Consider the following 144,179-nt stretch of genomic DNA (forward strand, 5'->3'; position numbering starts at 1 on the left):
TTCGTTCGTCATCATCTAATACAACTTGGTTAAATTGTATTAATTCTGGCAATCTTAATTTGTACCATTATTCAATTACATCTAATTATCACATTTCTTTATAAAAGTAAAACCTTTTAATAGATAATTAGATAAACTTTACTGATTGAAATCATGAGTCAATTGAAGCTAGACTACCATGGAAAACCTGCAAGCACTGGACGGCCGTTTCGTCTTAGTATGGAACTCCTAAGCAGAGCGCATTCACGATCCCGCACCCCGCTATATCCGAGCCCACGACCTATGAGTCTCTCGTCAGGCGCTTAACCAACTAGACCACTGAGCCGCCACCCAGCGATTTTAATGTCTAACTTCAACCAATCACGAAGTTACGCCACCGTACACCATTGTCTTCAGTGAGTCCTGAGTTAGAATTCTGCGGGGTGCCGGATTGTGGATGCGCACTGCTGAGGGGTGACATACTAGGACGAAATGGCCGTTCTGTGTTTCCAGGTACCTCATTATAATCTAGATTCAATTGACTCATGATTTCAATCAGTTTAATTTCTAATATCTTCACAAAACCCTTTTGACAATTAGATAAACTATTCAACTTTATATTTCATATGAAAATAGATGTGATAACATTCAGTATAGAATAGTTTTATTCACAGATATCTTCACATTTATTCATTGAAATGATCATATTTACACAGTCTATTCATTCTATCTAATAGATAGTATTGGCATTCATTTTTGTTAATACTATTATTATTATCATGATAATAAGAAATAGTTTCATTTAATTCAGGCACTAAAACTGAATTGTCACATTTCAATATACAATGAATACAATTCTCTTGTTGTTGTTGTTGTTGTTTATTAAATAGATGAATATTTTCATTGATTCTATTAGAGTATAACATACAATTATGAGGGAATGTATCATATGATCTTTGGATTGGATAAGATTTTGCATGATATTTGAAATACGATGAATATGGATTATTGATCATTGAATTTGACATTAATTCATTTAAACAAATCTCACTTGTATAAATTGGATTCAATAAAGGAGTTTGATTTGAATTGAATGATTTCTCATCACGATTATTATGATTATCATTTTGAAGAATAGATTCATCATTAAACTTATTATAAAGACATTTTATTGTACAATTAGGATTATTACTATCATATATTGAATTGGTGATAGATTGAGAAGGATATTGTTTTAATTCATAACAATCATATACATAACTATCATGATCATTGTTGGTTTGATTAGGTAGAATTAAAAGTTTTCTATTTGAACATGTAGAACAATTTGATTCAGATTGAATATTGAAATTGTTGTTTAGCTGATGTTGACAAGTATTATCTAAGTTACATAACAAAACACAAACACACACACCACGTAATTGTACATCATAAACTGACTTTATTCGAAAAACCTATCAAAAACTAGAATTGTTTCATCAAGGTTTATATTCAGTTGTTGATAAAGAATGAGACATTCTGGCGAGACTATAATTTTTGAACGAACCAATCAGGTATATGATAACAGGTCTCGGATTTCGCCGCGAAATTCACCTCATTCATTTGACCAAATAGTGTCTTCGCATTATAGCTGATGTCAATTCGTGATGAAAACACTAAATGTAATTCCTGACCTTGACCGTTAATTGTAAATCATAATTCGAATTCTTCATATAGCTTTGTAACCTCCATTTGGTCTTAGTTATTAGGTGGACACTCTCAAAGTCACTTTAGTATTTGCTCAACGGTCGTCCATAAATTATAATCTCAGTAAAGTATAACATCACGAAGTTTGGTGGTTTATGTCAAAAGCTAATAATAGTCAGATAACTGCTTGAATCAAGAAGTTTTAGATGCCGGTTTTGTCGTGATATGGAATTCCTCAACAACACATATCCTTGAAACCATCACAGATCGAACTTGGAACTTCTGGGTCACGCATAGAAGGATAACCTTTTATACCCTTAGGTCCGAATCCAAAGTTATATGTATCTCAACCCGATAAATTGGCTTCATTGCACAACTATTGTGCAATAGTCTTATGGAGAAACTGTCACACAGTGAACATAGGGAGACTCTTTTGATCCAATAATCCATAGTGAACAATGGTACTTTTCATCTTATACATAAGTCAATACTTATTTTCACTGAAAAATACAATACACCATTTCATCAAAATCACCAATCATTAGAATATAGTCATGTGGTAATTATTCAGTGGTCACTTACTTTTATATTCACAACAAAATGTCTCATGTAAACTTGATTGTTGCCCATGTAAAATGCGATTACTTGTTACGTAATCATCAAGTAGATTTATAGGAACTACGCGATCATTCTAAATACCGTTAAAAAAAATAGAAAACAGATTGTCAACTATTTATTGTTCACATTTACCTGAAGCTGAATATATTTCAACCACTTAATTATTAAGATGAATAGACTATCTCTTATTCACGTCATATTTAACATGATTAATTGTTATCTCACTTCACAATTCTTCATGTTTAGTATACCAATTAAATACTTCAGTATTACAACTAAGGCTTGATTTGTGGTGTGTGCTACTGGTGTCGACAAATATAAGTATCATGAATCAAAAGTGAAATGTCTGACGACAGAAGGTTATGCAGATTGAAGAGAAGAGAACGAGGACAGAGAATAATTAGTGTGGAAAGAAAAAGGAAAAATCAAGTCTGAAACAATTGATTGACATTTTGAAAATCAGGGATTTACAGTGTGGTTCTCAGACTTTATTAAAAGATTCTGTAATGTTTTATTCATAGCCATTTGATTATTCTCACCTATGTTCCCGTTCATTGGAGATGGATAGTTCAAGAATCTTGTATTAAATGTCCACAGAACGATCTATTCCATTGGTGATGAATTTAAATCTTACAGTTAGTTCCTGATATATGTGTAAAATGTTTACCTTAATTGGTTTGATTTATCAATCGAAAATGTGAGATTCTTAATCAATCATTTTACTTCGAATCCAGTTTATTCTATACAATACCATTAGTTTTATTGTTAATTTTATAACTACTTAAATAATATAAGTAGATCAAAATATTTCTTTAAAATACCTACCAAATTAGGCTGATTGAGTGATTGATTCATTTCTTTATTATTAATTACATTGAAATGATCATCATCAATAAGTGAATTTTGTATAACTTCTGACAAATCCACTGCTGCAAAGTATCCAACTGTCTTATGATTGTATCTATTAAAAAGAAAAACAACGAAATGATATACATGACATTCTTTTTCTAACGTACACTTTATAGATTGATCTTTCTCAGGCAAGTACTACAGATTAAGTTGTACTGAACAGTTGTTTTATATTAGTACAAAATTTCACAGTGAAGAGTATTTACCATCTAACATTTAGCAATTAAATCACGTATCTTTTGAGGAGTGATTAACATTAGACAACTTAGTAAAATTTAAGACTTCTGTCTCGTCCAGTTTAGGATTCGCTAGCTGAATCAACTCGCATCCTAGTGCAGTTATTGACATCTGAACTTGAACCAATTCCCTTTTTCTCTAAACACTAATGCTTTATTTATAGAATGTCTGAGTTTAGATTGTCACTGAATTATTGATTGAGAACACTCGCTCTGTAATACATGTACATACAACTGACGACTTCTGAAATAGTACTCCTAGACTCCACAACTATTTGTAATTAGCTTCTCGAAATAATTTTTTGCAATGACATTATCAAAACAATCCCTAAAGGATTAACATATATCAACAAAGATTGATTAAAATTCAGTCTTAAATATCAACAAAAGTGTGATTAAAATCTTCGCAAATAGTAGTATTACACTCTTTGGTTGATGATATAAACTTCAGTCGATTTTCGACATAGCGCGACGTGATTTCATCACCATTGGTGACGTTTCTCCAATGATCTGCATATTTGAACTTTATAGTTTACTAATTCTTGTTTGGCTTTCAGAAATACTTCTATATTCCAGTCCCTTTTGAAAAAGGTATTATTTTTAGAATAAATAGTGTTCAATTATAAAAACAAAAAAAGTCGCACTATGATTTTGTAAGCAAAGACGGTTAATAGCTAGCAGTGGAACACAGGATGCGTATTTCGTCCTATATGAGATTCGTCAGCTAAATGTGCCTGCATCTCAGAGTTGATGTTCACTCCGGGACACGAACCCAGTGCCGTTCACTTGAAACTCCATCGCGTTGTAAAAGTCAGGTACTGAATCCTGAAAGCTGCCTGCTTGTGCAATAGAATGGAGTTTAAAACCGCTTGATATCCATTGTTGCTCATAAATCTTGTGGCTGAAGACAATATCGAGACAGTCCGCACAGGATACATACATGTCAACAGAAGACTGATCAGTTGTAATCCTAAACAATAATGAGACTATTCAAACAAACAATACCAAATGAATTCACACTATAGTTGTTTAGTCAAAAGCCAGTTCATGATATAAACTACAAATTGTGAACATTCACTGTAATCGTTGTCCACTTAGCTACTGAATCCTGATTGTCGCCCGCTTGTGCAATAGAATGAAGTTCAAAATCACATGATATTCATCTTTGCTTATAAAGCTAGTGATTTTAGACAATGTTGAGACAATCCTCACAGGATGCACATATATCAACAAGAGACTGATCAACTATAGTCCTAAACAACAATAGGAAAATACAAGTAAAATATATGAAGAGTATTCACACTGTGAACATTCACTGTAATCCCATAACCCCACGCTCAAAAGAATAAAGTTTATTCTCATTACCTTCTTTCATTTTTATTGTAGGTTGTTCTATTCAATGTAAATTTACATTTTATACATAAATAATGATGATTAAACCACTCAATGTATTTACATTTTCTTTGAATATATAATAAACCAATAATGAATGTAAGAATAGTCAGTAATGAAATTACACAACTGACAATCATAATGATAAATTCATTTCTGGTCAATCTATCTAAAAAAATTAAAACATAATGATAGAAATGAATATGAAAAGTATAAAACTTTTTTCATCTTAGTTAATAACGAGTTAATTTGTAACTGGACTTTCATGGGAAACCAGAAAGCCCTGGACGGCCATTTCATCTTAGAGATGTAGTGGTTAAACTCTCGTGCATGAGACTGGTAGATCCTTGGTTCGAATCTCACGAGTCCGGTTCGTTGATGCACACTACTGAGGAGTCAATATATTGGAACGAAATGGTCGTCTAGTGATTCAAGATTTTCTATAGTGGTCTAGCTTCAATTAACTCATGAATTCAATAACTGTTAGATTTATAAGTTAAATTTTCTTGTTTATATCATCATAGTGGTTAGACATTCGTTTAAGATCAGGAAACAATGAATAGCGATCTCATTTTTAAATGTAACACCTCAATAATGATCTCATCAAGGATCAAATCTAGGACCTTGAGCCTTTATCAAATAATTACATATCTAAATGTTATCATTTCATAATATAGAGTAATTATTTTCAGAGCTTACTATTAAGTAGCTGAGTCACATCAATGAATCGAAAGTGATTGAGGAGTTTAACAACAGAATTCATCTTTTACTGCAGATGTGATGGAATTTATCTCAGATATATGAATGTTTTAGTCAATCTAAGAGATCAGTCCACGGTGTTTCTGACTGTCGGTCTGTGGGTTATTCATAGATAAAAAGTTTTGTAGTTTGATTCCATGTAATTAACGTGAACAATAGTCGGGGAAATTCGGTGAAACGGCTCATACTCAGATTACAATAGTTCACAGTCGTTTACCGATTGTCTCCTGCTGGATCATATGTTTTAAGATTATCATTCTTTTTTCTCGATGACTTTCGTCAATGAATAAACTTTATTCACTACAACTCATAGTACTTTAAATATTTCAGTATCCATCGTCATAATTTCATCCATCTGTACTGATGAGCTGGTTTAACATGGATAGATGTACTTGTGTACTACATCCTACATTACTGATGGCTGACTAACTAGAACCTAATAAATAACAAGGCAAAATGTCCGATTGCTATGACATCACCAGGATTTACGTCTGTTAGATCGGTACACAAGTGAAGTGCTGACATTTTCAATTGAAATATGGTGCAACTTAAAAAATAGATGATTTTCTCACTGAAAGAATTAAGTATTTTAACAGGATTACTTAAACAAATTTGAAATTTTTCCGACTGGTTCATTGAAACATAGTTCACAAAGTCTATGAAACGTTTCTGAAAGCGGTAAAAGTCACCGGATTATATGATTTATGTATATATATTTGAAGAAGACTCGAGTTATATCACGTAGCATATATTTCTTTCTAGATTTCAGAATGTATTCTACACTGTAAATTTCGTAAAACAAGATGAACTACTTTAATAATCCAAAGTAGTTAAATGTTGTTAACAAAACAAATGAATGACTTACAGTTTAAATATAAATTTATCTCATAAGAACTTGATCCCATTAAATTTGAAAATGTACACTGATAAACGCCTTCATCATTTAGATCTAAATTATTGATCTGCAAAGTAATAATCCATCCGACTGAATATTTTCTGTGAATGATTTTATATTTAGATATAAAATTCTGAGTAAGAATAATTGGGAATTGGGAATTTTCAATTGTTGAGTTCATTGTCATTATATCATTATTACTACTATATGAATCTTCTATTGTAATATATTCACCATTATGTAACCATACTGGATAGGTGAAATTAAGTTCCGGAAAACTGATAACATTGCAGATAAGATTAACTGATTTGCCTAGAATTCCATATACATGTGAATTACTATGTACAAATGGTTTTTCTGTAGATAAGAAGGGATAATTTTACACACACAAAATATGAAAAAAGTGTTTAATCATTGAAAAAAGTGTTTTAACCCAGTAAATTATATTGAAAAGTTTCATACTTTTCATAAATAAACAAAGAAATTTTCAATTCCTTGTTGGACATTCGTTTCGTCCTAGTATGGGACTTCTCATCAGTGTGCATCCATGATCCCGCCTCGAAAGAATTTGAACCGGTGAACTTCTGTCACGCGTGCGAACATTTAACCTGTAGAACACTTGGCCAGCCGGTATCTAACGGTTTTAATGTCATAATTTCTACCAGTCTACGAAATTGTGCGACCATCTTCCATTGTTTGAGGTAGAAACCTATCTATACCTGACACGAATTAGATCTACCGGTCACAGCTTCTCTTTAGAACTTCGAGAATTTCTTCACAAAGCTAGTCACTAGTGAGCACATGAGTAAATGTTTGATGCAATTAACATATCTATATGTCTGAACAGGGAAAGATCTACAGTAATGATAACATAAAATGTAATTACAACATACAATGGCGTAAATGACAGCTAGTAGCTATGACTAGTGTTAACAACAGTTTATCAACAACTAAAATGAGAACAAAGAGTACATAGATATAAAAACTGTTGTGTTTAGACGAAAATTTAAGAAATGCACAAAAGTAGATAACGCATTAGCAATGATTGAGAATAACTCATTATAACAATAAATATTATAAACACCACTATTCCTCTCGGAAAAAATGTTTCAGGAAATGTGAATACAGTCCATTAACCACTCCATTTGATACCAGAAAAGTTCGACTTCAAACATTGAAACCAAGGTTCTGAGTTCTCAAATATCTGAAACATGTCTAGAGAATTATTTCTGTTTACTGAATAAAATCTATAGATTCTAACACAATGACACCGAGAAGTAAATATGTGGATTTCATATCTCTGACTACTGATTAACTAGCAGACAAAGAAGAAAACACTGTTTAATACAAACTGATTTTTGATACTTTCCACAATTATTTCACTGACTGGTGATGATGATGTGTAGATGTGAAGTGAAATCCATCAACTTCTGAAGAGATGTAATATTAGCGTGATTTCTAGCTCATCAATCTAAATGTGTGTGCTCATGTATCCTTATGAAAAGAGCAATTAGTAAACCACCAACATTTGAAATTATAGAATGATGTACATGACAAACGTTTTGTTGGTTATTTACTGTAATTGATAATTAAGTTATGGAGTTCTAGTGAGAAGTAGTGGCCAGTGGATTTCAACCAGGTCTGTTGTGAGATAGTAACTCAATGAAGACAATAGTGAATGTGTCAATCAATTTCGTGGATTAGTTGAAGTTAGACATTAACACCGTTAAATGTTAGCTCAGGGGTGTAATCGTTAAGTGCTTGGGGCGCGAGACTGATAGGTCCTTGGTTCGAATCCCATAAGGCGGGTTGTAGATGTACACTGCTGAGGAGTCACACAGTGGGAATAAACGGTTGTCCAGTGCTTCCAGGTTTTGCATGGTGATCTAGCTTCAGTTCACTTATGATATCAACCATGAGAAATTACCGTTATATCCACAAAACCCCTTCTGAAATCATGTTATTCTCATGAGTATAAACATCATTTACTTATCTAAATGGGTCAAACAGAATTAGTTAGTCAGTTAGTCAATAGATATTATGTATTATTCAACTAACCTGTACAAATAAACAAATGCTTGTTATTTTCAATTCGATGTTTGAATTAATGCAAAGCTGTTCAGTCTATTGGTTTACACTCACTCACACACATCCTCTCTCATACAAGTCCACCCTAACTTGCCTACTACAATACACATAGACAATATGGTGAGATAAGGTCAACCTAGTTCAAATCTATTAGATAATATTATTATCTCACCTCTCAAATATCATGATATATTAGTTTGCCTTGAGGAATGAAATGTGTTAAATTTTATTAGATAATTAATTCATCAGAAGACCACCATCCAGCCACACTAAACATCATGAACCCTATCAACTGATATATAACGAGTTTTCTGCATGGACAAAGGATGGAGTATGGAGATTCCCTGAAGATACATTAATTCAGCAATTATTAACAACGTCTATCGCATCAATAGGACTGAAGTCCTCATATCATTAAGTTAGTGTATTGCTGACTTTATTGTTCCTGAGAACCACTGAATAATTCGTCACCGAGTCAGTTAGTTACTGCTAAACAAAATCCTACCTGAATGATTGGTACTCTATAGACTGTTATCTAAAAATCCGGATTGAATCCTTCAGGGAGCATCAGGTTCTTCAAGATTACAGGTAAACCTTGCTGACGAATGCCAAGTAGCATGAAACTTTGCTCCAGGGTTTCCGTTTGACTACCTTCAACCACCATTTTATCTCAACATAGTGCACGTAATATCGAGTCACATAGACTAGTGCTTATATTGCAACTTGGTCGATAGAATTCGATCTGCATTAAAAAAGACCTGATCTACACCCAGTGATCAGTCAAATGTAGAAATAACCTCATCCAATTTATTTGACTTTAAACTTATAAGTTTGTCAAAAATACACTTGAAACTGAATTTTCTATGAATCAGTTTTGAATAAATATACCTAAGAGAAACACTACACAAAAGACCTAATTATGCTTTATAAACTATTAAGGTAAATTCTAATTTTCAATTCATATGTATTATCAGAAGGGATCATAGATGCCCACTGCTGAAGAGTCCCATACTAGGACGAAATGACTGTTCAGTGCTTTCAGGTTTTCCATGGTGGTCTAGCTTCAATTGACCCATGATTTCAACCACTGAAATTTCATACGTATTCGTTGTTTGAACCTTCCCATCAATGTTTAGGACTATGATTGATCAATTCCTGACGACATATGTGCATCCTGTCCAAATTGCCAATATCCAGGCACAAACTAGTGGCTATCTGAATTCAGTGCCTGAGTGGTTAGATAATACGATGGTATTTGAAGCGAACGAAACGAAACATGAACCCTGGAGTGAATATCAATTTCTGAAATATGGCAGGTACATTCAGCTAACGAGTCACAAATACGAATAAACGTGCGTCCTGAATTGTACTACTTTACTTATAATACTTGTGACTGAAGGCAATATCGAAACAGTCCATACAAGATGCACATATACCAATATGAGATTGATCAATTACAGTTCTATACAACAGTGAAAAGATACAAATAAACATATTCATACCTGCTTGAATAATAAATCTATTTGCTGACTGACTATCAAATCCCACTGAACTAGCTATACATGTGAATTTCCATAAATGTAAATGAAAATTAACATTTTTCAATTTCATGAAATCATCTATATCAAGATGATTTTCATGATCTTTAAAATATTGTTTATCAATAATCCATAAATTCTTTGAATTCACTGTAATCATTTCTAATGAAGATTGTAGTTGATTCAAGTTAAGTTGTAAATTAGAACCATTTGATAAATAAACTTGTGTATCATTTGATTTCCATGTAAACCATTCAATTTGACCAGATGGATTAAAATCTGTTTGACACTAATAATAAAATGAAAAAAGAAATGAATTTGTAGGTTAGAAAAGGTCAACCGTAAAAATGCACATCCTGACTTATCTGTCTCCGACGGTAAGATTCCAATAAGTACGGATATAACATGAAAATTAATCATAAAAAGGTTGTGTATAACCAATCTCAATCAGTTGTCCCTTGAGTATTGCAGTCATGCTTTCAGGTCACTAAGACCACCCCTAACCCAATTTTCTATTTAGGTACCTTCAGAAGAACTCTTCCACGGTATGGGCGACCGGGAAGTGATAACTACAGCACTCAAAATCGCGGGGGAGGACGGACGCAGAAAATTTTAAAACGCAGATATGAACTCCGCATCTTTTGAAAAAGGGGAGGTGTTGGGATAGTCGGAAAAAGAGACCAATAATTACCATGTTAAGTTCAATGGTGTCCTTGAACCTTAAATGTACATTTCTTATTGGTCGATGTTTATTTCACTTGTTAAATATTGTACAAATGTTGTTTCCTATTTTATGGTACGATGTGGGTTGTTTGCTTGGTATATAAATAGAGTATGTTTGAAATACAATGATTCATAACTCCGAGGCTGTGACTTGTGTTCTTCACTCAACTGGGCTAGGACGGACAGCGAAGCAGGGCCAATCAGGGCACTAGGTCGTCCGTACGTGTTTTCCGTGTCACTGTCACAGATCGCGATCGATAAATACGCTGCGTATCTAAAACCTGCAGTCACACCCGTTACAACAGCATCATTATCATGATTTGACTTGATAATTTCAAATAAATTAAGCACTGAATAGATTATAATATTCTTGTTTTGCTCCTTTGTACTATTTAAACTTGAATTAACTTTGGTTTGATTATTTATTCTCTGAAGAAGCGACTTACACTGAGTGACGAAACCTTGGAATGTCTAATTTTTCTACTCATATTATTTTTATTTGAAAACAGAATTGTTTAAATGAGTACACAATTGAAAAATGAATCATTTTCTTATGTATTGACTAGTATTCCCCTTTAAGATATTTACTTCAGATGTTAAGCTTGTTCATGGAACTTTTGAGTTATATCAAATAAAATGTATATCATGAATACATATACAAGATCCTGATGTAACCTATTCTAACAGATAGCATAATGGAAACCTCATGAATTAATGATGTATTTGGTTAATGATGGCTAAGTATATAGAAAAAAACACTTTGAAATATGGCAGTAATCCAAATGAATCTTCTGTAATTCAACTGAATTATGAGGATTGATGAAATGGTTCAGATATAAGAAATTCATCAATATTTGAAAGTATCATCTATAAATACCTAAACGGAACATCACGGGTGTTTACATCTGGAAAGCATATTGGACAACCAATTGAATATCTAGTCAAGGTAACAGAAAAATTGTATCTTGTCACTATTCTCCCTAACTTAGCTTATATTCTTTTATACAATGAGCAATTATGAGTGATTATAATCTCATGTATTTCATAAAATGTTTAAATTAGCAGTCCATTTTAACTGGATTAAGCGTTTCACTATGGAATTGGAAGAAGAGTAGGACGATTGATGGCGAGGACGACTATCATCTTCGTGTTGATGAAAATATTTTTTATCCATATTTAGTTGAGTTCTACAGTAGGCAAATTATTATCTAGATGATAAATGAGGCTTTTAAGCTTGATAAACTATTTGTACTAATTATTCTAAAAACTTTTGTAGAAATGATGAAACGGTGGGTGGTTGAGTTTTGACAAATTTCATCAGTATTTGGAACAATGGGAATTCACATGATGAGGCCTATATTTTTGCAAATCAACGTTATGTTGAATGAGATAAGGTTGATTCAACCTGAGGTTTGTAAGATGAATTATTTTAAACCTTAATTTGTTTAATTATTGAGCAGAATTCCAAAACAATCATTCTATCTCTAAACTATTCATAGAATCTCGATATCGTGACTCAAAATTACTGTGATGGCCTAGATGATTTGTAGCTCAGGTGAATGATTTTGATGGAGTTTTGTTCTCTGAGCTGGATAGTTTGCATCTAGAGCTTAGATTTTTGATATATCGCGTACAACCTGAGCACTTAAACGTTCGAAACCTCCAAGTCACAAATCAGAAGACAGAAGACGAATGAGTAGGAATGCTATCCCAAACAGTGTTGAATATGATTTTAAAAAACTCTCAGGTATTTATAATAATTAGTAAAAGCGAAATCATCATTTTAGTCATTCAATTCGCATCCAGTGGTTTTAGACTTGTGTTCAATAAGAGAGCCATATATCGAGATTCTGGAGTGTTCTCCCAAAAGATGACTGTGTGTTATGTCTTCGACTCTTTCTGAGCTACTTTGAGCTTCCTCTAGTTCACCCATGGACCATCCCCACAGTCACCTTTCAAATTCAAATAATTCAAAAAAGCATTGAAACTCAATTAAAAAAGCTTCAGAGACAATAGTTTTGAAGTTTCGTTCTCTCAGCTGGATAGTTTGGTCGTGGAGCTTCCATCGTCATTTGGAAAGAATCGATCCAATTTATCAACAAATCAGGAAAAATATGCACATACATAGGAACAAAAATCAAACCAATGGGACACACAACCAAAACAAAGAAGTAAAGAATAACAAATTTAAGGTCAATAAGAACCAATCAACATCGAGGTGTACAGGAAAAGCTGTGGAATGCATATGGAGAAATTCGAATACTTCACTTCTATCTGAAGTTTGTGATGATGATTTTGTTTAAAAGAACAATGAAAGCTCCACGAGCAAACCATTCAGCTCAGAGAACAAAACTCCATCAAAATCATCTACCTGAGCTACAAATCAAACCATTTCAACTAATATTTTCTTTAATGCCTAGTATAAGCATTTTAGAAATTGATATTGCATTATAGTTGAGCTGTTGATTGAACTTGGAATTTTACCACTAAACACCGAACCAGTAATTATAGTGATTAAGAGCTCGTTACATAAACTGATGGTTCAGGGTTCTATCCCTGGTGTGTCCATAGGTGTTCATTCATAAAGAGTTATGTACTATAAAGAAACGACCTTTCAACGTTACTTCATCCGAGATTAATCCTTGGCAATACAACTCATAGATAGAATTAATCAACTCAAAATCATTTCAACTAAGCTTATATTAACAAGAAACCTTTAATTTTCTACATTTCACTTACCCTTAATGTTATCTCTTGTGTTATATACAGATTATTTGTAGATTTTGTCCAACAGAGCATTTTCAATGTCTTTCCAAATATTGAACAAGGGTACAGTATATAAAACTCATCGTCTCGATTATCTATATTTGGTCCATCTATAACAAAAGATTAGAATTTATACAATTTAAACAATAGTTGCTGAGTTCGAATCTCACAAGGCAGAATTGTGGATGAGCACCGCTGTAGAGTCCCACATTAAGATGAAATGACTGTCCGATGCTTCCAAGGTTTACAATGGTCAAAAACTTAATAATCTTCACAATCCTATACTGATCATGTCGAATAGTTTACCCTTCGGCTTGTTTAACTGGTTTATTTTAAGTACATGTATGAATTATACACGAAATACGTAATCATAGGTTAACTGATATGTACTTTAACGGAAAGTTAAAACAGTATTATTTCAATTGCAATGAAAATATTACATATGCTTTACACAAGATATGACAGTCTAGGGTTTAAACTGTTACGAGTTCATGGATATAAACTACTGATGAATCCTAGAACAGGACGAAGAAGCTGTATAGCAACTATTAATATTCAAAGGTTATCTAGCTGACAACAATTCATGATGCACATCTTTTATTCTGAGTAAATCTAATCTTGAGAAACCTCCAAATTTAGCATCATATATAGAAAATATGGAATGCTGCTAATAGTGGAATCAAGAACACACGTTTCACTCGAACTAAGATTCAACAACTGAAAGCAGATTCATGACTAATTTGATGTTTACATATATCAATCAAAGCTGATAAAATTTCAGTCAAAAGGATCAACAACAGGACAGTTCGAACCATTCTAAAGTAAATCAAGCATCCTATATATACATATATATACTTAATTTGCTTTTTGACTTACAATGAATATTTAAATCAATATGACCCATTGAAGAAATCATTACTGGATCATCTACAGAATCATCTTCTATATCATTATGAACATCATAAATTTGCTTTCTCCAACTTCTCAATGATGTCACAGATGATGCCTCAGTTATCATGGAATCAATTTTATTGATTGTATCATTTTTCATTCTAATCAATATTTGACAATAGATTCTTCCTTTATGAAATTTTCGATGTGGTACAAATTCTATAATATGATATTTCAATTGATGATGTAATATCATTAATTTTGAAGGGATTTCAGATGATAAAACAGTATTATGAGAATGAGTATTCAATTGTTGAATAGTTGATAATGAACTTATATTGAATAATGTATCATTAGGATTAGTATTATTTGACATTTGAATAAAAAATCTGTAATTACAAAATAACCGGTGAAAAAGACATACAAAATATTGAAGGATTTCAAGTTTTTGAGATAGTAACTCACTGACAGTGGAGCAACTTCATGAATTGGTTGAAGTTAGATATTAACATTGTTGGATGCCACACAGTTTAGTGTTCTTGAGGTTAAGCACTGGCACACGAGGGTGATAGGTCTTGGGTTTATATCTCATGTAGCGGAATCGTAGATGCTCACTGCTGAGGAGCTACACAATAGGATGAAACGGCTGTTCAGTGCTTTCAGGTTTTTCATAGTGGTCTAGGTTTAATTGACTCATGATCTCAACTATTAAAATTACTATAATATTCACAAAACTCCTTTCTGATATTAATCAACATATGCTCACTAGTGACTGGCTTTAGGAGGTATTCCTTGGAGTTGTAGTGGAAAGCAGTGTGATCAGTGGAGTGCAAACGGTAATGTTGTGAGATAGTCACTCACTGAAGACTTAGTAAAATAGAAAGACCATAGTGTAATACTTCATTTGTAAAATGTTCATTAATTGTCTCAGGATTCGTTGTTCCTGCACTTTAATACCAATTACTTTCTATTCTCATTCTTCCCTTCTTGATCTTTTCAATCTTCTGCTGTCAGACATTATATTTCTGATTCGCGTTATATACTTCTTATGTCAATATAAGTACCATACGCCATTGAAGTACTATGTAATAAGCTTCATTCTATGGAATTCCATTGAGATATCATGAATGAGATGTTTCTTCAAAAGTTTAACAACATAAACTAATTGAATTCACAGTGGATGGATAAAGTGATATCCATGTTGGTCATTGATAATTATCTCTTACATTCCTGTTACTTTTAAAGCTATAGTCATAATCAATAATATTAACTTCTGTAGTTGAAATCATGAGTCAATTAAAGCTAGACCACCATGGAAAACCATTGTGGGGCTCCTCAGCAGTGAGTAACCAAGGTCACGAGATTCGGATCCGGGACCTATCACTCTCACTCACGAGCGCCTAAACTCAAGGCCATTAATTTGGCCAGCATCCAATGCTCTTAATATCTAACTTCAACCAATCCACGAAGTTGCGCCACCGTACACCATTGTATTCAACGAGTTGACATCTCGCAACAGGCCTGGTTGAACTCCACTGGTAACGGCTTCTCACTAGAACTCCAGAAAATGCCTCTTGAAGTCAGTCACTAGAGAGCAGAGCCAGCTCAGTGGTCTTATCGTGACCGATAGGTCCTGGGTTCGAGTCTCGCGGGGGCGGGATCGTGGGTGTGCACTGCTAAGAAGTCTTATACTAGGACGAAATGGTCGTTCAGTGCTCCCATATTTTGCATGTTGGTCTAGCTTCAATTGATTCATGATTTCAACTATTGAAATATCTAAAAATCTCCACAAAATCTCTTCTGATAATAATAACTTCTATGGTTAAGATCATGAGTCAGTTGAAGCTAGACCACCATGGAAAACCTGGAAGCACTGGACGGCCGTTTCGTCCTATTGTGGGACTCCTCAGCAGTGCGCATCCACGATCCCGCACCCCTGCGAGATTCGAACCCAGGACCTCAATTTCGGGGATTAGTTGAAGTTAGACATTAACACCGTTGGATGCCGGCTCAGTGGTTCAGTGGTTAAGTGCTCGGGCGCGAGACCAGTAGGTCCTGGGTTCGGATCTCGCAGGGGGCGAAGTCGTGGATGCGCACTGCTAAGGAGTCCCACAATAGGACGAAACGGCGGTCCAGTGCTTCCAGGTTTTCCATGGTGGTCTAGCTTCAACTGACTCATGATTTTAACCATTGAAATTACTACAATCTCCACAAAAACCCATCTGATAATAATAACTTCTGTCAATATTTAACTACTTATATTATCTTCATCAGTAGTAATGATATTGACAAGAAACAATAGTAGATAATCTATAACTCACGTGTATTCATAATTTACATGAATAGGTACATTAATCTTTTCACAAAAACATCCAAGTTGAATTGGACGATTCTCTATGAATATCATTGAATGTTCAATAGATGAAGTAAACATTGTTTTTAGATTTGAATAGATTTCTATATACACTTTATCAATATCTGAAATAAAAAATGAATTCCAACATGAACAGAATTAGAAAAATTAATAGTTTTCTTTAACATTACTATTAATAAACAAACTGCCGGTCCCAAGCCCGGATAACGGGAAAGGGTTGAGCATGGGATTAGCAACCCCATCCCGTAGAAAACTAACACGTTACAAAAAAGCTAACCAGAAAAAATAATTCAAACCACTTAAACTCTGCCCTGGGAGTCAGAAGGTCTTCACTTAGAAGAGTTATGACGCTTCATGGTGAAAGCCGAGTTCCTTCGGAAACCACGAGGCTGATACTCGAGAATTTCATCATAATATTATTTAATCTATTCTGAGAATTCTTAACTGTCATCAAGTAAATGATATTGAAGCTAATTAGTGTCATTATTATCATGATTACTACTAAAATGAGTAATCCATCTAGAAATTTGTTTAAAAGGTATCAAAGATTTCGGTAAATGGATTTGATAATTAAGGAGAATGCATGAAGTTTTATAAAAAGTACACTATTGTAAAGTAGTTGTCTTTGTATAATGCAGAGACTAATTTTGTTTGATAATTAATCATGCCATTGTCAAATATGACTCTGTTAGAACTTGTGGCCTGTATGCCCTGGTAATGAATAATGTGATGATACTACCAATTAGAGAGAAGTGAATTATCGATCCGACCAATGACGCATAAAACACGTACGAGCAATCTAGAGTACTTATCGGTCCTGCTTCCTGCCTAGCCCAGCTAGTTAAGTCCAGAACACCAAACTTAGCCTCTGCGATATCAATCCCTTATTTCAAACATACTGGATTGATATACCAACCAGCTAGATCACACCGCACCATAAAATAGGAAACAACACATATGGCGGTTTGAAGTCTATTGATCAGTTTACAATGTGGCCACTAGTCTAAGAGATTAAATATACCATTTTTCATTTTGAGATGTAAGGTGATGGTTAAAGGTAGTCGATAGGAAATTCTGGACAACTGTTTCGTTCTATTTGGCACTCGTCCATAAGGTGTATCAATAATCTTGAGAAAACTGATGCTCCCTGACGAATTTGATCCGTATCATCCAGTTTTGCATTTAGAGACGTTAGCTCTGAGCTACCAGGGCTGCGACCAACCTCCCGTAAATATTTAGTGATGTGATCTCTTCGAATTGATCGTATGATTTATGTTTATCGATTGAGTAAGCTGCATTGAGTTTTCTCGTGGAACGTATGAAATGCGCAAGGTTCTTCATCGACTTAGTTTGAATCGTTAGGTTCGTCTTCGGGAATGTCACTTTTGTGTGGTCCTTTATATTGACACTAATTAGATTGCACGATGATGTTTTCGACAGGCTCACCACTTTTAGTGACCCGATACCTTACTTTAATCGGATCGTACGTTTATTGTTGTTGAAATATACATCCGGACTACCCTCGTAGATAAATATAGATTTAAAACGCGTTAGTGAATGACGGGATTAAATAAGTAAAATATGAGAACAAATTTCGAATACGTATATTTTGTACAAACGATGTTCTGGAAAGACAGCCAGGGAAACGAAGCAAAGAGAAAAGGGTGAAGCGAAATGGAGTGACGCGCAATGGAGAAGGCAAGTGAGCTAACTAGATTTAAATAAGCATGACTCGATATTTACGGCCAAAAAAATAACATACGGACACATGATGAACAGGGTAAGTAAATAACATACATATGATCATGTAGAAAAACAATCAGGTCTATTAAGAAAATAAGTGACAGGGTTGAAATACGTCTTGTGAAGAATGAACAAAGTGGTAAGTCCAGAGGCTAGAATGACCTGTGTGGGATTGACATAGTACTAGCCCCTTCAAATATATATCAGTCCTACAGGAGGTCAGTTACGGCCTTTGTAGCTCAGTGATAACGCCCCTAAATGAGAAGCTGGATGATACGGATCGAATCTGTCAAGGAGCATCAGTTCCCTCAAGATTACTGATACACCTTATGAACGAGTGCCAAATAGAACAAAACAATTGTCCAGGATTTCCTATCTACTATCTCTAACCACCACCTTAAAACTTTGTTAACTAAATATGCTGGTTGTGGCATTTGACTAGCATGATACCTATAAAACATGTTCAAATGGGAAGTTATTCAATGAACGATGGACAGTGTTGGTCAGTTAAAGTTATTTGAATCAAACCATTGATTAATGTTAACAATCTCTACAGAAATATGTGCACTGGAAGGTCGTTTTTAACTTATTTGTACATAAATTTATATTTACATCATCACATCTTTCCCTCTTAGATCAATCCACACAATTCTATGAGCATTTGAACAGTGTTGAACAATCGTGTCTCAACCAGAAACTACGTCGCACATACAATTATAATGAAGTATCAATAACGATGAACAATGAAGTAGTCTTTCGGCTTTATCGTTTATCGACAGTTAAATCTTTTTACTTTGCTGTAATAACCAGTTATATGGATAAGATTTATGAATCATTCATCAACATTCGAAGTTAATGCCTGATAATTAAGTTCATTTTTCACCTATCATATCAGTAAGAAATCAAGTTTTCATGACTAAGCTATTTTTGAACTACTGAAATTAAAATAAGTAGCTCAACGTCAGTTGATTGAAATCTTTAGTTTAATGTTGGTGAAACTGCTAAGAATTCAATGAATATTCATTGTGTTTCTGGTTTATATTAGTTTATCAAATGACGTTGATTACTTAAAAAAACAACTGCGGACTGGCCATTCCTATGAAATCAATAATGATTAGAAAAACTTGAGGATTAAGTGCTTGTAATTTGAAATTTATCCACAATTGAATAGAAAACGTTTACTGAAACTGAAAGATATTCATGCCATTAAAATTTACTTTATCCGATGTCAGTAACCTTAACTTGATGGATTTTACTTGAACATTACTAAACATACGTTTACAACATTATTACTATTCTCTGGATGTTTTGAATAATCCGATGATATAATCATATTGTCTATACTGTACTTGTACTACAACTGAATACAGTATCGTTTGAAGGAGTTTTCAAACAGACTGGTCTTCGAAATATTCCACTATATCTCTTTTGATGTTCAAATAAATTAGGATCTGGTTTGTATCTTGGTTGAACAGGACTTCTTTGTACATGAGTATGATGTTTCAGTAAGAGATTCTTTGAATGATGAATAAATATCAGTCCATAAGTAATGAAAACAAATTAAATATCTTGTTATGTCAAGTATTGACTCAACTACTCTAATGTAAGTTTTTCAACATCCATTGGGAATTAACCCTACTTATTGCTTAAGTATTACATATACCTCTGAGATATCTATAGTGGTATTATGGTAAATGAATCGTTTATTACTAACTAATGACAACAATGCAATACCACAATTATCCCCGATATTAAGGATGAATATTGAATCTTGAGTCTGGTTCTATTTGTTCATGATTATTGGAAACTAGATCTTTCAGTTATGGTTAATGACTCATTTAATAATGATCTATACTTGGACGCAAAATGAATATAACATTGTAACAAAATTATAACTATTTAACGAACTTTCTACTTGACCACTCGTTATATCTACTATATATACGAACTAATCAAAATCCGAACCTAACTAAACAATAAGAGTCATTGCCAGTGTTTAAAACTTTGTTTAACTATTCAAGACTTGTAAACCTATAAGAAGCCTATTTCTATTTCCTATTATCTATGTAAATTTAGCTAGTGACTGATTACATTGAACCCATCTTTACACAGAAGAAAATGGACACATTTGTATATCTACAGCAATATTTTTAATATTCAATAAGTGCGCTGTGTCCAACATCAATCGTTTTACAAGCTTCAATAGATCTTTATACTTTAGCTTTTCATCCTTAATGTTACAATGCTTTATTTATTGTAGACAGTCGTGGATAAATTTCGACATTCGAAGTGCGATTTCCAACAAAGTGTCTACTTCAATATTTGACATTCACCCACTAAATCAATGAGATAATGGTGATAAGTGTTGAATTCAGAATACTTGTAGCGGTAAATAAATCCACAAAATCAATAGCTTTCTAAGTCTTAGACATTTAATGATGACCACAATGATTTTAATGGATTCACCTAGATGAAGGCGCTTGGTCACGCATCCGAACCAGATCACAAGTAAGAACGAGGTGCTCAACTTATCCTACAACCTCTAGCTAGTTTAGATCAGTCACTTCGTGATATATTGATAACTTACCAGTTATATCTTTGAACCTTCTCACTTTTGACTTTTGATTACACTAAATGGGTATGATTCATAATAGGTGTTACTGGTTGAACCGTTGTCAAACTCCAAATACCTATGGCATTTTCATACTCAATGAAACATTAAATATGTTACCAAAAGTAAACTTACATAAAAGATGAACAGTGATTATGTTAGATCTAAGTGATGTATTTCCAAAATTAGAAGTTTTGTTAGATTGAATAATATTTGCATTATCATTATTATCATTATTATTGTTATTGCCTAGTATGTAATCATGTTGGTTTTCTAATGAACACATAATTGGAATTTGATTCATTTGTATTCCATGAAACGTAAGACTTAAAATAGACCAAGTTTTAAATCTAAAAGAAAAAAATTGAAAAATTATAAAATATAAAAGTTAATTATGATAATATTAAGGTAAGTAATAGTTTGATACACATCTATAGAACTAAAGGATAGGTTTAGTGCTCAGCCGTTTGTTCCGTTCTACTTTATGGCAATGAAACATGGCCGGTAACAGTAGAGGATATTCGTAGGTTACTAGTATTTGATCATAGGTGTCTTCGAAACATTGCTTGTATATCCTGGGAACACCGAGTAAGTAATGCAGTTGTTAGGAAACGTGTACTAGATAAAGATGGCAAATCGATTGATTAAGTAATGAAACTTCATCAGTTGAGATGGATGGATTACATGTTAATTATGCCCAACCACCAACTGCTCAGTCGTGCGATGTTTTATGTTGTAGGAGTAGGTTGGAAGAAAGATGGGGGCGGCCAGATCAAAACATAGCACAAATCCATGAAGTCACTGACAGGTGGACTGAGCCATGTTGGTAGGTGTAGACTACCTGGTTGGGATCCGCGAGACGATAGCAACCGATGGTTAGAGACCCTGAATGACATGGTTCAAAATCGTTTGCGATGGCGGAGATGCATCCATTCTTTGTGTTCTACCAAATTCTAGTCTTCTGAATTCTTCATGACTCTTGTTTTTCTCTTTCCAAATTTATTTCGCTAGAATATACCCATTAAATAACATCTTCAAACCCTAATCTTTACGATTACTGCTCATACTCTTACTACCTCTACCATTACGGGATTTGAATCGACAGCTGCATCTCTGTGCTAATATGGTATGTCAAATCGAACTGATTTACGTACGTACGAAGTTCTACGTTGTTACTGACTGACCGACTGACTGATAAGAAAACAATAGATGATTGATTCATCTATTGTGATGTAAAAGTTCTCATCATTATGAACTCATGTAAACAGGACTGAGAATATTGATTCATCCATGTGAACATAATATCTACTCCCAAGTAGGAAGTCAAAAGTTCACTTGTTGTAATTCTTTCTTAATACAACCTAGCTGTTCTTACTGCTTAGTATTCTTGGACACTAATTCACTTGACAAGTCTCCAAATCAGAACACAGTTGAACAGGAAAGAGATTATATTCCAAATAACAAGGTTAGATGGAAGTAAGAAGCACAATAAGAAAAACCTTAGTATATTTATAGTTTTTACATGAGAAGATTCTAGAGTGTTCTCCAAGTATCGACTAGCTCTGATTGGATAATGATCATCCAATCAGCGTGCATGGAGGATGCTTTAATCTAATCTATGTCCCGCTAACATCACTAGATTCGATTAATGTAATATTTACAAAAAAATTACTACACCCGCTCCAACTTGAAGTATGTGTTCATGATAGTGCCGAAAAGAGACACTGAAAGCTGCATAATTAGGACATTTTACCTAAGAGAATATAACAATACTAAAATGTTCATATATGCAAGTTCAGCTGGTTAGCGGTCCAACTCGACAATAAACCTGTGTCATCAATAATACCTATCATAAATCCAGATTTGAGAATACAGTTCGATGATGTAGTTGTATCATGTGTTCTTCAAACCCTTGGATTTAGTGGTTCGTTCAGTATTGGATCAAAGTTGTTTATTACTCAGCAGTCGCAAACAAAGAAGACATATCTGTTTATTGTCTCCTTAAGTTCAGAATTTATACAACTAATATCAGCTAGCAATGAAAATAACAATTCGTCTTTAGAATAAGAATGGTATTAGAAATTAAATTATGTACTTTATTGTATTTGGTGTTTATCAGTCAAAGTGCAGCCTTTCAACCTCGAATAAACCACTTGAAATATCTGATAACTTTAATGAATATTCATCGGGTAAATCTTATTCTCAGTATAGGGTTGTGCAGATTGTTAAGTTTAGATTGGTATCATAAATGGATCAATGTCAGACCACCATTGGAAATTCGGAAGCGAAACCGAAGGTCCTGGGTTCGAGCCTCCAGCGCTAGATCGTGCATGAACACTGCTGGTGAGCCCCGTACTAGGATGAAACGACCGTCCCGTTATAGATCTTCAAGTCTTATAGTGATAATAAATACTCTGACTGGTTGACCATATAGTTGTTTGTAAATGTCGGATATTTGGAGATAGCCAATAAGAAACCCTGGGTCTGGATCTCTTTCTAGTTAACATTCATTAGCAAGCCATACTAGCAATCTTAAAAGAATTGGGTTTTTTTTAAAGAATTCAAACGCGCGTAATCTACGTTTATAGTTTGAGAGGTTAGTGTTGAACTTTTCAGTCTTTGCTGACAAGTGCAAAATAGCGAATAACACGTGAAGTGGGATTTCCTGAGGACTACCTCCCAGTATTTAACACTGAAATATAGTATGGCCGATGTCAAGTCAGTCAGACCAGTGTCCTGTTTATAATTTATTTGAAACAATTAGACGCGTATAGAAGACTGATCAAGAACGACGTTGGTCATCAGTGACCCGTCAATGCGGGACTATCACCAATAATGATTCGAAACTGGGTGACATAACTCAGAATCGCTCACAATAGCGTAAATGTGTACACGCTCTGTCTTCTCTTAAACTATGAAATTAAAATGAATTCACATCTTTCTTTCTACGAACTAATTCTTTCTCCCTGTATCATATCATAATACGTAATATTACTACTACTACTTCTATGAATTTAATGATCATCTTGTTGTGCTAATGAGGTGCAGCAACTTGGACCGATACATATATGTCCCTGGTCCTACATTGTAGCTGACTGACTAACGGACTGTCCCATCAATTCATGTGTTTAATAAAAGTATACAACTTCTGAAATGAAAGCTTCACAAATTCTTTCAGATCACTTTTGTTTTCCTGCCTCCTCTAAAAAATTACACTTTGAATATGTCCAAGTAATTATAAGACATTCGAGGATAATGATTATCACTTTTGAACAAACAGCATGTGTATTCCCTGTTTCATGATTTACTGATGCCATTCTTAACTCTCACAACTACCTTACTGTGTATGTGAGTATGGGAAAACTTTAGATGATTTCTTTCCAAATTTATTGATGAAGACAACTTCATGAAAATAGCTCATCTATATAATTTTCTAATCAATGAATCAATGAAATTTTAAACTGTTGAGTCGGCTTTCCGAGAACTGCAACGGAGCCTCCAGAGGCCCCAAAGGAGCCGAAGAGTCCTAGTCAATCAGAGCATGATGGAGTTTTCTAGAATGTCAGCGTGGCGTGCTACTATTGGTCAGTAGTATATTATTTCTTTTAGCGAATTGATCAAAATATGATGTTGATTTAACAAATGTTAACATTTATAAATGCTCATGTTTATAAAAATGAACCTTTGGAGTAAAGTGCTTTTCGCTTATTTTACGCCTTTTCTCTCGAGTTCAGGTCGCTGTATAGTTCTATTATTATTATTATTATTAGCTTTATTCAATATTATAATTTTGGTACAATATAGAATTCTCAGCGCAAAGTATTTCAACAAGTTTCCGTTTCTTTCTTCTTGGTCGGTCCTGGCGATAAATATTGAGGAATCGCCAGTTAGATGTTAGCACTTCAGTGAATGAACAACTGAATAATGTACATTCTTTTCGTTGTACATTGCCAGCAACCATATTGTCTCTTATTGAGTTTTCTGTAACTTTGACAACGAAAGGTTGTACACTTTTCAGAAACGCAGCAGAATAGGTTATGCGATTAATAAACATAATGATATATTAAAACAAACAACAATGGATAACTTGTTGAAATATCTAGATGGCAGGAACAGGTAGCCCAGATGCTCAAGCAGGCCGCTTGTGGGTTACCAAAATCGCTTAGAAATTGAATAAAGCAGTCAAATTAACAAGATTTATCACAAACACTTCTCACATCTAATAACAAAATCACATCATTATCATCATTGTTGTGTCCCGATAAGAATAATGAATGGTAATTTTTGGGATCCATTTATGGACCAATATCATAAGTATATTTTTATCGTATAATTGTCATGCAACTAAACTGTTCATATTCATATCCCTCTTATTATGAGCTTTATTTTAACCTATGAACTATTATTATACGATTTACCATTGTTGAATTATGCCCTGTCTATTAATTACTATCTCCCTCATTCACAGCCACTTCTGGCTAATTATTATACAAATGTTATTTTCTATTTTATTGGTACGTTGTGGTCGGGTTGATTGGTATATAAACAGAGTATGCTTGAAATACAATGATTCATATTTCAAAGTCTGAGACTTGTGTTCTGGACTCAACTGGCTGGGCTAGACAGGGAAACAGGGTCAGTCAGAACTCTAGGTCGTTTTTACGTGTTATACGCATCTTTGGTCCGATCGATAATACACTGCTCTCTAATCTTTCAGTCAAGGACACAACAATTGGCGCGGGGTAAAAATCGATCCAAGTTCAACTCACAACAATCATCATCATCATCATCATTAAAACTTCAATTCTCATGTGTGTGTGTGTGCTCTAAAATCAGTAAATCAATAAAAGTAATCAAAGGCAAATCACTTACAATTGAATACCTGAAGGCATATCATTAATTTGAATAAATTCAATTAATTGTGCTGTATATGAGAAATGATCAAGTATCATTGAATTATGTGTTTTATTTATAATATGACATCCATATTGTAAATTACAAAATTCCATATTTAACCAAGTGAATAATTCTTTTCTCTTTTGAAAACAATCATTTATATGTTGACATGATGATGATGATGATGACGACGACGATGATGATGATGATGATGTTGACGATGTCGATGTCGACGATGATGATGATGAATTTGTTACATCATAATTTGTTATCTTTTCATTTTTAACCTGATATAGTACTTTATCATTTATGTACCATAATAATTGTCCTAATGGTTTACTCCATGATGATGTACTACATATAAATTGAATGGTTTGATTTAAATGAATCCATATTGATCGATTATTATTTAATTGATCATTTTGTACAGGATCATTTAATTGATTATTATGATTGTAGAAAAATCGATATTTGGCATTTTCATATAATAAAATATTTAAATGAATTGATTTTGGAGGAACTACAGAAGAAAAAAACATTGGAAGAATAGTCAATGTGGAATTGATGAATGTTCGATCACTGTTGAACACATGGAAGTATTAGATGATTGTTTAGTTTTAGTATAAGACTCATCAGTAGTGCACATTCACGATCCTGCACTGATGAAATTTGAACTCAGAACCTTCGGTCTTACATGCGAACAGTTAACTTGTAGATCATCGAGCCGACCAGTATTCAAAGGTGTTAATGTCTGATTTTAATCAATCCATGAAATTGCGCGACCATCTTCCATTTTCTATGGTAGATACCTGTCTTTATTTGACACAGATTAGCACAACTAGTCACAGCTTCTCACTAGAACTTCGAGAATTCCCTCATGAAGCTAATCACTAGTGAGAACATAGTAATTATCAGTCTGAGGGTATGTAGGTTATTAAGTTTTTGATTGAATTCACTAATGGATCAATGTTAGACCATCAATGAAAACTTAGAGATTAAATGTTCACACGCGATATCGAAGGTCCTAGGTTCGAATCCTGAGTGCAGGATTGTGGCTGAGCACTTTCAAGGAGTTTGAAGGTTATTGAATTCAACTTTCAATTAGAATTTCATATAGTTTTTTAAAGGTATTGTGTTTTAATTTAAAAGACAGAACATGCTTACTAATTGTCACACAGCATGTGTTACTTTAAAAGGAGCAAGTAGATTTACACCTGATAAATAAGTTACATATTAACAATAATATTTACCACTATAGTGGACAGTTCCATAAAGAATGGATATTAGTTAGAAGACTATTGCAAATCAAGTACTCTGTTCTTATCTTTGAAATAACTGACAACTTTTTTATATTTAATGATAACTTGTCACTGTGTTTCCAGTATTTAGAGTACACGGAACGATTGATCACTGAGTAGTAGTATCAGTGTCATATAGTTGTATTCATAAATTCTGATCGGGTTCTATAAATTACATCTTCATTGTCACCATTTTACTGAGTGGCCTAATTTGGTAGTGTAATTTGTCATATGACAAAGTGCTTAAGGGATAATCAGTAGGAAAACAAAGACCGATGTTTTCAATTGGTTATCACTTGTGAGTTAATTATACTAGCAATCTGCATAGTATTAGTAATTAATGTAGTATTTTTATTAGCGGTAACTTAATAAGCGTGTAATTATACATCCGAATTAGTGGACTATATCATCATTCAGCATGATCGGAATACTAAATTATCTTGTAAGTGTGTATATCTTGTCATCGATGCTAACGAATGCTAAGCATATCTTTTTAATATTGTGAATATCTGGTAATATCAAGACGCTCGGGATGCACATATACCCAAAGTGATTGATCAATTGTTTTCATTATTGTGAATGTAAAGATACAAACATCTATAAATAAAATTTACCCCAAGAAATAGATTGCGGTAAGTAGTGAAATCTAGGATGAGCGTTTCGTCCTATTTGGGACACGTCAGCTGGTTGTACTTGCATCTCAGACTTAATGTTTACTCCGTAACTCTAACCTAGTACCGTTCCCTTCAAACGCTATAGCACTATCCACTTTGCTATTAAGTCTTTACAGCCACTAGTTTGTATAATGGAATGAAGTCTTAATTCACAGATTCATTTCTACTCATCATGTTTATGATTTGTTAATTTAAAGATCTATAATGTCATCAATAAAACAGGTTACCTAATTCTGAAATTGACTAAATTAAAATCATTTCTGATATGTCTTTAGGATAATTCTACTCTCCATTATATCTTCATGAGGTAAAATCATAATAAACACATATGTCAGTTAATGGAGTTCATGACATTCCGTGGAATATAATGGACATTGAATATCTATTATATTGAATTCAATGTAAGTTAATACATTAAATTCCTTCAGGCAAACAAATATAACTTGATATTATTTATATTTGAGAGGTGAGATAATAATATTATCTAATAGACTTGAATTAGGTTGACCTAATCTCACCATATTATCCATATGTATTGTAGTATTCAAGTTAGGGTGGTCTTGTGTGAGAGAGGATGTGAGTGAGTGAGTGAGTGAGTGAGTGAGTGAGTGAGTGAGTGAGTGAGTGAGTGAGTGAGTGAGTGAGTGAGTGAGTGAGTGAGTGAGTGAGTGAGTGAGTGAGTGAGTGAGTGAGTGAGTGAGTGAGTGAGTGAGTGAGTGAGTGAGTGAGTGAGTGAGTGAGTGAGTGAAGACCCATCACTGAGATACATAATTTCACACTAATCTAGATTAGTTGAATAATACACAAGATCTATAGACTAAATGACTAACTAATTCTGTTTGACCCATTTAGACAAGTAAATGATGTTTATACTCATGAGAATAACATAATTATCAGTTACAATAATAGAGAATATTTTTATGTTCTGTAAATAATCAGTCATCTATTTCTTATGCATTGTCGTCAATTTATGTTGTGGTCGTTATGGGATTGATTGAATGTAAAATGGTGAATAACGCCTTTGTATCGCTACCCGTATTTAGAATGATGGTAACAAAAGTTACTTAATTATTATAAAATGTAACGTTACTTTTGTGGAGGCCCATTATTTAATCTTCACTTAGATCAAACGACGTTGTCGAAAGGGTTCTCCACTTTAGTGGCCCGAAATCTGACTCCAAGGAGATCGTAATGATGATTGTTGTTGAAATATATATGTCGCCTATCCTCGTATATAATCATCGACTTTATTCGCTTCAGTCAATAACGGAATTAAATAAGTCGAATAACGAGAATGGACTTTTGAATACACATATTTTGTATATGAAGCGAATGGAATAGAGAGAAGAGAAACGACGCGGAGTGGAGATAGCTGGTAAGCCAACTCCCATTTAACTAAGCTTTAATCAATATTTATACTTGCACAAAAGTAAGTTACAGATATGTGATGAGTAATAGGATAAGAAATGTACACACATCTATGCGCTCATATAAAAACAGTCAAGATTGATAAGCGAATAAATAACAAGATCAGAATGTGACCCAAGTAGAATGAATAGAATGGGTTGTCCGAAAGCGAGAAAAAGGTATCTAGGCTTAACAGAATAACCGACACTACATTACTTCGATAGGAGTTAAATAGTTACATGAATCTTCTTAAATAGATGCTGTCAGTGAAGTCAATCAATTTGAAAAGAGTTTCATTTACAGCTGATATAAAAAAAAAATCTGAAGATCACTGAACAGAAACTTCATTCTATTTTATGATGAAATCCGTTCTGTTCAAGCGTATTAATCTTCAACAGTGTTCACCCGTACAATTATTCAACATCGCACCTCAATATTTGTTACAATGTGACTTATAAGCCAACACAGTTCAAAGGAGACTTGACATCATGTTTGATTTTTCAGTTAGTCCCTAGTCTGTCTGACTCCATTGTATTAGTACATCCTAAATTGATGTTAAGTTATTGTCGAGTTTCTTCGTTTTAACTAATATGATTAAATAACATTTGATTATTAAGCTCGATATTCTATTCACATATGAAGAGATAAATCTGCCATCTAAAACTTAACTACTTTTACAGTCTGATTATCGACTGGATCATCAAGACATCAACATCTATGGTAAAGCATGGGATACAATGGACATTTAGTATGCAGCTGGACGATCTAGACTTCGCAGATGATCTAGCTCTTCTATCATATACGAGACAACATATGCAGGAGAAGACAACCGATGTAGGAGCAGTCTCAGCAGCATCAGGTCTCAACATGCACAAAAGGGAAGAGCAAGATTCTTCGATACAACACAGAATGCACCAATCCAATCACAATTGACGGAGAAGCTTTGGAAGATGTAAAGATCTTTACATATTTGGGCAGCATCATTGGTGAACACGGTTGATCTGATGCAGATGTGAAAGCGCGGATCGGTAAAACAAAAACGACATACTTACAACTGAAGATAATCTGGAAATCAAAACAATTGTCAACCAACACCAAGATCAGGATTTTCATTACAAATATCAAAACAATTCCACTGTATAAAGTGGAAACTTCGAGAACTAAGAAAGCCATCATCCACAAGATACAAGTGTTTATTAACAGTTGTCTATGCAAAATACTTTGCACCCGTTGACCAGACACTATCAGCAACAACCTACTTTGGGAGAGAACAAACCAGATCCCAGTGGAGGAAGAAATCAGGAAGAAGCGTTGGAAGTGGATAGAACACACATTGAAGAAATCACCCATCTACGTCACAAGGCAAGCCCTCAAATGGAATCCTCAAGGCTAAAGGAGGAGGAGTGGAAGACCAAAGAACACATTACACTGAGAAGTGGAGATAGACATGAGAACAATGAACAAGAATTGGATGGAACTAGAAAAGAAGGCCCAGGACAGAATGTGTTGGAGAATGGTGGTCAGCGGCCTATGCTCCATTGGGATTAACAGGCTTAAGTAAGTAAGTACAGTCTGATTTTCCATTTAATTATCTTGTATAAACCTTCACAAACTGATGAATGAATAGATTTAAGACAACAATTCAGAAATAACTAACCATTATTATAATATAGTCGATACATTATTTCATTGTTAACTTACCAATAACATTTAAGTATGCGGTATTACTTTTAATTAAACTCATTGGTAAATTAAATAAATCATGTATTGATGAATCAAAGTGATTGGTCATATTCGATTTTATTGATTTTCGATAAAATTTTGATTGATTAACAAATTGATATAAATAATATGGTTTATGTTGAGAATTTGCCTTTTTTACCAATCTAGCTTGACAAGCATATTCACCTTCATCTTCAAAACGAATATTTTTAATCATTAAATCATATACATCTATAATAGAATGAATAAGAATTATGTAAGATACTCTTGAAAAACAAAATTCAAATTGTTTATTACCTGTTTATATTCATTGAATGTTACTGAATACAAATGAAATAATCCTTGCAAACCTTATGACTGAAATGCCCCCAAATGCACTGGTATGGCTGGGAGTGGAATGGGCACGCCCTCCCTCTCGAAGAACTCTCACACGGCCACGTGTATACAACCTCTGCCAAAAAAGTCCCACTCACTGCTTTCTCGTGGCCGGGGTGTTGTTTACGGAAATGAGAGGACGAAAAGCGAATGTCAGGCGCTGTACCCGAATCCCAAACCAATGGTGCACATGGGCTCCAGTATTTTGTGGGAACAAATGGCGTATGAACCAATCGTTGGTCATCGGCTACCATGGGACTGCATCTACCTACGATGCTCCACTGCCTTGTGGATCAGACATTTTGGTCAAAGGCTCGGGGTGCGGCCCCCTAAGGAAACCATCTGCTTCGGTCTGGGCACCCGGGCAGTATCACAGCCCTCACACATATCGAATGAGATTTTTGTGGCGCATATGTATCTTGTGCCCCCTTGTACCAACATTTGTGTTCAAATAAATGATAAATAAATATGACTGAAATGTGGTTAGTCCATTTAATTTCCATCATTCTAATGAAAGTAAGAAAGAAGCTTCAATATTGAAACCTCTCATTATGAAACTTGATGAATACATGGATTATCAGTATAGCGTTGTGTAGATTATTAAGTTATTTATTGGAATCTTGAACAGACTGATGTTAGACCACCACTGAAAACCTGAATGCATTGGATGGCCGTTTCGTCCTATTATTGTGGGACTCCTCAGCAGTGTGCATATGCGATCCCGCTCGCGGGATTCAAACCCAGAGCTCAAGCTCTCAATCGATAACTTAATAATCTTCACAACCCTATACTGATAATTATCATGTACTCATTAGTGACTAACTTCGCTAGGGAATTCTTGGAGTTCTATTGAGGAGTCGTGGCCAGTGGAACTAATCCGTGTCGGGTAGAAACAGGTATCTACCTCAGTACAATGGAAGACGGTCGTGCAATTTCGTAGATTGGTTGAGGTTAGACATCAACACCGTTAGATCCCGGCTCAGCGGTCAAGTAGGTTAGGCGTTCGCGCGCGAGACTGAAGATCATGGGTCCGAATCCCGCCGGCGGGATCGTGGATACACATTGTTGAGGAATCCCACTATAGGACGAATACATGAATAACATAAGATTACCGATCAAAACAGATACACTTTGGATAAGGAGGTAATACAACTAGAACAAAACATTCTTACTGTTTATCAAAAAAGAAGGAATCCACTGGTAAATATGTAGAGCATTATAAATTATTCAATTATTACAGGAAGAAAAATTAGATATTATCATCCATGAAAAAAAGTCTATGTACTGAACAGTAACTGGAGATACAAAAAGTGGGCAAACTACAAATAAAACTTATATGTATAAGAAAATGGTTACATAGTTCATTAGTTGATAGTCAAGTAAATTCAAGCTGAACCAAAGTCAAACTCAATTACTTTGGAATGTAACTAGCACTGGAATATTTAAGACTTGTCAGCTCGATGTACATGATCCCAGAATTGATATTCAGTTCTAGTATCGTTTGGCATATTAAGTAACTATCTGAACTTAGTAGCTATAAAGATAAAGTGATGTCGTTTGAGGTGAACGGTACTGAGTTCAAGTTCCGAACTTGATATTAACTCTAGAATGTAGAAATGTCCAGCTGACAAGTTCATAACAGGACAAAACTCTGATCCTGAGTTCTACCGCTAGCCACATCTCATCTATTTTATACTTAACTTTTGTCATAATGGTTTTATTGAAGCATTTCATACAGGATTCACATATGCCAACCAGGACTGATCAAGTTTCAAACAAAATATTAACAATAAAAATAGTTCAAACCATTACAAATTAAATGATTCACACAGATTGGTAATAAAGTTATGATCTGATTGATCATTACAGATCATTTACGAGCATAACTTATCGTTGATATAAATTTGATTGTTATCCTCAAAATATTCCACATTATCATTATCATACCATTTCGGTATTTCACCAACACTAACATTAACAAGAGCACATCAGACGCTATCCTAACATTATGTTCGCCCATTTAATCCTTCCCTTCATTATTTCCATCATTAATATCATGATCATGAAAATATCCAACGAAAACTTATATCTTAATTATTGGTGAAAGAGAAAACACATTATACATGTATATAACTGTTTTTCTTGTCTCTTTTCAACATTCTCTTGGCAAAAGATTTTAATAAATTTGGATAATGGCTGATAATAGTATCCAGAATGTCTATTGCATCCTATTTGAATCTCATTAAGTCAGTTGTTCTGTATTTCACATTGAGATGAAAACTAAATATCGTTCATTTCAAACCTCAACGCAATATCCACTAAGCTACTAGGTTCAGATAGTCATTGGTTAATGTATAGTTTACCTCTGACTTACTGGTAATATTAAGATAATCTTCTTGGAATGATTATCATCATCATCATCAATATTATTCAATACACTGTATTCATAACGATACACATATTCATTCCGTGTAATGATTCTAATCATATGTCAATATTTTAATTTCAGTTATTTACCAGGGTTCGAATCCCACGAGCAGGATCGTGGATGCACACCGCTGAGGAGTCCCACAATAGGACGAAACGGCCATCCAGTGCTTCCAGGTTTTCAATGGTGGTCTAACATCAGTCGATTCATGATCTCAATCAAGAAGTTATTCACCTATTTTTTCTTGTTTATTCATCTAGTCCCAACACATTCATTCTCACTCACACACACACATACATTGACATATTTGCCTATAATTAGTAAACACTAACAATCTTTAAAATTTGGTAAAATGTAAATAAGCAGATATATATGTTGATGCTATTATTATCACCATCATCGTTATTATTGGCACCATTGTTGTTTTATTCTATTCCCCCACCCACCCTTTTTTTCTTCTTATATTTTGTCTACTCACTGTTTTCCCCACCGAACGAAATTTTTATGTTGTTTATTTGAAATCACAAATAAGTAGTATTGTTTGTTCCGGTTAAAGTTAGTGTTTTTTTTTACTCTTTCAGTAATTATTTATTTACACGTTTTCATTTGATAAATTGTTATCTTCTCAAATTTCAAATGAAGATTTGATATCCAGTTGTTAACCACAGTAAATATAGAGGCTGAATATACTTCTTCTGGATACTTAAGTTCGATTTTCTAGTGTTGATTTAGATGGCTTCAGCTATGTAGAGTAACTGTAATTTAGCTTCTTTAGTTGGATTATTTGGATGTTGTTACAAAACGGATAAAGCTTGATCGATTTTAATATAATGTTCACTATCGACCAAATAAAAAAGAATGAGGCTATTAACTAATCTAGTGACTCTTTTTCTGAATCATACTAGTACATGTTCACCAGTACACAAGGATAAAGCGTTCTGAGTATGACCTATTTAACTAAGTCCATAGGAGCATACATGAAGGAGCCCATCATCGGTAACCTATCATTGATTTGTTGTGTAAGTACTGGTTTGGCTGAGACTATATGTAACTTGGAGGAAGGGAATGTCCTTTCAGCAGACTTTTTGAGTCAACTTGTTAAAATGTCACCTAGTATATCCCCGTTGAAATCGAGTTTTTGATAGAGTTTCTTTACTGACCGTATCAAATGTGGTTTTTCTCAAAATGACTAAAATTTACTTCATTAAATTGAAAGAGAGAGATGATTTGAGTCGAGAGAATATAAAGGTTTTATTTGTAGTATTTATCAATCAGAAATATTCAGGGAGTTTCTTTAATGTGATCTAAACCAATAAACAAGAAGCTTTAGCTTACTTAAACTTAGAAGGTACACACAGTGATGCTCCATATGAGATTCCAAACTTGATCATCCAGTTTCATAGTCAAGGGAATTACTACCGAGTTCATCAGGCACTGTGTGAGTGAGACGTTTACACCAGTGTTACGTTTGTTTATTTATTAGAATTCAGACAATTTTTAACATACCTAGTAATCTAGTTCCTAATGGAAAGTAACACACATTCTAATCTCACAACCACCGTTAGTTCCCTCAAGATTAAAAATGATCGTCAACTAATACGAAGCATGCGATTATACGTTCCTCTCGATTGCTTTCAACCACTAAACATTAAACCTTATAGTATAGAACAACAAGGCTCGTGGCGACACTATAATATAAGCATTAAACAAACATGATCCAGGTACAATTAAATAATGGATGATGATGTATGGTGATTGCGGTGGAGTTGAATCGTCTAAGATCCAATTAAGAAGTTAAGCACTCGACACAGAGAACATAGAAGAGACTATTTTTATGGAGAAACATATCAGTAAATCAGCTCAGAGCATATAATGTCATCTACATCAACCTATTTGAGCAACAGATCTTCTTTCTACAATCTAAATATTTGAGCACAGTTTACAATGTTGAATATCATCTAATCAAGTGGATTGCAATATGATCGTTACAAATCAAATAACTGGAAGGATAGCCTTATGATAATCAAAATAATGAATGTTACATATAAATTTCAACTCAATATTCACCACTTGTTTAGATACATTTCATTTTGGGTTCGGCTTAGAATTTGTCCCTTACTTCAATTACATCGCCAAACAGTATGTCCTCATATTGAAAACTGTATTCAAAGGCAACTCGAAATCATTATCAAACCGACTAAATAAATAATGAAAGTGAGTAAAACAAATATTTAAACAAACCAATCCACAAATTAAGCCCGTATTGTGTTGAGAGAAAGTAAAGTCGTGTGTAATGACTAACCTTTTTCCTCAGATTCAACCAATGTATACCTTCCATTAAATGTTTGTCTCAATGTATCTTGATCATAACCAAATCCATCTTTCATCCATTGAACAATGATTTTCAACTTATCTGACAATAAATATGGATTGATAACTTGCCAAACTGCTCCCGGTACGGCAGATGATGATGAAGAAACATCTGAAAAGTATCCCTCATTATTCAATTTACTATTCTGAAATATTTTGTAGTGATTTTCTTTAAGATCATTTTGAATCTGAAGTTGAACACGACATCTCAATAGTACAGTTGAGTTAATCTGAACATTCGTATGCATTGGACCGTGTATTAAAAGATAGTGTTTTGATTCACTGTTTGATGCTACTGATATTTGTATAAGTAGTAAAGAAATGAGTAATGACAATAAAAACGTCAATTTAGACCCTAAAAATAAATTAAAAAGTTAAGATTATATCAACAGATATTTATAATTACTTAGTTAACTATTATTACAGAGAATACAAGTCGATCAACATGAATTTGCTCATCATTTAGGTACATATCGGTGCCAGTCTTGAAAGAGGTTAGTCGTGGATTTTATAGCTAAATTACAACGTTTTTTAACCATGACACTAGGGGACATTTGTTCGAGTAATATATGAATAATCTGTACTTTCTATACTACATATAATTCAGTTTGGCGGGTGTTAGCTGGGGAAAAATTTCTGTTTCAAACTATATACCAATTCTCTTCAACAGTCTTACATTTTAGTCATTCGTAACATAGCAAACAGATGATTGATTATTGTACATGTCTATCAGAAGTGACTGAGGCTAGACGTTAAGTTTATCTTCACTTGACAGTAAAATATTTGTTATTTTATGGTAGGTCAAATCACCGTTTTTGAAAACACCCTTATCATATATGCCGCTATAAACCTTCTAAGAAGATAACCATGTGTAATAGACAATCAAAGAGATTGATAATATGAAGACACGAATTATTAAATTGTGATTCATTGGTTTATTTTCATAGTTTACATCTAAAGACCTAAAGACTATGTGTTCAATATCATTTGAAGAAAAGCTTTTAATGAGTTCCAAGTTAGAGCGATATATCTATTGTTCCATAGTTACCATAATTTCTCTAGCTAGCATAGATCAGTAATCAGAAAAACAAAGAATAATGGACGGAGAAGTATTCAGTTGTTGTGTATGCTATTCTTGTTTGTTGACATAAGTAGTATGTGACATCGATAGGAAGTAGAAAACCTGGCAGAAAAACACTGAGGAGATCAAGTTTAGAAGAACAGAATGGAAAATAGAAAGGGTTTATGAACTGTAAAAATGTAATGTAGAAATGATAGAAATTTGCAAATGAAGTATTCAATGTACAGTTCTTATATCGTATCAAGATTTTGATGAGTGATGAGTGATAATTTCATGTATTTCATCAGTTTTTCAAGGCTTATGATTAATTCTCCTATTCGTACACAGTAGAAATATCACATAACCTCATTAGTCTGCATACAAAACTATTCATTTAAAAAGTCAGTTCCTGACTACGTCTTATAGTTAGGCATAGCTTTCTTGACAATTCATCGTCACTAACACAATAATCATCATTATATTCATTGAAGAGCAAACGACTTAGAATGATAAGACAAAATGATGAAGGAAAATCATATATGGAAATAGTTATCTGTTTTAGCACTCCGATGGTGGTACTGTCTCAATGATTATTCATTGAACTGTAGATGAAGAGGCTTTTTTGGAGTGAATTGTCATGATAACTGTTTTGGATGCGGAGGAATAGACCAATAATTATCATGTTAAGTCCAATGGTGTCCTTGGACGTTAAATGGACATTTCCTATTGGTCGATATCTGTTCACTTGTTGAATATTGTACAAAATGTTGTTTTCTATTTTATGGTACGATGTGGTATGCTTGGTTAGTATATAAATAGAGTATATTTGAAATATAATGATTCGTATCTCCGAGGCTGTGACTTGTGTTCTGGACTCAACTGACTGGGCTAGACAGGGAAGCGAGACCAATCGAGACTCTAGGCCGTCCGTTCGTGTTTACTAGTCACTGTAGTCGATCGATAAGTACGCTGCTCTCTAATTTTCCAGTCAAGGACACAACAATTAGCACAGGGTAAAAATCCACCCAACTTAAAGCCATAACAATAACTCCACAATTCCCCCGTTACATCAAATCTACACAGTTGAAAGAAAGTATTCGATAACATCATCACTGACTTTTTCACTGTATGATGAGAAAAAGAATTTCTTTTACCATTTTCAAATGTATCGAGTTTTACACAAAGGTAGCTGTACTTAGTTTTTCATGTAACTTAAGACTAAAGTCGTTCAGTTTTGAATGTTGTATAAAACTCAAATGTAGTTTGCTTGATGTTGACTAGTTCATCTCCATAATATGGTTTAACCAAAATAACTGTTTAACTTCAGACTCCGCCTGGAGTCCCTCCGGAGGCTATCGCTGGTCCCAAGCCTGGATAAAGGAGAAGGGTTGGGCATAGGGTTAACCACCCCATCCCGTAGAAAACTAACTCGCGAAAAAAATGCTAACGTTTACAGTTGACCTATGTATAATTCTATTTGTGAACGGTAGCGCATTTCTTTAATACGACCATCCATCATACAATAACCTATCAACATTAATGATTCACATAATTAATTTTGAAGAAAGAACTTTGAAGATAACTTTACATTCCATACAGAAGTAAAAACAAAAACTAAGAAAAAGGAATCATTCTGTCTCTATAGTAACGTGCGGTTATTTCGACAACTATTAACAAAGTTAACAAATCAGAAGCGATGATAAACAATCCAGGTAACAATAAATGTTATTACTAAAATACAAATTAGGGAAATTTCACCGAGGTTATCCACCAAGAAAAAGAACATAGAATTAACATTTCAGCATAAATACAAATAAGACAGTTTGATTTCTCCTAAAAAGAATGATACAATAACTTACTGTTATGTCCCGACTAGAATAATGAATGGTAACTTTTGGGATCTATTGATGGACCAATACTAAACGTATATTTCTATTGTGTAATTATTCAGTAACTAAACTATGCATATTCATATTCCTCTTATTGTAAGCTTTATTTTTGACCCATAAACTATTATTATACGATTTACCATTCTTGAATTATATCCTGTCTGTTAATCACTACCTCCCTCATTCACAGCCACATCTGGCTAATTCTTGTACAAATGTTATGTCATATTTTATTGGTACATTGTGGTCCGTTTGACTGGCATATAAACTCAGTATGTTTGAAATATAATGATTCATATTATAGAGGCTCAGATTGGTGTTCTGGATATAACTGGATGGGCTAAACAGGAAGCAAGAACAATCAGGACTCTAGGCTGCTCATACGGGCTTACACGTCATTGGTCTGATCGATAAGTCACTGCTCCCTAATTGGCGGTCGCAAGATATAACACTTACATTGTATTTTCAGTTAGTTTTATCCAAACATAAGGTATCTGTAGCAACTTTAATTAATCGAAAAATCATTTTCTAAATTATTTCTCAATAATTCTTGCTTATTAATTTGGGAATTTGTGGAGATTGTAGTATTTCAACAATTGAATTCATGAGTCAATCAGTGTTAGACCACTATTGACAACCTGAAAGCACTGAACGACCGTCCCATCCTAGTATCGGACTATTCAAAAGTGCAAATCTGTGTCGGCTGTGAGACGGCTATCCACCTCGGACAATGAATGAAGGGATGAGGATGATTATAGATCGATCGAAGTTAGACATTAACAGCGCTGAATACTGGCTCAGTCGTTAAGAGACTAGTCATTCGTAAGTGGGAATGAAGGTTAGAATCCCGGGTGTGTGATCGTGATTTCGCACTGCTAAGGGGTCTCGGACAAGGACGAGACAACCGTCCAGTGCTACCAGGTTTCCAATGATGGTCTAGCTTAAATCGCCTCCGGAGTTCAACTATCAAAATTCTAATTTATTCCATATAACTTATCCCATTTAAAAACTGGAATAAGCAAAGAAAAATATCGTAGGAGAATAATATTAATTCATTTATTTCATGGATTCTCCTTAGTTGCCTACAAAGATAAACAGTAGTTTCATCTGATCATCCGCTGACCTATTGATTTGATAGTTTGAGTAAATTTCTAGAATATTAATGTACGCTCTTGATCGTTTAGCATATACAATAATCAATGCTGACAGACATATTGTTAGCAAAGATGAATGATAGCTAGTAGTGGAATCCAGGATGCAAGTTCCATCCTACATGGCTATCAGGACTAAGTGGATAACACGATGGTGTTTGAAGTGAACGTTACTGCGTTCGAGTCCTGGTATGAACATCAACTCTGAGATGCAGCTATATCCAGATGATGAGTTCTACATAGGACGAAAAGCGAACACTGAATTCCACTGCTACCCACAATCCACCTTTGTTTATAATGCTTGTGACTTGAAGCATTATTGAAGCAATCCTCATAGTATGTACATATACCAACAAGAGACTGATCAATTACAGTCTCAAACATCAAATCAGAAGATTCAAACAAACAAACAATACAAAATGAATTTAAGACGTAATGTTACCATGGTATAAGAAAAATCATGATATAAAATTGAGAGAAACACGGTTGTATGTATAAATTTCACCATGCCAACATGTGATAGTTTTAACGAGGTTAGAATGAAATAGAACTGAAGAATTTCTTCTAAAAGTTAACAATCAACTCTTTTTATTTTGATATTCTAAACATTTAAAATTATGTGGTTAATCATCTGTGAAGAAGTTCTCTCATTTCTTCATTAGTGTATGCTTCAATAATTCAAACTATACAATCTGTAAATCTGTATTGAAATGTTTTATAAATAAGAAAAACAGAATCATAAAGTGAAGCAACGCCTCATGAAATAAAGTTTCACAGAGTTATGTTATTATGATTAATGACTTCAAAATAAGTAACTAAATTGACATTAGTGTCGTTGACTAACTTAAATTCTTTGGAAAGTTTATGTTTTATTTAGTCAAAGTGACCTGATGAATAAGAGAAAGTAAATTGATTGATTCATAATTGAAATGAATCAAAGTAACAGTTCATACCTGAAATATTTAAGAATCAGATACGTGATGGAAAAGATAATCTAGAGTTTCTTCAAACTAATTGCTGATCTCAGAAATCTCAACACTTGGCTTTTAAGGATATCTGAAAATATATCCATTTTGAATTGAATCTTCATGAATAAATTCTTCTCTAGAACCTCGAAGGTACTTTTCAAATAAGCCAAGATTGTAATTGACTTGGAACTATTCAGCTTATCTTTCCAACATCTGATGAGTTTCATATATAAAAACCGGATATAAATGTCATATCTCTTTTAAACCCATTTATATGATGGGATTATGAGTTCTATCTTTCGACGTTTAATCAACTCTAATTACTTCACAAATTCACATGTTGATTTTAAGGCTGTTTATGGAACTTGTTCAGATCTATGAAGATTTCTTCGTATTTACGTTTTATTTTCTACTATTTATAAACTAGAGTGTATCTTATCTTTATCTTACCATGGCGTTAGCCTATTGTTATTATTTGTAAAATCTATCCAAATTTTCCTTCCTACTCGTAGTTGGGGCCGAGATTTCCAAGGAAGCTATTTGAAAGAATACAACTAATCAAGCTAAAGTTTATGGAAATCCTGAACTCAGAATTTATTTTTATTAATGTTTTATTGAAACTAAAACCACACAGCTTGTCATCAAGATACATTAAGAGAATAGTAACATGAAACGATGGTTTTAGCAACTTTCACAGCTGGGAATAAAACTAAAATAGGCTAAGGCTATGGTAAGATAAAGATAAGATACACTCCAGTTTATAAATAGTAGAAAGCAAAAACGTAAATACAAAGAAATCTTGATAGATCTGAACAAGTTCCATAAACAGCCTTAAAATCAAAAGGAGGATTTATGAAGTAATTAGAGTTGACTAAACGTCGAAAGATAGAACTCATAATCCCATCATATAAATGGGTTTAAAAGAGATATGACATTTATATCCGGTTTTTATGTATATGAAACTCATCAGATGTTGGAAAGGTAAGCATAATAGTTCCAAGTCAATTACAATCTTGGCTAATTTGAAAAGTAGATAATGGAATATTAAGATCGTGATTTTCTAATGAGAAAATATTCTTTTTTATAACGTCTCATAGAATACAATTTATTCTTTATTCAATAATAAAACTTTAGTTCATGAAGTTAGAGATGACTATTCACTTCGTAGTTTGTATCATAAGCTATCTTCAGTTGGAACAGCCAATGAAAACTTAGAATCCATGGGCTGTTATTTCATCCAAGTATGCAACTAATCATCAGTGCACAATCCTGATCCCGTCAATGATCACTTGGGGTTATGAACGACAGCTGCGTAATAATGCACATTGATTGAATTTAAGAACATAAACAATTAGATGCCTGTAGTGTCGGTTATTCTGTTAAGCCTAGATACCTTATTCTCGCTTTCGGACAACCCATTCTATTCACTCTACTTGAGTCACATTCTGATCTTGTTATTTATTCGCTTATCAATCTTGACTGCTTTTATATGAGCGTGTAGGTGTATGTACATTTCTTATCCTATTACTCAACACATGTCTGTAACTTACTTTTATGTGACTATAAATATTGATTAAAGCTTAGTTAAATGGGAGTTGTCTTACCAGCTATCTCCACTCCGCGTCGTTTCTCTTCTCGCTATCCCATTCGCTTCATATACAAAATATGTGTATTCAAAAGTCCATTCTCGTTATTCGACTTATTTAATTCCGTCATTGACTGAAGCGAATAAAGTCGATGATTACATACAAGGATAGGTGATAACAAACATTCATACGATCTAATTGGAGTCAGATTTTGGGCCACCAAAGTGGAAAGCCCTTTCGACAACATCGTTCGATCTGAATGACGACAAAATAAAGGGCCCCACTAAATGTCAAACTGCCGGTGGTAAGATCGACTACTGTTGAAGTCTTAGATGTTACACTCGCTAAGAGTTCCACATCACTACGAAACATCTTTCCAATACTTAATATTTTTCAATGTTTATTTGGCTTAACTATTTTATTTTATTTGAACACAAATACTTGTACAAAAGGGCACCAGATACATATGCGTCACACAAATCCAATTTGATATGTGTGAGGGCTGTGATACTGACCGAGTGCCCAAACCAAAACAGGTGGTTTTCCAAGGGAGCCACTACTCCACGAACCTTTGACCTAAAGGTCTAATTCACAAGACAGTGGAGCATCTTTAGCAGATGCAGTCCCATGGTAGCCGGTGACCGACGATTGATTCACACACCATTTCTTCCTTCAGGATACTGGTCAAATCAAAACGTGACATCAGTGCTTGAAGTCACTAACTTCTAGTCTGAGTCATGCTGGTAGATGCAGACTACTTGGTTGGGGTCCGCGTGATTATCGTAACCAATGGTTGGAGACTCTTGGTGACATGGCTGAGAATCGATCACAATGGCGTCGGTGTATACACTCCCTGTCTTCCCTTAAACTAAGAGATTAAAATCGCTTCATATCTTTCTTTCTACGAACCAATTCTTTCTTCTTGTACTATATCTCTATATGCAATCTTTCTCTTACATATTACTACTTTTGACCTAACCACTGCTATGAATCTGGTGTTCATCTTGTTGTGCTGATGCGGTATGGCAACCTGGACCGATGCACATATGTGCCTGGTCCTACGTTGTAGCTGACTGACTCAGGATACTGGAGCCCATGTGCACTATTGGTTTAAAACCAGGGTTTTCCAACTCCCCCTAGGTGGACTCTCCCTGTCCACTAACCCGAATAAAGCACCGGAAATTCGCTTTTCGTCCTCTCCGTTTTGTAGACAAAAGCCCCGGCCAGTGAGTAGAATTTCCCTTGCAAAGGCTATATACGTTAAAAATAAACTTCATTTATTCCGCCTTTGAAAAATTCTCATCTCTAATTAGTATCCATTTAGAAACCTAATTCTAATTACTAAACCGTATAAACATTCACAATTGTTTATAAAGACCGCATAAACTGTTTTATTCATAAATGTATTTCAGAAATAACTAACCGTATGTAACAATTTTAACTGTATAATGACATTTACTGCAATTATCTCATTATCAAACATTGAAACTATTTCTTCTTTACTTCTTTAAAGTGAAATAATGATATGCTCAATCAAATATTTACTTCATAGTAAGGAATACATCCAACTAATTGTCTGATTATATAATAATAATTATTATTATTATTACTCATTTTGTACTGTTCGTTTGAATCTTTCCATTGATGTTTAGAACTGTAATTGATCAGTCTCGTTTTGGGAGATTAAAATATCAGAACTCAATAGCTGAATGGATAATATGATGGCGATTGAAGATGAACGGTATTGGGTTCGAGTCCCAGAGTGAGCATCAACTCTAGTATGCAGGTACATTCAGATCATGAGTTCCACATAGGAAGTAGCGCGCATCCTGGATTCCACTTCTAGTCATCATCCATATTTGCTTGTAATTATTATTATCATTATTATTTTAAATACAAAGGGTGATTAAAATTGTTGACTTTTAAAGTTTACGTTACTGACTGGCCTTAGGTGTACAAACATTGAGATTTAGATTACAGTAGATAGTTGTCTCGTTCTCGCGCGGAACTCTTCAACAATTCACAACTTCAACAGCATCGAAAATCGATCGTAAAACTTTCGGATCTTGCAGTGAGCGGCTAACCTTCCGACTACTAGGTTACAATCTCCTATCTTACGTTTATAACTTCAGTTAGTTAGCAATACTGTGTAAATATGATATTCCTTACTGTCGGTGATCTTTAATGTAATCATAGATTAGAAGTGCTGATGAGACTCATATTCAATATTGTAATTTTGAATTATATTTCTTTATCGATTGCTTACTATGAAGTAATTGTGAGTAATATACAACTCCTTCCATAAACCGAACTAGTTTATTATTCAAAATATCTTACTTTATAAATACAAAATGGTGATTTTTTATATTCTCGAAAAATAAGAGAATAGTCACACGTATACTACTGTAATAAATAACTCCTAAACAGTTCACACTTCCAACATCTAAACGCATGCCACTTGGTATTGTTTGGCTTGTAACTTTCCATTGAGGTTTAAGACTGCAATTGATCGGTCTGTTATTGGCATATGTAGATACTGTGTGTATGCCTCAATATTGCCTCAATTCACGAGCATTTTGTAAGCAATGATGGATGGTGGCCAGCAGTGGAATCCAGGATGTGCGTTTCGTCCTATTTGGGACTCTTCAGCTGGATGTACCTGCATCTCAGAGTTGTTGTTCACTCTGGGACTCTAAACACATGATTTAATTTAGTAAAGAATATAGATTATTTAAACACATATCATTGATCTTGCACAGTTAGCCAGTTATTTAAAGATCCCAAAATCATTTTAGAGTAGATTTGTAAGTCTACAGTACTGATAGGTTTCGAAGCGAGAATTATCCATCCCTCTTCCTATATGTATACTTCAACAGCTCAATAAAACAACAATCACATTTAAATAGACCTAGCTTCTTTACAAAAACTATGTAAAAATCAAGAAGTTATCATAGTAAATAATAAGTGATCATTCGTTTGTTTTTTATACTATCTTATGCATTACTTTAAAGAAAAAAAAATAATTATAAGCTAAGATGGATTGTAGCTAGCAGTAGAAATCAGCATATGCCTTTCATTCTATTTGAGACTTGTCATCTGGATTTACCTGCATCTAAGAGTTGATTCTCACTTCGGAACTCAAACTCATCTAGCTGATGAGTCTCAATTCAGATGAAACACGCATTGTGGATTCCGCTGTCAACCAGAATTTATCTTCGTCTATAATCCATGTGAATGAAGACAATATTTAAGCAAACCGTACAGGATACACATCTACCAATAACAGAGACTGATCAATTGCAATTCTCAACATCAATAGAAAGATTCAAACAAACAAGTAACAAATGAATTCATTGATGAATCCCGAATAGGACGAAACGCTCATCCTGGATTCCTTTACTAACCACAATCCATCTTTGCTTAGAATACCAAATAAATTTTTCTGAAACAATAATCTACGCTTCTCTTTCGACATCAATAAATTTCTAGTGAATAATTAGGATTATTCAATTAAATAATCAGTGATTGACCAAAAGTGTTTTATTTCTCTATTTTTTCTTGGTCGTTAATTTAATTTCTACTTTCTATAAACGTTATCCTAATCACTATCTAGATCAAATATCAATTATTTTAATCAATATTTTATTTTTTAACAGTTGAGATCATCAGTCATTTGAAGCTAGACAATCGTGAAAAACCTGGAAGCACTGAACGGGCTGTTTCATCCCACTGTGGGACTCCTCAGATGTGTGCATCCACAATCCCACCTCATAAGGTTTAAACCCAGAACCTATCAGTCTTGCACGCCAGCGTTTAATCATTCAACCGCCAAAAAATCACTACAATGTCCACAAAACTCCTTCTGTTACAATATTTTATTGATAATTAAAAGAACAAGAAAAACAAACAGTAATGATGCTTTAAAGAAAAGACTTTGTTGTATTACGGAGAGTGCTCAAGGCAGTTAGTAAGATGTATGGTGAATTTTTCTAGGTCATTATTAATATGGTTGTGGATAGACATCTAAAGTCTTGGAAAATCTCGGCAAGTGTTATCTTATCAGATACTAACCATCCCTTTCATTCATATCTTTCTCCTTGTATATCTTCTGGTAGAACGAGATGTAAATACATCAGAATTCATACACGGAAGCATAGGTATAAAAGTTTTATAATACCTTACCTAGCAAATATACTCTGTGACAAACAGGTTGTTAGCGTTAAGGTTAAGCGTTTGTGTGCGAGACTGATAGATCCTGTGTTTGGATCTCGTGAAGAGTCCTGTAGTAGGACGAAAAGACCGTCCAGTACTTCCAGATGTTTTATGATGGTCTAGCTTCAATTGACTCATGATACAGTTATTAAAAACCTTATCATACTAAATTATATAAAATTATTTGGGTTTTTTTAGTTGTATTTATATAATAAAAGATTATGCTGTATGATTAGTGTTTTGAAGGGAACTGAATTACACCTAGATACTTTCAACAGTAAATAACATTAACAAAAATGCCATGGAATACTATAACACTATCTAGTAAAGTGATATTGAAATAGAGGTTTTGTAGTTCATAAATCAACGTAAGCTATATCAATTCATTGAACTAAGAACCAATATATACGCTTCGAAATAGTGATCTTGTTCTTATGTGCAGCATTAACAGTTAATAATAATAATAAGACTTTCTCTACAACTATTGTCTTTTCATTAAAATAGTCAATTTTTTTGGGGGGGGATGGGGTGGAATAGCACATAGAACTTTGTGTATCAGTATCAGATTTCGGATACCATCAATTGTAACATAACACAAACACAATGAACGACAAAGTCTTTAACGTAGTCAATATAAACGTTGAATAAGTTACATATCATTTCTGGAAATTAAGCTAAGTTAAAGCTAATGTACTGGTATTTAAACAAACTATCTATTACAATGAAATTATGTATAGCAGATGTTTTACTAACTTTAAAGTTAATTATTCAAGCCCAGACTTACATTCAGTACCCAATGCTTCAAACACTGAAATGTTATCTATTAAGGTTATCAAGATAAAATAGCCATCAGTTTGTTCATTTTGTTTAATATTGATCATTAGCTGTATAGAATAGTATTTCCCTTTGAGACTTACTGGTAACAGTTTTATAAAGATCCGATTTATAATAAAACAACGTTTTTCTTTGATCAAAATTAAGGTTTTTTTTAAGTAAATCAAAAATAATGATATATGCACATTAAATAGTTTAACAGGCATTATAGAACAGTATTTTTAAGGATAGTTAAGTACATACTGCAGCCGATAGTAATGCTGGAACTAATTGCTAACTGTCACTCTTCAACATTTAATGACAAGACAAATATGGCACTGGTTTCTATTCTGTGAGTAATCAATAGGAAATATCTCAGTCTTAGGTGAAGTCAGTCAAGCTGTAGGGGCTGGTACTATGTCAAACTCACATTGATTATTCTAGCCTACGGAAAGGCCAATTTATTCATTTTTTCTCAAGCAACATTTTCACCTTGTCACCTATTCGCTTATCAACCTTAACTGTTTTTATATGAACCTATGCGTGTGCATTTCTTATCTTACTCATCACATATTCATCACATAACTTATTTTTGTTCGACTATAAATATCGATTCATACTTGGTTAAATCGAGTTGGTTCAGTCGCCTTCTCCATTGCTCATCATTTCGTTTTGCTTCGCTTTCCGATCATACATGTATTCGAAATCCATTCTTCTATTTGACTTATTTGATTTCATTAAGCACTAACGCGATTTAAGTCGATAACTGTATACGTGGATAGTCAGGATGTATATTTCGACAGTAATCATTCGTTCAATCTACCTGGATTCAGATATAGGGCCACAAAACACTAACTACAAATGGCTTAAAATTTAGATTACTATATAACTCACTTCCAACCAATTACATAATAATAATCATGAATATTTTTTCAAAGAATAATTAACACTCATTGAATTGTAATTCATTATCTGGAACTCAAAACAATTGTCAACCAACACTAAGGTCAGAATTTTCAATACAAGTATCAAGACAGTTCTACTGTATGTGGCGGAAACTTAGAGAATTACAAAAGCCATCATACAGAAGATACAAGTGTTTATTAACAACTGTCTAAGCAAAATACTTCGGATCCGTCGACCAGACACTATCAGCAACAACCTACTTTGGGAGAGAACAAACCAGATCCCATTGGAGGAAGAAATCAGGAAGAAGAGCTGGAAGTGAATAAGACACACATTGAAGACAACATGCAACTGCATCACAAGGCAAGCTCTTACTTGGAATCCTCAAGATGAAAGAGCACATTACGCCGAGAAATGGAGATAAACATGAGAAGAATGAACAACAAATGCATAGAAATAGAAAGGAAGGCCGAGGACAAAGTGGGTTGGAGAATGTTGATAGGCAGTCTATGTTCTACTGGGAGTAAAAGGTGAAGGGATTAAATGAATTATAATTCATAGTCTTTATTTCTGTTAGAAAATTAGTGGACCAATGACTACAAATTATAGTTTGAAATAAAAATTTCACGTTCTAGTCTTCTAATTGTTTGAACCTTTAGAGATCTCCATTGCACAGAAATATACTCTGTATTGTATATTTTCTTAGACCTACTTATTATATTTCCTCCTATATCTATAAGGTTGTTTGTATTTTAATGATGACTACATATTGAATTGAGTCAATTGATGTATGTCGCGTTCGTATCTCCCGAGTTCGATGAGACTATAATTTATGGACGACCTTTGAGTGACATCAGAGTGACCTTGAGAGTGTCCACCTAATATCTAGGACCGAATGACGGTTGATGATTAAGGTTAAGAATTAGATTTACGGTTTCCATCACGAACTAATATCAGCTATATAATGCCAGAACTCCATTTAGCCAAATGAATGGGGTGAATTTTGCGCCAAAATCCTAGACCTGTTATCTTGTACCTGATTGGTTCGTGCATAAATTATAGTCTTACCCCAAAGTTTAAACAGATAGATGAGATATGATCATTGAAATAAGTTGTTTAATAAAATCAATTGTGATTTTAGGTTATACATCTTTGTTTGGTTTGGAAGGATAAATTTAAAAATACCAATGACTTTTGATTAACCAGATTTACAAAATGTACCTTTCTCTTCAGATCAGCTTTCTCAATTGAATTATGGGTTTGGAATACTATCAAGAAGTTTATATGGTAATTAAAGCTTATGGTTTTCTACTCAAGAAATTAAAATGTATTTAAATCAAAATTGTAACATCAATATAAGGTTGTGGAGACTGATAAGTTTTTTGGTTGAGATCATTCTTCCACAGTTTCAATGGTGGTCTAACATTGATTGATTCATGATCTCAATCAAAAACTTAACAAGCTCCACAACCCCACACTGATAATTAGCATATGCTCACTAGTGATTAGCTCCATAAGGGAATTTTCGAAGTTGTAGTGAGAATTTAATCTGTGTTACGTGGAGATATGTATCTACCTCAGATAATCGAAGATAGTCACGTAATTTCATGGACTGGTTAAAGTTAGACATTAACACCATTGGATGCCGGCTGACTCAATAATCTACAGGTTAAGTGTTTGCGCGTGGAACCGAAGATCACGAGATCAAATTCCTTTGATGCGGAATTGTGGATCCATGCTATTGAGGAGTTGCACACTGGGACGAAACGGCCTTCAAATGCTTCTAGATTTTCCCTAGTATTGTAACATTGACCGATTTCTGATCTCAATCAAGAATTGTAATAGTTTGCCAAGTTACAACACAAGGTAGATATGATTCTTTTTATTAGATCAAATACAAATAAACAAATAAGAGTTAAGATATCGGATCCATTGAAAAATGAATGAATACATTTTATCATCTACCAGTATATATAAATCATTTAACTTGTAATGATATAGTCACTTAATTCTCAGATTACAACTTGACTTAACATTGAGGTACTAAATTTAAGGGAATGAAAAGAAGAACGAATAATAACTTTAAGGAAATGCAATCCAACGGTGGCCGGTGACAAACAATTGGTTCATACGCCAATTGTTCAGCTCATGATCCTGGAGCCCATGTGAACCATTGGTTTGAAATCAGGGTTTCCCAACTCTCTAGGTGTTAAAGCTCCGAACGTTCGCTTTTCGTCCTCCTGATTTTGTAAACAACACAGGGGCCACGAGAATGAAGTGAGTAGAACTTTCCTGAGAGTGGTTGTATGCACCTGGCCATGTGCGAGTATTTCGATAGGGAGAGTTGACTCTCTCCACTTTCGGCTGTACCAGAGCAGTTGAGGTTCAAAAGTTAAACACTTTAACTGTGAGACATGAACGTTCATGATTTGATTCTTGTAAAAAACGTTGATTTGCACTATTGAAAAGTCCCATACTAAGATAAAATGGCTATCCAATGATTTCTAGTTTTCACTAGTTGTTTATATTATGTTCTAACGAAGAATAAATTGTGGGTAACTTATGTGAACTATTTATAGACTGTTATTATATATACTCTTGTTGTATAACTGCTAAGTAACTAGATTATATATATTTCTTTTGTCATAAGTTCCTACTTCACCTGTTGACTATTATTTTACGATTTACTATTCCTACGTTGTTCCCGAGCCATTAGTTCCAGTCTCTCACAATCACAGCCACTTTTTGGCTTCATTCTGTATAACTGTTATTTTTTATTTTGTGGTATAATGTGGTCTGGTTTGATTATATATAAACCAAGTATGTTTGAAATGTAAAATTCGTACAGTGGAAGCTGTGTTCTAGACTCAACAAGTAGAGCTAGACGAAAAGATCCAATAAAGACTCTAGGCTGCTTGTACTGGTTAACACGTCATAAGTTTGGCACAGTCCTTATATTAGTTGTATAAGTTGTATTCCAATTGACGACAATTGGGCAACAGTCACAGCAGTTTAATTATGATCAATCTATGATATAAGTAATTAATAGTCAATAATATCCCCAATTTTTTGTGAAGACTTTGAAAAATTATTCAATCACTCGTCAATTTCGATGTTAAACGTATGGAGATTCTAGAGAAAGAAACTATGAAGATCATGACAACAGAATGTTTAGAAAGTAAAGATTTGTGTTATATTTTACATATCACAGTTACTTCAATGAAACTCAAATTAGGAGAAAGCGGCAATTAACTATAATTAAGGTTGTGAAAATAAGTTTTATGTAATAAACTGATCAAAATAAGGTCGGCGACTCAAAGCCAGATTGATTACTGTATTTTGTTATGCATATAAATCGAATTAAATTTAACAATAACAACGACTTCAAGTAAACTTGAATAAATTCCGAGTCTTTAAGCATTGGAAGGCTGTTTGATCCTAGTATGGGACTCGTCAGAAATGTGAATCCATGATTTCAAACAAGGAATCCGAACTCAAGACCTTCGGTCTCGCACGCAAACGCTTAACCTATAGACTAGTGAGCCGGACGGCACCAAACGGTGTTAATGTGTAACTTTGTGTGCATGACTGAAGGTTGTGGATGTGAGTCCACTACCAAAATGTCTCATACTAGGATGAAATAGCCGTAAAAAGTTTTCAGGTTTTCAATAATAGTCTAGCTTAGATCGATTTGTGAATTCAATTGCTGAAATACTACAATCTTCACAAATTTCAATATTGATAAAATTCAGAATTAGTTGTTCATTAGTAATGTGGAAGAGCTTGTAAACTTCAAACTCATGTCTACTATCAGGTAAATATCAAGGAATCATACTACTAAAAATATGGTCTAAACTTTTACTGTAATACACTATATGACACAACTGAAGATAGTACAAAGAGACTAATTGCCGACATATGATTGTCAAAATGAGCAATTTCTTTACCGCAATAAGAAACCGACTTGAAAACTGGATATATTCTTTCTATTATGGTTTGGAGCATGAAATCAATTTTTCTAGCTATTTTAATACTTTTGAAAGTAAATCTTTAGAGAACAGTCTTTTTCTTAACCATAATATCATTTATTTTCATTCACCTATATTTATTTGTGGATAACCGCCATCACAAAACATAACGTTCTTTTACACGAATTGATATTCAATATCCGGTAATTCTATTTTCATGTTTTTAATTCTCTCCTTCAGAGTGTTTATCAATTCACCTTACAAATAAGCAACTAATTGAACACTGTTTTTAAATATATGTTAAACTTAAATTTAGTCAGGATTTTCTGATAACAAGTATGAATGTGGTGTATGCTACTTGTGTCTACATAAGTAGTACATACTTGCTTACTTACCTACTTACGCCTGTTACTCCTCGTGGAGGAGCATAGGCCGCCCACAAGCACTCTTCATTCAGCTCTGTGCTGGACAATCCTTTCCAGCTATTACCAGTTTTTATTCATCGTCTTCATATCTGCTTCTATTTACCGATGTAGTGTGTTCTTTAGTCCTCGTCTTTTCTGTTTTCTTTAGGATTCCGAGTTAGAATTTGCCTCGTGATACAGTCTGATGATTTCTGTAATGTATGTCCTATCCACTTCCAACGTCTTTTCCTGATTTCCTCTTCAGATAGAAACCGGTTTGTTCTCTTCCACAGTAGTTTGTTGCTGATGGTATCCGGCTAATGGATGTTGAGTATCTTGTGTAGACAACTATTTATAACTATTTGTACCCCCTTGATGATGATTGCAGTAGTTCTCCAAGTTTCAACTCCGTACAGTTCACTTGTCTTGATCTTCGTATTGAAGATTGTGACTTTGATATTGGTTGACAGATAATTGTTTTGAGTTGTAGAAATACTTTCTTTGTTTTACGAATCCTCGCCTTTACGTGTACATTTGATCCTCCTTATTCATCGATGATGTTTCCCATGTACGTGAAATATTCCATATCTTCCAAAGTTTTACCATCAAGTGTAATTGACATAAATATTATATGAAACTAATCATATATGAAATGTCTAGTAATAAAACGTTAGGAAGATTGAATTGAAGAAAATGTGAACAGAAAGTGTTTGTTATAGCAATGAAGTTTAAGACAATTGATGGAAGATGTGTTAAATCAAGTATTGAATGTATAGTTTTCACATTTGATTAAAATATTCTGTAATTTTCTATTAAAATACATTTAGTTTTCCTTAATTGTGTACTTAATTACTTACTTACGCCTGTTACCCCTCGTGAAGGAGTATAGGCCTCTCACCAGCATTCTCCATACAACCCTGTCCTGGGAAGTCCTTTCCAGCTCCTTCCAGTTGTTATTCATTCTTTTCACATCTGCTTCTATTTCTCGACGCAATGTATTCTTTGGCCTTCCTTTTTTTCCATTTCCTTTCCGGATTCCAACTTATGGCTTTCCTTGTGATGCAGTTTGATGATTTCCGTAATGTATGTCCAATCCATTTCCATCGCCTTTTCCTAATTCCCTCTTCAGCTGGAAGCTGATTTGTTCTTTCCCACAGAAGATTGTTGCTGACGGTGGTTGGCTAAGCGCCTGGCGCAAGACTGATAGGTCCTGATTTCAAACCCCGAGAGACGGGGTCATGGATCCTCACCGCTGAGGAGCTCCACAATTGTGTACTAGTTCCTTACAATTATCCTCTCATCATTTTTTTTTAATTTTTCAAAATTAGAAAATAGTTGATAAGTGAATCTATTAAATATATTGAATTCATATCATGATTTTGTTTCAACTGTTCGGAGGGCGGTGAGGGGGGAGAGGGATATTTTTGTGTTTAATTATTCAAAATTATTAAATGAAAAATGACATAAAATTGAAGTATTCACTGTATCATTCATCAAAGAAATCATAACAGTAAAAACAATAAAAACATTCAACGGTTTTTCTCAGTTTCTCATCAGATGAAATGAGATAAGAGAGGCGAAGAGAACTATGGAATATTTTCATTATAATAAATAATTCGATTAAGTATTCATTTCCACCACCACCCCCTCGCTCCCCTCCCCTTTTTTGTCAATTTCAAACAACTCTCTTTTTTTCTCCCTCTCTCTCTCTCTATTTGTCGTTTGGTCAGTGATTCAATGTAACGATGAAAAAAAAGTGGTTGAGGAAAATCATGGATGACTAGGTTATCATTATTATTCTCTATTTTTTCTCTCTTTCTCTCTTTCTTTTTTCTCTCTGTTTTTCATCATGTTTTATTACGTTTGATTAGGTTGTGTTTAGGTTGATTTTATTGTGAAATAATTAGATCAAATTTTTTTTAAAGTTTTTTTTCATAAAAAAAGAAAAAAAACAATGAAAGACAACACATCTATTTTCAATTAGTAGCTATAGGAAACGTTACTGCTGATGTATCATAATAATAATTATGGGCAATGAATGGAAATAAATACTGAATTAATTAAATTAATTTTTCTTTGTGTGACGACGGACCACCGGTGAACTCGAGGAAGCTGTAAGAGGCTCAGAAGGAGCCGAAGACGTCCCATCCAATCACCTTTCGGAAGAATGTTCTAGAATTCCAACGTGTAGCTTCCCGATTGGATAATGCTAATAACCCTCTGTATGCGGATTGGAAGACTGTAATGATGATTTCGTTCTCACTAAAAACTATAAATACCTGACAATTTTGTACTATGATTGACACTGTTTGGAATAATATTCCTTTCGTTAGTCTTCTGTCTTCTTACTGCGACTTGGAAGGGTCTTGGTGTTCTAGTGCTCAGTTATTCGCGGTATATCGAGAAATCAGCTTTTCAAGATATAACACTTTGTTTTTTTAAGTCAAGGATAATTATGAATAGGTTGCATAATATTATGTTGTGGTGGTTGGTATTCAATATCATTCTTAAACCTCGTATACAGTTCGTCTTGACAACTGTCACTAGATAACGCCCCAACGGTATATTAATCAGAAGGAGAATACGAAATATTGATTACGTTTATTATGGGATCACACACACACAGATATCAAAAATTACAGGTGCGTTAAACAAGCATGAAATAGTTGTGCCAAAAGCCAAGTAATCGAGCGAGTGAGCGAGTCAATCAGTCAGTCAGTAACAACGTAGAACTTCGTACGTACGTACATCAATTCGAGTTGCCACACCATATTAGCACAGAGATGCAGTTGTCGATTCAAAACCCTTAGTACTAGATGTAGTAAAATTATAAGCTGTAATCAGAAAAATTAGGGTTTGAAGATGTTATTCAAGGAGTATAATCCAGTGAAATAAATTTGGGAAGAGAAAAGAAGAAAGGGACATGAAGAATTCAGAAGATTAGAATTTGGGGGAACACAAAAAGTGGATGCACCTGCACCATTGCAAACGATTTTGAGCCATGTGAGCGAGTGAGTCAGCGAATATGAGTACGAGTAAGCGAGCGAGAGCAGCGAATATGAATAACATGGTCATATACATACATAGTAAAATGAATGAATCATCGAATCAGTTTAGCCGTTAGTAGTAAGGCTAGCAGCGTGAATAAATGCATGGGCAGTAAACAATGCTCAAGCAAACATGTTGATACATTCGAAACAATAATAAAGATAAAATGATATAGATAAGTTGTTGTACGGATGTCTCAGTTCGTTAATAAGTTAGCAGAATTACTTAACCGAATTAAATGTGAACCAACTCAATTGCACGTGAGTTGCTATAATGTATTAATTGTAGTCAAATATGTAAACTATTGAAAGTTAATATAATGGTTTAATATTTAAGTATTTTTAATAGTTGAGATTATGAGTCCATTGAAGTTAGATCATTATGGGAAACCTGAAAGCAATGGACGGACGTTTTGTCTTATTGTGAGACTTTTCAGCAGTGAGTATACATGATCCTGCCTCGCGAGATATGAATCCAGGACCGATCGATTTCGCAAGCGAACGTTTAACTTCAAGATCACAGAGCTGACTAGCCGGCATCTAACTAACCCACGAAATTAAGCGACACATCCATCATTGTCTTTAGTGAGTTAATATTTCACGAAATTTCCGATTGAATTCCACTGGTCACTGTTTCTCACTAGAACTCCAGGAAATACCTCATGAAGTCAGTCACTAGTGAGCATATGTTGAATAATCTCTAAAGGGGGTTTGTAGATATTATGGTAATTTTTTTAATATTTGAGATCATGAGTCAATTGAAGCGAGGCGGGATCGTGGATGAGCACTGCTAAGGAGTCTCATAGTAAGACGAAACTGCCATCCATTGCTTCCAAGTTTTCCATGATGGTCTAGCTTTAAATGACTCATGATTTCAACTATTGAAATGAGATATTTGTTCATTGTCATCATTATCATTCCAATAACTATTTCTTCACTTGTCATCTAATAATGATTATTCTAACGAGCTATTTTGTCTATTTTTTTGTTATGGTTAAAGACTTTCGATGATTGACAAGTGGATTTTGGATTATTTCCCTGAAAGCATCTCAATTATATTAAAATTATATTATTCATATTAATAATCCGAAAAGTGACCAGGTTTGAGACAAAATATATCGTTTAAAATTATGGTATGTGAAAGATTAACTTCGCGAGATACTTAATATCCGTTGACCGGATACTATCAGTAACAGACTACTGTGGAAGAGAACAAACCAGTTTCTATCTGAAGAGGAAATTACGAAAAGGCATTGGAAGTGGATAGAACATATATTAGGAAAATCACTAAACTGCATCACGAGGCAAATCCTAACTCGGAATCCTAAAGGAAAACGGAAAAGAAGAATAAGATACAGACTGAGTCAAGAATAAGAAGTACACATGAAAAGATTGAATAACATCTGGTAATAGCTGTAAAGGAGTGGCCAGGACAGAGTTGGGTGGAGAATTCTGGTTGGAGGCTTGTACTCCTTCACGAGGGGTAACAAGCGTAAGTAAGTAATGTGACGAATTATCTGTGCGATAAAATAAAATTGCCCATGTTGAACTGACTAGTATAAATGGTAACTTTATTAAGGTTATATGTTAAGTGAAATTGTGAATTTCAATATTCAGAATAAATATGAATAAATGTTCCCTTTATGCTTCGTAGAATGAAGTGAATTCACAGCTGTACATCAATGTGAAACAAAGAGGAAGCATATCCTTAACATAACCAAAAATGAAAAGGTCGGCTTGAGAAATTAATACAAAGCTTAACTAAATTGAACATTTTTCTCAGGAAGTTCGATTATCGTAAGTTGAAGATTTCAGCATCTATATCATCTTTAAATTCGATTCTCATTAGAACAGTTTTCTTTTAAATTGTCGATGATTTTTCAGAATGTAGTCTAGGAGTTCAGTTTCTAACGACTGATTTAGCTGGAAAGCCGTTTCGGACGAGTATTTGTCTAACTTAAGATATTTAACCTCCCCTTTCTTTTACAGATGTAAACTCAATGGCTTAATGTGCCTCATTAAATCCCCTAAGCACTTCTAAATTTAATGTACTATCTTTACAGAGAATGAACTTATCCTCCATATATCGATAGTAAAATGTAAACTTATAACTAAACTGTTAAAGTGAATCACTTTCTCGTTTAGCATATGGACATTTTTGGACATACATCCGATTAGAAATACGTTGGAATCTTGAATAGATGGAAATTTTAAGAAGCTTAGCACTCAGATCAATCAGAAATCAACAAATATATCAAAATCAACCCCAATTACCGAACATTAGGAAAATCCTGGACAAATAAAGGACTCCTACTCAGATTATTCCGTTATAGCACAACAATCACTAATTAAGAATGTTGACGACAGGACAAACCGTAAGTCATATAAGGAGAAATTAGAAAACCTTACTTCAACATGGTGTTATTCAGAAGAACACTGAAAGCTTCCCGACAAAGCCATTCAGCCCAGAGAACAAAATTTCACTAAAATGTTTAAATATTAAGATGTTAGCTAGTAAATGATTGAATGGTGATCCCACTGTAACTCTATACATTTATCTATAGATTACTCCGTTATATTTGAAATTCACATTCATGATGCATTTCAGTAGCAACTCTTTTGTGATATGAATTACAACTGTAATTACCAATTGTCAAAATGGATTATTGGAATGATAATCGATAAATCAAGATAATGAATTGAAGTATGGCCAAGTATTGGCTGCTGACGAAATCATATTACAAATGTAAACTCCATATGATTAAAAATCAAAGATAAGGCCACCATCAAGATGGGTAGATTCTTATATACGAAATATGAACATAAAGTAAACATGGTAAAATCTCATGGGTGATTGCGGGAAATTAGCTTGTAGGCCACTTATTATACAATCGTTTAATACTAGGAAGTTGGGTATAATCTTTGGGCACTGTATTAGTTTCGTTGTTATCATGGACCAATATATTGCTTTAACTGATTTAATAGTATTCGTATGTGTATACAAGCGTTACTATGCGTTAGAGTTAAACTTGAGATTTACGGATTTGAAATAATAACATAAAATGTCTACCTAAACTTAATTTGTGATGTAAAACTAAGCGGTTGGGCTAATGATATATCTCAATTCATGGTTAATTAATAAGTAAGAGATGCTAATGAATACATGCTTCTGGTCAAAATTTAACTTAATTTTTCTAAAGGATACATGTCTACAGTAATAATTGAGTTTGGGCCTATATTTCAATTCGGATTAGTCAATAAAAGTTTCCTAAACACCCTTGATTTTCTCACTCAAATAGCTAGTTGATCTCGCCTATAATCAACGTATAAATCATTATCACAGTCGATTGAAATAGCATAAACTACAGAATTCAATAGTCTCTACAACTATTTGTATGAACTGACTAATGTTAAAAATATAAGCTAATGAATGTTGAATCAGCAATCTCAGGTTTAATTATTCACTGCAAGACCTTAGGTCCTTGAGATTGATTGATAATGAACTCATGGATGAGAACTTCTCAAGTGTGTCATAATGTGATTAAACAGTTGTCTAGTGATTTATGATTGTCAACCATTGTTTAACAAACTTTACTATGCTTTCTAAAGTATCTTTTCAATTATCTTAATTGAATAGTTACTGAATTTCTCTTACAGATTTTAGCATGTTTCCTGGAAGCATCTAGAAGTTCAAGATCACACATAATTCAATTAGTACGCTCAACTAACCTTCTATATAAAGCATGTTCTATACTTCCAGCTTTTTGTTAGGTATGCTGGGGAATATACCAATCATTATCATATTAAGTCTAATGATGTCCTTGGACTCTAAATGGGCATTCCCTATTGGCCGTTATTTATTTCACTTGTTGAATATTGTACAGATGTTGTTTCCTATTTTTATGGTACGATGTGGTCTGTTTGGTTAGTATATAAATAGAGTATGTCTGAAATACAATGATTCATAACTCAGAGGCTGTGACTTGCGTTCTAGACTCAACTGGCTGGGCTAGACAGGGAAGCAGGGCCAATCGGGACTCTAGGTCCTCCTTACGTGTTTTACGTGTCACTGATTCGATCGATAAAACGCTGCTTATCAAAACCTGCAGTCCACACGTTACAACACTTTTTGCTTAGTAGTTAGGAATTCAACAGGAGATCTCTTGGGCTCAGAAATCAGTTGGGAAATTTATGAAAGTATAAACGTTCAAATTTATGGCTGATTCACTTTATCTTTTTTAATTTAAAAATCATCTTCAACAAATGACCAAGATCTCAAGAAATTAAAACCATGCAGTTAACTTGATACCCCGACATTTTTTAGTTAAAATACAAAATTATACATATTAAATTTTATTTATTTCTTAATATCAAGCGATCTTCATTCGAATCGTCAGATAGGATAAAAGACCTAATGAGTATGGAATTGTTAAGCTTTTTTGATTAAGATCATGAATCGATCGATGTTAGACCTGAATGCACTGGACGGCCGTTTAGTCCTTGTATGAGAGACCTCAGCAGTGGGCACTCATGATTCCGCACACATGATTCGATGACATGACTTTCGATCTCAAGCCCGAACACTTAACCTCCAGACCAGCGTAGCTAATCCAAGTCAGGTAGAGACAGGTATCTATCACAGACAATGGAAGATAGTTGCGCAATCTCATGGATTGTTTGAACATCGTAGAATGCCGGCCGGCTCATGGATCTCAGGCATGAGACCGAAAGTTATGTATTTTAATCCCTTCGGTGCGACATTGTGGATGTGCACTTCAGTTCAGTCTCATACTAGGACGAAACGGCTGTCTAGTGCTTCCAAGTTCTCAATGGTAGTTTAACATAGATTGATTCATGATCTTACCAACCATGAGACTTGAAATGTAAAAATCTAGTCACTCCCTTCATTCAAGTCGTAAACTAGAACAAAGTAACATTTAAAACTTCAACTAAAATCATTTCAATAAAGAAAGTTCTCTATGTCAAATTGTCAATTTTAAATAACTTCTCACCCTTTTTCCATTATTTATAACCAATTAAAACCTACAATAAAATTTGATTATTCTATCATTGAGAGATTAAACCATAATTATCTAATAGTTGCTAACTTCTCAGTTTTGGAAAATTAATTTTAATTATATCAATTAATTATTATGAAATCAAATGATTACATCATCAGTAATGGATTAACTATTAATCTCCAAATTCATTCATCATTATATTTGTCAAGTTGACATGTCACTAAACGATAACATTTCTTGTATATGCCTGTATCTATTTATGTGTGATTAGTTTTAATGAGAAAATTTATTGGAACAATCTATCATGATGTATTTTTGATTAGGAGTAAAACAAAAATAGATACTAGGTTCGAATCTCGTAGGGGTGGGATCGTGGATATGCACTGTTGAAGAGTTTCAAAAGAGGACAAAACGGCTGTCCAGTGCTTCTAGGTTTTTTACGATGGTCTAGTTTCAAATGACTCATGATATCAACTGTTAAAATCGCTATAATATCCACAAAAATCTATTTTTATATTAATCAACATATGCTCACTAGTGACTGACTTCATGAGGTGTTTCCTGGAATTCTAGTGAGAAGCAGAGACCAGTAGAATTCAACCAGGTTTGTTGTGAAATATTAACTCACTAAAGACAATGATGGATGTGCCACTCAATTTCGTAGATTAGTTGAAGTTAGACATTAACACTGTTGGATACCGGTCGGTCAGCTGAGTGGTCTTGAAGTTAAGCGTTCTCTCGCAAGAGCGATAGTTCCTAGATTCATATCTCGCGAAGCAGGATCATGGATGCGCATTGCTGAAGAGTCCCTTACTTACTTAATTACGCCTGTCACCTCTAATGGAACATTGGCCGCCAACCAGGATTCTCCATATATAATTATTATCATAATTGTATGAATCATTAAAGATCACTATTATGATTATTGGGTTTTGTGAGTAGTTAGTCATTCGAAAAATATTACGACTAAATGGACGGTAGCTTTCAACAAATAGATAAAACTGATATCAATATTCGAATAAGGTTCAGTAATTCAAGGTATTTTGTTAATAGAAACATTGTTTAATCACTTCTAGTCCTGTAGCACTTAAATAACTATTTTAGACTAATTATTTATTTATTATTATTGATATATTCATTATTTCAGTTATAATAAGTTACTAGAAATTGGCAGATTGTTATTATAATCATGAACCGATCAATATTAGATCACTATTGAAAATCTGGAAGAACTAGGTGGCCGTCTCGTCCAAGGACAGGACTCCTCAGTAGTGCATATCCTTAATCTCACACGCGAAGATCGAATCCAGGACCTTCGTTTTCGCGCGATGTAACGTGTATTTAAATAATATATTCTTTATCAAGACAGTTTTCGTCACTCATTAGTTTCGGCTAAAGAACAGTTTAGTTTTAAAGAGCAGTGAATAATTACTTGTCCTTGTTTTTAACTCCTCATCAGTGCACACTGACAACCTAACCTGAAGTGGAAACTAGTAATTCCAGGTGTCATACTGGGTATATCAGACATATCAGACTGCTGAGTTGGAATCCTATGGTCTTTGTTCCTAATTTCGGTCAATCCGAACATTAGAAATCCTACTCAGTACTGACAGTACAACTGCACGAATTATGGCACTACAGTGTAACTTTGCTAGCCTATTTATTAATTGGTGATGAGTGAACATATAACTATCACTTATTTGGATCAATTCATAAATTCGTTTGATGCCAATATGTTCTTTATCAAAGATTGATTTGACCTATTGAAATGTTGAAAACCCAGGGAGCACAAACACATCTGCTCTTCAGTAGTGTTCCATAATAATCACGTTAAGCATCGAACTCACAGGAAATCAATCAAAATGATGAATCAGTCTTTCAACACTCAACTTATTTGTCTCTTCTATATTTAATCAACTTCTCTCAAACATTAACTATTAAATGTTAAAGATTATGGTTCATAGGTCATATTGTGGTGTGTGCTACTGATTTCGATAGATATATATAGTATATATCATCAGTCGAAAGCGAAATGTTTGGCGGCAGAATGTTAAAAAGATCAAAGAAAAGAAAGCAAGAACAAAGAATGATTGATGTGGAAACGGAAGAACAATAAAGTCTAAAAAGATTGATTGACGTTTTGCAGAAGGAACAGCCAAGTTTGAGTCAATTAATTGATATTTGGCAAATGAACAATTTACTGTATGGTTCTTAGATGTTCTGTAATTTTGTGCTCGAATGAACTCGTTTGTCCTCACTTGTATTCTCGTACACTACAGTATATTAGTCACAAAGGTAGATGATTCTTAAGATTATATCCCACTTCATACAATATAATATAGAAAAAAGATAGACAATACTTTTCCATTCCTAACAAAAAACAGTCATTTATATTAAATTCATTTGCCATTATTTACTTGAATCTTTCAACTGATGTTTAGGACTGCAATTGATCGACACAAGCAAGTGGCTAACAGGATTTAATAGCTAAATGGAGAACACGATTGCGTCTGAAGCGAACATTACTGGGTTCGAGTCCCAGAGTGAACATTAATTCTGAGATACAGATACATCGAGACGACGAGTCCCAAATAGGACGAAACGTGCATCCTGGATTCCACTGCTAGCCACTATCCATCTTTGCTTACAATCCTTGTGATTTAAGGTAATATTGAGGCATCCGCACACGATGTACATATACCAACAAAAGACTGATCAATTCCAATCCTAACCATCTATAGGGAGATTCAAACAAGTAATACAAAATAAATGCTAAAAAACATTCATCTGAACTAGAAATCATCCTTTATCATTTCAACGAAAGAAAAACACACACCTTCAATGTTGATCAGTATGAAGTACGTAATGAAATTGTTGTCATTCTTACTACTAATAAATTACTGTTAAGTAAAAGTTTTGCTTAGCTTTAGATAATGTAGAATTTTACTAACATCTAATTACCATGTTAAGAGAAAACATTAATATGACTAGTAATAATTGTTTCAAGACAATAATATCGGTGATGTTGAGAAACTGAACACATGAAACTGACAAGAATGAGAAAATAAAAGAAATGAATGAATTATTGAATAATACCTGTAGTCAACATTATAGTGGGTTTACTGTCCTACTATAATCGATTTGAAATCTATAGAGTCCTGAATATTTACAATGGGAAATTGTAAACTTTTACTAATTCACTGATATCCTTTAAACATATTAGTGGGTATCTGGAATTGACGGCTCAGTGAAAACATCCACAATAGGGTGCAGATATTATCTGGCGAATCAATCATATAATTAATGAAACACGTTCTGGAATCAACTATTAATCATATATCAACTACACTGTTATATATAATGCATGGACACAAATATCATATGTTGTCTTAAAGCCACATGTTGATAGGAAAATCAAAATACGTATAAGCCTGGGGGGACAATTATCGATCTGCGTAAGGTGATGAACAATCAGTATATATATGGAATGTACACATTTATGTGGTTTTGACAATCGAGCTTCCTACGTACTCTTCGATTTCCACTTTTGCTTAAGTGGTTGAGTAAATATTTAGAAGTGTTCGCTGAAACACCTGAGAGAATACAACACGTATTGAATACAGAAATTCAAATGAGGAAAGTATCAAATTTGTAAAGCTCTTTTAAATAATCTAAGTAAAGTTATCATAATGGAATCTTGATGAGACATAAATAATAGACAATAGACTATATTGAGATTTTTTTAAACCAATAAGATATCAAATTTCACAAAAATATGATGAAATAAATATGTAACTTTCAGTTTAGATTGACATCATCAATGGATCAATGTTAGACCACCATTGAAAACCTTGAAGCACTGAACGACCATCTCATCCTAGTATGAGACTCACCAGCAGTGAGTATCCACAATCCTATACATGGGATTTGAACCCAGGGTCTTCGGTTTCACGTGTAAACGCTCAGCCTGTAGGCCACTGAGCCAGCATCGAGTGGCATCGGTGTTTAACCTCATCCAATCTACAAAATTGCGCGGCCATCCACCATTGTCATCACTGAACAACTGCAGCACTCGAACCCAGAACCTTCGGCCCAGTGCTACTAAGTTTTCAATGGTGGTCTAAGATTGATTCATTCATGATATTCATCCAAACTCCATAATCTCCACAACCCTTATACTGATGATATAACTTTCACCTAAAATGCATTCAAATGTGATATTACTTTCAGTTGATGTAGTTTCTGAAACATATGAAAAGATAAACAACAACACTTCCTTTTTCCAAAATACTTTGACTTCATTTCATTTCTATTAAGAGTAATAAATCCCAAAGAACCTATTGACAGATTGATTAGTTACTGTCCTGTAAATTTGAATATTTTTTCTTTACTTTATTTCTCGTTAAATCACTCTACAGGAGTTATCATTTATTTTTTATCACATTTAAAGAGGCTAATGTCTTATGGATCAATGATTCACTTAATGTGTTAAATTATTGGCTAATTCACAAGTTTGTTAAATATGTATCTTACTTGTATTGAGTAATCTTCCATGATCTTTATGAAATAAATCTCTATAAGATTAGTTATTTTATGTGTCCAAGACGTTAAAAAGGAAAATGAGTATTTGTATCCATATATTGAAGAGAAGTTATGAGTTATTTCTATTAGTTAAAATCAAATCAGTTTCATTTAATTGTTCATTACAGTTACATTTGAGATGGTGGCGAAGATTTGTAGCTCAGGTGGATTATTTTGATGGAGTTTTATTCTCTGAGCTAGATGGTTTGCTCAGAGAACAGATCAAGGAACAAAACTCCATCAACAGTCACATTTATTAGTAATGGGTTGTGAAGATTGTTGGATTACATTGAAATCATAGACTGATCAATGCTAAGACATCTTGTACTTCCAGGTATTCAGTGGGCATTTCACATTTTTCGGTTCATAATTTCAGTGATTATAAAAGCGCTATTGAAAGTTTTCTAGTAAATTTATCAGATAGGTATTCTAATTTCTTAACTCCGCCTGTAGCTCTTCTAGAGTTACTGCCGGTCCCAAGCCCGCGTAAAGGAGGAGGGTTGGGCATGGGGTTAGTGACCCCATCCCGTAGAAAAGTGACTCGCTAAAAAAACGCTAACCTAAAAAAATAATTTAAACTCTACCCTGGGAGTTAGCAGGTCTTCGTTTAGAAGAGTTATAATGCCTCACTGTGAAAGTCAAGTTCTTTCGGAAGCCACGAGGCCGATGCCCCTTCTACCAAACAGTACAACAATTTTTATAGGTACATGGAACATCCGAACAATGTGCGAGACCGGGAAGACCAGTCAAATAGCAACTTGGCAGTACAGGGAATCAGCGAAACCCATTGGACTCTGATTTCTTAAGTAATAGTTAGATCATACTTCAATCATTAACTGAAATTATATTGACTGGAATGTATGAATACTATTACCATTAACAATACTTATCAAACTACTCTATATTTACAAGCTTATTATTATTGGTATGGCTATATTTTTACTATTCACTGCATTCATTTAAGCATATATATGATAATGAAAAATATGATAGTTTGCTGTTTCATGATATTGATTTTTGTTTGTTTCCCTTTCAGTTGTCGAAGCTAATAGACATTCTATAAGTGAACTGAAATCTCCCTTTGTTATAATGTTTATTCCTAAACATAATGTCTGAAATTTCTTAGTGAGAAAGAGATCAGATCTTAGCTATCATGTCTTATACACCATGTCTTATTCTAAAATATTCATGATGTTGTAGGTAAGCCACTTGCTTAGTGCAACTATGTTTTTTTACAATTCTTATTAAAGACAGCTATATGCTTACAATAATGAAGACTATTACGATATACAATTAGATATCGACTTCGCAATTTAAAATACTATCACCTATGGTCACAGCTTTTACCTGAGTCAAATTTCCAATATTATTTAATTCTTCGTTTCAGATCATCAATGAAAACAATTTACGAGATATATATTTCTCTACAATGTACGCCAACTATTAATTTTTTTTCCCTCCATTATATATCATCTACCTGATTATACATGTGAATCAGCGTGGATTATGTAACTATTTTCAGAAAATATATATTCAGCAGTTGAGATCATGAGTTCATTGCAGCTAGAACACCATGTAATACCTGAAAGCAATGGACGGCCGTTTCGTCTTATTGTTGGACTCCTCAACAGTGCACATCCATGATCCCATCTTTCGAGATTTGAACCCAGAGCCCATCAGCTTCTCACGCGAATGCCTAAACTCAAGACCACTGAACTAGACAACATCCAACGGTGTTAATATCTGACTTCAACTAATTCACAAAATTGAGAGATACATCCATCATTATCCTCAGTGATTTACTATCTCACAACTGATACTTATCAACATATATTTCATTACTATACATTATTGTTACACATTAACATATGAATAAATATAATAAAATACTAACAACATAAAACAAAAAGAACACTAAATACTTACAAATAAGAGTTTGTTTCATCAGTATATCAAATATTTGATTCATTTATTTTCAATTAGTTATAGAACATCCATTTTGGATATAAGCTTAACCATAACAAAACATATTGCTTTTATAACATAATAACATTGATTTTATATAGATTATTTTATAAAAGTTTATCCATTTTGCTAACGTTTGGGCTTATTCCTTGTTGTTGTTATTGTTACCGTTGTCGTTGTTAGATTTCAATTTTAATACATTGTAAACGTTGAATTGAATAGAAATAGAATCCACCAATCATAAATAAGAATTTGATTACATTTTATTTCATTTATGATTGGTTAGCTGAATCATGAATTTTGATTGGTTCGTTTAGTGTTTACCCATAAAATTTTCAACAACAAACAAGTATCAGATGGGTTTTGTGGGTATTATAATAATTTCAGTGGTTAAGATCATGAGACAGTTGAAGCTAGACCACTACGGAAAACCCCGAAGCATTGGACGGCCGTTTCGTCCTATTGTAGGACTCCTCAGCAGTGCGCGTTCACGACTTCGCCTCCTGCGAGACTCGAACCCAGGACCTATTGGTTTCGCGCGCGAGCACTTAACCACTAGACCACTGAGCCGGCATCCAACGGTATTAATGTCTAGCTTCAACTAATCTACGAAATTGAGCGACCCATCCATTATTGTCTTCAGTGAGTTAATATCTCAAAACAGGCCTGGTTGAACTCCATTGGTCACTGCTTCTCACTAGAACTCCAGGAAATACTTCATGAAGCCAGTCACTAGTGATTATGTTGATATGTTGATTAATATCAGATGGGTTTTGTGGATATTATGATAATTTCAATGGTTAAGATCATGAGTCAGTTGAAGTGGCTAAGTGCTCGCGTGCGAAACCAGTGAGTCCTGGGTTCGAATCTCGCAGGGGGGCGAGTTCGTGGATGCGCACTGCTGAAAAGTCCCACAATAGAACGGAATGGCCTTCCAGTGCTTCGAGGTTTTCCGTAGTGGTCTAGCTTCAACTAACTCATGATCTTAACCATTGAAACAAAAAAATAGTTCTGTTTTATAAATGATACAATTATATTTATATTTGATTTGATTAACTTCAATTTCCTCATCTTAAAAAACAATAATTTTTAAACAAAAGAGGAAACTGATATATAAAGCACAAAAACTAATGAAAACTTGACACAAAAATCATCATTTTCAAGTTGAAATGAGTAATTAAATTGTTATTTTCATTTGGTGTTATTCACTTGTATCTTCCCATTGTTATAGGACTTCTGTTGATCAGTCTGTTATTGTCATATGTGCATCCTGTGTGGATTGCCTCGATATAGCCTTAAGTCACAAGCTTTATAAGCAAAGATGGATAGTGGCTAGCAGTGACTTCAGGTAATATCAAGGCAGTCCGCACAGGATGCACATATGACAATAACACACTGATCAATTACAGTCTTAAGCATCAATGGGAAAATACAAGCAAATAACACTAAGTGAATTTGATTCTTCACCCTATTACACAAGCAGTTGGCTATCAGAACTCAATAGCTAAGTGAATAAAGCGATAGCGTTTAAAACGAACGGTACTGGGTTCGAGTCTCCCAGTGAACATAGACTGTTGAATTCAGATGACCAGTTACAAATAGAACGAAACATGAGTCCTGTATTCCATTGCTAGCAACTATCCATCTCTAAATTGGTATTTTTCTAATAAGGTGGAAAAATAGTAAGATATGACTTATTTACAGTTATGTGTACTTATGTTTTTCATTATTACATATATAGTCATGAACAATTCATTGAATTGTTTTACATGGTTATAAGTTTGTACCACATGTAATACAGAAAGATCCTTTCTGTATGAAATAGTTTCTTTTAACTTGGATTACTTATTAAATAGAAACGTTTCTAAATAATATTAGTCTACACTTTGAATATGATGAATGAAAGGTTGAATGACGTTCAAACTGTCGTAAAATTAATTAAAAGCTAATAGATTAAAGCATTAGATCATAATATCACAAAAACATGTACGTGAGTCGAAAGATCATTGAGCAGTAATCAATGATACGTCTGTCAAATCTTTCCCAGTGATGTTCTAAGCCTAGTTACTAAGTTTTAGTCTGGCATATATATGAGAAAACTGAACTTTTAAATTTAGAATTGATGATTAATTTCCAAGTAGTTGACTGTCATATATTCTTCAGCTGTATGTTGAAATCACCAATTCCGAGTGAAATTGACGTTAGAATTAGAATGTTTGGATATGAAAAAAAAAAAGAACCAATTGATGTGAACTACCATCAACTACTAAATAAATAGACATTAAATGCTATTCCATGCAACAACACATTAATGAAATAATATAGGGGTCCTTTGAACAAAACCTAGTTTTAATTCATGGTTTAATTGATTTGGAGCTTATTTAATTTGCTTAGTTATACTTAGGAAAATAGCCGTTTTGAAATCTATGTAATATTGACTATAAAATATGAGTAACAAATATAACGGTGATGTGTGCTGCTGATGTCGATAGATATAAGTAGTACATATTACCAATCGAAAGTAGAATGCCTGGAGGCAGAAGGCTAAGAAGATCAAAGAAAATAGAGAGTGATTGATATGGAAGTGAAATAACAATAAAGTCTGAGACAGTTGACGGATATTTTGCAAATGAATTATTTACTGTATTGTTCTCAGATTCTGTAATTTATTGTTCATATACATCAAGTTATTCTCCACTTGTGTTCTCGTTCACCACATAACATTAATCAGCTTATTACCTCTTTTGAGATTTAAATATTCGGTTCATAATGGAAACTTACTTTAAATCTGTTTATTATATCACATTAGAATATCAATTTATCTAAAGTCAAAAACTTACCAACGTCTATTACTTTTTGTATAAAATAGTTTGCCAATCAGAAATCTTCAACTCACTCTATCATGGACTCTTCTTTCTAGTTTTTCTCAAATATCATTTATTCCTTTGATGTCTGTCTACAGCCTGCCTCTTTTACTTATTTTGAGTATTCTAAGTTAAAGCTTGCTTTGTGATGTAGTTTGATGAGTTCCACAATGTGTATTCTATCTATACATAGCGTCTTTTCCTAATTTACTCTTAATTTGAAATCTGTTTTGTTCTCATTCATAATCAGTAAGTTAAATATATCTCATTACAACTTGGAAATTGAAAATTGGTTTCCCATTAAAATCAATAATATAGACTATCATTATTGATTTTCTGGCATTGCGGAATCGATGATAAGACTGTAATCAGTAGTTCGATGTTTGATTGGGTTAGGTTAATTAATTCAACCAAAAAATGTTATTGTTGATTCTTGATCATTAAGTGACTCCGTGCCTTTTATGTAATGATTCTCCTCTCGCCATCTGACGAGTGTGACAGTTTTGAAGTCGCATACTGCTACATACTACTTACAAGAATTTTTACGAGTAGCATTAATACTACTACAACTACTACTACTCGTACTAATACTACTGATGAAATCATATATGGTAGTTGTAACAGTGTGCGAAACCTTTTACTCAAGCATAAGTGTACTATTTTCTGTACATAAGTTTGTGATAGACTCTACGACAGCTTGAATGTCAAGTTAGATCATCGTGAAACTTGAGAGCACAGATTAAATGAATAGTGATAATCTAGAACATTGTGCAATAACTTATAAAGAATGATTGTCTTCTACTTTAATGAAACTATGATATGTTATATGAAAGTTAGCAGTCAAAGTGATGTTTACAATTTGCTTGATTACTCTTGGCTAAACTGCACTAGATAACTATCATCCAAGTCCTGTGATTAAAATCTTTATAGAACCTAATGGTGATCGATACTTTTTCTCTAGGTATCATAAGGCCTAGATATCACCATTAATATGTATTCAATTTTTTCTTCGTTTAAATTTCAGTTTGAAATTTGATTGATACTGGATTAAAGACTTAACGGGATCATCAACACTAGGATATAGGTGATTTCAGTTAACCAGTCCTGAATAGAACGAAACTCATTTCCTACATTCCCTTGCAAACTGTATTCTAACTTATTTATTCAAATATTCATTTACATGACAACAAATGTAATACCCTGAATGTTGTCGTGTAGTACTTTGCGATGACTCTCAGCTCATCCTTTGCTCAAACCTTTGCCAACTTTACTACGATCAGACATGATTCACAAGGATAAGATACACTGATTTACAGACTGACATGTGACGATGTAGGAAAAATTAATTAACAATCTAAAAGATTTCAAATTTTAAAAAATAAACCCAGCTAACTAGTTGGATAAAACAATTTTAAATTCACCTCCAACTTTCATTTCAATGTAACAATTTCAAATTAAATGGTACTTTTTTCTCTCTTAAATATACTACATTAGAAAAAAAAATAGTCCATTGATAGCTTGTTCACAGTTCAATTTCAAGTTTACTAATCACGTTTCGTTGTTTAAATGAGACAACTCAACAACAATAACAACAGCAAAAAAAACACAGCAGAAAAACATTCTTACATCATGTTTCCAAAATGAATTTTCTCTTCCCTCCCTACCCCCCTGCCCACTACCTCTTCTCTCCCTCTCTCTCTCTCTCCCTTATTCCACTTATTGTAGAGAGAATGATAAAAAAATAGTTTTATCCGTTGGTAACTGAAGTTTACATTTCGTAATTTATATTTATTTAGTATGAACATGAGAAAAAAATAAGAAGAATAAATAGCGAATCACTAAAACTATTTTAATCCATTAACTATTATCGATGTTGTAATTGAGTATGTTTTCGTTTATTCCTTGAAATCATTCAATGAAAATCATCTAGTGTAGTTATTTAGTTGTTGTTTGATTAAATAAAACATGATGATTAGAGTCATATTTTCTTTTAAAATAAGACATGATGATTCAGTATTTATTTGAAGTAATATCAATCTATGTATCAAGTAATATCAATAAAGAAATAATAGTAATGTAGTGAACGCTACTTACAAAGATGTTTGTAAGTAATGTGTAGTGGAATGTGAATTCGAAGTTGCAACAAATGTTGAACAAATTTAAGAGTTTCACTGTATTGAATGTACAGTATAGGTAGTGTTAGGTTTGAAGTTAACACGAGTTCACTTGGTCTACGAACGAGAACAAAAACTCAGTGACCAAGATCAGTAAGCTAACTATTTGGTGCGTCTCAGCCCCGCTAACTAGAGGGAGAAGTCCAAGCTTGGAATGGGAAAGTATATTCTGCAAACTGCTGAAAACGAGCGATAACAACAAACACAATTCAAAACGTATATATGCAGTGCAAAAACCGTCCTTGGGGAGAGTTACAAAATAGCATACTAAAAGATGCAACGGACCAATAGCATTTAAGATATTTCCCAGTGGGAAATATGACATGAATGTGACAAGAGCACCTTTGGCGCGAAAATAAAGAGATTCAAATTTTCTAAATAAAATAAAAAAATTAGGTCCTTTTCCAAGTGAGTTTTGGGGATCTAACGTCCCCAACAGATACAACACTTGGAGGTCAATCGAGAAAACAGTTCAAAATGCAGAACACATCGGAAGGTGTAAATGGACAATTCAAAGTTATGTATATGTATTATGTTAACACTGTAATTCTTTGCAAGTTTTGTACTTACCTCCTGCCAATTCTCATGTAGTGAAACATTAAAACGAACAAATTTTTGTAATTTTTCTGTAATCACTTTGCGAAAATTTCCGTGAATCACATATAACTAAATGTCTACTACATCTAACCTAACTGTTCATCTATATTCATGTTTCAGCTTATTTGGTACAATTATGATCTGCTTGCCTGTTGTGATTAAGAAAAAACTGCTACTTGCCACTTGTTACAATGGGACAATACTGACACAACTTGATATAATGAAGAAGGAAAGGCTATAGATGAGGATCAATTTTATACACCAATGACGGATTCAAAAATAACATCAAACAGGTTGTAATCAACATCTGTTAATCAATAATTTAACGATCATCAGAATAACAGCCTTAGCTAACAAATGTAACTAAATTACTCAGTTATGTTTTGGTATTCTTCTGACAATTTGGCTACTGATTGATATGAACTCTTTAAAAGCTTGATTGTTAACTGGATTCATTCGTTTTTGTTTCCACCTATCATTACCGTTTATTATAGGTGTATAATTGTGTAGAATGATGATCATCAAATATACTTGAATTTAGGAAAATCTTCTGTCCATATAGTTCTAAAAAAGTGTATAACAATGGAACAACTAAGGAGGTATTTTAGAGATATTTTGAACAGTGAAATAAATGAAAATAAGAGAAATATATTACTATATTTGGTAACACATTGAAATTTATAATGGTGGAGATTTGTAGCTCAGATGGATGATTTTGATGGAGTTTTGTTCTCTGATCTGGGTGGTTTGGTCGTGGAGCTTTCATCGTTTTTCCAAATGGCATCATCAGCACAAACTTCAGGTAGAAGAGAAGTGCTCAAATCTCTCCACATGTGATTCACAACTTCTCCTGTAGACCTCGAATTTAATTGGATCTTGTTGACCTTGAACCTGTCATCGTTTTTGTTGTATCGCCCATTGATTATAATCCATCGAAATAGTCAACACTAGGTTGATTATGATTAACTGGTTGAACTCTCCCTTTGGTAAAAGTCTTTCCTTTAAGATTTTTGCTCTGCTTTTGTTACTAAGCCACAGTAATGTTATGTTTACGATTACGTAATGGTTTCGTAATATTTGGATTCATATCAGTTCTCACAGATTATCTTTTAATAGTGAAATATGAAGTTCAATTAAACTGAAAGGAAGTTTTCCATACAAACAACAAAGATTATTCTAATTCGTATATGATCTATTGCGAACTCGATCCTATAGCAAATGATATGTGCAAAGTTTCAACAATATTTCTCAAACGATAGAACATCAAAGATAAGGCAGTAGTACAATGAAGATTGATATACAACAAAGATGAAATTGAAGTAGGATATAAATTCAAAACAAGAATTCAGAATATTCAAAGAAATTAGCAGATTAAAAGCAGTAACAGCTGATTAGAAACCAGAAGTGGTCGGTCATATGGATATGTGAATTAGATCAAATATATGTTCTCGAGGCTAATATAACAAAAAAACGAAACAACAAGTATGTTATGTAGAGCTGAAGGCCTCACATGAGACTGGAGTTTCGCCATTGATATTTTAGATGGTTCGGCATTACTTTGCCAAGTTTAGCTAACTGTTCATGTACAAAATTGGTTTGCTGGTTAACCGATTTCATTTATACTGGTGGTTGCTTTTCAGTGTTCTCAAGTGCCATTGTCATTGAGACATTGTAAGGTATGCCACCATTGCTAACATTATTGAGTATGACTGTCGTGCAAGCGGAATAGGTCAACTTTTGCCTGTTCGTGTTGTGCATAATTGATTCAAGCGATCATTGATCGGAATAACTACACATGTGACATGAATGTGTAAATGAATAGTGCGAATGATCCAGCCGGGTGCTTGGTGGTTGCGCCACAGGATTGAGTTGTACTATTCAGATTGTAGCATTAAAGCCTATACGGTGTCTGGTTCTCTTGTGAAACGGAATTGAGCTGTACTGTTAGGGTTATTACGTGAAAGTCTGGATGGTGTATGGTTCTCTTGAAAACCAATGTAAAAGTACCCTGGCTCACAAGGGTATACTATGTGACTAACTATAACTATGAATATAAGAATTAGCATTAGTGAATATTAGTTCTCTCCCCCCCTACTCATTTTTTAATTGGTTTATAAATCATTAGCAAATATTTCCATAAATACTTTTGAATTTCAGAATTCACATCATAGTTAACTAACAACTGAAAACTGAAAAGCAATGAATAAGTTTTTCATCATACATTGAAACTTCTCAACAATACGCATATACTCTCTCATTAGCTATCAAAATCAGGATCTCCTTGTCTCATAGTAAGCGTTCAACACTTCATTATTATTATTTTTTCTAATTTTTGACATTATGATGTAACACTCAATCATTACGATGGAGTTTTGTTCTCTAAGCTGGATGATTTGGTCGTGAAGCTTTCATCGTTGTTCTAAACGATATCATTAGCATAAATTTCAAGTAGTAGTGATATATTCAAATTTCTCCAAATATCATTCCCAACTTGTTTTGTACACCTCAATATTGATTAGTCAACAAGAACCAATCAAGTTTCTGCTGATAATATCAATGAGAATAACAACGAAAGCTTCATGATCAAACTATCCAGCTCAAAAAATAAATAAATAAAAATTCATCAAAATCATTCAACTGAGCAACAAATCTTCATTAACTCTATCATTAGATTAGTGTCAATATGATCATTATTATTAAACACATATTTGTATAAGTAGAATTATAATGAAAACAAAAACAAAGTTAAGAAAAACATGTAAGATTATAATTTATGGACGAACTTTGAGTGATGCTAAAGTGACTTTGAGAGTGTTTACCTCTTTACTAGGGCTAAATGAGAATTATAAAACAGTTTAAAGAATAAGGATTATGATTTACAGTTAATGATTAAGGTTAAGAATTAGATTTCGAGGTTTTCATCAGGAACTTACAACATCTATAATGCTATGAATCTATTTATCCAATGGAATGTATGAATGAATTTCGCGCCAACCTAATTGATTGATCTATAAATTATAGTCTCGCCGAAAAACCAATTGTCAAGGAATATTTCCTGACACACTAGTTTTTTTAGTTTTTTTTTTCTACTTTTACCAACATTTTGGTGACCAAAGCATAAATAATATTGATAAGAATCATTTAATTTATTATTATTTATTTAGTTTCATAATAAATAATTCATTAATATTCTTCTTTTCCTATTTTTCTTTTTTTTTTCTTATTTATTCTCGCAATCCTTAAGTGTTATTTATTATCATCTTTATTAATGTTTACTACTAGTTCCCCCCATCATCCTCCTTCGACTCCTCCTCCTCTTCCTCCCCCTTATTTTTTTTCATGTTTTTTTTTCTTCGTGTGATAAATCTTCGGCTTTTCTGGGAAAAACTAAACTGAAGAGAAAAAAAATGTTTATAGTGTGTTCTTAAACATAAATTCTACAGTGTTTGTTTTATTCTCCTCAATATTATGATTAGTTATGAGAAGATTATGAAAGTATGTTAGTAACTAAATTCAGTTATTATGCATAATTAATTCATCATAGTTAGACTAGTTGAATTGTAACTAGTAATGAAATGGACTGTAGAGATTTTGTTTTATTTAAGATTGGTTAATTCAATCTATATCTAACTTCTAGTGTTTCTAATTCTCTATGAGATTCGAAGTAAGTTAGAGGTTGACTAGATTCAGGGTAGATTAGTTAATAATATAGTGATGTTTAAGGTAAAAGGTACTGGGTTTGATCTTAAGTGATATGCTAGTTTTATTGTGGTTGTTTAGATCTCTTAAAATAAAGTCGGTTGACTATTTTGCTGGGAACCATTCTATGAAATACACATACTCCTCATGTGTACAGATTTGTTGGGGAAAATTATGACAAGCGTTGAGTCTTTGAGCCTGAGCCTCACACCTTGGACAAGTATACGTTGCATTATTACACGTAAAATAGTTTTCAGACATAAATTCCGTAGCACGCATATAGAAATACTCACCCCTTGAGAGGGTAGGCTGTCACCGCTATCTCCAGTCGTATTTCCTACTTCTCTCTTGATACTTATGAGCTTCACTTATGTCACTGATACATAGGCTTTCACCCATTTGCTTCATAGAGTATACATAGGTAAAAGGACTCTCGAAGATCGTCCGATGATCATTGCTTCCTTTGCTACTAGTTTCGTTTAATTTATTTACCTGTTTTTCGGTCAATATAGAACGTTGTCCTTCTAGTTCTTTTGGGTTGAGCCCGATGCATAACTTTTGCATTATCTGCATACACAAGACTTAAGTCGTAGCTTGTGCAATTTACATATAAACGCACATAAAAAGGTCCAGTTCTAAACGAATTTTCATATCTAGCATTTTGGTCTAGGAGAAATCCAATTAAAGGATATGAAGTAGTCGATTGGTTTGATCTCCGCCGACCGCTTAGTTTAGATCATGCTGTTATCATCACTACTCAGCAGTATGAATATCAACACTCAAAATATCGATGCATTCAATTGACCAGTATAGAACTGGACAAGATATATATTCCCTAATTTCTCTGCTAACCACTGTAATAAAATGGTTCAATGGATTCAATCCTCACAGAATGTTCATGCACTAATAAAAAATTATCGAAATCCACAATAAGATTATACAATTTCTATACTAATAATGGTTTAATATTAGTATCTTGAGATGGTGGAGAAGATTTGTAGCTCAGGCGGATGATTTTGGTGGAGTTTTGTTCTCTGAGCTGGATGGTTCAGACAGAAGTCTGAAGTTTGTGCTGATGATGTCGTTCAGAAGAACGATGAAAGCTCCACGACCAAACTATCCAGCTCAGAGAACAAAACTCCACCAAAATATTAGTATCTATTGAAAAATAACACCAAAGTCAGAATTTTCAATACAAATTTCAAAACAGTTCTACTGTATGTGGCGTAAACTTAGAGAATTACAAAAGCCATCATACAGAAGATACAAGTGTTTATTAACAGCTGTCTAAGTAAAATACTTCGGATCCGTCGACCAGACACTATCAGCAACAACCTACTTTGGGAGAGAACAAACCAAATCCCAGTGGAGGAAGAAATCAGGAAGAAGAGCTGGAAGTGAATAGGAGAGATATTGAGGAAAGCACTGAACTGCGTCACGAGGCAAGCCCTCATTTGGAATCCTCAAGACGAAAGGAGGAGTGGAAGACGAAGCAACACATTACGTCGAGAAATGGAGACAGACATGAGAAGAATGACCGACAATTGGTTAGAACTAGAAAGGAAGGCCCGGGATAGAGTGGATTGGAGAATACTGATTGGTGGCCTATGCTCCATTGGGAGTAACAGGCTTAAGTGTGCTATTATGGGTGTCATTTCCCGGCTGCACACATCATAGAAGGGTCTTTGAAGCATTGCTCATATATCCTGGGACCATCAAGTAAGTAATGCAGTTGTTAGAAAGCGGGTACTAGTTAAGGATGTCAAACCAATTGATGAAGCAGTGAAACTTCATCAGTTGAGATGGCTGGGACATGTATTACGTATGCCCAACCACCAACTTCCTTGACGTGCGATGTTTTATGATGTAGGAGTAGATTGGAAGAAAGCTAGGGGCGGCCGGACCAAAACATCGCAGAAATCCATGAAGTCACCGAGTCATATTGGTAGGTGTAGACTACCGGGTTGGGGACCGCGAGATGATAGCAACCGATGGTTAGAGACCCTGAATGACATGGCTCAAGATCGTTTGCAATGGCGCAGGTGCATCCACTCATTGTGTCCTTCCAAATTCTAATCTTTTGAATTCTCCTTGTCTTTTTTCTTTCCAAATTTATCTCAATGGATTATACTTATTGAATAGCATCCTCAAACCCTAATCTTTCCGATTACTGCTTATACTTTTACTACCTCTGCGACCACTGTATCTCTGTGCTAATGTGGTATGTCAAGTCGAACAGATATACGTACGTACAAGTTCTACGTTGTTGATGACTGACTAACTGACTGAACAGGCTTATATAAGTAAGTTAGAAATTTATTAAAGAACTAAAAAAATAATAATAATATTTTGTTTAAATCAGCTAAAGGTGATTAGTTCACATAAAATAGCGTAGAACTCAACAAATTTCGTCGTTTCAATGATTAAATCTCAGTATATTTATTTAATCAAACTCTCTATTCTCTTACATTTCATATTGATATCAATCTAATTTATTAAGTAAACATACTTCATATCAAGTGATTCAATAAATATTGTTTTGTTTTGTTTAAGCCTTTAGGGTAAATTTATTATTTTCATTACGCTATCATTATCATCATCATCATCATCATCATCATCATCATATCATCAATATGATCACTAATATTTAGTATGATCATCTGAAGTAATCGAATCGGTTATCATTCAAATGCTTCTTTAAATATGCCTATTTAATAAAGCAGTGATTTCTGTTTGATTATTATTGTCACTATTATTATGTACATTTGACCGAACTTATAATATCAAAATGGGGTTGTGGAGATTGTTAAGTTTTTGGTTAAGATCATGAATTAATTGATATTAGACCACCGTTGGAAACCTGGAAGCACTGGACGGCCGTTTCGTCCTAGTATGGGACTCCTCAGCAGTGCGCGTCCACGATCCCGCACCCCGCGGATTCGAACCCAGGACCTACTGGCTTCGCGCCTGAGCACTTAACCATTAGGCCACTGAGCCGGCATCCAATGGTGAGAAGTCGTGACCAGTGGAGCTAATCCGTGTCGGGTAGAGACAGGTATCTACCTCAGTACAATGGAAGGTGGTTGCGCAATTTCGTGGATTGGTTGATGTTAGACACTAACACCATTGGATGCCGGCTCAGTGGTCTAATGGTTAAGTGCTCAGGCGCGAAGCCAGTAGGTCCTGGGTTCGAATCCCGCGGGGTGCGGGATCGTGGATGCGCACTGCTGAGGAGTCCCATACTAGGACGAAACGGCCGTCCAGTGCTTCCAGGTTTCCAACGGTGGTCTAACATCAATTAATTCATGATCTCAACCAAAAACTTATAATATCAAGATGATAAGTTGTAAATAACAATGTTAGAATTGATATCTATGGAATGATTTGAAAACTTCTCATTGTGAATGGTGTTAAATTATGATAGGATACATAAAAGTACAATAAATTGAGAAGTTGATATTAATTCGACGACAATAATAATTGATAACTGTTAAGAAGTGTTGTATCCTGAGGACCGTTTTTTATTTATACGTCCATCAAAATATGGATTATTCTCTTTTACTGTACATAACTGATGACGTCCAATCGGTCTGATCAGCCCCGGAGTCCTATTGGTCATTTGCTCGCCTAGCAGTCTTCACCATGCCAATCCTTTATGTCACATATACTGGGTTTATATATCAACCAAACAGACTGCAATGAACCATAAAATAAAAAATAACATTTATACACAATAAAGCCTCAGAAATTACTCGTAATTTAATCTTCATTAGGATATAACAGGAACCATTTATGAACTAATACTATACATACATTTTTATATAGTGAAAATTCCGATTTTGACATTTGATAAATAAAGAAGGAATCAATCGGGTGAGGAAATTTATTTTCAATTATTTTTACATCATGACTCTAAACTAATATATACAAATATCAGAAGGGGTTATACGGATATTATAGTGATTTCAGTGGTTGACATCATGAGTCTGATAGGTCCTGGGTTCGAATCTCACAGGGGGCGAGATCGTGAATGCGCACTACTGAGCAGTCCCACAATAGGACGAAACGACTATTCAGTGCTTCCGGGTTTTTCATGGTGGTCTAGCATCATCTGACTTGTGATCTCAACCATCGAAAATATAGAGTAGACGACGTTACGTAATAATTATATAGTGACATATCGATTACAAATTGAAAGAGGATTAATTATAATCAAAGTAATTATTGGAAATTCAAGCAGTTGCTGTGTTGTATAATATATAGAAAAAAGAGAAGGAAATAACAAAATATTTTGATAAAAGGTCAGTAGTATAGTATCAGAAGGGGTTTTATGGAGATTGTAGTATTTTCAATAGTTGAGATCATGAGTGTATTGAAGCTAAACCATCATGGAAAACCTGGAAGGGCTGGGTGGCCGTTTGGTCCCATTGTGAGACTCTTCAGCAGTGCGCATAAATGATTCGAAACCAGGACCTATCGGTATCTCTCGCCAGCTTGTAACATCTAGACCATTGATCTGACTGACATCCAACAGTTTTAATGTCTAACTTAAACTAACCCACGAAATTGAGCGACACATCTACCACTGTCTTCATCAGTGAGTTACTATCTCACAACAGACCCAGTTGAATTCCACTGGTCACTGCTTCTCACTAAAACGCTAGGATATACATCTTGAAACCAGTCACTAGTGAGCATATATTGATTTGTATCGGAAGGTTTTTTATGGAGATTGTAGTAATTGCAATAGTTGAAATCATGAGTCAGTTGAAGGAACTAACAAAATATTTTGATGAATTGTCTTTAGTATCGTAGATATGTAAGAATCAAGAGACCAATGTTGAGAATAAGAAAAATACAAAAAAATTGAAGAAATACAAAAATAGTTTATCAAAGTTCTGCTACAAACTCACCCCTATACCGATGGTCAATGAAGTGAGAGTGGTTGTACAAACTTTCTTTGGATGCAAAGATTTGGTTTGTCAACATGGGTTCTAATGGCTTCAGTAATGTGCATCAAATTTGCCACATGGTTTACGAGTGCGTCTTTTGCATCTTGTTAAATCCATTACAATCCATGTTCACAAACCTAACCTTTACGTCCAAAAAAGTTTGTACAACCAATTTTATTTCATTGACCATCTGTATAAGGGTGAGTTTGTAGCAGAACTTTGATAAACTATTTTTGTATTTCTCCAATTTTTTTTTGTATTTTTTTTATTCTCAACATTGGTCTCTTGATTCTTACATAACTACTATACTACTGACCATTCATCAAAATATATATCGTTAGTTCTTTCTCTTTTTTTTCTATATATTTTTGTTGTATAATTGTTAAGTAACTAAACTGTATATATTCACATTCCTCTTATTATAAGCTTTATTTTAACCTATGAGCTATACAATATACAATAAACCGTTCTTGAGTTATGCCCAGTTTATTAATTGCCGTCTCCCAAATTCACAGCCACTTTTGGCTAGTTCTTGTACAAATGTGTATTTTCTATTTTATTTTATGATGTGATCTGTTTGGTTTGTATATAGACCCAGTATGTTTAAAATACAATATTCATATCGCAGTGGCTGAGATTGGTGTTCTGAACTTAAGAAGCAGACTTAGGCAGGAAGCAGGACCCATGAGGACTCTAGACTGCTCGTACAGGTTTATGCGTCATTAATCCAATCGATAATTCAATGCTCCCTAATTAGTGTTATCATTACGTTTATTAACAGGGTAAAAGGTCACAAGTTATAACAGGGGTAAAGTTGATCAATAATGTTTTCAATGAATTACATCATTTAACATAATAAACACTCATATAAAAAAATATTGTAAAGTGATCTGTAGGTTATTCATCTATATATTAAGAAGAATAGAATACAAAATGTACCGATAAATGTAGTTACTTATCTAATGGAAAACAGTGATGTTGTGTAAGATCGATGATGTAATAGTGATCAGTAATTATAAACAAGATAAAAGAGGTTATATACGGATAATCATATAAGTAAGTGATTACATAATAACCAAACAAGATATGAAATAAACAGAAAATACGAATATAATTATAATTAAGTGGAAAATATTCCCTTATCAACGAAATCATTTACACAGATTGTAAACAAGAGTTTTCTGTTAACTAGTCTTAACCACTAACTTGTATCTTTATATGATGTACATGATGTTAATTTATCTAGATTAGTGGCTATATTAAAAATTGACCGATAGAATTCTATTGATATTAAGAAAGAACTGACATACATAACATTGATCATTATCTAGTGATCAATCAATTATAAACATATTGAACTTATCTGATACATTCCAATAATCTTCTTTTTGAACGAATAAGAATATACAACACATTCATGATTAGTAGGCTAATAATCAATATGAAATCCAAATATTATGCAAAATTGACTATTTAGCAATAAAAAATGTTGTGTTATGTAACACTTAATCTTGATAATACTTTACGAGTTAAACCATTTGACTTAATGATTGAACATCATAATGTCTATTGTTTAATTATACAATGATTGAAGATGTTCGTTTAAGAAGTCTTTGAGCATAGGTTTCAGATAGTATGTTATTATTAGGCAAAAGCTGTTGAGGAAATTGATACGTCTCAGAACATTAGAAACTTTAGTTTTTTTTCTCTCTGTATTACAATTGAAAATATCATCATTGAGTTGATCAGTCTTAGATTGTCGGATCGAGATAAATAAATTAATTTGTTCAGTGTTAAAGGTTATACTGATTATTACAAAATAATGAATCAAATTGAATGAAGTGTTTGATTTGTTATACCAAGCTAGAATGATTTTAAATTAAAGATGAGGGTTAATCAAAGTTTGAGAATATTCTAGATTGAGGCAAACTTTAAACCAGTATGTATTTGGTGAAACTGTAATTTATGGACGACCTTTGAACGAGTCTCAAATGACCATGAGAGATATTAACCAATTAGAAAACAGCTGGTATAAAGTAAAAATATACTATACAAAACTACATGGTTTAAAAACTTTCAAGGCTAGAAAGAGGTTCGGAGGTTCTGGAATCATAATGCATAGGGTAGAGGAACTCATCCATATGATTCCATAATAGTCGGCCTCTCGAGCCATGATATGGTCGTAAAAACTCAATCATCCTCGACCACATGTGTTCAATATTGTTAGTGTTAAATCTGGTTGTAGGATCGACAGAATGGCACTTGTGATTAACGACATGATGCAGTCATCTGTATGCTCTCCAACCGTCTGTATATATTGTAGTGCGTGGCTGCACATGTTCCCGTATATTTGGTATTATTATCGTTACCTGTTGGTTTCTGACCCTTTGGAAAAGTCTTTTGTTAAATTTTTGCTCCCTGATTATTGTTTCGTCTATTTCAACGATTCTTTCAACTCTTTCAAACGACTCGTATAAACTTATCATTTTTATTGCATATATATCTCTGCAATACTCATACCACTGTACAGTTGAAGCTTCAGTAACGTCTGCAAATGTCGAAGTCAGTGTTACTGGTCCTTTTATTATTTGATTCGTAAGAATTATCATGATTTACCATAGCCTCAATCGGGATCGAACGAATAAAATTTCTGTTCTATCAAACTTCTTCCACTAACATAAATAGCATCGAAAAACAATCATATCCTGATAGTCTGCATACAGTGTAGCAATCATTTGATTATCGTAGTCATAAATAAATGAACTTCTTAATAATCTCATTTGTTGTAGCTGCTCAATTATCACGTCTTCTCTAAAATCAACCATGAGCATCACATATTGAAATTGGCGCTATACATAACCTTGAAATCCTTCGAAATACTTCTCATTGATTTATTCATAAATTATAATCTCATTATTTTAATGTAATTAATTCATTAAAATAATTGTATACACATTTTATGATGATTTAATCTTATTGTCAATTTGTATAGAATGTATCAAAATAGTAAGAATAAATTGATAAGTTACAATTTAATTACTCATTAAATATATTTTTGAAAGTGTGTTCTTGCCTTTTGTTTTCCTCTTTTTCTTTTTCTTTCTTTTTTCTTTTTCTTTTTTTATGTTTCAGTCTCGTTATTTTATATAGAAAACTTTTCTTTTCTTTTGTTTTCCGGTTGTTTTTTTTTGAAAAAGAAACAGGCTAATCCATAATGTTTGTTTGATAGTATTGAACAAAAGAAGCGGTTTTATTTGTTTTAATGAGATATTGGTGATAATAATCAAAAAAAAATTGTTTGAATATTATGTAACAAAGTTTAATTATCCAAATGATGAATGTTCATTTAGATTGTTTAAATGAATTACAAAATTAAAGTTAATGTTTGTGAGGCGAGATTCTAATTTATGGACAAGCCAATCAGAAGCGTTTTAGAGATTTCAAGGTTACGGCGCCAAACGGGAGTGTTTAATGCTAACGTACGATCGATTCACAGAGAATTTTGTGCAAAACGTAATAATTGAGCGGCTATAACAGATAAAACAGCGAGACTATAATTTTTGGACAAATCAATCAGGTATAAGATAACAGATTTTTGATTTTAACGCGGAAGCCTTTCGTCCTTTTGACTAAATAGATCTCTGGCATTACAGCAGATGTCAGTTCGTGATGAAAACCCTATATTTGGTTGCTAACTAAGGCAAACTATGAAAATTATTGCGAACTGGATAATAAAAGTACCAGTCACACTGGCTGCAGCCAGATACTACAATATATACGGATGTTTGGAGAGTGTACAGACTCCTACATAGGCTTGGATATGTGCATCGTGTCGTTATCCACAAGTAGAATTTTGTGCACTCAACAACCGGAGTGTGCATAAATAATATTGAAGCTATGTGGTCGAGGCTGAAAGAGTTTTTGAGACTTTATCATGGCTCCAGAGGCCGACTATTCTGTAGCCGTATGGATGATCTCCTCTACTGCATGTATTACGATTTTAGAACCTGTGAACCTCTTTCTAACCTTTACAAGTTTCTGAACCACGTATAAGAAGTGTATCCACTTTATTTCCTTGGTTTTGTATAACATATTTTTACTCTGTACTGACTGTTCGCTGATTGGCTAATATTTGTCAAGGTCATTTAGGATTCGTTCAAAGGTCGTTCATAAACTAGAGCCTCGCCAAAGAACCCTTCAGTACTGGTTTACTAGAAAATGAAGATTATCGACGAAATTAGCTGATCTAAAGTTCAATTACTTCTATTTGCCTACCATCAAACTGACATGATAGAAAGAAAAGTCAATTTTCGATTGATTTACTTCCGTTTTGATTCAGTGTAATGATTACCCAATTACATCATAACGCAAGCCATCACTTGGAATTCTCAAAGCCAAAGGAGAAAAGGAAGACCAAAGAACACATTACGCCGAGAAATGGAGACAGACAAGAGGAAAATGAACAAAAATTGAATAGAACTAGAAAGGAAGGTCGATGACAGAATGGGTTGGAGTATGTTAGTTGGTGGCCTATGCTCCATTGAGAGTAACAGGCTTAAGTGTGCTATTATGGGTATGAGGGATGATGTCACTTCTGTATATCGAATCTATGTGGTCCGGGATGAAAGAGTTTTTACGACCATATCATGGCTCGAGAGGTGGACTATTATGGAGTCATATGGATGAGTTCCTCTGCCCTATGCATTATGATTCCAGAACCTCCGAACCTCTTTCTAGCCTTGAAAAGTTTCTAAACCATATAGAAGAATTGTATTCACTTTAATTATTTGGTTCTGTATGACATACGATATTCTTGTATTAAACATGAACATGAATTTGGCTTAGCATGCGATTTTGTTATATATGTGATTTCATCCGAATTATTAATCAAAATGAGTGTACAATCAATATATAAATGTGTGTATTTTCGACTAGGATCGTCGTGTATTTGGGGGTTAGTAAATCTTCACTTAAACCAGTCTTTGTGTTCTTAATTTCGTGTCGTGGGAATTGCAGAGGTCCCTCACTTCGAGCGTTTCCGGCACAACAATAAGCGACGACCAGATATAACAAGTAGCATTCAACTGACAAGTTATAACAATTGACGACTGGGATTTCGGAAAAATTGACAAGTTATAACACAAACATAAATTGCATATGATATAGACTCATTTAAACTGAAAGCGTAATTGTAAAATATTTGTTAGAATTCAGCGAATACTTGTAAGACTAATCAAACATTAGGCACTAATCATTCAATATAAGTATCTCATTGCTACAGAAGGCCAGTTGCTACCCGAGTAACCTAAGATAAACAGTTCAGACTATATAGTTCAGTGATGTAAGTTAGAACCACAGAGGGAGCATTAATTCCTTCAAGAATGAGAATACGCGAAGCTGATGAGAATACATAGTTTTCTGCCGACTGTCTTTAGTCACTTAGAATGTTGTGTATTCATGATAACTTTTTTTATCTTAATCATTGATAGTTTACATTAGTGATTAAACTTCAAAGAAAACCAATGAATTGGTCATCCCCAAAAATTTTCATCAACAATTTATATTTAGAATGAAGATTTTTTGAGATTGTAACAAATTTAGTGTTTGAATTCATGAATCGATCTAAGTTGGACTATGTTTGAAAACGTCGAAGCACGTGGCTACCACTTCTGAGTTCGAGACCCACGTACAGGATCGTGGATGTGCACTACTAAGGAGTCCCATACTAGGACGAAAAGGCCATCTAGTGCTTCCAGGTTTTCCATGATTATCTAGCCTAAATCGACTCATGAACTCAACCATGAAAACTTATATTCGGTTTTAGAAAAATTGTTAAAATAAAAATCTCGTTACATCACGAACTATATTAGTTGGGTAATTTACAGTTGATAAATACGTTCAACAATTAATCTAATTCATTAAAAAAACCCAGAATACTCAGGTTAATTAATTGTAGCAACCATTTATAAACCCGTTTTCTCTTATTCAATATGTGTATATTTTTCTCTTAATTCAACACACACTGCCAAACTGCAATAACTGATCGATGATATACAAATATAAACTGGTTGATTTGATTACTTGTAAGTAGTATAAATCCCATTAGAAAACTTTCATCATAAGTCTAATACATTTTGTTAGTAAACTGTGTAGAATGCATAATTCATTTATTAGATTATAACTCAATATTTAAAAAGAAGGTTAAATGGTTGTAAAAAAACGGTTTATAATAGTTCAAAGAATCTTCCAGAGGATTTCAAGAATACTAAATCAGAAGTAACTTGTATTATGTTGGGGATGTTAGATCCCCAGAACTCACTTAGTAAATACCTTATTTTTGTAATTCTATTTCAAAAGTTGGACTTTTTTGTTTTCGCGCGAAAAGTCCTCTTTCCACCTTTATGTCGTATTTCCCAATTGAAAGGATCTTAAACGCTATTACTTCGTTCTATCTTTTAGTATGTTATTTTGTAACGCTTTCCAAGGACAATCTTCTGCTATATATATATATATACTCTTGATTTGTGCTTGTTGTTGTTCGTGCTTTTGACTGCTTGTAGAATATATTTCCCTTTTCCGAATTTAGACTTCTCTCTCTGGTTAGCGGGGCTGGTACGTGTCGCAATAGTTAGCTTATCCGTTTATTGTGTCACAGAATCTTCGTTCCCTTCTCAAATTAGGTGAACTCGTAATCTCTCCAAACAAAGCATAAAGTTTTTCGTAGAAAAAGGAAATTTAACACTTAAACTAACCTCTATAACTAGATCAATATACATTTTATTCTTGTAAGTGTTTAATAACATAGTTACCTTGTTAAAAAAAATTTTTATAGATATACGGAATGTAACGACCAAACCTCAATTATATGATCTGAATATAAAAACGATCCAACAAAGTAAGATTTAAAGCTATTAGTCCCTTCGAAAAATTTCGATAGTGTAATAAGAAGACGAAGATTATCAAAACTTTGTGATGATGTATTAGCGCAAGACATTTCAAACAATCAGACCATATATAATATACTTGTTAAGAACATTTATACGTGAAAATAAAAGGTAAACTAGACTAGAAATGGAGGATAAGATGAGAAAAGTATAATAAAGATTAAAGAATAATAATGGCTCAATCAAACGATCCATTCTTAGAAGACCAACGTGAACAGATCAATCAATACCTTACTTATTATAGTTATTGCTGTTATATCTATAAGCTTAGGTTCTTAATATACCGCATATAACTTGAGCACTCGAATTCTATAACCGCCAAAGTCGCAAAATAACAAGATAGTAGGAAGCTGGGTAAAATGCTTGTTGGATAAGTATCAAAATGTACAGAAAATTATGGGTATTTATAGATATTAGCGTTAATTATATCAACATTATAATTCAAGCAATCTGCGAAAAGGCATGTCATGCTACTAACCAATAGTAGCATGTCACGTTGATATTCTAGAAAGCTCCATCGCGTTCTGATTGGATGGAACTCTTCGGCTCCTTTAGAGCCTCTGGAGGCTCCGTCGTAGTTTTCGTAAGCCATCTCAATAATTGCCCCGTGCAATACAAACGGAGTTTGACAAGGTGTCTATTTAACAGGCTTGATCGTATTTTGTACAAATGACGCCGTTGGTGATAGTGTCAGGTTATTTAATAAAACATTAATAGAAAATGGCTATCCTCCTAAATACATGAATAGATGGAAAGTTCATGGTACAGTGAGACCTACTATAGCTTTGAGAGAGTAAAAGACTGTCTACATCACCTTACCATTTAAAGGTGATTTAAACAGCCTGTGCTAGATTCCACTGCTAACTACTATCTATCTTTGCTTATAAAGCTTGTGACTTCAGGCAATATCGAAGCAGTTCGCAAAAGATGTACATATGCTAATAATAGACTGATCAATTACAGTCCTAAATAACAATAAGAAGATACAAGTAAAACAACACTAAGTTAATATACTACTGTTTGTAATAGTGTTAGTAGTAGTATGTTCAATAGGATAATTGTGTTATATTCATAGAGAAGTTGTACATTTTCCTTTCATATTTATTGTCTTAAAAGTAATAATAATAATAATAATAATAATAATAATAATAATAATAATAATGATAATAATCGAATTTTGTGTGCATGTACAGAGGTTTATACCTTTTAAGAAATATCTTTTCACAAATAGAAGGTACAATGAGAACCGTAATTCTATTTCGATAATCCAATGAGAAGATGTAGTTTATCAGAATTATGTGATATAATTGCGCAATACATTTCGAACAATCTGATCACACATCATCTACTTGTTAAGAACATTTATATATGTAAAATTAAAAGGTCAACTAGACAGGTTAAGGGTAAGTCATAACAAAGGAAAAAATATTAAAGTACACAAAAACAAATGTGATTACCATTCTGGATAGTAAATCAGTACTATCAGGGTAGGTTAAGTGTACGGACAAATTGTTTTTTAACACATAAAGGGGGTTTCAATTTTCGTATAGCCAAGGCTTCAATAAACCTTAGTATACGTCCTTGAAGGCTTTTGTACAACACAACAAATGCTGATTTGATATCAACCTTATGACTCGTCTCAATCAAATGCTTCGCAATCGTATTTGTACTAGTGATACTATTGAACTAGAGATGAAGTTGTTGACTGATGCGTTAATCAATAATGGTTACCCTTTGAAGTTCATAAACCGCTGGAAGGGTTGCAATATGACTAGACCTATGATGCTTCTGGCACCCAAAAAGCGAGTTTATATTACGCTACCATTCAGAGGTGACACAAATAGTCTCATATTGAAACAGAGACTTAAATTAGCTATCAACCGGACATTTTATGCAGCCCAACTTGTCATTATCGAAAAGACAAGGTCTATGTTTCACCAAAAGGCCAAACAGCACGAAAACGATTGTGTCACATCCCATTATGTCTATAAATTTACATGTATGTCTAGAAGCACGTACGTAGGGAGGAGCAATCGTGATTTGCAATTAAGGGCGGGTGAACATATACCAAAATGGTTGCAAAACCAGATGAATTCCAATAGTGAAATAAGATCACAGGATAGACAGACATCATCATCCATTGCGAAACATTTGATTGAGACGAGTCATAAGGTTGATATCAAATCAGCATTTGTTGTGTTGTACAAAAGCCTTCAAGGACGTATACTAAGGTTTATTGAAGCCTTGGCTATACGAAAATTGAAACCGCCTTTATGTGTTCAAAAACAATTTGTGCTTACACTTAACCTACCCTGATAGTACTGATTTACTATCCAGAATGGTAATCACATTTGTTTTTGTGTACTTTAATATTTTTCCTTTGTTATGACTTACCCTTAACCTGTCTAGTTGACCTTTTAATTTTACATATATAAATGTTCTTAACAAGTAGATGATGTGTGATCAGATTGTTCGAAATGTATTGCGCAATTATATCACATAATTCTGATAAACTACATCTTCTCATTGGATTATCGTAATTCTATTTATTGGATCATCTGACTACTTTCATGATTAACTTCATACACGTATATGAGATGATTATTACTATTATTATTAAATTACATCTTATTTATTTGTATTTTCATACTCTTATCCAATAAATAATGTTTTTTTTTCTTTTCACAAATAAACTCCTCTCTAGATCTCTTTGATCTCTAAAACACATATTATTATTCATTTTATATTACACAAGCTAGCGGCTATTAAGGATTGGTAGCTAAGGGGATAACGTAATGTCATTTGAAGCGAGCGGTACTGAATTCAAGTTTAGGAGCGAAGATCAGCTCTAAGATTTAGGCATATCCAGCTGACGAGTCCCAAAAAGAACGAAACGCATGCCCTGGATTCTACTGCTAGATGCCAACCATCTTTGGTTACAATTTATTATTATTATTATTATTATTATTATTATTATTATTATGTGTCTTTATATCGAATTCCCGTTATTAGATGATCATCACTTAGTATATATTGATTGAGATTACTTACTTAATTACTTACGCCTGTTCCCACTCGTGCAGAAGTATAGGCTAGCCACCAGCTTTCTCCATCCAACTCTGACCTGGGAAATGTTTTCCATTTGCTATTCGTCTTTTTCATATCAACTTCCGTTTCCCAACGTAGTGTGTTCTTTGGTCTCCCTCTTTTCGATTTCCATTCAGAATTCCAAGTTAACGCTTGCATTTGATGCAGTTTGATGATTTCCGCACTGTATATCCTATCCACCTCCATCGTATTTCCATAATTTTCTATCCAGTTGGAAGCTGGTTCGTTCTTTCCCACAACAGATTGTTGTTGATGGCATCCGGCCTACGGTCATTGAGTTTCTCATAAAGACAATTGTTTATAAACACATCTGCATCAGATCCTGCTTGTTGATCAATGGTGCTATCTATATATGATAACTGAAAGTTTCGATATTTTTTTAGAGTTTGTCCATCAACTGTGATTGTGATGGTGTTCATCGTGCTGTAATTTGTGATGTTGTTTTTTCCATTGATTGTGATCACATAATTAACAAAGTGATTAAAGGTGAAATGAAAACATCTCCATAGATATCATAACGAGAAATTCTAAGCATACAAAAATATGTTCTGAAAAGATCAAATGATAAAGTGGGTATATTCAAAATGTACATTAAGATTTGAACATTTGCCAGATATGAATCTTTCACAATAATACATCGGTAGTTATTGTTATGAGATACTAAATATCAAAGGGAGGTAATTTACTTTTTATTCCCATTCATTTGTTATCCGTAATTATTATCATTATAATGTATTCCATAAGGTAGTATTATCAAGCAATTTGCATTGATCACTATGCAAAGGCCTGTCTATTAATTACTAAACCCTTCATTCACAGCTACATCTGGCTAAATCTTGTACAAATGTTGTTTTATATTTTATGGTACGTTGTGGTCTGTCTGGTTGATATATAAACCCGGTATGTTTGAAATAAATGATTCATATCGCACAGGCTGAGATTGGTGTTCTGGACTTAACCAGCTGGGCTAGGCGGAAAGCAGGATCAATCAGGACTCTAGGCTGCTCGTACGTGTTTTATGCGTCACTGGTTAGATCGATAATTCCCTGCTCTCTGATTGGCGGTATCGTTGCGTTACCCAATATACTGGGCACACAGGTTCGTAAGTTATAACAAACATGCAGCTGAACAATTTGAAAACCAACTACTATTAAGTATATAATTATTAGTTACTATGAAGTTAACCCTTTTTCTATGTTATGTAGATAGCTAAAACTTAATTCATGATATATCAGTACTTGTTGAAACGTTTGGCGATAAATTACTAGTCAGTAATTAGACTATGCCTTTTTTCGTAAAACAAAGTGTTTAATTCTTGGTTGAAACATAATTCCTATTAAAACAGAGCAAGCACAACGAGGTTTGTAGAATAAAACGAATTTCTTAGTTTATTTCACGGTTTCTCAACAACTATTCACATTTCAGGATTCACACATTTATGCCTGTTACACCCAATGGAGCATAGGAAGCCGACCAGCATTCTCCAACTCAATCTGTCCTGGACCTTCCTTTCTAGTTCCATCCAATTCTTGTTCATTTTTCTCATGTCTATCTCCATTTCTCGACCTAATGTGTTCTTTCGTCTTTCACTCCTCCTTTTACCTCGAGGATTCCAAATGACGGCTTGCCTCGTGACGCAGTTCAGTGCTTACCTCAATGTTTGTCATATCTACCTCCAGCGCATCTTCTTGATTTCTTCCTCCACTGGGATTTGGTTTGTTCTCTCCCAAAGTAGGTTGTTGCTGATAGTGTCTGGTCAACGGATCTGAAGTATTTTGTATAGACAACTGTTAATAAACTTTTGTATCTTGTGGATGATGGCTTACGTATTTCTCCAGGTTTACGCCTCATACAGTACAACTGTCTTGATATTTGTATTGAAAATTCTGACCTTGGTGTTGGTTGACAGTTGTTTTGCGTTCCAGATTATCTTCAGTTGTAAATATGCTGCTCTTGCTTTACCGATCCGCGCCTTCACATCTGCATCAGATCCACCGTGTTCATCAATGATGCTGTCCAAATATGTAAAGGTCTTTATATTCTCTACAGCTTCTCTGTCAAGTTTGATTCAATTGGTGCATGCTGTGTTGTATCGGAGAATCTTGCTTTTCCTTTTTGTGCATGTTGAGACCTGATGCTGCTGAGACTGCTCCTACATTGGTTGTCTTCTCCTGCATATGTTGTCGCGTATATGATAGAAGAGCTAGATCATCTGCAAAGTCTAGATCGTCCAGCTGCATGCTAGTTGCCCACTGTATCTCGTACTTGCCCCCAAATGTTGACGTCTTCATGATATAGTCAAATCATATATATATCCAAATAATAAATGAAGTGTGTTTCTTCTTTTTCTTTTTTTTTCTTTAATTTCTCAAAGTGGATAACTTTCTATTATTGTTGATTACCGTTTGTCATAACCGCAGCATATCAACAAAATTAGAATAAATATTATGTTTTGTTTATTTTTTTAAATTGTTTTATATCATTTCATTTCATTCTTGTAATTTACAAAAGGAAAAAAAAGAAAGAAAAGTAGAAAAAAAGAGAAAAAAGAAAGAAAAATAAGAAAGAAACAACATCATCATTTGATAGAATAACTTACATAACAATAATCATAAGGTAATAAATATGTATAAATGAAATTGTAAATTTTCTTTTGTTCTCAATTATCCGCATATCCGTATTTAATGATGGTGAAAAGAAAGAAATGAAACTCTTGATTACATCATAATAATAATAATAATGTTTTAGCCGTTTTAAATGTCTTCAACTTCAAATATAATGTATAATATTTCTTTCATGTCGGGTCCTCCAGCTGTCACTGTGTGTGTGTGTGTGTGTGAATTACTCGTTTTTTTGTTTGTTTGTGTGCTCTGTTACCATGATTCACATACACACGAACATACTTCATATTGATCAATCTTATACTTTAGTTTCTTTCTTTATTATATTAGAAAATAATTAATTACTTAAAGAAAAACTATCTAAACAATCAACAACAATGAAGATATATAGGCAATAATGTAGAAATAAAACTATGATATGAAAATGATTTTTTTAAATAAATCTTTTTGAGGTAGGATTGTGGATGTGTATTATTGAGGAGTCCAACAATAGGACGAAACAGTCATCCAGTTCATTCAGGTTTTTGATGATGATCTAGCTTCAATTGACTCATGATCTTAACTAATAAAAAATTACTATCCAAAAAGTTCCTTCTGATATTAATCAACATATGCTTATAGTATCGGTTATTATGTTAAGCCAATATACTTTATTCTAACTTTTGGACAGCCCAATCTATTCATTCTACTTGAGTCATATTTTGACCTTGTTAATTATTCGCTTATCAATCTTGACTGTTTTTATATGAGCGCTTAGGTGTGTGTACATTTCTTATCCCATTACACATCACATGTCTGTAACTTTTGTGTAACTATAAGTATTGATTAACGCTTGGTTAAATAAGAGTTGGCTTACAAGCCATCTCCACTCTGCGTCGTTTCTCTTCTCTCTATTCCATTCGCTTCATATACAAAATATGTGTATTCGAAAGTCCATTCTCGTTATTCGACTTATTTAATTCCGTCATTGACTGAAGCGAATAAAGTCGATGATTATATACGAGGATAGGCGATAACAAACATTCATACGATCTAATTGGATTCAGATCTTAGGCCACTAAAGTGGGGAGCCCTTTCGATAACATAGTCCGATCTGAATCACGACAAAATAACGGGCCCTACATACTCACTAGTGACTGGTCTGAAGAGGTATTTCATGGAGTCCTAGTGAGAAGCAGTGACCAGTGGAGTTCAACCGAGTCTGTTGTGAGATAGTAACTCACTGAAGACAATGGTGGATGTGTCGCTCAATTTCGTAGATTCGTTGAAGTTAGAGATTAACAAAGTTGGATACCAACAAGCTCAGTAGTCTAGACGTTAAGCGCTCGCGCTTGAGACCGGTAGGTCCTGGATTCGAATCTCATGAGGTTGGATCGTGGATGAGCACTGCTGAGGAGTCCCACAATAGGATTAAACAGCCGTCCAGTACTTTTAGGTTTTCCATGGTGGTCTAGCTTTAATTGACTTATGATCTCAACTATTAAAAAACAAGATTATTAAATAATTATTCATTAAAATTATACAATTTTGAATTTCATGTGGTAAAAGTAACTCCTTGAAGATTATAAATTTAATTTAATGACATGTATCAACTAATGTGAAACTCATGCTGAAAACCTCTTATCAATTATATGCAAAGATGGATAGTGGCTAGTAGTGGAATCCAGGAAGCGCAACACTTTGTCCTATTTGGGACTTGTCAACCTGATGTACCTATATCTTAGAGCTGATATTCATTATGGGACTCGAGCCCAGTACTGTTCATTTCAAACATCATCGCGTTATCCACTCAGCTACTGAGTCCTACTGATAGCAACTTGCTAAGGCGATGGGGTGAAGTTTAAATTCACTTGATATTGTCTACCTAAATCTTCCCATTGATGTTTAGGACCGCAATTGTCTATAATCATTTAAAATAAAATTAACAATAATAATATACCATAAATATTAAATAATTTAGCTTATTTATATATTTGAGTAGTATAATACGATGAAGATTATCAGAACTATATGTTAACATAACAGGTCAATTACACTAGAAATGAATGTTAAAAGGAAACAGAAAAATAATAAAGAAAATAAATATGAAAAGAAAAACACAATATGATACTCATTATATTAGATAATAAACTAGAATAGATTTATATTGAGAACAAAACTGTTTTGTTTTGTTCTTTCAAAAGATAAAGAAGGTTCGAATGTTTCTATAATCAAGACTTCAAATAAACTTTAGTATATACTTTCAGTAGTTGAGATCATGAGTTAATTGAAGCTAGACCACCATGGAAAACGTGGAAGTACTGAAACGTCGTTCCGTTCTATTGTGGGACTCCTCAGTAGTGTGCATCCACGAACCCGCGTCGCGGGATTCAAACCCAAGGCCTATCAGTCTCGCGCGCGAGTGCTTAACGTCTAAACCACTGAGCTGGCTGGCATCCAACAGTGTAATGTCTAACTTCAACTAATCCACAAAATTGAGCTACACATGCGCACTGCTGAGGAGTCCCATAATATGACGAAACGGTCATCCAGTGCTTCCAGGTTTTCCATAGTGATCTAGCTCCAATCGATTCATGGTCTCAACTATTGAAACTTCTACAATCTCCACAAAACCCCTTCTGATTTAGTATTTACTCTTTAAAACTTTTATACAATACTACAAAAGTCATGTTCAAAATTAATTCTATGATCTATTTCAATTATACACTTAGCAATAGAAGCCAATGATTGTTTATTATTTACTATGTGATATGGCTCAGAATCAATCACAGTGTCATCGGTGTATACACTCTTTGTCTTCCCTTGAAATATGAGATTAAAATTGCTTCATATCTTTCTTTCTACGAACTAATTCCTTCTTTCTGTATCGTATCCTTATATGTCATCTTTCTTTTATATATTACCACCATTGAATTAACTACTTCTATGAATACGGTGTTCATCTTGTTGTGCTAATGAGTTATGGCGACTTGGACCGATGCATATATGTGCCTAGTTCTACGTTGTAGCTGACTAACTGACTGACTTTTATCAGATTATTTACTTTTACAATGTATATATGATATTTAGACATAATTTAATCAATATGAAAAACTAAACAAATATGACATCAGTATCAGAAAGTGTTTCTGTGGATATTATAATAATTTCAATAGTTGAAATTATGAGTCAATTTGAAGCTAGATCACCATGAAAAACATGAAAGTACTGGATGGACGTTTCGTCCTATTGTAGGACTCTTCAGTAGTGATATAAACTACAACCTGAAGTGAATATTGATATGATGAGATTAAAAATAGGAAGAAAGCAACAAAGAAAATTAGATTCTTTTATACATTTTGATACTTGATCAATAGTATTTCCGTTTAAATTCAATATGATAATTATTTAGTGTAATATTTGTTACTGTTTTTCTCCATATGATATTTTATTCTGTATAATATACGATATTCTTGTATTAAACATTAACATGAACTTGGCTCAGCATGCGATTTTGTTATAACCCTGAGTATTTTTCATACATATGATTTCATCCCATCAAAATGGGTGTACAATCAAACATATAAATGAGTATATTTTCGACTAAAGTCGTTGTCATAGTGTTTCAGGGTTACTAGCAGAGTTTAGGAGTCAAATCTAGCGTTCAATCATAAAACATATAAGTGACGACAGAAGCAAACCACAATGAATATTTCTTTGGAGCAACTAGAAGCCTATATGGAACGTTGAGAAAAGGTTCAAATCAGAATTATGTAAGCCCTTATGCAAAAAATGTGCCTGTCGTAGCAAAAACCCGCTTCTGATGAATTTCAAGTATCGCATATTGATTCAGTCAATAACGTAATCCATGAATTTAATTTTGGTGGTGAAACAAGTGTTACTTGTGGTTTGAGAAATATAAAGATCTGTTCCATGTTGGTCTCTACAGACTGGATGACGCCTCAAAAGCCAGAATACATATAAGAAATCTTGGGTAGATGGAACACTAACGCTGTAAAAACTTTATATACCCAAAGAACCTACAAGACTTTAGTTTTGATGAAACAATTGAAACCCTGTCTCAAATCTTCATAGAACAGTCATCTCTATTTAATATCCGTTACCAGTGATTGAAGATAACGGAAGAACCAAGAGATGACTGGGTAAACCAAGCGAGAATTGTGAACCGAGAATGTGAAAGGTCTAAAAATCATCGTTGTACTACATGTTCCAGAAGAGGGCACAAGGAAAGTCTCTACAAAACCCAGAAACGCCATCAACCGAAAGTGTATTCTAAAAGATTCAAGACGCGAACAGCCAAAGTAATGGTAGTTCTTAACAGAACCGGCTCCCATAACCGTAGAAAGTATGCTTGTCTCAAGAATAATGGATATGATGCCCGCTTACAGTTGGACACAGCTTCAGAAATGACACTTATACGCAGTAATTTAAACGAAACAGTGGCAATCGTATATGATACGCCCAGTGGTCCAGTAATGCTCATTTTAAAGACATGCTTTGTAGTTGGTTCAAATTCCATCATCCCTGAAACACAATGTATAAGCAATGAATTACGCAGCTCACAGAAAGACGGTGCCTTGTTAAATGCTCGTGAAACTGTTTCAGTATCTACTCACGAAGAAAAACAAAAAATAAATCAAGCAGCATAAAGAATACAGTTGCACCAAATGGAATTCATTTTTCTGCGACAAAAGTTTATGGTGAGACTACCTATAGCGATTATCTAGTCGTTACGCTAGATAAGAGTTCTAATGACTGACATATTTTTAATGAAATTCCTTACAGAAAATGGGTAAAATATGTCAGATGAATCAAATCATAATCGAAAACTAAATGCAATTTTGATAGATTCTGATTTTCCTAAAGATCCATTATCTACTAATGAGATTCTCAATAAATCTGATGAGAATGTTTCAGAAGAATCACTCCTTGATGACCTCAAATTAAATGTCGTTAATCTTCATCATCTAGTTACTTTTAACAGATTCTCTATTCAATACGATAAACATGTTTTAGATAAAGTCATATTAATTGTAACTTGAGGATACGAGGACCCAACATTATTTCTTGGGGGAGGATCAAGTCAGAAAATTTAAAGTCAGGATCTAAACTTTGAGTCTTCGAAGAACAGAAGAGAAGAGAAGGTGATATGACAGAAAGAAAAGTCAAAATTGAACTGATTTACTCAATATGCTTTTTGTTCACCAGTACTTCCGTTCTGTATAATATACAATATTCTTGCACTAAACATGAATATGAACTAGGCTCAGCATGACATACATTATGTGATTTTTGTCATAACTTTTTGTAGCCCTGAATCTAATTCCATTTGGATTACATAATTGATTGTTATTTGAAATATACATGTTATCTATTGTCGTATAAAAATTATCGAATTAATATATGCTAGTGAATAATGGAATTAAAGAAGTCAAATATGAGAATGGATATTTGAATATGAAAATTTTGTACACTCATTGATTTGGACAGATAATCAGAGAAACGAAGCAAACAAAACCAAGTGAATTTAAACTTCATCCCATTATACAATCATGTAACTATCAGGGTTCAGTAGCTAAATGGATAACGCGATGGCGTTTAAAGCGAACGGTACTGGGTTCGAGTCTCAGAGTGAACATCAACTCAGATGCAGGTACATTCAGTTGACGAGTCCCAACTAGGACAAAGTGGCGCGCTTCCTGAATTCCACTGCTAGCCACCATCCATCTTAAGGCAATATCGAGACAATATGCACAATATGCATATATGCCAATAAGAGAGACCTGATCAATCGCAATCCTAAACAATAATGAGAAGATTCAAGCCAACAAGACCAAGTGGATTTATTTATAAATAGATTGTATGAAAATGGATCATCTTTTCTCTTATAAAAAAAAAGACAAATTTAATATAAACAGAACAAGTGTTTATGAACACGTAAATAATCCGATTAAAAATCAATAAACAATTCCCTACAATAATGAATGAAAAATAAATATTTTCAGAATGGTTATTTTTGGAGATTTCTAGAAATTTCAATATATGAAATCATGACCAATAGGTCCTGGGTTCGAATCTCGCGAAGGGGGCGGGATCATAAATGTGCACTACTGACGAGTCCCATATTAGGATGAAACGGACGTCCAGGGCTTTCAGGTTTTCCACGGTGGTCTAGCTTCAATTAACTCATGATTTCAATTATTAAAATAAATATTTGTTTATTTATATTATAAAAAAAATAAATACCATTTATTCGCTTGACAAAAATTTAGTTGTTGATATACAGATTAGATAATAATAACGTGAGTGTCTTTATGGATCTGTGTAGATTTAGAATAAGTCTATAAGATATATTCATACATGATTCCTAGGTATTAATCTGTTTATCTGTTTACCTATCTATCTATCTACATATCTACTTACCTACCTGCCTACCGACCTATCTATCTATTTACTCATATATATATATATATATATATATATATATATATATATATATATATAGAGAGAGAGAGAGAGAGAGAGAGGTGGTGGAGAAGAGTTTTAGCTCAAATGGATGATTTCACTGGAGTTTTGTTCTCTAAATTCAGAACAAAACTCCACTAAAATCATCCACCTGAGCTACGAATCTTCTACACCATCGCTCTCTATCTTTATATATATATATATTCACTAGATATTCCAAAGTTAAATAAAAGAAAACAAATCTTAAGAGAATACAAAAACATACCTTGTGAAATATTGTCTACCCATTCAATACCATTGTTGCTTGACCAAATTTCATAGTTTAGAAACAGAAATAATAGTCAGTGAAAAACAAAAAAACAATAAAATGATCGACGAAATAAATAGTCGACTTTAAATATAGAATGTATAAATTTACAGAGATTTACATAATCAGTCGCTAAGTTTACATGTCACTTATTTACTTACTTACGCCTGTTATTCTTTGTGGAGGAGCAAAGGCCACTCACCAGCACACTCCATCTAACCCTGTCCTGGGCAATACTCTCCAGTTCGTTCCAGTTATTATTCATTCTTTTCATATCTGCTTCTATTTACCGAAGTAATGTCATCTTTGGCCTTCCTATTTTCCGCTTCCCTTCAGGATTACATGTTAGGGCTTGTCTCGTGATGCAGTTTGGTGATTTCCGTAATATGTATCTAGGATGCAGCTGGACAATCTAGATTTTGCAGATGATCTGGCTCTCCTATCGCACATGCAACAACAAATGCAGGAAAAAACGACCAGTGTAGCAGCAGTCTCAGCAGCAGTAGGTCCCAATATACACAAAGGGTAAGGCAAAATTCTCTGATACAACACAGCATGTACCAATTGAATCAAACTTGACAGAGAAGCTGTAGAGAATATAAAGACCTTTACATATTTGGACAGCATCATTGATGAACACGGTGGATCTGATGCAGATGTGAAGGCGCGGATCGGTAAAGCAAGAGCAGCATATTTACAACTGAAGATAATCTGGAACGCAAAACAACTGTCAACCAACACCAAGGTCAGAATTTTCAATACAAATATCAAGACAGTTGTACTGTATGAGGCGTAAACCTGGAGAACTACGTAAGCCATCATCCACAAGACACAAAAGTTTATTAACAGTTGTCTATGCAAAATAATTCGCACCCGTTGACCAGACACCATCAGCAACAACCTACTTTGGGAGAGAACAAACCAAATCCCAGTGGAGGAAGAAATCAGGAAGATGCGCTGGAGGTAGATATGACAAACATTGAGGTAAGCACTGAACTGCGTCACGAGGCAAGCCGTCATTTGGAATCCTCGAGGTAAAAGGAGGAGTGGAAGACGAAAGAACACATTAGGTCGAGAAATGGAGATAGACATGAGAAAAATGAACAAGAATTGGATGGAACTAGAAAGGAAGGTCCAGGACAGATTGAGTTGGAGAATGCTGGTCGGCTTCCTATGCTCCATTAGGAGTAACAGGCGTAAGTAAGTATGTCCTATCCATTTCCATTGTGGCGAGACTCTAATTTAGGACGAGCCAATCAGAATCGTTTGAGCAATTTCAAGTTCACAGAGCCAAGTTCAACACGCGATGCTAACATACGATCGGTTCATAGCGGATTTTAGAGAGGAGGTGATTAATGAGAGGTTACAACAGATGGGACGGCGGGACGCTTATTTAGGGACGAGCCAGTCAGAAGCATTTGAGCAATTTCAATCACTAGCCAATCAGAAGACAGTATAAAGTAAAAATAGATTATAAGAAAGTAATGAATTACAGTGGATATTCTTCTTTTACATGATTTAAAAACTTGTTAAGGTTTGATAAAGGTTCAGAGGTTCTGAATTCATAATGCATATGGTAAAGAAACTCGTCCATAGGGTTAGGGTTGTAGCCTAGGGTTAGGGTTGTAGCCTCTCGATAAACACCTCTCCCCTAAAATCCGTTGTGAACCGATCGTATGTTAGCACCCTAACCCTAACACTATGGACGAGTTTCTATACCATATGCATTATGAATTCAGAACCTCTGAACCTTTATCAAACCTTAACAAGTTTTTAAACCATGTAAAAGAAGAATATCCACTGTAATTCATTAGTTTCTCATAATATATTTTTACTTTATGCTGTCTTCTGATTGGCTAATAATTTGTCAAGGTCATTTGAGATTCGTTCAAAGGTCGTCCCGAACTTGGAGTCTTACCTCCATTGTCTTTTCTTAATTTCCGATTCAGCTGAAAGGTGGTTTGCTCTCTCCAACAGTAGGCTGGTGTTGAGTTTACATGTGGAAATAATAAATCAAAATGACAATTTTCTCTTACATAAACTGTATAATACAACAATAGGAAAGAGTTATGTACTATTTATTACGAGAAGTTACGAAGTACTTACATATTACGCATACACAGCCTTCAACAGTACATTTACAACTCCCGGTGTATTCCGCATTCTTAACTGTCTTCATGATTGGCCTATAAATGTTCTAAATACGCTGTACTTTCGATGCACTAAAAATTTTATATCTATCCAACAATTGTTGAAACTTCTATATCACTTTAGTGGCTCAGGATCTGACTCCATGAGATCATTTCTGATTGCTATTGAGATATACATATCGTCAATCTTCGTATGTAATTATCGACTTAGATCGCGTTAGTGAATAACAGAACTAAATAAGTCGTATAAGAGAATGGATTTCCCAATATATATATTTTGTACAATCGTTCATCGGAACAGATAATCAGAGACATAGCGAAGGAAGCGAAAAAGAGAGTGAAACGATCCGCAGTGGAGAATCATTGGCAGTTAATTTGCAGAGTTACTGTACAAGTGACTGACTGGTTCAGTACACCTGAGTTGGAATGGTTGAAGATGTATGTATGTAGTGAGCATAGAATGAGAACAAGGGAAAGGAAGCGAGAGGTTTAGATGGTAGGATAGGGTGCGAGAGATAGAAAGGGTGGACCGCAATTGATCTGAATCCGCCCTGTTGGATTTAACCTACAGTATAGCTTCCCATAGTGGTTAGGCCCAGTCCACCAACCATATACTGACTGGCTCGTCAACGCATTCCCAACTGCGCCACCGAGACTACCCACAGATTCCATATATACCTACCTGTAGCAAATCACAACACTCATATCACACATATACCCAAGCGATAAAACCCAACCATAATCACAATATCCACAACAGCAACAACAAAAGTATACTAACACCACGAGATCACTAACATTAGCACAAATATACTCTACTGTCAACAACTCACAACCTGCATTTTCACTAGATCAATCAGTCAACCAAAGCACATTCAATGAGTCTTTGCTCGCCAAAACTAACCATCACCATGTGCTGTCAGTCAGTCAGTCAGCTACAACGTAGGACCAGGCACACATGTGCATCGGTCCAGGTTGCCATACCGCATCAGCACAACAAGATGAACACTGGATTCATAGCAGTGGTTAGGTCAAAGGTGGTAATATATAAGAGAAAGATTGCATATAGAAATATAGTACAAGAAGAAAGAATTGGTTCGTAAAAAGAAAGATATGAAGTGATTTTAATCTCTTAGTTTAAGGGAAGACAAAGAGTGTATACACCGACTCCATTGTGATCGATTCTGAGCCATATCACCCAGAGTCTCTAACCATTGGTTACGATAGTCACGCGGACCCCAACCAAGTATTATGCATCTACCAACATGGCTCAGACTAGAAGTTAGTGTCTTCAAGCACTGATGCCACGTTTTGGTTTGGCCGCCCCTAATTTTGTTCCAACCATCTCCAATACCGGATAGCATCGCACGTTGTGGTAATCGGTGTTCAGGCATACGTAACACGTGGCCCAACCATCTCAGTCGATAAAGATTCATAACCTCATCAACTGATTTACCATCATTTCCTAATACTCTGCGTCTAACCTTACTATTACTTACCCGGTGATCCCAGCAGATGCCAGCAATATTTCTGAGGCATCTGTGGTCAAATACTAATAGCTTACGAGTGTCTCCTGCTCTTAATGGCCATGTTTCGCTGCCGTAAAGTAAAACAGAACGGACTGCCGCGCAGTATGCTCGTTTCAGTAGACCTGGGACAGAGTTTTGAGCACTAGAATCGTTGGCTATGGTGACACGTGAGGAGGAAGCCGAAAGAGGAAGTTTAGAGTTGAAAGTCGATGTAGAGGAATAATAGGAATTGAAGAGGAAGGTTGATTATGAATACAGTGGTCTCGAGTGCTGTCAGAGGTATGAGGGCGGTTATCACTTCCCGGTTGCCCACACCGAGGAAGGGTTGTTCTGAAGGTACCTGAAAAGGAAATTGGATTAGAGGTGGTCTCAGTGACCTGAGAACGTGACCGCAGTGCCCAAGGGACAACTGCTTGAGGCCGGTCGCGCGCGGCCTTTTCGTGGAAGGTTTTTAATGTGTTAGCTCCGTTCTTCAAAGGGCCTTACCGCCGGAGACGGAAATCCGTGAGGTAAGGTGAGGTGTGCATTTTTAGGGTCGACCTTTTCTAACCCCACCCCTCCTTGTGGGAAGGCAGCATCGCTGTCATGCTGGTTGTCTGAAGGAAACACCTTACTGCTGTCACACCCCTGTACAGTCAGCAGTACGACTTCGCCTTCGCTCCTTGGGTTTGTTGCTTTTAGTCTTACCGCTCTTCAACCGACCTGTCTGACATGGTAGGACCTTGAGGAACGGTTGTTCCAGCCAGTATAGCTCGGTTGCTTCATCACGATAGGCAAGCCCGACCACCACGTCAAGGTAGCAACAACCATGTGCTGTTATGATGAATAAACACTGACAATATGAAGGGGAGAATCGTTGTTGATATCTGACCGATCGATGATACCTGTTGTCAAGATTCTCATCCACGGACTACGGCGATTCCGGATTGCTTATGTATTATTTTATCCTCCCAGGAAGCTGAAGGGTTTTCATTCAGGAGAATTATGACACATCATGATGAAAGCCGAGATTCTGCGAAACTCATGATGCCGATTACTCTTATATAAACCACAGCAACAATTATCACAGGTACCTGGAATGTCAGTAAAATGTAGGAAACAGAGATGACCGATCAGATAGCTACGAAAATAAGGAGATACAACTTCATGGTGCTCGGAATGACTGAAACCCATTCCACACAAACTGGACAGAAAAAAATAAGATTCGGGAGAGATGCTATTATACTCTAGTTACGAAGAGGAAAATGTTTCGCACACTCAGGGAGTTGCACTGATGTGATGCAAAGGAGCACGAAAAGAACTTTTACGGTGAGCACCCCATGGATCCACAATCATCAAACCATAACCAGAACAAAGGTGATCTCAATGAATATTATCCAGTGCTATGAACCCATCAATTATAGCAATGGAGACGATAAGCCTCAGTTTTATCAGAGGCTGCAGTCAGTCATAGGGAAGCGCTCGCGAAAGAACCTGACCATCCTGATGGAAAAACTAAACACCAAAGTCAGCATTGATAACACCGGGTATGAAACGACATGGAATGACTGGGAGAAACGAAAGAGAAGGAAAACGTTGCAAGAGAAGAAAATATCAAACAACTATATGATACAACGAAGAAACTGGCAGGGAGCGATCAGTCATGGACAAAAAAGACAAGTCTGTCATTGAGATTCAAGATCGATGGGACAGGTGGGTAGAGCACTCTGAAGAACTTTTGAATATGTCAGCCACACTGGACCTACAGAAAAGAAGGATACCTCATCAAGGCACCAAAGAAAGGAGATATGAGCAAATGTGAAAACTCAGCTACAGAGGCATGACACAATTATCAGTACTACGAAACGTTTTCAACAGAGTGTTACCTAACCAGATGGAAGATTCAGCAGACGCCCAACTTCAAGATCAACAGGCTGGATTCCGTAAGGACCAGTCGTGCATAGACCGAATAGCGACACTACAAATCGTCGTTGAGCAATCAACTTCCTTGACTATGAGAAAGCATTTGACAGTGAGTGAAGGGGGACCTTATGGAACCTTCTACATTATGGTATACCTCTAAAAGTCGTCAACGTAATACGGAATTCATATGACGGACTACACCACAAGGTCGTTCATGGAAAACAACTCACAGATGCATTCTAAATGAGGACCGCTGTCAGACAAGGCTGGCGACTTACCAATTCTCATTCGCCTGGTGGTTGAATGGATTATGAAGACCTCTACATATTAGGCAAAGCATGGAATACCATGAACAGCTCGCATGCAACTAAACAATTTAGTGATAGTCTGAGCTTATCAGTCTTATAATTTGATGATCATACCAGAACACCCTCTCCACTACAAACCAGATACAACCTCTATTATTTCATTCTGTTCCTAAAATGTAAAATAAACTAGCGGAGATGACGCTTAGACGATATGTAGATGCACAGTTGAAGAACTTAACTTCTAAAGAGTTTCAGAAATGTTTTAAACAATGAAATTAAAAATGTGACAAATATCTACTGATGAAATTTTTTTCAATAGTCTATAAATATGGCCTTTTACTCAAAACTCATTACCTACTGATAGAAATTTTTTGATTGACAAATTTCAACTGATTAACAACGATCGCAGTTACTCATCATTTCTGTACTACAAGTGAACCAATTCAGTACAGATTTACAACCCGTTATAGTTTTTTATTGATATCTCATTGTCATGTCAGTTTCCAGGTTATTCATTTATTTGGACACATAGACATTAATATAAAGAGGCACTAAATATATATAGGCCAAATTTCATCATTTGATTTGTGTGACGACTGGAATATTGTCCGGGTGCCCGAACCGAAGCAGGTGGTCTTATTAGGGAGCCACTACTCCCCGAACCTTTGACCTAAAGGTCTAATCCACAAGACAGTGGAGCAACGTTAGGAGATGTAGTCCCATGGCAGCAGATGAGCAACGATTGGTTCATACGCCAATTGTCCCTTCAGGATACTGTAGCCCATGTGAATCATTGATCTGGAACCAGGGTTTTCCAACTCCCCTAGATGGATCCTCCATATCCAACAACCCGGGTCAAGCACCGGATACAAACAACACACACACTTCGAGAAGGCAGTAAGTAGGACTTCCCTGAAAGTGGCTGTATATGCGTGACTGTGTGAGAGTATTTCGAGAAGGAGACCTGACTCTTCCTAGTCACGACCTTACCGTGACATCTATAATGATGAAATAATGGCCACATAGAAATCGCTAATAAATACTTTAATGCAATAATAATAATAATAACAGTAAGAAGACGAATAAGAATAATAAATTACATATGAAAAAAAAACTTTGGAAATAACAAATTGATAAATATAAAAAAAATAAATGCATGTTTTGGAATGCAAATCAGACTGTATGTTTACACAAATACTACTGATACTGTTACATAATATTATGATGACAATATCTATATGTGAGTGCGTTGTTCTTTGAATAAACCATACGAAAGCAATTCATTATCATTATTGTTGAATTAGTAGGATTAATTGATATGATTGGATTTTACATTCAATAAGAAATCCAAGGTTGTTATGAAGGCATCTGCGCCTACGAGAGATTGATTCCCTCGAGAAGTTGTGATGCGTTTTAATTAGTGAGACTGAGATATTATTTTTTCAATGTCCAACGATTGCAAATTTAAAATCTATTAGGGATTTCGAAAATAAAAAGGTGTAAATTAGTATTAGTAGTGGAAGATGATTTTAGTTTATTACAATGAATGATCTTAGTTGGACAAACACTGAAAGCCAGGACAAACTGAAAAGCTGTTCAGTTGTAATAAAGAAGACTTCATTAGTTACCAACGACCATACTATCGTAATCAACCCTACAGCTATCTGGTATCGTGACAAGAGCTAAAAATGTTGACCATTGAGATGGTAACCATGTGTTAATTCAAATTAATTTTCAGCATTGCCCAACTATCTTCTAATATCATTATTGGAGGGAGACTGCCTTACAACTGACATAGCTGAATCCCACTAGTCCATAGTAAGACAAAAAAATAACCAGCATTTCTTCCTAATTAACAGTTATTTAAATAACATCGTCTCGTGATGTGAACTATGAAATCTAACAATATTTACAAATCTCTAAATTAGTGAAAGATTTCAATGATATATGTTTGTTTTTGTATGAATAGGGTCAATAATGTTTAGCTGTGAACAGAAGTAATTTAAATTAACAGATTGAATAGACATATTCAAGAATTAATTCACTTGGTATTGTTTTACTTGAATCTTCCCATTGATGTTTTAGGACACATATGCCAATAAGATACTGATCAGTTTCAGTCCTAAAACATCAATGGGAAGATTCAAGTAAAACAATACCAAGTGAATTAAACTTCACCCCATTGCACAAGCAAGTGGCTATCAGGACTCAGTAGCTAAGTGGATAACGTGATGGCGTTTGAAACGAACGGTACTGAGTTCGAGTCTCAGAGTGAACATCAACTCTGAGATGCAGGTACATCCAGCTGACGAGTCCCAACCAGAACGAAACGCGCGTCCTGGATTCCACTGCTAGCCACTATCCATCTTTGCTTATATTCAAGAATTGTTATTAACTATTATATACAATAGCAATAAGCTGCAGAGAAGTTTACAGACTGTCTATAAATTTGTTTATCTTTAATTATATTTTCTTTACTTCCCATTGTTTTTATGAAATCTGTTTTATCATGGTATGGAACTGAATCGCGTGTAACTGAACTGGAACTCAATGATCTAAATACTATGCATTTACTACGAGATCTATATTATATGTGCTATATTCCTTTTAGAGTGATTATTTGTGAGTATCGATTGGAAGATCCACACATATAAACAAAGTAAATTTCAGTCAAATTAACTAATTCAAGTTACTAATACGTGATCATAAATGTATTTGAAGCATTACCCATATATGGTAGAGCAACTGAGTAAGCGAACATGAGAGATTTTTAAAAATGGCAAATTGGCAAATGGGACTATAAATCTTCATAAACTGATGTGACTGAAACATGCATTAACCTAAGTCAAGTGACTGATCATTTATGAAGTACAGTAGTGACTAGCGTAGTAGGTTCCAAGCTATGATAGACCATATCAGAAGGTGAAGTCAGTACACAAATTCATTGACTCCTAGTCTGAGCAGTGTTGTTAAGTGCAGACTAGCTGGTTATTATCAGTGTAACAGTTACAATCAGTGGTTGAAGATGCTGACTGGTACAGATGAAAATCAATCCCAATAGTGTATATGAATTTATATATTAATTTCCTTTTGAGTTCGCAGTCTCGATACTATTTCATGCATTTTATTCTAGGAATTCATTCAATCCATTAGAACCGTATTCTTTCTGTTCAATTATTTTTGTTCTGATTGTTAATACTGTTTACTCTGACTCTCTCGATATTCGTCGTTACTCTCACTGGTGTGGTAATTTAAGTCGATGTATATTTGTGTATCAAGTCCCACGTTCATGGCAAATGAATGACTCGGATACTTCAAAATTATTCTAGATACATATTTTAAAGGCTGATTTCACTTGTCTAATTACAAACATATAACATACTGTCGAATATCTTGATGGACGGTTACTTTTGGTGGTTCAATCAAAGAACAAAACTATTTTTCATGACAAAATTACTTACGCTAGTTGCCTCATCATGAGTGAACTACATGACAGGATATTAACAATGTTCAAATAAATTCTAATAATCTTTTACAACGATTAGTTATAATTATTTCAGTGGACACTCCAAACAAGTTGGCTTTGATCAGCGGTTCGTGATTTCTTAGATTGATACTATGTAATGATTTATCCAACCTATCGTTATGATATACAATATCATGCTTCAAAGTAAGGGTTTCATTGAGCATACAATATAAATCATATGGAGAGTTTTCTTAACATGATTAACCATAGTAATAACTACTACTATTTCTACTGATAGTAAATTTTTTGATTGAGAGGTCATGAACCGATTGATGTGAAACCACCGTTGAAAACCTGGAAGCACTGGACGGCCGTTTCGTCCGATTGTGGGACTCCTCAGTGGTGCGCGGGATTGTACCCAGGACCTTTAGTCTCGCGCGTGAACACTTAACCTACTGAACCACTGTATTTATTTATTTATTTGAACACATACATATTGGTACAGGAGTGCGCCACACAAAACAATTAGAATTTAAGAAAAAAAGTGAGGAACGTAAAAAAATTTTTTTTAAACAATAACGAAGAGATTGGTGTAAGGCAGTGTAATAATAATAATAGTAGGGGAACAGAAAGGTACAGTCAGAAGAAATCTTTCAGTTAAGGAAGATACAACCACGTTTTATGAAGAAAGTAAAAGAAGGTTACAGCATGATCGCCACAGGCTTCTATTCTGAGATATATCTGATAACGTCTCTAGCCACTGTGTAGCACCATCTCTCGGACCCCAACCAGAGAGTCGTGAAGGGCCAACACAAGCCAGCCCTTTGCACCTTTCTTTCATACCACGACACCATGTCATATACTGACCACCTCTCCGCTTTCTCCAACCAGTCACAGAGTCGGCAAATAATGCACGACGTGGAATTCTCTGGGACGACATTCGTAGAACACGTCCAAGCCACCGAAGTCGGTGTTTCAAGATGGTTACACCAATTGCATTATCGTCTCTGTGCCCAAGCACACGATGCCGAACCTCTGCATTACTAACATGGTGTTGCCACTGGATGGCAGCAATCCTTCGGAGACAACGATGATCGAACACAGAGAGTCGTCTAACGTTCTCAACACGAAGAGGCCAGGTTTCACAAGCATAGAGCAAAACTGCTCTCACCGACGCGTTGTATATCCGACCTTTTACAGCCAGACTAACATCACGAAGGCGTCAAAGATGTCCCAGATTGGCTTTCACTATACGTGCATTAATCTCATCACTCACACCCCCACCAGCACTTATGCAGCTACCCAGATACACGAACTTCTCGACTACTTCTATCTGCTCACCTTCCAGGGTGAGTACAGGATTAGAATCCTGTGAGTCTCACAGAAGTACTTTGCACTTCCAATGTGTAAAGCATATACCGTACCTCCGGACACTGATTGCCAACTAATAAAGTGCGGATTGCATGCCTTGGGCATTATCGCACAGTAAGACAATATCGTCCGCATACTCAAGGTCGAGAAGTCTTTCTCCAGGCAACAGATCCACACCACCATTACTTATATCCATCAGAGCTGTTTCCAGAATGTCATCGATGGCAAAGTTGAAGAGGAATGGTGAGATTGGGCAACCCTGCCTAACCCCACTGCTCGAATGGAACAATGGAGAGAGGTGGTTGTATGCCCTCATTCTGCCTGAGGTGTTTGCATATAGGGCTTTTAGGATGTTAATAAACTTCTCGGGCACACCCTTCTTCAATAGACAATCCCAGAGAACGGTCCTATCCAACGAATCGAAGGCAGCCCTGATGTCAAGAAACACTAAGATTGTTGGCCTTTGAAAAGTATGACGGTGTTCTAACATTTGGCGGAGGGTGAAGATATGATCAATACATCCTCGACCAGAACGAAACCCAGCCTGCTCCTCGCGAGTCAATCTTTCTCGGGTTTTGAACAACCTACGAAGTATGACGGAAGCCAATAGCTTGGACGCAATCGGGAGTAGACTTATCCCCCGATAGTCGTTACAGGAACGACGTGAACCCTTTTTAAAGATAGGGACAACTATCGACTCATTCCATGACGTTGGTACACTCTCTAGTTCCCAAACCTTTGTAAACAACGTCGTCAATTCCTTAGTCAGAAAGTCACCACCATCTTTAAAAAGAGCCGGAGTTAAGTCATCTGAGTCAGGTGATTTGTAGTGCTTCAAGAGTTGGAGTTTCTTGCGGACTTCCGCCTCATTTGGTGGATCAGTCGTCATCGGCCATGGAGGGCAGGACAGTCTGACCGATGTTGCCGGAGCAAGAGGCCAGTTGAACTGGCCTTCGAGAAATTCTGCCCATCGTCCAAGACGTCGATGGATGTTAGTGATTGGCATCCCATCATCCTCACAGATTGTTCCGCTCACACCAGACTTCTTGCTGCCAGTGGCTCGGATGAGTTGGAAGAGCTTCCAGTAGTTACCAGATGCAGCTGCCTCTTTCAACTCATTGACACGCTTCGACCACCAGGCTTCTCGGTCCTTTCCCAAGCTTTGCCCAATTTCATTACGTAACATCCTTCATTCGTGGTTAAACTCACGGTCACCCGGAGTAGTCCGACGGGCTTCGATGAGTTGTAAGGAACCTGCAGAAACCCAGTGCTTATAAGTGGGACGTTTCGCGAGGCTGTAAGCGGCTTTACTCACCATTTTCTTGGCGTCATGCAATTGCAACCAATGCTCATCTACACTTTTCGGTGGAATGGTAGCCAGCCTAGAAGCTAACTCGGTTCGATACTTACTTGCAACAGAAGTTGCAACCAGCTTGCTAACATCAATCCGTTGGTGGCGGTCACTTCGTTGGCCACTGAAAAGTAAGGTAAGATTGGCGCATACCAAGGAATGATCAGAGTCCAGATAGGTAATCCAAAAGGAGCGGCAGTCTTGTACACAACCACGCCAGCGGTAGCTGATCGCGATGTGACCAATCTGAGTCCAGGCTTGAGATGCAGAGGGAGGACGCCAGGTGGCACATCGGCGATGAATGTGCCGGAAGTTAGTGCTAGCCAGAAACAGGTTGTGGTCTGCACAGTTGCAGTAGACGGTCCCCATTATCTGTCCTACGACCAACAAGTCCCCATCGGCCACCTAAACGACTCTCTTCTGTGCCTAGACGCCCGACCTGAGCATTCAAGTCTCCGTCTAGTACTACAATATCTGTCGAACGCACTTTCTGGAGAACAGATAGCATGTGGTAAAACTCATCCTTGATTGCATCCGGGCTGCAATCTGTCGGGGCATAGGCGGAGATGACGAAAAGACATCGTTTCTCACGCCGATTTCTTCTCAGTTTGATGGAACGTTCTAATCTGAAAGCACATAACCGACTGTTAATGGGGATCCAATCGATAAGTGCTGCCTCAGCTCTAGCGCTTAGTGCGACACCAACGCCAGCAAGACTAGACGAAGATGCCACAGGGTCCCCGGATAAGCGCACGTAAAACAAGCTTTTTGAAACGACAGATGGAGAGCGAATTTGTAGTACTTCACCGGAGTCTTGAATACGGGTCTCGGACAGACAACAAACATCCATATTAAGACTTTCTAAAGACATAGCCAGCCCTATCTGTTGTCCGACCTGCATAAATGTGCGAACGTTGAAGGCAGCCAATTTGAATGGTGCACGTCGTTTCAGAAAGACTGCTTCAGTATTCATATTCGGTGGTAACATACAATTTTCAACCGGACAGTGACTCGAGAACGTTTAGATACAGTTGAATTTCCACCATAGACGATCTGCTGTATAAGTCGAAAAAATAAGTATAGACAGAGTAGGAATAAAAGAGGGTGAATAATGACGTAGTAAATAATAATAATAATAATAATAATAATAATAATAATAATAATAATAGAATCATTTGAATGTTCGTCGAAGCAAGAGAATTAGTTTCCATGATCATAGACAGTTCAGTTCATTAATTACGTGTGGGCTGTATTACTGCCCGGGTGCCCAGACCGAAGAAGGTGGTTTTGTTAGGGGGCCACACCCCGAGCCTTTCACCTAAAGGTCTAATCCACAAGATAGTGGAGCATCGTAAGGAGATGCAGTCCCATGGTAGCCAGTCACCGAAAATTGTTCAAACGCCATTTGTTCCAGCAGGATACTGGAGCCCATGTGCACCATTGGTTTGTGATCCGGTTAAAGCGCCGGACATTCGCTTTTCGTTCTCTCATTTTCGTAAATAACACCTCCGCCACGAGAAGGCAGTGAGTACGACTTCCCTGGCAGAGGCTGTATACGCGCGGTAGTGTGAGAGTATTTCGAGAGGGAGGGTGAACCCACCCCGCTCTCGGCCATACCAGGGCATTTGGGGGCCACTGAGCCGGCATCCAACGGTATTAGTGTCTAAGATCAACCAATCAACGAAATTTCGTGACCATCTCCCATTGTACTGAGATAGATACCTGTCTCTACCCGACACGGATTAGCTCCACTGGTCACGGTTTCTCACTAGAACTCCGAGAATTCCCTCAGTAAATTGTTTAGAATAATAATTAAAAATAAGATAACAACAAATTCATATAACAATCCAATTCGAACTTGTAATACTTACCTTCTTTCGTACACCACGCTACAATTAAATACATAGGAAAACATAGTATTTGAATGAAATAGTAATTTAGAGCAATATTACAAGTTATGATAAAAAATGATCAACTTCTTAAACTTACTACTATAAGTAGTAACAGTCTCAATGATAAATAAGTGTATAGAAAAATCATAATTCGGAAAATTTTCTATAAGTGAAAAAATTAAAGTTCTAATGTTACACACATGGCTGTACAATTTTAATGTGAACATAGAAACAAAGATGTCATGACAAACAACGGAAGCTATTTTGGAGGACATTATTTCATTTAACTCAAAGTTTGCGAAATACTAACATTCAGTCTCATTCCTACATTATTTTACAAACCATAAACTTTCGTTTGGTGTATGATTCATTGCCACACCCTTTTCTGTTCCAGAGCTAATGTAATTTGGTACTTTGTTTCGTTAGCCTAATGACCAGTTTGGACATGATTGTATTTTTCTAATTGTTAGTGCGTTGTGGTTATGTTAGTCATCCATTTATGTATCTTACATGGTTGTGGTCTAAAGGTTCGTGTGCACGGGATTGTACATCCCGGGTTCGAATCCCGCATGCAAGATTTTGAATGCGCATTGTTGAACGAAAAGGTCGTCTAGTGCTCAGAAGTTTTCAACGGTGATTTTTTAATGTTTTATTTATTTTAACACATAGATATTGGTACAATGAGGCACCAAATACATATGCGCCACACAAATCTCATTCGATATGTGTGGAGGCTGTGATACTGCCCGGGTGCCCAAACCGAAACAGGTGATCTTCTTAGGAGGCCACTCCCCGAGCCTTCGGCTTGAAGGTCTAATCCACAAGGCAGTGGAGCGTCGTAAGGAGATGCAGTCCCATGGTAGCCAGTCACCGAAAATTGTTCAAACGCCATTTGTTCCAGCAGGATACTGGAGCCCATGTGCACCATTGGTTCGGGATTCGAGTAAATCGCCGGACATTCGCTTTTCGTTCTCTCATTTTCGCAAACAACACCTCCGCCACGAGAAGGCAGTGAGTAGGACTTCCCTGGCACAGGCTATATACGCGTGGCCATGTGAGAGCATTTCGAGAGGTAGAGCGGACTCTCCCCACTCTCGGCCGTACCAGGGCATTCGGGGGTGATTTAACATTGATCGGTTAATAGTCTCAATTAAAACTCAACAATCTCCAGAACTCTATACTGATACTTCGCCGATCTATTTGAAACTGCTATGTTTGAAGCGATTACGAGTTCACCTAATCTGAGAACGGAACAAAGGCTCTGTGACCAAAGACCAATAAGCTAGCTATTCTGATGCGTCTCAGTACCGCTAAATAGAGAGAGAAGTTCGAACGGGGAAATATATTCCGCAAGTAGCCAGAAGCACGAGCGATAACAACAGACACAAATCAAACATATATATACAGCATAAGACTGTCCTTGGGAAGGGTACTAAGAGATACCACGAACCAATAACGTCTAAGATTCTCCCAAGTGGGAGAATTATTCTGATATTTTCCATGTAGATCTAATGATTTGTTGAAGATTTGGTTCATTTGATTAGTTAATTCTCAAATTCCATAAGATTTTGATAAGATCCTTTTATGTAGCTTAGATGTTCTTTGAAATGACACAAAATCTCACGAAATAAATCCACTATACGAAAAAGTATCACACTCGGCACAACTTAATTTATAGACGTTTACAGTGTATCATTGGCAAAATCGTAATTAATTAGATAACTAAACATGTTATAACAATGTCTGATGATAAAATTATTCCTCAAAAAAAGGCACAATTTCATTACGATAATCTTATCATTCAACATGTATTGAGAAAAAATATAGTGAAGTTAAGTAAAATTAATGGATTGGAAAACAACTGATCACTACCAGTACACACATACGTGAGACTATAATTTATGGACGACCTTTGAGCGGCACTAAAGTGACCTTGAGAGTCTTCACCTAATAACTAGGACCAAGTGAGGGTTATGAATCTGTATGAGGAATTAGAATTATGATTTACAGTTGATGGTTAAGGTTAGGAATGAGATTTAGGGTTTTCATCACGAAACTCTATTTAGCCAAATAGATGGGTGAATTTCGCGCCAAAATCCGAGACCTGTTATCTTATACCTGATTGGTTCGTCCATAAATTATAGTCTCGCCGTTGGACGATGGAAGGTTATGGAATAGAAGTTCAACACCTACGTCTCATGCTAGCTGATCCTGTTTACTAAAGTACATATCTACTACCATTTTCAAAGAAATAATATTTCCTTTTCTAGACTATATATCCGTCACAGATGGATCTCACTTTGAAAGAGCATTCAAAACACAGGGGATACTCCATAACTACTTCGATTCTAGTTTGAGACTTCTTAACAATGTCCACCCAAAGGCCAGTTAGAAATCGAACACAGGACATTCAGATCTTAGGGCAAATACCTAACCATTATAGAGACCAATACGTTATCATCACCCAAGCATACAGTCCCAAGCTCAGTCATCCGACATTCATTTAAAAATCACAATAGAGAGATATACATATGAGAAGAAGAGAATAACATCGTCAACTTACTTGAACAATAAGTGCCGGTGTTGGTGGATGATTTTCTTTTGCATCAATTAACAATGAACTCTTTGAATAACACCTATTACTATTATTATCACCAACTTTGATAGTTTGTATATAATCACCACTTATACCAGTAGTGATAACTGCAGCAGTGACAACATCAGTAGTCGATCCTGTGTTATTATTATTATTATTATTATTACTAGTAGTAGTAGTACATGTACTAACAGTATTACAAGGAAGATTAACAAAAGCTTTCGAAGTCATATTGCTGTCGGTAGTCATTGTTATTGTGGATAATGTTGTATTAATTAATGTATTATTCATAATAAATGGTGTTAAATTTGAATTATAACTGACAGGTATCAAATTTATCAAGGAATTATTATTTAAATCTACATAATTAACATGATTCTCAATTGTTGATGATAATAATTTATGATTGTTATTTGTTGTATAAAAAGTAATTGGATTATTGTAATTATTCTCATTAGTGATAGTTATACCAGTATTATTATTATTATTCTGTGCAATTTGACGTAAATCAATAATTGATAAAGGATTATTTAATAGATAAGCTGTCATACATGTATTCGTAGCACTACTAATTACAGTTTGAGCATTTGAATTCTGTGGAATAGAATAATAACAAGAAGGTGATGATAATAGATAAGTGGACTGAAGATGATGATCATTTGAATGATGTTGAAATGAATCTTTATTAGTATTTCCTTTTGAGTTATTGAAAAAAAAAGTTAACAAATGAACTTAAGTTAGAATAAAAAAAGGCAATTTTAAGTAATATAATAACGATGTGATTATACAAACGAAAGTTTGATACATGATACTACAACCCTGAGTAATATAATTGACAAATCTTGCTACCATCGATATCTATTAACCGTCTTCCTACTACTCGGTTCCGATATTCCCAACTACTTCTACATGTCCACTGGAACAATAGGGAGAAAGCGGGAATTGCAAGTAAGATCTTTACTCCAAAGTTGGTTGATGTGCAGAAAAACAAGAGTATTTATAAAGTTATATACGGCTTTGAGTCCCCGGAAGTTCCTGGAACCATGCTAAATATAGTAGCAGCGTAAGTAAATATCTAATCAAAACTGTGACACATAATTCCTCATTTCCCAGATGTTCCTGCGAAGATTCTACCCAACACCGATGGGATAAAATATTCCCTAACGTTTCTGCTTCTCTAGGAACTTCGACGTGGGATGTTTTTGGGACTCCTTCAACAATAACGAAATTGATCTATGTAGCAGCTATATGACTGGCTATTTCGAATTTATTGCCGATCCATTACTTAAACCTTTCCCCACTCACATCCACTTTCGCTATGTATGTCTAGTGATTATCAACAAGTAAAAAATAACTTCGACTAACTAGAACTGAATATCAGTAGTTAAAATTCATGAGTTCAAATGATCACTGGTCACTGATGGCATGTTTCCATCCCAAGAGGATTGCCTTCATATGGAATTACGTAACACGTTCCAGATTGTATACACATACCAGAGTAAACATCAACAATTAAATGCAGATTAATTCAGTAAACGAAGTTCCAAACAGAATGAAACACACGTCATGGATTATACACTCAAATTTGTGACTGAATGAAATAGTTGGTTGGTACCATTTTCTCTGGTTAAATATTTTCACTGCATAAGTTTGATTTAAATGATCTTAGAAACCTATTGTTTATCTGAATTAATTAATTCAAATTCATGTATTTACAACTTATTCTGTCCTTTTGAAAAATATTATCTCAATATTCTGTCTTCTCATTATTACTGTTACTGTTAATATCTCGACTCCATTCATGTCAGTTATCGCTTATTGTCAAGTTGATGTGATATGAAGAATCGGGTTAATTGTCATGACGAAACGAATGTTGTAAATTGGAACCGGTTTTGAACAATTATTAATTATCATTTCGTTGTATAATTACTGAGTAAATGGTTATATATATATATATATATATATATATATATATATATATATATATATATATTCCGTTTATCATAAGCTTTCGGTCCACCTATAAACTACGGTTAAATGACTTGCTATTTTGAATTAGAGTTTCCCCTAATCACACCCACCTTTGACTTATTTACATATAGTTGCTATGTTTCATTTAGTAGTGTAATGCGGTCCCGTATTTCTGTGTCTTAACCACATTTGTTTGAAATATAAATATTATTGACTTTGGGACTCAACACAGAGCATAGAGGGGCTTGAGAATAACCAACCAATAGGAACATTGTTACGTCAACTCAAGGTCATTAGTGGTGGTTAAGCGTGTAATTGATGCGCTGGTACGGCCGAGAGAGGGAAGAGTCAGCCCTCCCTTTTGAAATGCTCTCACATGGCCACATGCGTACAACCACTGTCAGGGAAGTCTTACTCACTGCCTTCTCGCGGCACCAGTGTTGTTTATGAAATTGGGAGGACGGAAAGCGAACGTTCGGAGCTTTAACCTGGTTGATGGATATGGAGGATCCATCTAGGGGAGTTGGAAAACTCTGATTTCAGATCAATGGTTCACATGGGCTACAGTATCCTGAAGGAACAACTGGCGTATGAACCAATCGTTGGTCACCGGATGCCATCGGACTGCATCTCCTAACGTTGCTCCACTGCCTTGTGGATTAGACCTTTAGGTCAAAGGTTCGGGGAGTAGTGGCTCCCTAATAAGATCACCTGCTTCGGTTTGGGCACCCGGACAATATTCCAGTCCTCACACAAATCGAATGACGAAATTTGGCCTATATATATTTAGTGCCTCTTTATATTAATGTCTATGTGTTTAAATAAATAATTTAGCTGTACAGATGTTGTAGTGCAGTAACAACTTCGATCGACAGACATTTATATACCAGATTCTATGTTACCTAGCCCTGACTGATTAACTGAAATATTATCATTTGATTCATAAGGAAATACAATCATTGAAAAATTAAATACAAACCCTAATACAAATAGTGTACCTTTAAACAATTTACAGCTTGGCAAATTTTCATAGAATAATTTATCATTATGTTCATTGACATGATTTTTCTTTGAATCCGGTGTAATTAAAATTGGTGGTAAATTATTATTAGTATTAATATTCATAGTACTATTATTAATATTATTTACATTATCAGAATGACGTAGACATTGACGTTTACTTGGAAAATTTTGTGAATTATTATTAACCAACTGACTGAAACAAAATGGTGATGAAGATGATGACGGTAATGATGTAATCAATCGCTTACAGACATTATGAACAAGATGTTGATTAGTAACCGTAGAAGTAGTAATTGTAACAGGAGTAGAAATTATAGGAGTCTTCATCATCAAGTTAGTATCAGGTATGCTAGGAATAATAAGTGACTCATTATTATCATTATTATTATTAACATCATCATTGCTACTATTGTTCCCAGTATTGTCACATAATAGTGTAGATAATATTGGTGAATTAGGATGAAATAAGTCAGAAGTACTCGTTATTGTCGCTGAAGTAATAGACATTGCTAATGTTTTATCATTGACGGTGACATTAATAACACAGTCTGATAATGATGATGAAGGAGACGATATCAATTCGTGAGATACATTGCTAGGACCTGAGGTAATAATATCATTTGATGATGTTGTTACAACAGACGATTGATGCGAACATTGATCAATATCGATTAGTGTTTCAATTATTGTTGTATTATTAACATTTTGGTTGGGAATCGTAGAACTCACAGTTGAAGTAGTATTAGTGACAGTTGTGGTATTGACTGTGGACGTGAAAACGTCGATAGATTCAAGATCTGATAACAAATGATCAATACATGTGTCTAAATCACCCTTTATCTAGATATGTTAAAATGAATAAACAAATGATTGCAGATTCATTAGTTATGAATAATGTAATGACTGAAATAATAAACCAGTAGCTATTTTTGAGTAGTAGGAGTGTTGTGGTTAATTAACATGAGTTAAACAAATAATTGAACAGAATAACATGAATCCAAATAACATTCTTCTCAAATTCGCCCAAGCCATTATTTGTCAAGCCTTTTCAGTCAGACTTATAAATCCGAACGGAAACAGTTGCAAATTTTCATTTACTATGGTCAATTTATCCTCACTCTACTACCTCATTCTTGCAATTTCTTCCCTCTTATTTTTAATTAAACCGCTTCTTTCAAATTCACAATTCCCTTCTTAACTGACTGATCTCAAATCATCTTATTTCTGACTGCTATTAATGTATACAGCGCTACTTCATTCACTACATAATCATCCAGAATCCTATCTCACTAATTGTACTAATTTACAACAACTTACGGATGTCTGCGATTGTATTACGCTAGCATGATGATACATACCCTATTTTACTGTTAGAAGCACGTAAATTTGACGATAATTTTCAACTAAAAATATCATAGTTCATGAATTGTTGATATGAGAACTTAAGTAAATAAAATGAATTCATGTTATTCTGCTCAATTCTTTGTTCTTGCTCTTTTCTAGACAATAAAAAGAGAACTAAATGTAGGAGTTAAACAGTATGAAATAGACATAAATAAAATATGTTCTAGAAAACGACATTGTTTAAAACAAACCCTAAACAATCTACTTATAATCCCTTTATGAAATCGTACATTGTACATTCAAGCAAATGTGAGCATTAGATACGATTAAGTTTAAACGATGCAAAGATTACAAGACAATTTCACAGTTTAGATCACTAACTAACCTTAGCTAGACAACCATTAAAGATCAGGAAGTGCTATACAGCTAATTCGTTCTAATATAAGACTCCTCAGCAGTGACTACACACGACCATTAGATCTCGTAGCGAAAACTTAACAATTATAACTATTGAGTCGATGTCCGACAGTTTTTTTATTTCTAGTTTCAACGAATCCGTGATATTGCGCAACCATCTCCCAATCCCATTGGTAAGCAAATGGCTCAAATCTAACAAAGTTGAACTTCACTGGTCATGGATTCTCACTATAACCTTGGGAATAACTTCACGAAACTTGTCACTACTTGGCACAAAATTAGTATTAGAGTAAGGAGTTTGTGAAGTTTTTATTTTACAGTCAACATCATGCATCTAAAGATTGAGTACTTTCAACAAAACCTAACAATTCTGGCTTGGATCCCCAGTGGTCGGATCGTGAGTGAGCAACACAGGGTCCCATACTAAAGCGAAAGAACTATCTAGTGTTGGACATTTCCCGAAGTTAAATGACGACCAATGTGATTGAAATATCCATCTCACTTTAGAAAGTATATGCATTAATCACTTCTAATACACAAACTGAACTAATAACATCCTATTTAAGAAAATGATTATTTAAATAAGAAGACATCCGTCATGTGTTGTTTGAACAGTCACCAGCCTGAGTCAATTTGTTCTTACTGTTCTGTATTTAATCAAATATTATTCATCAATGGAGGTTGTGATTTCCTTCTAAGTATAATTAATAAACGCGTTCATTCAGTAAATAATTGTCTATAAATCTTTGACTCATAATTTGATCATACTAAAACACCCTCTTCCCTACTATTCACCAAGCATAAACCCTGAGATTTCAATCTGTTCCCAAAAATGCAAAACTAGTCTACAGAGGGCTGAAATTTGAACAATATTGGGACAAATCATTTGAAGCATAAATATTTTGAATAGTAAAGATGAGACAAATGTTTGGTCATAGAACACGGAATAAAACATTGATTATAAAAATAAATTGTAATATCAATTAGGTATATTCTAAACTATAGTCAACTGAACAATTGGAATACTTCATGAATTCGCTTAATTTTGCTATACAGATTAAAATTACTATAATATAATGAGGTTTTTTCTGGTCAGCGTTTTAGTGTATTTTTTAGTGAGTTAGTTTTCTACGGGATGGGGTCGCTAACCCCATGCCCGACCCTCCTCCTTTACCCGGGTTCGGGACCGGCAGTAACTCTAGAAGAGCTACAGGCGGAGAGTGCTGGTCGGCGCCCTACACTCCTCCACGAGGAGTAACAGGCGTAAGTAAGTAAATAAGTGAATAATGACAGATTGAGAAAATATTAAAGTTTAAAGTAAGAAATAAAGATAATTTCACACTTACACCAAACCAATCATTCCATAATTGCATATTATCTGAAGTATCTGAATTAAAATCTTGACAAACAAATGATGTGGATAATTTTACACCGGTAGATGATAATGATGATGATGAAGAAGTATTTGTTGTGAGTGGTTGAGATTGATTATTATCCAATGAACAATTCACTATTTTATTATTGTCATTATTATTAGATGGATGAATAGAAACAATCTCATAAGTATTAGTAGTTTCAGGCCAATTACAACGATTAGAATTATCATTATATGATAATGGATTACGTGTTAAAATGCCAACTTCAGCATTAATGCGTGTAGCTACTTGTTCAGCATTATTAAACAATGCAGATAAGAAACGCTACAATGAAATAATGAATTACAATAGAAAAATTAATGTGTGAAAGTAGTAAGGTTATATACTTTGGGGAAAAAAATGATACTAATGCCGAATAAAATCGACAAAAAACATAAAAATTTGAAAACTAGTTTAGAAGATTTTGACACAGATAAAGAATGATTAATTGGCTTATGTCAATTTGTGAGATTTATGATGTAGAAGAATTATCAGTGTCACCTAACGTTATGCAGCAGTGAGCTGTGTTTCTCTGTGTAATTGTGAAACATAATTTATGGAAGTAGATATGTGTGGGTTTTAGATTTTTTTATCATACTTGTCTTTAAAGTATAGCTTCTATTTCACGGCACGACTAAATAAGGAATGTTGGAGTTATGCATAAGGTATTTGATGAGGATGAGAGATCGATTGATGAGGTTGTATATTTTCATCGAATAAAGTGTTGCATGTGTATAATCACAGCCTAACTCGATGAAAGATGTAGACTAGTGAAGGGGTAATTTGGAATAAAGCTACGAACGACCAAACTAAAAAGTGGCATCAATTCAGGAAGTCATTAATTGTTAGACTGAACCAGGTTTTACATTATGACTGATCGACTGACATTTTACCGGTGAATACTGTCCCTTCTCTCTCTCTCTCTCTCTCTCTCTATATATATATATATATATATATATATATATATATATATATATATATATATATATATATATGTTACTGATGTTTCTAAAAAATTCTTAAGTTGGTATGTGGAATTGTGAACTAGTGTGTATATGCAAGTGAACACCACCGACAGCTATTCGAGTATTACAGCCGGTCCCAAGCCCGGGGGAAAGGAGGTTTGGGCATGGGGTCAGCAACCTCATCCAGTAGAAAACAACCTTGCTAAAAGAACGTTAGCCAAAATAAACCATTTTTAAATCCTTCCCTATGAGTTGAAGGATCTTTATTCAAGAGAATTATAACGCTTCATGATGAAAGCCGAGATTCTTCGAAAGTCATGAGACCGATTACCCTTATAACAACCACAGCAACAATTATCATAGATACATGGAATGTCACCACAATGTGGGAGACAGGGACGACCGGTCACTAAAATGTTTAGGTCAGTGGAAGACGTGAGAACAAAGAGCTGACATAGCTTCACATCACCACCTGGTGGTTACAAAGATGAGACTGAAGATAAAGAAGCACTGGATGACTAGACAAACACCATTACTAAGCTTCGATTCAGTCTTCCTTCGAGATACTGGCAAACTCAATTATTTAAAGATAGCTCTCAACAACACATTCCGAGCCTTACAAGGTTTACTCAAAGATTCCATAAGGATCGGTCGTGCATAGACCAAATAGAGATCAATTGGATGGAACTGGTTACAACATATCAACTTCCTCGACTATGAGAAAGCGTCTGACAGTGAGTAAGGCGGGGACCTTCGAGAACCTTCTACACTATGGTGTACCTCAGGAAGTCGTCAACACAATACGGAATTCATACAGCGGACTATACTGCTAAGTCGTGCATGGAGAACAGCTCGCATATGCTTGATGGAGAAGCTCTGGCAGAGGTCGAAATTTTGACGTACCTGCGCAGCATCATCGGTGAAAAAGGAGGATCTGATGCAGACGTAAATCCAAGGATTGGCAAACAAGAAAAGCATTAATACAGTTGAAGAACATATACAACTCAAAACAACTGTCTGCAAGCCAACATCAAAGTTACAATCTTCAATACAAATGTCAAGACAGTTCTACGGTACGGAGCTGAAAATTAAAGAACCACCACAACCATCATCAAAATAGTACAAGTATTTATAAACAATTGTCTATATGAGAAACTCAATGTCTGTTGGCCTGATACCATCAACAACAATCTTCTGTGGGAGAGAACGAACCAGCTTCCAGCTGAATAGAAAATTAGGGAAATACGATGGAGGTGGATAGGATATACAGTGCGGAAATCATCAAACTGCATCAAATGCAAGTGCTAACTTGGGATTCTGAATGGAAACGGAAAAGAGGAAGACCAAGGAACACATTGAGACGGCAATTGGAAACAGATATGAAAATGATGAATAGTAACTGGAAAGAAGTGGAGAGCATTGCTCAAAGCAGAGTTCAATGGAGAATCTTGGTGGGCCACCCATACTCCTCAACGCGGGATAATAGGTGGAGGCAAATATTAGTGTATGCATTAAGAAAAAGCCAAACAAATTCAAAATTAGTTGTATAACATGAATTTTATTCAAAGCACCATTATTTGTTCAACTTATTTGCCAGTTTTACAAACTAGTATTCATGACTTCAAGTTACACTCTAAGTGTGAATACTAGTGATACTACCACTTAGTTGCCCAAACCGAAGTAGTTGGAACGAAGTACAAACCTAGAAATTAATGTTGAAAGCTGAACGCCTTAACCACTGAGCTACAACTCGCCTCCAAATAATCATTACAACTCCCATTTTAAACCAGTAACTCACCTCCATATCTAATTCTTCTTCATAACTGTTAGTTAAACTAAATATTGTACTTCCGACGCCAGATCCAGGTGATAACTGACGTGGTGGTTGGTTTCTGTATGATGAAGAAACATAAATATTTACAGAAATATATAAAATTATAATATCTGGAAGAAATGTCAGTAGGACTACAATTTTTGAACGAACCAATCAGATTTAAGAAACTAAGTCCTGGATTTTGACGCTAAATTAATTTATCCATATGGTTAAATAGAATTTTAATATTTATATAGTTGATATCAGCTTGTGATGAAGACTTAAACTGTAATTTATAACCCTAACTTTTGACTCTAAAACCTTAATTTTTCAAACTGGTTTATAATAATCTCATGACCCCAACACAATTGAATATTCTCAAGATCACTTTAGCATTGCTCAAAGGCCGTTCATAAATTATAGTCTCACCAAAATATCCACAGGAGTCTTCTAAAAATAAAATCCCTTGGAAAATTAAAGATAAAAGTACACTTTGCTGACGGCCTTGATTGAACCAATCCGAACCAAGATGGAGTATCATGGATTTTCACGCGAAATTAAAAGCTCAGTGGAAGATAGCTTGTGTGTTATTACTAACTAAGCGGAATTCAGAAATACATGGTACCTAAAATGCTTGGAATCGATTATAAAAAATATCTACCACCCAAATAAACAATGAATATAACATTGTGTTTAAGATAAATTATCGGAAATATCTATTACCGATGCAGATTCTATGGTCAAGCACTTGATGCGAATCAATGCGCAACTAATGGGGTTTATGTAACTGTATAGTATTCTTCCACCCTAACTCCTGACCCTGAATATCAACATTATGTAAACAAAAGGGTTGTAAAGCCTCATTGCGTAACAGCTGATATCAGTTAGTGATGAAAACACTAACCTTAATTTGTGATCCTAACTCCTAACTCTTAATTCCTACTACATAAGCCAAACCGTGCATTATAGCTGACGTCAATGGGTGACGAAAACCCTATGGGGTTATGAACCCCAATTCATAGTATGTAAACTTAACCCTTTTTCCTTTGGCATAATATATAATTCAACAAGTATGGGTTAATTATTTGTACCAAAACCATTATTCTACTGTAATTTTACTGCTTTTTATAATTAACTGTTTTATAACTAAGCAATGTTTTCTGATCAACTGATAAGATGCTCAGGTCATTAGTATAGTATATTTTTACTAAATCAGATTCTGCAGTAAACCAAAATCAGAGCGCATTGTGACCAAGAAGATAAGGGGATTTCCGTGTGCAATTTCAAAGGCTAAAACCTAATTAAGATCAGTTATTCAGGTAAACTATAGAAATTCAATAATCTACACAAACCTCTATACTAATACTTTTTTATACATATAGGTGTGAATCACCACCTTTTACTCAAGACGAGTAAACATTGGCTTATCTTACCGTTTTCGCCTAGTTGAAACAAGATCAGTACTTTTTGCATCATTCAGATTATCTTCACATGTTATTACAGGATAAATCACCATATCTGTAACTAACGTCTCTGATGATGCCGGCGGAGGTAGCAATGAAAACACCGAAAATATGGAACTATTATCAGAAATCTGTTGATGATCGCTTATATCATTTGACTGAGCATTAAGACATATTTGTTGTGAAGTAATATTTTCGTTTTGGTTGATCACACCTATAGATTGAACAGTGGCATCATTCATCGTTCCTTCTGATGATGTTGTTATAGATATAGGCGATTGATGAAATATCACAGAATTACAAGATGTTGACAGGGATAGAACATCACTATTACCGTTACTAGTAACAGTAGTAGTAGTAGGTAATGTCTCTGATACACGTTTTGTTTTGTTTTGTAAGCGAACCATAGATTGCATAGGATTAGCATTAGATTTTGACGCAACTATGTTAGACTGTGATGCTTGATGAGATGAGGGATTTGGGAAGCTACTGCTACACATATCAAAATTGAATACATTTGTTTTGTTAGCTGCTAATGGTTGTCTATATATTCGTAACACTGGTCGACTGGCTCTTGAACCAGTTGAATTATTGTCTAGTGAACATACAGTACCAGCACCTATCCCACTGGTTGAATTCGAACCTGAAAATCAGAGTAACGATGAGGGATGAACTAAAAAAACATGAGAATAATCAGAAATTTCTACCCTTTTATGACTTGATTATTACTACTATGACCACCCTGAAAAACTAGCTTTGGTTGCTCGAATATATTTTGTGAATGTTGTTCAAGTGACTTTCACATCGTGTATCATTCACCTATCCCGGGACTGGATGGGAAGACGAGATGATCAGTTTATGACACCGCTGGTTCGTAAAAGAAAAATGTGTAAGACTGACATCAGAGAGTCCATCACGAATACCCAGTTGAAGTACTAGCGATGGTACAACTCAGTGGCTTGAGAAGTCATAAGATATGGGTCGAAATAGAAGTCGGTGGCGATACTGCTATAGTTTTAAGTTACATTTTTCAAAAAAACGGAACTCACTTAAGCGTGTCGCATTACAATTTCAGGTTCACATGATGTATAGTTCATTTACACTCCGCACAACTGTTGCAAAAGAAACCTGTCACATCAAATAATAGCTTTATTTTGGTCTAATGATCCATCTCAAAGTGTATATTATCTCGTATTGAACAGTTGTTGTTGAGATTGAAAAACGACAGACTCTCCAAAAAACAAAAATGGTGCACCTGGACAGTATGAACCAATTCACAGTTATTCATCGTCTAGTCACTACGTTTTTATTAAGCGAGATCTCATATTGGGATCACATTCTAAAGCATGCTGTTAATACAGGATATGACTCGGATAATAATAGTAATAATAATAATAATAATAATAATAATAATAATAATAATAATAATAATAATGTAAATGGCTCATAATCAAGAACCTAGTGTCACCAAAAAGTGCATAGATCCATCGAACATCTAATGATCTATAGAGATTAGTTTCAAAATATAAGTGATCCACAGCATCAATACATAGAATATGGTGATGATTTAAAGTACTCACTTATTATATTAGGTAATGAAGCTATTGTTACATTTGGTTTCACGGTAGCAAGCGGAGGTCGAACTGTAGTGGATTTATCAGCAGGTATTATTTTAGGCGGTACATAGGATTTTCCTAAGGGCATCCAAACAGGATGAATAGGACGAAATGATTTCGGTCGCAAATTTGATGAACAAGTCTCAGGAAATGACTGCAAAAATTGTGCTATGGAAGTATTTAGATTCCCCAGTTGCCATGGAAGATTGGCCTTTTTTAAATGAGGGATGACTGAAACGTAAGGTGTAATATGCATGTGAGAAGTAAAATACATTGATGTTTTCATTAGAGAGTAAACTGATTTTACGTAAATGTGTACCACAAAGGTTAGTTTGTTACATTCTGAACTACATATGTATTGAGAGGGTGAACGACAATATCTGTTGGTTAAAAAAAGATTGGATGGATATGAATGATCCCTTTTATACGAATAAACAAAGCCTAATGATGTTACTTATTCACGAAAATACTCTATTTAACCAGATTTTATAAACTTTTCAGCGAACTAATCACAGAATATTTTCTTTGATTAAATTAAGGTAGAACTTCTAGATATCTCAGTATACAAATCTTCATTTTAATAACATGATAGAATAATTTTGGCACTCGGATTCGATCTATCAAATAGCTAATTTAAACCGAAGAAAGAGACATAGGCTAGTAAATTTAACTAGCATTTTTACTAATTGCACAAAATGTAGTTCATATCCTGAAACACTACTTGAGTAGCCAGAGAAGTTAGAGAGTTATGGAAACCCAGTAACGTAAATGACTGTTTAGAGAAGCTTAAGTTCTGGTGTAGTAAAACCCGCTACAGCGTCAATATACTAGAGAACAGTAAGGCGGCACCTTATTGGCTTTATTAGCTAAGGTATTACTTGCAGTCCTCATCAGTAGTTTAATGTAAATAACTCTGGTCGAACTCAGGGGCATCAAATGTACTCAAGAATAATCACGACTACAGTGTTTGCCTCAACTCAAATCTGCATTCCTTTCTCTACAAAGCTCAAATTAGCACTCAACTTGCAGGCTTGTGGAGTTATTATTACACGCGCCACTGCCTTTTCGGACTTATTTTTTATGCTAAGAAACATTGTAATTAAGAAAGGTAATATTAGAGCAGCAGTAGGACCTTCCGACAACTTTAACAAGAGAATACTTACGATTTTAATCTACCTGTCAAAATAACCAGAAAATAGGTGGCATGAACGAATATACAGGCTGACACACTTTGTCTGAAATCTGTTGGGTTATGACAACCTTAGAGCTGTCACACCTCTTACCCTACATTAATTAGAATTCAAGTTAATGAATAAACACCATCGTTGTCGACCACACAAAACGTTGGCTTACCTTCATTCACAATATGAATATAATCATGAATAATATCCAGCAAAGTTAATTCTCTGAAATACAAAGGTATCTCATTCACTGATGCATAGTGATAACGAAATTCAGATAAGTGGACGTTTTCTCGAAGGAAAGCACCAGCAGCGATAACGCAATTGCTATCTCGCAAAAATCCTACGAAATAAACTCTTAAAAATGTTGCTAACCGAGGACAAGTCCTGATATTTCAGAGGGAAGCAAATTGAAATAGTCTGTCATTCTTAAAAGTACCGTCCACGTTCAAAATGGTTCAAGTAGTTCAGATGGTTCAAATGGTTCAGATGGTTGTGGACGGAATAGAAGCTTTCGCTTAACAGGCTTCCGTGTCTAGTAGCAGGGAACCACGAATAACTTCAGGCAGGAACCAAGGTATGTTAACGATAAAAGAGTGAAAAGAAATTGGTAAATCATTTTATGATACTATCCTTAGACCTTAAGAATAGATCAAGTTGCCTCTTAAAGGACTCCTGTGAAGTCGCTTGGACTAGCTCCGCCGGCGGCAAATTCCAGCATTTGACAACTCTTAATGAGTAGAAGTTGTGTCTACAGTCCTTTCTGCTTTGTTATGTCTCCAATTACTGGGTGTAACCCCGTAGTTTGGTATCGGGACTAAGCTTAAGTAGGTATTTAAGAGGATGTCCAGAAGTGTTAAGGATACTGTAAGCCATCAGAAGGTCATCTCTAAGACGCCTATACTTTGATGGGTAAAGCCTAGGTGATTGGAGACGCTCCTCATAAAGTTTAAATTTGAGTCCCCGAACTGACTTCGTGGCTCGCCGTTGGATACGCCCCAGAATTTCCTTACCCTTTTGGAGTGAGGGAGGATATACTATAGGGACGGATAAAACTGTTGAAAACTATATGAAAAGTTTTTCCGTCAAACTGGCCAAAAATGAGCTTCAATGTTACCAGTGCAAGGTTTTCTCGAAAGGCATTTTCGTCACAGTTAGCGTACGACTTTAAATCGTGGGGCACTAGGACTCCTAAATCTTTTTCGACTCGTGATGCTATTACAGGGGAGTCCTCTATGTTGTAACCATAGTCAGCGACATGTCACAGATGGACTACTTTACACTTTGAAGTGTTAAAGGTAAGTTCGTTATCGTCTGCCCAACTTTGAAGTCGAGTCACATCCTCCTGAAGTGCCCGTATATCGTCTTGGTTGCGTATCTCTCTCCAAAGTTTCACGTCGTTGGCAAAAAGTAATAAGTCTGACGTTGCCTGTTGAGGAAGATCATCTATATAAATCAAGAAGAGAAGAGGTCCCATTACTGAGCCTTTGGGGACCTCACTAGGACATTGCATAGCCTGAGATAAAGTAGAGTTGACCCTGACCTTAAAATGTCGATTTTTCAGATATGAAATGAGCCGATCGATTAGAAGTGGTCTGATACCCAATCGTTTGAGCTTATTGATAAGACATATACGGTTAAACCTATCAAAAGCTTTTGAGAAATCAAGGCAAATGATATCAACCTTCCACTTGCGATCGAGGACACTTATCCATCTGTCCACCGCAGTCAGCAGGTTGGTTATACAAGAGTCACCCTTCCTGAAATCATGCTGTTGGGGTGAGAAGAAAGCCAAGGACAGTAAATAGTCAGGTATACCATTGCATATCAGGGATAGAGAGAAGAGCCACCGGTCGGTAACTTGAAGGTTCGCTGCATCGGCCTCCATTGAAAATTGGTGTGTTGTGAACAAGCTTCCAAATTTCCTACACATAGTTCCCTTTAATATCTTAGAGAGCAAGAACAAATATTGGTACAGATTAATATGAATTCATTTTATTTCCTTAGGTTCTCATCAGCTGCTTACAACCTAAAATATTTGAAATTCAACATTATTACAGATATTGACATAATTATACATAAGAGGGTGATTAAAGATGAATAAATGTATCATGGTGTAGCGAAGATCCCGATAGAGTTAATGAGGTCATAAAATCTTGTCTCGAATAAATAAAGTTTGAGAGGGAAAGTTCCGAAACATTGAGGTAGTGGTTAGAGCTCATGAAAATAGATAAATGGTAATAAAGAATATATTAATTGAAATCAGTCAGTTATGTATGATGTAATTTAATCTTCAGAAAGAGCTGGAGTTTACCTTGACTCAGCAAGTGTTAGAACATCACGCTAAGTGATGTTGCCAGGATTGAAGCTGCTTCCCTCAGTACAGCAGAATGAATTATATCTGGGCCAGGAAAGGTGTCTTTTCTTAGGTGCTTGAGTTTCCGGAACACCAAGTCAGCGCTCAGGTTTACTACGGATAGACCTGTGCAGTTGCAGATGAAGCTGTCATCAGCATAGTTGATGTGGACCGGTTGAAATGTCCGAGAGTATTTTTCAGCCAAAAGGTTAGCGGCGTCTCTGTCGTTATTGGTCGGGCCATTAGGACCAGGCAGCTGGGAAACTCCCGTTTTGGCTTGACGAAGAGAGGCTGTATAACGGAATAAGCTTTTCGGATTGGAGACAAAGTTACCCATAAGCTTTGTCTCGTAGTGAAGCCTGTCTACTCCTACAGCCTTCGTGCATATGGTCCTTATATGCTTGTATTGCCTGTACGCGCTGTTGTTGTCAGTTCGTTTGTACTCTGCCCAACAGTACCTTTTGCGACTTAGCAGGCAAAGAGTGCGGTTCTTGATGATTGTAGGTTGCTTGTAGCTATTGGGGACCGTTTGAGGAACTGGCTGCTATGTAGCACATAAAAGCGTGTGCAGTAAGAAGTCCCAATGAGCATCCACATCAAGTTGGGGCTGAAAATCTCAATCCACCTGTTGTAGATAGTCCTGTAAAGCTGACACATTCAACCGTTTGAAATTCCAGCGCCTGTTGTTGGTGAGATCTCTTACCTCAGTTTTACTGACGAAACTGAAGGCTATAATGGCGTGATCGCTTTTCCCCAGGGTAGCCAGGATTGAGAGGTTTTCAACCAGAAATTCTTCGTTTGTAAATACACAGTCTAAGCGCGACGTTGTCTGACTGTTTCTCCGACGAGTTGCCGACTTCACATTTTCGTGTAGTCCCAAATCCTCAATGAGATTGAAGAAACGAGCTTCAGTTGAGTTTTCACCCCCAATATACGTATGTTCCGCGAAACTAACTCTAGGGAGATTGAAGTCCCCTAGAATCAGGATATGAGTGAAACCGAGACGCGTAGAGTGGGATAGTCCCTCCAGCATACGACTGTCATACTCGATCTCGGCATTTGGCTTCCTATATATGACTCCGGCTAGGCACCTCAGGGTAGTAGACAATCCTACAGAGCACCATATTGATTCCTCAGGATTGTTAAACTCGAGGTTATGAACATGGTTTGACTCCAAGCAGGATAGTATTTATATGGCTACTACACCCCCAACTCCTGTTTTTCTGTCTTTATGAGACAAGGACATACGAGGTATTGCTAACTTCTGGTCCGAGAACTGAGAAGATATCCAGGATTCAGATATTCCTATCAGATGGGCCTTATTAGCATTGCTAAGTTCACATAGTTCATCCAATTTGTTTGGTGGACTCGCAGAGTCCATGTATAAGCAGTTTATGCTTTCAATTTGAAACGCGTGAGCTTCTTCCTGTTTGTCTGTGTGAGCCCCTGTGCTTGGTCCCGGCTTCATGTGGCCTGTCCGTGTGCATGTGGATTCCAGTCGGCAACCGAAGTCTGTTGGTACGAAATGCTTCCAGAGTTGCAGCCACCATATGGGAGGATGGGAAAGTTATCCTCATTAGCCGGGGTCTAGAATCACCGTCCTTCTTCTCCAGACTCGTCGCATGTTCAGTCACTATGTTTCTGAGCCTCAAGGACTGTTTGATGAATTTCCATTCTCTAATATCAGAGTTTGCTTGACTAGGGTCCGTGTTTTCCAGTACACCTTGCACAATTATATTTCTTCCACGGAAAGACTTCTCGCGAGATTCTTTAGGGATGTTCCGGACGAGATTGCGCTCAGAATACGGTATGTCGGACAGTATTCTTACGTTCCCATAGGATTTCAGTAAATGACTAGCTAGCAGGACATCCTCTAAGTCGGTAGCATTCTTAAGTATTACACGAAGTAGCCTCGGGCGATTTCGATGCTTAGATTCCTTTCTCCGAGTGAGTCGTGTGACTGTCAAAGGCTCTGTTCTAGGAAGTTTAAGTTTCTTGTTCAATTCACCCCAGAGCATCCTGTCATTTTTGTCCTGCGGACTGAGAGGAAGGCTAGGGTTGTTTCTGAGGTTCATGATTATGTGGTAGTCATCACGAAACGTCATTGTTTTCTCAGGTTTTCCGGTGCGTTCAGGTCCAGCGCCTTGTTATTTGGAGGTCGAAGCACGTTTCTGATTCCTAGGCTCTTTGATGACCGAACGGACATTCTTGGGAGCAGACTGTGCAACCAAATCACCAGTTGACTTCCGTACAACACTTGGGATGTTCAGCTTAGGCGGTGACGCCTGGTTCTTTTTAGCTCTATTGACGTGGATCCAATCATCTACGGAATTTTTGGGAACCACTGTTGCATTCAAGAACCCTGGGCCGGGAGACCCGAATTTACTGAGGGAGTCGAAAACCATCGACGTAATAATAATAATAATATATTTCTGCATGTGTAGGTACACACCGTTTTTACAGGCATGATCCATTAATTACAACATTTGTTGGTTCGCAAAATGCTTCCCAACTTATTAAGTTTATAGTTGTTATAAAGTGAAATCGTAGAGCGCTTGCTGTAAACTATGACCTTGAGAGGACGCGTACGTCAAGTTCGCTCCAAACGTCAGAAGTTTCATAGCTGTGCTCTCAGAGCAAGATTCTGAAGGAGAAAAAAAAGAGAAACAGAAGAGCAGCAAGGCACTTGGATATGAACGCCAAAGGTTGCTTAACATTGTGTAGTAGAGCGGACAGAGGTATAATAAATTAGAATAAATTCATATAATGTCTTGTTAGTGTGAAGTGAAGTCAGAGGCTCCATATTAGAGAATGTACTAATAAAGAACAACGAGTTGTGATGTTTAACAAGTTGGAGTAAGCTCACATGAAGGAAGGGAAGTCAAGGTTGGTACAAGGAAAGCGGTTTATTAGAAGGGTGTGTATATAGAGGGTGAGGTGTTAATACTAGTGACTATATCTTTCATTGTCTTTTTTCTTTTCTTTTTTTTGTCCATCCGATGTCAGCCACGCAATCCTAGTGTAAAAGTCCGAGTTAGCATGTTATAGGTTGTCTTAGTAGAATAGCTAATCCAGCATATTATTGGAAACATGAGTCTGAGTGGTGAGCGTAGGAAGACAATCTATATATATAATGATGGTGCTGAGTTTCAACATGTCATCATAAGTGCTAATGCATGCTCTATCGATGGTAGATCTGTCGACATCCTTATTCCTTTTTTCGTTGCGCGCTCTTGTTTGTCTAGTTCTGGACGGAATACAAGAAGCTTTCGATTAACGGGCTTCCGTAGCTGGTGGCAGGAGATCACCCATACCTCTAAGTAAGAACCTAGGTATCTTAACAGTAACAGGGAAAAAAGAAAAAATACAGTAACTCATAGTTAGATACTGTCCTTGGTCCTTAAGAATATGTCAAGTTTTGTCTTAAAAGACTCTTGTGAGGTCGCTCAGACTGGTTCAGTCAGTGGCGATTTCCAGAATTTTACTGCTCATAAGAAGTAGAAGGTTTGTCTTCGGTCCGTTCTGGTGTGTTGTGCCTCCGAATTCTGGGTGTTACCCCTAAGGCTTGTGGTGGGACTGAGCATAAGTAGGTGTTTAAGGGGATGCTCAAAAGTGTTGAGGATGTTATACGTCAATAATAAGTCAACTCTAAGACGCCCGTATTCAAATCATTTCTGTAACCAATATCTATCAGTGATACGGCTTTATACTGTTATACTGTAACACTCAACTTACGGTGACTTATTAAAATATCCCTACACGAAATCATTTTATCATTATTATCCCATTTTTAGCCAAAATAAGCTTTACCCAAATTTTCATTTTAATCGTGTAAGTATTAAAATACATTTAAAAATTATTACATGTATTTCGCGACTAGATGCTGCCGCCTTCTTTTCGATTTATCTTTCAGCTTATCAATACCCAGAGGATTCTTATTATTCTTGGTAACCTCCGGCGCGCGACAATCCCATCCAATTTGATGTCGAACCAAGATCACGTTGATTCTGGTGGGAGAGTAGTGTAGTGGCGTTGGGCCATAACCACACAATCCTCAAAGGTGAACACGAGACAACTGGGAAAATAGATACCCAATATTTAACGTGGAAACAAACCCTACGATGGAGAAGGCGGGAACAATGAGTCGAATTAATTCTAGTTGATCGGATGGCATGACTCGGCCTTGCAGGCGTGGTTCCTGCGGAATGTTACCTCATACCTTTTATTTATATTAAATATATTGTCCTATCTTTAGCCTAAGTTTGTTCTCCATTATGTATTGGTGATTGTTACGGTGCAAGGAGTTGGTGTGGACGATGACGTGACTTCCACGTAAGATCTTATAGATTAGGCAGTTATATCATGACAACTCTACAATTTTAGGATTGGATCTATTATTAGAGCAGTAATAATATCATAGTAAACCATAATTCTACATTACTATCAACGGCACTAATGTGAAAAAGCAACCGGAATGTTGAATCTAAAAGTCTGTCTCTGTTTCGTAAGCCCATTATTGTTGCGAACTGAATGTCATTACTGAATATTTATCCTTTCATACTGCCTGAGTAATCATTTTACTTGCTTCTTGTGATCATTTTCATTCTATCACCCTTTCGTGCTAAAGTGTCCAAGTTTTCTCACGGCGAATATTCAGGTTTTAATCGAGCAGTATGATAAATGGTGTTTTCGAAATCGATAAGACAAAATGTGTCCTCGAATCCCGAGACATACAAACCTACAAAAAATTGTCAAAATCGGTAGGACTAATTCGCTGAGGCCGCTAAACTACCCTTCACTGAACAATACAGAACAATGTTTTTCTCTAGATAGAAGATCATGCCATTCCACATAGTTTATAACAGCCATCCGAATAATCTTTTCTATCAGTCTTACAACTGCACTAGTTGAGCTAACGAATCGATAGTTACTAACTAAATCTCTACTCTCAGCCGTATACTCCGGACCAATCATCGCGTCGTACCAGTGTATGGACAGTCTGGACTGCCGCCGAGACACATCAAACAGAATCGCTAACGGTTCAACAATTTCACCTAATATGGCGTCCACAATCCCAGGATAAATATCATCAGGACCACTGAACGTATCAGGTTTGAGATGCTGAAGTAGTCTTAAGACAGTAGATTTCTCAATGACTACATGGTCCATCAACAAGCCGCTACAATCACAATGAATCGTTGGTCGTTCTTCATTACTGACAGAAAACATTTTACTGAAATATTTCGATAAAGCTTCAGCTTTTTCGATATATTTTCTTGCCAGTGTTAACGGATTTTCTTGTATCGGAAGTGATCGTTGGGTGGCTTAGGGTAAAGTACTGTTGATTGTGTAAAGTCTATTTGTGCCTCTCTAGCATTATCTCTCTTACAGGCCCGTTCTGAGCAATACAAACGTAGCGCAGCGGATCAGTGAAGAAAAATACACCCCATCCCCTTTTGAAAGTTGAGTGTCAAGAGAATTAAGTTGTTGGTGCCACTGGTATTCTTCGACTGCGCTGACCTTCCAGTTATCGGAAACAGCATTTTTATTTTGTGGCTCTAGTGGTGGTAAGTATTGTGACCAGGTGTAGAGTCCGTGATAGTAGCTCAGGATCAGTGGGAATATCCAGTGGAAGTGTGCGTAATTTTTTTTCATATTATATTATGTAGACCATGGTAATCGTTATTGTTGCCGACATTTGTTGTGCCAGTGACTGAACTCGCCGTCATTGTTAAATGGACAGATTCTTACCACTATACGTTCATTGCTACTAGTTTGTCAATCCGAGATGATTATAAAGTGGCATTGAACCCTAACCACACGATCTTTGAAACCGAGCATTTAATAATAATTCTCAAATAATAGTCTGTTACATGAGGCAAGCCAGTTTACAGATAATATCAAACTGTTACGGAACATGCAGTCATCACTGTGGTAAGTTAAACAGTTAGGCTGATATTTTATAAGGTACATTGGTCGTAGTTATGAGGAATAACAGTTCTTACATATAAATGTAAATAATGTTATTAAGACCCGTAGTGTCAATATGACAGTTGGTGCGCTTTATGGTGGTTGCGCTACGACGTGCCACTGATGGCTGAGAATAAATTCACGCAAAGTTGCGAGCTTCTGGAAACCGCGATCTTATGTCCCTTTGGAACATCTAAGACATTAAAAATGTCATAGGACAAAGTTATGTGTTTCATATGTGTTTTCGGTGGCCTAGGGGGTTGAAAAGAGGCTAACAAAAAGAAGGAACGAGAAGGAGAGCAGACAATGTTCATGCCTACTGAAGTTGGGTTATTTGTGGGGGAATAGTTAAGGTATGACTACTTTTATTAAGATACTTTTTAAGCAAGAGAACCTAACAGGTTAAATAAAATAGGCGTAAGGTATGAGTGGATAAAGAACTGTATAAATGGAGGTCGTTCGAAAAGAAGCTGAAAGCATAGGACTATGTGTAGTTTCAAAATATTGGAATACTGGAAACAGTATTCTGATACACAAATGGTTGTCTCCATTTTTGTCGAAGCTATTTCAGTCTATTTTTGGATTTTGTAGGGTCATGAGCAGGCGTCGTTTTCAGCGAAGTGTCTGGTTTTGCTTTTAATAAGATTTCTCAGTAGGAATTGGAACCAATCCAACGTCACAAACACGATTTAAAGAGGTATTTTGCATGGTAAATTATCACCCGTATCATTAGTTCGTGACATCCCACTTTACCATTAGGAGCCGTAATTTGACATGTTCTGCCCTATAGATATAGGCGAATTGAAATTATCCCCATGTCACCATGTTAACTGGTCAGTAACGTTAACTTCCATCGTTTCGTGATGTTAGAATCCCTTACGTTTGTGGCAAATATGAATATTGCTTTAGTTAAAGCCCCTTGTTGCAACACACAGTCCCTACTAGTTCCATGTTACAAGCAAATCAGATGTTGAAAGCTTTTGTATTGTGGGCTAGACATCCATTTAGCCTATTACACTGCTATGAAGATAACTAATGGTATAATTTATGAGACAGTGGTCAGATTATATGTGGTTTAGTGATGGTAAGGATAGATAGCACATCAAAGGATATGCAAGATTTTAGAATTGTAAAGCTTCCACAGTATGGAAACAAAACATTGTGAGGCTCACAAGAATTTAGGACATAATGGGCTTCTCATGATCAGCCACAGTTGATTAGCATTCGTGGAATTAGTGAATTACCTGTATACCTATAATATAAAAAAGGGCGTGACATTTAGGAAGAGTGATGCAACTTCAACCATTTGAAAGATTTGACATCTAAAAGTGAGTAGTAGAAGCAAAAAGGCATAGACAATAATCGATGAATAATTGGAGAGGGTCAACCAAGTGTTCTATCAAATACTTATTTACGCCTGTTACTCCTAATGAAGCATAGGCATCACTGAGTTATCTCCATATTAATGACAATAGGGGTCTGTTTTATTCATGATCGGTCTAGATATTAGGCGGCCCATAATATAGGGCTTTATTGGTGGACGGGAGTTCATGGAATAGTTGATGAAGCTCTTTAGCGTCAAGTAACTGGGTTATTAGCAATTTGAACTCAATAATAGTATTGTAGTTGCGGATAGGAATTGGCAACCTGTTCCACAATAAACTATACCGCACTGTGAAAAACTTACAATGCGCTGGTTCTTGTTGTTTTACAATAAGGAGTCTACATGCGCTGTTTCAGAGTCTGTAGACTGGGCCTTGGATCCAGTTGGGAAGGAGGTTAGAAATGAGAGTCCATACACTGCTTTGTAGAGAAATATTAGATTGTTTCTTAGCTGACGGTAGCACAACGGTTCTAAGGAGAGGTGCTTACATCTATCTCTGTAGTTGAGAGCGGGGCCACATCCTGGTAGTCGGCGTGTGAATCGTCTTTGGGCATCTACTCTTATCCTCTCTGTGATATTCATCCTTGAGAAGACAAAAGAGAGATATTTAAAGGAGGGTTGTATATATATTTTGTAAAGGGTAAGCTTAGCTTCTGTTGTGAAGTAACTTTCCATTATGAAACCAATTAACCGTCTAGATTAGGGATTATAAAGGAGGCATTTTCTGCAAATTTCATGCATTCTGTAAACAAACAAATGTTGTAATTTGTAGACCATGCCTGTAAAATGGACGTGTATCTTATGGTGACGTAAATTCAATGATTTTTGTAAAGACAAAATAAAAACCGTATTTTCTCTCTAGTTTGTCACACTTTATATGTAACCACATTTTTATTCAATATCTGTTGTTTTTCTCTATTACTTGTTAATAACGATGATAATTGTTTCGATGATTAATATACGACTTTACTACCGCGAGGTTTGAAAATATAAACCGCTATCTACACTGTTTGTTCTTCTGCTTTATTGACCACGGTTTTTGATTGAAGACTGTAATGGTGTTATAACATCCCTTTAGCCCCTCCGACACCACGTTGGAATTCTGGCACGGATTATTATATAATACTATTGGACGCAATCTTTCTCAATACGCCGTTGGTGCAGTCACTTGCAGAGGAACCTTCGTTAATCGAGTGAACTTATTTGTGGTTGTTATTCTCACGAGGCAGCCTTCAAGTAACATTCAATCTATAATAATTGTTATTTGTTTGTTTAATATACCATTTGTATCGTAACTATATTTTGTTACTCTTGGTTTTTACTCAAAGACAGACACCTAGGTTTTTTACTGTTAACTTTCTTGGTATATTATTATTAATCTAGCGTGTCGATATCTCTTTTTAAGCTCCTTTTGTTGGGAACCACTACAATCTATATTCGGTGAGACTATAATTATTGGACGACCTTGAGGAGATGCCAAAATTTACTTGGGAGCGTCTATTTACCTACTAGGGTTAAATGAGGGTTGTAAAGCAGTCTGAAGTAGAAGGATTAGGAGTCACAGTCGATGGTTGAGATTAAGAATTAGATTTATGGTTTTTCATCACGAACGGCGCAGTTAGGGCGTTACACCATGGGTTTTCGCGCACATATAACATATTATCTGGGGTTTCGGGGTGTCGTTATTTATCAGGTATAAACAGTCTTTTTCGTCTCACTTCGAGTTTCGTAATGCTTGTGTCTGTTACATAACATTTATTGCAGTTTATCAGTAGTTTGACATATTTGTTGCTGATAACCTGTGTGGACTGACATCAGCTAAAATTGCATGACGTTATTTGCCCAAGTGGGTGAGTAAAGTTTGCGCCAAAAATAAGAGTTTCACTCCAAATTTGTCTTACCCGCAAATATCACTGTCACAACCTGATTTTCCATGCAACGAATCTCTTTGTACAGTATGACAACTGTAAGACTGGTTAAAATAAAAGGCACAATATACACGTGCATCGAAAAGTCAACACAGTCTATCAGTTAGCATGTTTTACTAATGCCTAAATCCCAAATTTCAAAAACCAAAGATTATAAAAGTTTATCTTAAACATACAAAAATACTGATCGATATAGTGCTGATAACCGTCAGTTACACAACTCTGGTCAAAACTAACGGTAGAATTAACCAACTGGCACCGCTAACACATATGGGGCTATAATACTCAATAAAAATCTTGAACAACTCATTAAGGCTGTGTAATTTAGAGTTTGTGGCTGAAGAAGTGACGAGAAGATTGGTGCAGTTGTATACAATCTCCTGACCACACACATCCAAATAAGTTAAAGCATATTTGCCCTAGAGCATGCGTTATGCTGAACGTTAATTGCTAAGCCATCCGCTTTGGAAAAATGTCGAATAGGTCGACATGCTCACTCCTGTTTAAGTTTGATTATTTGAATGATGCTGAAGAGTTTATTGATTCGAGCAAAAACATTAGCTCAATAACTCCGTACGAAAGCATAGAAGTCACTCCAGAACTAATGCTTTATCAACTTTATGTAAGAAGACGTGAAGCGATAGAATAGCATGAGTGGTGCAGCAAATAACCAGCAGGAGATAGTTTGCAACACAGTAAAGTTTAAAGCGCATGAACAATAGGCATGATGTCACTCGACGAACGGCAGTTCACTCTGTAGATCTAGATGAGTTTGCAGGTTAGAAACCTTTGAATTAAATACGGATTCCAACTGTCACAAAAAGCTCAACGATATTTCGAATCGCTGCTGTCCGCTCAGTAAAGTATTTAAGTGTAAGCTGTCTGACGACACACATCTAACTAAACCTATTCACTTGAAAACTAGTCCTCCTAAAGGTGCTCCACATGTAACTCGAATGAACTTGAATTCACCTCACAAAGACAAAGAAACTCACCATCTCAGAAAAAAAGGTATGAGGCAAAATCCACGATACCGAGTAGGAAAACGTGTAGGATTGAACCTAACTACTTCATGGATATCCCAACAT

At 35.1% G+C, this 144,179-nt stretch overlaps 4 protein-coding genes across 5 annotated transcripts; 1 reads left to right on the forward strand and 3 right to left on the reverse strand.

Annotated features, from left to right (window-relative positions):
- Nucleotides 1-577: 577 nt before the first annotated feature.
- MS3_00011111 (uncharacterized protein) lies at nucleotides 578-26,643 on the reverse strand (the record flags this gene model as incomplete). Its single annotated transcript, XM_051219516.1, has 11 exons — nucleotides 578-1,360; nucleotides 2,248-2,356; nucleotides 3,109-3,244; nucleotides 4,794-4,989; nucleotides 6,445-6,831; nucleotides 10,065-10,389; nucleotides 13,563-13,699; nucleotides 14,466-14,869; nucleotides 16,802-16,958; nucleotides 21,344-21,558; nucleotides 26,081-26,643. The coding sequence occupies 11 exons, from the start codon at nucleotides 26,641-26,643 to the stop codon at nucleotides 666-668; spliced, it is 3,324 nt and encodes a 1,107-aa protein (XP_051064728.1). The 3' UTR covers nucleotides 578-665.
- A 631-nt stretch (nucleotides 26,644-27,274) lies between these two features.
- Nucleotides 27,275-68,079, reverse strand: MS3_00009001 (uncharacterized protein; the record flags this gene model as incomplete). The annotated part of the gene is made up of 4 exons (XM_012943328.2): nucleotides 67,911-68,079; nucleotides 36,311-36,733; nucleotides 31,185-31,436; nucleotides 27,275-27,318 (listed from the first exon to the last, which is right to left on the reverse strand). Exons 1-4 carry the CDS (start codon nucleotides 67,951-67,953, stop codon nucleotides 27,275-27,277), a joined length of 762 nt encoding a protein of 253 aa, XP_012798782.2. The 5' UTR covers nucleotides 67,954-68,079.
- A 26,791-nt stretch (nucleotides 68,080-94,870) lies between these two features.
- On the forward strand, nucleotides 94,871-100,977 carry MS3_00000673 (uncharacterized protein). The gene has a single exon (XM_051208352.1). The coding sequence runs from the start codon at nucleotides 99,213-99,215 to the stop codon at nucleotides 99,555-99,557; it is 345 nt and encodes a 114-aa protein (XP_051064729.1). The 5' UTR covers nucleotides 94,871-99,212; the 3' UTR covers nucleotides 99,558-100,977.
- A 4,962-nt stretch (nucleotides 100,978-105,939) lies between these two features.
- Nucleotides 105,940-131,922, reverse strand: MS3_00009002 (uncharacterized protein). 2 transcript variants are annotated; one of them, XM_051217342.1, is made up of 10 exons: nucleotides 131,829-131,922; nucleotides 131,626-131,796; nucleotides 130,237-130,503; nucleotides 128,627-129,299; nucleotides 127,179-127,272; nucleotides 124,347-124,700; nucleotides 121,215-122,079; nucleotides 118,213-118,940; nucleotides 115,629-115,646; nucleotides 105,940-109,040 (listed from the first exon to the last, which is right to left on the reverse strand). In XM_051217342.1, the coding sequence occupies exons 1-10, from the start codon at nucleotides 131,878-131,880 to the stop codon at nucleotides 108,987-108,989; spliced, it is 3,276 nt and encodes a 1,091-aa protein (XP_051064730.1). In that variant the 5' UTR covers nucleotides 131,881-131,922; the 3' UTR covers nucleotides 105,940-108,986. The 2 variants fall into 2 exon arrangements, with proteins under 2 accessions (XP_051064730.1, XP_051064731.1); XM_051217343.1 differs by having other exon boundaries at nucleotides 108,593-109,040; nucleotides 131,626-131,922.
- Between the last annotated feature and the right edge of the window lie 12,257 nt (nucleotides 131,923-144,179).

The sequence above is a fragment of the Schistosoma haematobium genome, chromosome 5, assembly GCF_000699445.3.
Source record: "Schistosoma haematobium chromosome 5, whole genome shotgun sequence".
In the NCBI taxonomy this organism is placed as follows: domain Eukaryota; kingdom Metazoa; phylum Platyhelminthes; class Trematoda; order Strigeidida; family Schistosomatidae; genus Schistosoma; species Schistosoma haematobium.

Coding starts and splice junctions, on each gene's coding strand:
- MS3_00000673 (XM_051208352.1), top strand. CDS start 99,213: ATGGTAGTTCTTAACAGAACCGGCTCCCATAACCGTAGAAAGTATGCT.
- MS3_00009002 (XM_051217342.1), bottom strand. CDS start 131,880: ATGACAGACTATTTCAATTTGCTTCCCTCTGAAATATCAGGACTTGTC. Junction 127,273..128,626: donor GTTTCAACTAGGCGAAAACG/GTAAGATAAGCC, acceptor TTCATCATACAG/AAACCAACCACCACGTCAGT. Junction 122,080..124,346: donor TATGGAATGATTGGTTTGGT/GTAAGTGTGAAA, acceptor TAACATATCTAG/ATAAAGGGTGATTTAGACAC.